The following is a 144,179-nucleotide window of genomic DNA, read 5'->3' on the forward strand; positions in this document are numbered from 1 at the left end:
TATTTATCCAATCTACCACAAATTTATCTATCTTTTTACCGTGGAGGGGTTGACAACCCCTCTTACACGTCGGGTTGCAAGTATTTGTTCTTTGTGTGCAGGTAACATTTACATAGTGTTTCTTGGTTCTCCTATTGGATCGATACCTTGTTTTCATAACTAAGGGAAATACCTACCGTAGCTGTGCTTCATCATCCCTTCCTCTTTGGGGAAATACCGACGTAGTTCAAGCGACATCGAAAGGAATTTCTGGCGTCGTTGCCGGGGAGACATCATCAACATCTATCAAGTTCCTCCCAAATCTTGTCTCCTTGTAATTTACATTATTTGCCATTTCCCTCTCGTTTTCATCTCCCCCACATCACAAAAAATTGACGTTTTATTCGCCCTCTTTTTCGTTCGCCTTCTCTCGTCAGATCTGTTTTAGTGTGCAATCTTTTTGCATAGTCATGATGACTCAAGAGAACACCAAGTTGTATGATTTTTTCAATACCAACAACAATGATTTTATTAGCACTCCGATTGGTCCTCCGGCCACTAGTGTGGAATCTTGTGATATTAATGCCTCTGTTGAATCTTGTTATGAAAGATCAGTTTTCCGGTACTCCTAATGAGGATGCCGCGTCCCATCTTAACACATTGGTAGAATTATGTGATATGCAAAAGAAAAAAGATGTAGACAATGATATTGTGAAGTTGAAATTATTTCCGCTTTCTTTGCGAGATCGTCCAAAAAATTGGTTTTCTTCTTTGCCTCGCAATAGTATCGATTCTTGGGATAAATGCAAAGATGCTTCCATTACTAAGTATTTTCCGCCCGCGAAAATTATTTCCCTTAGAACTCAAATCATGAATTTTAAGCAACTTGAGCATGAACATGTTGCACAATCTTGGGAAAGAATGAAATTGATGCTAAGAAATTGTCCTACACATGGTTTAAATCTTTGGATAATCATACAATTTTTTTATGCGGGATTGAATTTTGTCTCTAGAAATCTTTTAGATTCCGCTGCGGGTGGCACTTTTATGGAAATTACTTTCGGTGAAGCTACTAAATTTCTTGATAATATTATGGCTAATTATTCACAATGGCATACCGAGAGAGCACCTACTAGTAAAAAAGTTAATTCGGTTGAAGAAATAAATTCTTTGAGTGAAAAAGTTGATGCTCTTATGAAATTGGTTGCTAATAAAAATGCTATTATTGATCTTAATGATGTACATTTTTCTACTTTGATTGAGCAAAATAGTGATTTAATAGATGTGAATTTTGTCTCGCGAAACAATTTTAATAACAATGCTTATAGAGGTAATTATAATCCTAGGCCTTTTCCTGGAAATTCCTCTAATAATTATGGTGGTTCCTATGGCTATCCTTCTTATAATAATAATAGGAACACATCTGATCTTGAGAATAATACTAAAGAATTTATCAATGCTCAAAAGGTTTTCAATAATACGATAGAAGAAAATTTGAATAAGATTGATGATATGTCTAGAAGCATTGACAAAATTTCTCATGACGTAGAAAATCTCAAGTTGAAAATTTTTGTGCCTAGGGTTGAAGAATCAATTAAAGCTTTATATGTTTCTATGGATGAAAGTAAGAAAAGAACCACTATGCTTAGAGCTAAAAGAGAATCTTTAGAAAAAGCGTTTTCTAGTGATTGCTTTCATAAAAGTGATGAAGATCTTGAAGCGACTGGTGGTTTTGTATTGATTCCTTGTTTAGTAAGATTAAAATTGACGGTAAAGGGACTGAAGAAGATTCAAATTTAGTTAGAAGGCGTCCCGATAATTTGGAGGGTGAAAATCTTGATGAAAAAATTGATAAAAGTGGGTTTGGAGAGGTCAAAACTTTAACTAGTGATGTGCCCACTCTTTTGGATTACAAAGACTTTAATTATGATAATTGCTCTTTGATTGTTGTATTTCTTTGTTGCAATCCATGATTAATTCACCCCATGCTTATGAACAAAATAAAACTTTTACTAAACATATCGTAGATGCCATGATGAAAGCTTTGGAAGAAAAGTTGGAATTAGAGATCTTAATTCCTAGAAAATTACATGATGAATGGGAACCCACCATCAAAATCAAGATAAAAAATTATGAGTGTTTTGCTTTATGTGATTTGGGTGCTAGTGTTTCCACAATTCTGAAATCTTTCTGTGATGTGCTTGGTCTTACCAATATTGAAGAGTGTTCTTTAAATTTGCACTTAGCGGATTCTACTATTAAAAAGCCTATGGGAAGAATTAATGGTGTTCTTATTCTTGAAAATAGGAATTATGTGCCCATAAATTTTATTGTTCTTGATGTTTATTGCAATCCGTCTTGTCCAATTATACTTGCTAGACCATTTTTACGTACTATTGGTGTCGTGATTGATATGAAAGAAGGCAATATTAAATTTCAATTTCCACTGAGAAAGGGAACGGAACACTTCCCTAAAAAAAGAATCAAGCCACCATATGAATCAATCACGAGCGCATCTTATGGATCTAGAACTAAAGATGATAATACTTGAATCTATGCTTTATGCCTAGCTAGGGGCGTAAAACGATAGCGCTTGTTGGGAGGCAACCCAATGAATAAAATTTATTTTTGCCTTTTTATTTCTGTTCTTGAGTGTTTGCACAATTATGCGTCTATTACGATTGTGTTTTTTATGTTTTAATTAGCGTTTGGTCCAAGCAAAGCCTTTGGGATCATGTTGGGTGATAGTTGATTTGATCTTGTTGGAAAACAGAAACTTTTTCGTCCAGTAAAACAATTTTGAAAAATCACCAAAGCGACGAAAAATTCTGATTTTTTTACACAAGATTATTATACAAATTTCCTACGTTGTCCTAATTTTTCAGAATGTTTGGAGTTACAGAAGTATACGAAGTTTTCAGATTGCTATAGACTGTTCTGTTTTTGACAGATTCTGTTTTCGTTGCATTGTGTGCTTATTTTGATGAATCTATGGGTTGTATCGGGGGGGGGGGGGTGGGTGGGTATGAGCCATAGCAAAGTTGGAATACAGTAGATATAATGCAATAATAAAATATGAATGGGTTTGCAATAGTACTAAGAGTGGTGATTTGCTTTGTTATACTAACGGATCTCACGAAGGTTTTGTTAAGTTTTGTGTGATTGAAGTTTTCAAGTTTTGGGTGAGATCACGATGGATGAAGGAATAAGGAGTAATAAGATCCTAAGCTTGGGGATGCCCATGGCACCCCAAGGTAATATTCAAGGAGAAACAAGCAACTAAGCTTGGGGATGCCCCGAGTGGCATCCCCTCTTTCTTCTCACGACCATCGGTATTTTACTTGGAGTTATATTTTTTATCGTCACATATCATGAGTTTTTCTTGGAGTGTCTTGTATTATATGAGTCTTTGCTTGTTTTGCTTTTTGTTTTATGTCAAGTATCCTTGTTGAACACACCTATTTGAGAGAGCCAAAATTATGCTACGATTTGTTAGAATTGCTCTATGTGCTTCACTTAAATTTTTTGAGCTTTGGAATTGCTCTAGTGCTTCACTTATATATTTTTGACATGATGTACTTTAACACTTTTGAAGAAATGCTCTCATGCTTCACTTAGATTTATTTGAGAGTTAGTAATTTTTTAAGAAATTCTCTCATGCTTCACTTATATTATTTTGAGCGACAACTTTTTTTATGCTCATGTTCTTCACTTAGATTTGTTTGAGCTATCAAAAGCAACATATGAAACTAGTCCCAAAGTAATAGATATTCAAGAGGGATATAATAATAACTTTCATGAAGATCATTGGACAAATTAAACTTGATTCTTTGTAATAGTTTTGCGATATGATGATAGTGATATGTGAGTCATGTTGATGAGTAATTGTGCTTTAGTAAGAATATTGGTGTTAAGGTTTGTGATTCCCTATGCAAGCACGAAGTCAATGGTTATGCAATGAAATTACATCCTACTTGTGGTGCATTATTCGGTGTTAGTTATGCTTAATGCTCGCTTATGAGATTTTTCATTTCTTGGTTGGATGCTTCTCAATCTTTTTGCTAGCCTTCACTTATACTAAGTAGGAATACTACTTGTGCATCCAAAATTCTTAAACCCAGTTTTGCCATATGAGTCCACTATACCTACCTATATGCGGCATTTCAGTGCCGTTCTAAGAAAATTTGTATGTGCCATCTCTAATTTTCAAAATAAATTTCCTTTTTGTGTGCTCGTACCGCTCATGAAACGGTAGGGGGTGGCTGATATTTTTCCATGCTAGATGTGTTATTCTCAAGATGAGTGTTTATTCACTTGTCATTGCACGAGAGTACGGCAAAGGTACTAGGGATGCCCAGTCCCGAAATGAAAAATGAATTTGCTTTATGTTGTCAAATAATAAATTCCTTGGAAAGTGTTGGTATGGACGACACACGTGGATACGGCTAGCTGTGGAATGTGAAAGTATGGTGGAAAAAGGAATAAACTTTATTTTCTGTTTGGGAACCGCCTATGATATATCTAGCATGGAAAGTATTGGGAACTACTCGATCATTTTCGTTGACAGGAAAAGCATGCCACCCAAAATGTTTTATCTCTATTGCTTTCGCTTTGAGCTCTGGCACCTCTACAAATCCCTACTTTTCTCTGCGAAGGGCCATTCTATTTACTTTATGCAATTTTTATTTTTTATTTGAGTCTCCATCCTCTCTTACAAAGCACCAACTAAGGGGCACTATGATCGTACTTGAGCATTGGGTGTAGGTAATATGTGAGTCTGTTTCATGAATGGATCAATGATTGAGCATAATGGGCTAGGGATAACTTGCTTTAGTGTTGATATTTTGAAAGACATGGTTGCTTGTTAATATGCTTGAGTATTGAAATCTTCATGTCAAAACTAGACTATTGCTTTGAACCATATAAAAGTACAATGTCCATGCTACAAAAGAAAAGAATATGTGATGAACATGTTAGGTAGCATTCCACATCAATTTTTTTTGTCATTTACGTACTCGAGGACGAGTAGGAATTAAGCTTGGGGATGCTGATACGTCTCCAATGTATATATAATTTTTGCTTGTTCCATGCTGTTATATTATCATTCTTGGATGGTTTCCAATCATTTTATAGCAACTTTATATAATTTTTGTGACTAACCCCAGTTGCTATTTTTTCCTTGTTTTTTACTTCACAGAAAATCAATACCAACGGAGTCCAAATGCAGCGAAAAGTTTTGGAGAACAATGGTCTCTTGGAGATCTATTTGATGTAACTCTTTTTGCGGTGTGTTTGTTGGGATCCGATGAACTTTGAGTTTATGATCAGATCTATGTTTTTATCCATGAAAGTTATTTGAGTCTTTTGATTTCTTATATGCATGATTATAGCCTCGTATTTCTTCTTCGAATCTTTGGTTTAGTTAGGCCGACTAGATCGATTTTCTTGCCATGGGAAGAGGTGCTATGTGATGGGTTCGATCTTACGGTGCTCAATGATACGTCTCCAACGTATCTATAATTTATGAAGTATTCATGCCATGTTTACAACAATTTTATATGGTTTTGATATGACTTGCATTGAACTAACCCGGACTAACGCTGTTCTCAACAGAACTACCGTGGTGTTGTTTTTTGTGCAGAAATGGAAGTTCTCCAAATGAGTTGAAACTTTTTGACGATTTTTTGGAACAAAAGAGACCCCCGAAGCTTCGTGGAAGGACCAGAAGGTGAAGGAGTAGGGCACAAGACACCGGGGCGCGCCTGGGCCCTTGTCCGTGCCCCGGTGGGTTGTGCTCACCTCGAGGCCCATCTTCGCGTGAAACCGACGCCAAAAAATCCTATAAATAGAGAAACCATCAGAAATAACCCTTGATCAGAAGTTCCGCCGCCGCAAGGCTCTGTAGCCACCGAAAACCAATGTAGACCCCGTTCCGGCACCCTGCCGGAGGGGGGAATCATCTCTGGTAGCCATCTTCATCATCCTGGTGGCCACCATGATGAGGAGGGAGTAGTCCACCCTCGGGGCTGAGGGTTTGTACCAGTAGCTATGTGTTTAATCTCTCTCTCTCTCTCTCTCTCTCGTGTTCTTGAGATGTCACGATCTTGATGTATGGCGGGCTTTGTTAATATAGTTGGATCATATGGTGTTTTCCCCTCTCTATCTTATTGTGATGAATTGAGTTTTTCCCTTTGAGATTTCGTTGTTATCGGATTGAATACTTTATGGATTTGAGAGCACTTGATATATGTCTTGCATATGAATACTCGTGGTGACAATGGGGTATCGTATTGATTCACTTATATATGTTTCCGCATTCAACTTGCGGATTCCTGAGGTGACATTGGGGTAATCTATGCATAGGGGTTGATGCACGTTCTTGTCTTTGTTTCTCCGGTAGAAATCTTGGGGCACTCTTTGAAGTTCTTTGTGTTGGATTGAATATCACGAATCTGAATTTGGTTTGGAGTTATTTTAGTACGAACTCTTGGTTAGATCGATTGGAAAGAATAGCTTGGTGTTATTTTAGTACGAACTCTAGGATAGATTGATCGGAAAGAATAGCTTTGAGCTGATTTCGTACCCTACAAACAATTCCTTCGTATGTTCTCCGCTACATAGGAACTTTGGAGTGATTCTTCATCGCACTTTGAGGGGTGGTTATATGATCCAATTATATTAGCACTGTTGAGAGATTGCACGAGCGAAAGTACGGACCCTAGGCCTCATATTCAAGCATTGCAATACCGTTTTTGTGCTCGTTTAGTATTTGCTACCTTGCTGTTTTTATTTATTCAGATTATGAAAATATATTTCTACCATGAATATTACACTTTTATCATCATCTCTTCGCCGAACTAGTGCACCTATACAATTTGCCATTGTATTGGGTGTGTTGGGGAGACAAGAGATTTCTTGTATTTGGTTGCAGGGTCGTTTGAGAGAGACTATCTTCATCCTGCGCCTCCCATGGATTGATAAACCTTAGGTCATCCACTTGAGGGAAAATTGCTAGTGTCCTACAAAACTCTGCGCTTGGAGGCCCAACACGTGTCTACAAGAATAAAGTTGCGTAGTAGACATCACTCAATCCCAACGACAGAAGGGGAAATGACACGTATGTATCGTTGCTATTAAGGATAACAAGATGGGGTGTATTCCTACATGAATAGATCTTGTCTACATCATGTCATCGTTCTTATTACATTACTCCATTTTTTCATGAACTTAATACACTAGATGCATGCTGGATAGCGGTCGATGTGTGGAGTAATAGTAGTAGATGCAGGCAGGAGTCGGTCTACTAATCTTGGACGTGATGCCTACATAATGATCATTGCCTGGATATCATCATAATTATTTGAAGTTCTATCAATTGCCCAACAGTAATTTGTTTACCCACCGTATGCTTTTTTTCTTGAGAGAAGCCACTAGTGAAATCTATGACCCTGGGGTCTATTCTTCATCATATTTGCTTTCCGATCTATTATTTGCCACTTTTATTTTCAGATCTATATTTCCAAAAACCCAAAAATACCTTGCTGCACTTTTTATTTGCATCTTTATTTCGTGTTTTATCGAGATCTATTTATCCAATCTACCACAAATTTACCTATCTTTTTACCGTGGAGGGATTGACAACCCCTCTTACGCGTCGAGTTGCAAGTATTTGTTCTTTGTGTGCAGGTACCGTTTACATAGTATTGCTTGGTTCTCCTACTGGATTGATACCTTGCTTTCATAACTGAGGGAAATACCTACCGTAGTTGTGCTGCATCATCCCTTCCTCTTTGGGGAAATACTGAGGTAGTTCAAGCGACATCACCTCCCTGCCCCAGCTAGACGTCAAGGTTGTGGCTTGATGAGGATAAGTAAGCTGACACGCCGGAGTTGGATGCTGGCACTACAGGGTGGTGTCTTACCGCACCGCAGGCACACGCGCGATAGTGTTCGTGGTGGTGCTTCAGGATTCCAATGTACTGTGTCCAGGCTCAGAACGAGCTTGCTGGTGGACCACTGACGTCCCATTCTTTAGTGAGCTGGAGCGCTGCCATCTTATCCATGGAAAATGCTCTGGCTGCTGTTCAACACTAAGTGGAAGTACCATTCACTACAAAAAAAATACACTTCCATGATGATACGTGTTTGTCACAGTAGGTCGCGTTTTTTGTCATGCATGTACATCCATGACGATTTTATGACAGAATCAAGATAGTCATACCTGTGCTGTCGTAGAAGTGTTCCATGACATTACCAAAATTATCATCACGGAAGTGTCCACTTCCATGATGATAAATCGCGCGTCACAGAAGTGCTTTCGTCAAGGGTGACCGACACGTGGCATCCACTGTAACGGAACGCCGTTAAGCTATCAGGTCCGGTTTTGGATCCGATAACCCGTTAACAGCCCCGACCAATGGGGATTTTCCACGTGTAAAATCATCATTGGCTGGAGGAAACACGTGTCGGCTCACCGTTGGGACAGATGTCATCCACTTATTGGACCCAAGGCGCCTATGATACGTCGACACGTGGCACGGCCCAACAGAGGCCCATTCCTGTGAAAAGGCCAGCCCATTTGACTTGGTCAAAAGGTGGCGGGCCGGCCCACGGAAAGCCTGTTAACGGCATGTTCGCATATAGCCCATTTATAGCCCGCTAACTCAAGGCCCGTTATGGCCTTCTAGAATTAGGCCTAGTAGCATCATCTGGGCCGTCCAATATGATTCCAGCCCGTTGTAACTTCTGGCCCATGTATGGCCCATGACGTATTTCGGCCCATATGAGTCCCTTTGTAACTCTTGGCCCATTAACGGCCCGTGGTGAAACCGGCCCGTAATGAATAGTGTATCGCTTTATACCCATTAGCGGCCCATTATTCCATTGGGTTGTTTCCAGCCCGTGTTACCTTTCGGCCTTCTCAGGGCCCATTTATTCTTGGGCTCATTTCCAGCATTCGGTTACTTATGGCCCGTTACTGGCCTTTTCTGCTTGTGGGCCAAATTCAGCCCGTGGATACAGTCAGCCCGTTTGTGGCCCGTTAATCTGTTGGGCCATTTTCATAGCATCACCAAATACGGCCTATTAACGACCCGTTATGGTCAGCCCATAAAACGAACGATTTCCACTCTAGTCCGTTTACGGTCCCTTATACGGCTTGTACAAGGCCCATAGATGAGACGGCACGTAGAAGGCCCGTGGATCCTACGGGACGTAGAAGGCCCGTGGATCCTACGGGACGTAGAAGGCCCATTGACCCGACGGCCCATAGAAGGCCCATTGATCCGACGGCCCATAGAAGGCCCGTGGATCCAACGGCCCATAGAAGGTCCATGGATCCGACAGCCGATAGAAGGCCCATGGATCCGATAGCCCATAGAAGGCCCACGGATCCGACGGCCATAGAAGGCCATGGATCGTCCGTCCCGTAGATGGCCCATGGACCGTACGGCCTGTGGAGGGCCATGGTCACTACAACGTTTGGGCAAGTTGGCCCCCGTTTGAACGATATAGCATATTCAAAGAATTATCCTACTCTATACTATCACCTCTAAAAACATACACTATACAATAAAGAGACTAAGGCATAGAAACGTAGAATAATCCTACACTATACAATAAAGAAATTACAGCCGATTATACCCACTGGGCATTATGTTCGGCACCAGTGATAATAAAGCATACACAAACAGCAAATTAAATACACTGGGCAAATACATCTCATACATAATGGACGCGCATCAACATAACTTACCATTTGAACTGTAATCTCTTCAGAAAATAGGATTGGCCGGATTTAGATAGCACAAATTTTAGTCTGCAAAATCTCCAATTCCTTTGTTGTTACCTCAGTGTCTTGTTTCATTTTTTTGACTCCTGCATCTAATACCTGCATGTCCAGTCTCAACTTGTTGATTGTATGTTGAGAATCATGTACACGTTGTCTTGCCACCTCTAGTTGATGCTCGAGAACATCAGCACATTCCAATTCCAATCCATCATCATTCGGTAACGGCCATGCCGCACTGCTCGCAGATCTTTCTGTTGATGTCACTTCATCCTGAAATGTTTCTGTAAGTACACATGACTAGGGCAAAAATATAGTTACAACAGTGAAGCGAGCAAGACAGACTATTCTGTACATGGCAAAACAGGACTAACAATAATGTTACACGTCATGAAGCATAAGCAGGTGATATTTTAAAATTATAAAAAGGTAGTCTGTGCCTGCATACAGAAATCTCTCTTAGCTCACCAGAGGAGCATGATGTTGGGGCCCAATCCAAAACACAGACAAGTTACAAATTTAGACAACACGTTGCATAGAAGTAAGCAAGCAGTTGGCCATTCTGTAGCTCAATTAAAGTCTTAGGGAGCATAATGAACAGCAGAGGGTTTCATACAAACATACTACAACAAGCAAAACTATGCAATCATTAGCCTAGTATAAACTAGATTGTGAGCCTCATGCAATAATAGTTGGTTAATAGACTTCAAAGCTTCAGGCACACTTCGGTAGAGTAATTAAATGGTAAGGCCTTTAATTATGTCAACTAATAGTTATACAAGTACCCAACATCAGGCATCATTCTTTGGGTATCTCATTAACTGAGGACAAATAAAGCAATTGAAAAGAGCAAATTAACTATGCCTGAAACAAACAAGGAATTGAACTGTTGAGTTGGATACAGTGACTTACCTTAACAGGTTGAAGAGGCTCAGCGCAGCTCCTACTTCTCTTGCAAGGCTCCTCCCTAACATCTTGTACTTAGAAATCCTCAATCTTATCTTCATTGCACCCCCTCTGCAAGGTGACACACACTAGTTACTCGTCTCCTTGGAAGATAAATATGCATACTTTCCAGTCTGTGAACACAAAAGGATGAGATTATAACAAAATAACACCACATAATGAAACATGCCGCATCTCTTGCACTTGCACACAATGAAATGAGCATTTACTATGTTTGCACTATGTAAAAACTAGGCATACCTTCGAACTGGATCTCCAGGTACTCTTGGAGAGCCTACTTTAGTGTACAGCCAGAACTTTATGTCACCTATGAGTTAGAAAAGGCCCCACTACAGCAGCCCTTAGTGTTAAATCGTTTACAAGCTCTGTTAGAGTGTTAGGTCATGAACAACAAGTAATCAAAGCAAACAGTCCTAGTAAGGCTGGCTAATGCAAACAAGCAATTGAACATATGTGTGAGCAAATCGTACATATCAAGAAAAGAAGCAAAGAAGGAGGCTTAAAGACCATCACTTGACTGACCAGATTTAAGGGGCATTTAAACATCATGTGCAACATATGAACTAACATAAACATTGCATATTCCAGATTCTACAATGGAATGCACATGTATTAGGTTATGCCATGTATGATGATGCCTAAATGTACACAATAGCAGGCAGGAGTGATTCATCATTGCACGCACAATTGAATTGCAGGTTAAGGGCTAGTTCTATTCCGCCTTTTCAGGGCTTATTGTCAAAATAAGCCATAAAAGATGTAAAGAAGTCATTTTTGAGTTATGGGCTTGGGCTTAACTAATTTCGCTTTGGAGGGGGTGTTTCGGGTAGAACCTCACTAAAAATTGAAGGGAAGGGGAATAGTGAAATGACTCTATTGTCTGCCTATATTACACTCAAAATGCAACTTCTGACGCCCGCGTCACACCTCACCCTTAAGTAAAAACAAACACGCAAACGGTCATTGCCATGCCCGCTTGCATCTCCTCTCCCCTTTCCCTCTACCTCGATCCCCTGCCTGCAGCACTAGGGTTCCTCCAGCGAGCCGTTGCCACTGGGCCCTTCTGGCCTGGTCCTCGACGATGCTCTGTCCAGCTAGGCTACATGGCCAGCGGGTAGGGGCAAATCTCCCTGGCTGCTCCTCCCTCTGGCGCCGCCCCTCATTCTCATGGTCTCCAGCAGCTGCTCCACTATGGTTCGTCCAACGCACTACTCCGGCAGGCGCTGCACAACTACGGCTGATGCCACACTGCGGCAGAAGGCACCTTATTCCCCCTCCCCACCTCTCAGGCCGTGGCCTTGAGGTGCTGTTGAAGGATGAGCTCATCCAACAAGGTGCGGATCTCCTCTGATTTTTTGCCAAATTTTCATTCTGATCCACTATACGATGAATTGCTATGAGCTGCATCTGCTGCTGCTATATGATGCATTGCTATGAGCTGCTCCTGCTGCTGCTATATGATGAATTACTATGAGCTGCTGCTGCTATATGATGAATTGCTATGAGCTGTTGCTGCTGCTATATGATGAATTGCTATGAGCTGCTGCTGCTGCTGCTATATGATGAGTTGCTATAAGCTGCTCCTGCTGCTGCTGTATGATGAATTGCTATGAGCTGCTCCTGCTACTGCTATATGATGAATTGCTATGAGCTGCTGCTGCTGCTATATGATGAATTGCTATGAGCTGCTCCTGCTGCTGCTATATGATGAATTGCTATGAGCTGCTGCTGGTATATGATGAATTGAACACTGCTGCTGCTGCTGTATGATGAGTTGCTATGAGCTGTTGCTACTTCTATATGATGCTTTCAGGTGGTGCTGCTATATGATAATAACCAGCAACTTGGACCATCGAATTTCAATAAATAATTGTTCTTCATTTAAATGTGGGTCATGCGTTCTTCGTTTAAATTAGGCAATGTGATCTCTATGGAAAACATTGACCAAAGTAGATTGTGCCAAGTAGATGGTATCTTTGTATTTGCATTTTGAGCAAATAGTGATGGTCTGTTTTCCTATCATATTAATTACTGCACTGGGTTCAATTTGTGATGTTTGCAAGTCAAATTAATTTTCATATGGGCAGCAAAATGAAAAAATATAATGCAATCTAGACTTTTCAATGATCATACCAAAGATAAGCTGAAAACGCAATGAAAAGAATTGGTTGGCTTATTACATGGAGCTTATATTCACAGGTGCTTATTTTCTTAGTAACACGTAATAACTGTCTCTAAGAAACTTGGCCAATATAACTAACATACAAATAACATGTCACGATGATTGCAATGGAGGAGTGACGTACCATAGCACACTGTATAGGCTCACCGCTGCCTCTCCTTTTTTTGCGATGTTCCATGAAATTGCCACATACATCTTGTACTTTCTCATTGTGTAACCCTATCTGCAAGTTGACACGACTAATTTCAAACATCTCTACATGATAATACATTGCATATCCCTTGCGCATATTTAAACCACCAATTAATGATTGTGTGCATAGCATAAACTAGCCATGACTCTGTGTGCTGGACTAGCAGGCACTCTAAGGGAGCCTAATGTAGTGCACTAGAATTCCTACATGCCACCTACGATTTTGTGTAATGTACTGCCCTGTTCCTAAATATATGTCTTTGTAGAGATTCCAGTATGGACCACATACAGATGTATATAGATGCATTTTCGAGTGTAGATTCACTCATTTTGCTCCTTATGTAGCCTATAGTGGAATCTCTAGAAAGACTTATATTTAGGAACGGAGGTACGAGGTAGTATCATGTATGACATCTACATATCTAATTTAGAAGCTACTAGTAGAAATCATTGTCCGCACAAAGGGATTACTGGTCGAAAATCCTAGCAAAGCACGCTGGCAGGCACAGAACAATACAAGAGAGAGAGACACACTTACAAGATCATAGCAATGCCTCGGTCCAGGATCTTGGTTGGCCAAGCTGTTAGATCCAGAAGAAACATCGTCCTTGTAGTTTTTGCCAGCTGCATAACAGGTAACAGCGACCTGTTAGTATATTTGAAGTACATCGGGGAGGTGATGTTGGACGGGTTTAAAGGTAACAAGTACCTAGGCCGTGGCGGGTGCTTGGCATCTTGCCAGACGGTGGGAATCAGGTTAGAAACGTCAAGGGTGATGACGCTGCGCCGGCTGTCGGGGTCCGGTAAGGAGATCTACAACCATCGAGTAGGTTGTTTGTGGAGCGGCTCCGGTAGGGTGGACTACGGTGTGGGCGAAGAGGATCTGTGGCCGTGGATGAGGGCGTAGATGAAGCTGCTCCGGTGGTTGGGTTAAGGATGGTGTCGACGATGCGGATCTGCGGCCGTGGACGGGGCGTCAGAAGCTGCTCCGGTAGGTTGGATGAGGGTGCGAGGAAGCGGATCTGAGGCCGTGGACTTGTGAGTTGGCAAAGCGGCCCCGGTAGGGTTGAGAATTGTGTAGGCGAAGCTACTCCGGTGGGGTTGACGATGGTGTCGGCGAAGCAGCTCCGGTAGGGTTGAGGAAGGTGTCGGCGAAGAGGATCAGAGGCCGTCCACGGTGGCGTCGGTGGGGCGGCTCCAGGGGGTGTGGACGAAGCGTCTCCAGTGGGGAGTATGAATGAGCTGCTGCAGATGCGCTGCGGTTGATGAGAGTACTGGCGAAGAAGATCTGGCGCCATGGACAAGGCCGGCACTGAATGGGCTGTGGTACAGTGGTGGATGAGCAGTCTACTTTTTTCTAGGGGAGGTGGGAGGGGTAGATGCGGCCGCAGAAGCAGATCCGATGAGGTGGACGCCGCTGGCAGTGAATGGGCTCTAGTACGCCGGTGGATGAGCAGTCTAGGGTTTCGAGAGGGGAGGGGAGAAAGGCCGATGAAGTACGGACGACGTGATGTAAGATGCTCTGGTGCTGTGGAGTTAGTCGTTTTTGCGGGAGGGGAGAGGAAATGGGGGTGCCGTGTAGTGGGGGGAACCGGAAGTTACCAAAGCAGCCCTGACCTATTATATAGATGAGGGCGGTATTGTAACTGTTGGTCTCCGTGCACCAAGGACAAAAGGGGAATTTCGCATCCTAAAGACTAAGGTGGCGGAAATTTTAGAAGGAGGCGGGAGATTTTGCCGCCCGCGGGATCGTTCATATCCAGTTTCAACTAATTTTGGACCGTGCTAGCGGGAAGGTCATGCGAGACTGTGTACACGAGGCACGCGTCAGTAGTTAATAACTGGTGTGATGTCCACCCCAGAAAAAAGACAATAACTCGGGATGATGCGCCGATAACTTGGACGTTCACACGGGCGCGGCCAATCGTACAGGTGTAGTGGCGCGTTCACAAAAAAAGGGATCAAACGCTCAGCCTATGTATTCTCATGTAAATAGATAATTTAGTGCAATTGGTTACTTACTTTAAACATAATGCATTGACGTGTTAGTGTAGAGGCGCACAAAAATAAATGGATATTGTAGTCCACTACTTAAAAGTGTTACCTCCTATGATTACATAGCCTCCATTTCATAAATTGCGTACCCGTTGAATTCATATATTAATATTACATATATTACTTCATAATAGAACCTTAAATCATCCAAGACTAATGATTTTGAATGCAAGAGTAACAATGGTGCATGTACATGATAGCTACATTGGTTGTTTGAAGAAACATCACTGTAACTTTGGCATGCACAACTGAAAAGGTTTATTTAAATAGAAAAAAATGTGATACGTGAGTGTCCAATCTTTATAGCGTTGAATCGATATTGTACCTTTGGCCACGATATGAAGTAGATATTGATTTATGTTCAAGCGATGCACGTCCACGATCGCTAGATAGTGATACGTGAATGAATTGTGCAATCTCTCTCACACGCATACATATCTCATTTCCCTGTGGGCATCAGAATCACACACGCGCACTTCGTGTATCTCTCTCCCTCCGTCAAGGTTAGAATTCGTCTTTCTACTCCGTCCTACAAGTCTCTCACATAGAAACACACACGCTCTCTCTGTCGAATACGCCCACCCCTTTAATTCCGCCCACCCACAACCACTAATGTCTCAAAGTATAATAATGTCTCTCACACATATGCCTAAGGTTAACTCGAGTTCCGGAACCATATGAATACATACAACGAGATTCCAGCAGAGCACCTTTTGTTTTGAGATTTCTCTCTCTCTCACACACACACACATGCGCGCGCACACACACAATGGTTCTCGCTTCATTTTTTCTGGCACTTGCATGCAGACTGTTTTGTTTATCTTCGTGATGCTTTAAGTATGCCTTGCACAAATGCTATCTACCTATCCCTTAATATAGCTAGATATGTGTCACACAAACTCCTTCTCCCTACTAGCAAGATGCCCATGCGTTGCACGGAACATCAAGATGCATTTGTATGACTAGTTTATCTTGTGGGAGAAAAGGATGAATGAGGGAATGCCTTATTTGCAAATGCGGAGAGGGGTGTGGGTATCTTTTTGCAAAATTGCCACAGTTTCCTTCCTATCCGTCGGATATAAATCGGATGGCCTATATTGCAGGATGGCAGGAACACCATCATCACCAACTCTGTTTGTTATAAGAGTAGAGATATGTAAGTGTCACTGCCCCCCCCCGACACACACACCCACACCCACACAACCACACACACACACTTCCCAACACCGAAGGAGTAGGGTGACACCTCGATCTTGATACTAATCTATCGACTGGCTTCTCTCTCAAACACACACACACACACACACACACTACCCGACACCGAAGGAGTAGGGTGGCACCTCGATCTTGATAGTAATCTATCTACTCCTCTTTCAAACACACACACACATACACACACACTCGCTAGTTGTGCCTCTGTGCCTACCGCGCACACTCTCGATACGTCTTTCTCTCCCTCCCCCTCCCCCACCCCAACAATGACAGCAGAAGGGTGACAACTCGATCTGAACGTAATCTGTCAATTGGTTTCTCTCTCGAACATTGTCTCTGTGCCTCGCTCAGTAGCCCCCTCAATATGTAGACTTCTCGCGCGCGCACAGCTGTAGTGACGATGACGCTGAACCCAGTGTGCCTCGTTTTTACCGGCCTCATGTGATAGTTTTCACCCTGTTTTCTGTTAATTAACAAGGCAACCTTTTCTTTGTTACTACTAGTGAATCTGAAATCATTCAGGGCAGACATAAAATATATCACTTCAACCCAATTATCGCAGTAACTATTTTAAAAGAAACTAGCTAGATGCCCGTGCGTTGCACGGAACATCAAGATGCATTTGTATGAGTAGTTTATCTTGTGAGAGAGAAAATTGAACGAGGGAAGGCCGTATTTGAGAACGTGGAGAGGGGTGTGGGTATATTTTTTGCAAAATTGCCATAGTTTCCTTCCTATCCGTTAGATATAAATCCGATGGCCTATATTGCAGGATGGCACACACACCATCATCACCAACTCTGTTTTCTACTCCCTCCATTCCTAAATATTTGTCTTTTTAGAGATTTCAACAATTGACTACATATGGAGCAAAACGAGTGAATCTACACTCTAAAATATGTCTACATAGACATCCGTATGTGGTAGTCCATTTGGAATCTGAAAAAGACAAATATTTAGGAACCGATGGAGTATAAGAGCAGACATGGAGATATATCTCCAGCACGGTCTACAACAAAAATGTGCTGGACTGGTTAGTGCCGGATGCTCGCAACGCGATGACATGAGTTTGAATTCTGTCTTTAACTTTAGATTTTTATATTATATATTACTTATTTAGTATATACTTCTTTAGCTACTGTACTGACAGTGGAACCCACAGAGTACTTAGAATACAAGATTAAGTATGGACTTGTTTCTTTTTAACTTTCTTTACGAAGTTGTAGCCACCCTGCAAGTCATGTGTACACTGTACATGCAATTAACTTTTTATAGAGGGACAATCATACACGCAATTAACTCAAATGGATTGGATGTCACTCTATTATTTCCAGCATAAGAGCATCTCCAAGGACAGCCGGCAAATTCCTCCCGCTTCCTTCCGCAGAGGACGACATCAAACGCCAGCGGCATACATTTTCACAACTCTAACCAACCAGATGAAATTCGTGCAAACACGGACTGATTTCATATAAGCATGAAGGATTTCATATAAAAAAGCCGGATCTTCATATAAACATGATGGATTTCATTACATTTACATGAACTAAGCGGTGCCAATCCGTCTCTCTTGGTATAATTAATACTCCCTCCGTCCGGAAATACTTGTCCTAGAAATGGATGTATCTAGACTTATTTTAGTTATAGATACATACAATTTATCCATTCTTAGAACAAATATTTCCCACCAGCGGGAGAGGGAGTACATATCTAAATGGCCGCCAGTGGATCCCTTTGTCTACCTCATGTCCGGCAGACACTTGCGGGGTCGACGAAGGTCCTCGGAAGAGACGGAGCAGCAAAGAAACCACCTGAATGCGCATTCATCGCCTCGGCGGTGGCCTTCATGGGACCTAAGTGGCGGCGGCCTCCCGTGTTCTACTTCTCCTCGATGATGGCGGTGGACACGGAGAAGCTGGCCACCGACTCGTCGCTCTCCACGCACCCGGCTTTTGTATCTGCCTGCATGGCGCTGCCGCAGGCACGGGAGGCGCGCCCAAAGACATGGGAGGCGCGGCACCACAGACACTGGTGGCGCGGTACGACGCGGCAGCGATGATGCCCGTACCAGTGTGCTCGCCGTCGTGCCGGCGTGGAGCAACTCGCCACTCCTCATCGAGCTGAACTGGAGCGGCGAGTTGCTGAACAACGCGCCTGCTTGGGGCGGCAACTGGCTCCGTCGGGCCAAGCAAGGTTGGTGAAGCACCGAGCGGCCTCGCCCGTATCCGGAGGGCTCAGCGGGCCACCCAGGGAGGTAATATGCCAGAGAACGGCTCCTCGGAAGCCATCGGAAGAGTGGAGAAAATCGTGAAGGAGGAGATGGGGGAGCGGCGGAGGGGTGCGATTCTTGCCCGCTGTTTGTCTGGCCTCGTGTAAATAGAGGGCGGACGGTAGGAGCTTGGCCGTCGTCTGGCCTCGTTTAAACTGAGGGCGGACGGGAGGAGCTCGGCAGGTGTTGTGTTTAATTCCAGCCCGCTCATGAACGGACGTGTGGCCGGAGTAGGTTTCTCGGTTTGATGCGGGTTTAATGGAGGCGAGGAGGCGTGTTCAGCCAGGCGTGTAGCGGGCGGCGTAGTACTATTTGATTTGACAGCGGGCGGCGCAGTTCCCGATATGGCTTTAATGCAGACGAGGGAGGGAGTAGCGGTTCCCGAAATGTTGAACGGACAATGCATCCTCCTTCAATTAAGGCATGAGGGAAATAATGGGAGGAGGACCGGGAAAAGAGGTTGCACGATGTGAATGCAACGCAGTTTGCCCTCATATAAAGGCGCCCCTCCATTCCAATGCATCTACCACATCGTACGCACCTAAGCATTTGCCTAAGCACCTACACTAAGCGCAAAAGAGCTCACTCCATACCCATGGCGGCGATGCGCGCAAGCGGCCAGCAGCTGTGCCAGATGGTCCACGACATCAGCCTGCGGCATGGCGCCGAGGATCGTCTCCAGACAGTGTTGGAGACCGGCTGGTGGATGGCCGCTGTTGACGCCAACTACGACTCTCAATTGGACCAGATGATTGTTGCCACCACCAACAAGTTCACCGTCCTCAAGAAGCTCGCGGACGACATCGCCGTACTCCTCCAGCCCGCGTGCCCGGGCTCCTCATTGCCTGCCACCCTAATCGGCCTCCATGGACGGAACCTCTTTCAAGCACTGGTGGCCCTGCGATTGCCCGCCGATGCCATGAAGAATGTCCACCTGGAGGTCGCGCTCGCCGCGAGGCGCCTCGCCCTGCAAGAATTCGTCGACCTACACATCCACGTGTACGAGCAAATCGTGCACATAGGTATCTACAAGGCCAGTGAGGACGCTATGACGTTAGCCTTCCTCAACCGGCTGGAAGCCTTGGATGACTTTGCTGAGAAGCACCTCGACCTCGTCACAAAAGCCGCCGCTCCTTAGCCGCCGGTCGGTGGCCCGGCGCACTAAGTTGAGGAGGAGGAGGTTGTACGTTGATGGATGCATCTTTCTTCTTGCCTTCTGTAACCACCACTGCGATCGCATCATCATTGTGGCCTTAATTCTTATTGTGCTGTTGCATTCTCGTTCCAGTCAATACCGACATGTGCGATCCCTTTGCTTAATTATATGCATCACTGTAACTAGTACTCCATCCGTCAATTTATAAGTTGTGCTTACCTTTTCCATCAACTTCGTGCAACGCGCGGGCATCTTGCTAGAAACACTAGAACATGTCGGACCGCGTGTGACCAAAACGATGATGCGCCAACCTAGCTACTATGTACCCTTCTTATCTGGCGGAAATAGCCCCGCCCTAGCGTTTCCAATCGTTATTTCTATCTATCGATCGTGCCAAGGAGCAGAACCAAAATGTTACAATTTATACATGTTTTTCTACTCCTACTCCTTTAAAAGACTTAGTTGGTGATGGTGGTGTGTCTGCCATCTGTCGTTTCTGACCATTAGATCTGTATCTAACGGCTGTGAGGTAAGTAGTGGCATTTTTGCAATAATAGCCCACTTCTCTGCTCCAATTTGCAGAAAACCCCTTATTATCTTGAAAGCAACCAGATCCCTCCCTCACCTCATCAAAACAGCATGAGAAATATATTTTGAGTGTAAAGTACTCCATCCGTTCCTAAATATTTGTCTTTCTAGAGATTTCAATAAGTGACTACATACGGAGCAAAATGAGTGAATCTACACTTCAAAATATGTCTATATAATCCGTATGTGATAGTCCATTTGAAATCTCTAAAAAGACAAATATTTAGGAATGGAGGGAGTAATATATTAGGAGTATATCAAAACAAGAGTGATTTCTTTCAAGTTTGTGAACAAGTACTACTACTCTACTACTTTGGATCCGTCGCAACGCACGGGCACATTGCTAGTAAAAGGAAAAGGCCTGCCGCATTCGCGCCGCACTCCCCCCACACACGCCCGGGAATCGGGAGTACTCCACAGCACGTCCGGCACGACACATAGCTTAGGGAAGGCGTGTTGCCTAGCATTTTCACTTTCATGTGGGACCGCCGTTGAGCAAACCGACTATTGGCAAACCACACCCCGCCCGCCGCCAGGTTGGAAAACAGAAACGAGGGGAAGATCTAGCTGTAGCACGGAAGCCAAGAAATTTGGTGTCAGATGGGGCTCGTTGATAGAGTAGGAGCATTCCGTACTACTCTACTCCTACTAGTACCAAGTTTGTACTATACAACTAGTACTACCACTATACAATTAGTAGGTACGTGCACGACACAACATCGTAGGAACAAAAAAGGGAAGATCTTGTTTTGGGTGATTTATCTTTTTTTCAGTCAATGTAGTATGAATAATATGATGTGGGGGGCACCCATGAAGCTTATGTGGCTTGGTTGCATTGCTACGAAAGGTTAGAGAAAAATAAATAGATAATGTGTTTAGAGTGCACTCCACTAAATAGATATACTTTGGATCCATTGCAACGGGCCGGCACATCTATATCTATACCCCCTATATAGTGTGTGAATAACTTTGAAAGTTGGTCGTTGGATGAAGCCAATCCGACGGTACAAAGATGGCAAATCCGAGCACTACTGGCCGTTGGATATCATCTACATTCCACCAGATTCTGCCACATGTAGAATCTAGAAGACTCCATGGTTGAACTTCATTCATGACTAACTTTGCCACAACTAAGCTTAGTCAAAGTGTGTCTGCCACAAAAAATGTGGCTAACAAAATGGCAACCACAACTGTGGCAAGATTTGGCAAGAAGTTGAGTGTATGACATGTGGACCATATAGCTAGAAAAGTGTGGGAAGCCACAAGTGTAGCAATGAACCAAACACATGTCTGGTGTGTTTGGTAGGGCGTATGAAGGGTGCATGATCCCAAGAGTTCCCTTCTCAACCCACTTTTGGGTGTTTGGTAGAGTGTATGGAGGGTGCATGAGTCCACACTAGCTTAGCAAAAATACACTAGAAGCATGCATGAAGAGAGCATACATGAAGAGGGGTGTTGAGTTGAGCATGCATGAAGAGGGAACAACTATGCTGAGACGAGGACGCAACCAAACACACTTGTGGCACGCCTAAGCTTAGGCGTGGCAACCTTAGGCTGCAAACCAAACATCTATACCCCTATATAGTGTGAGTAACTTTGAAAGTCGGTCATTGGATGAAGCCAATCCGACAGTACAAAGATGGCAAATCCGAGCACTACTGGCCGTTGGATATCATCTACATTCCACCAGATTTTGCCACATGTAGAATCTAGAAGACTCCACATGTAGAAGCATAATGCACAAACCACCAGAATCTCATGCGTGCAATGCACGTGTACCTTACTATTAGTTGGTAGTAGTAAGAAACAAATTCCGGGTTTGGCACAAGCTCGTACTGCGGGAGCACCACAAGGCCTGCCGCAGGAGTTACATTTCCCTCTCGGGGCCCACGGGACCGAACTTCAGTGGCTTAGTGCCCGGCCTATGAGTCAATGACATGCAGACCTTAAATGCGGCTGGCCCACATGTCATTCTCATGGTGGTGGTGTGGTTCGTGACTCACTCGTTCGAGATGAACCGGCCGGTGGTGGCGTGGCCGTGGCGAGGGTGCCACAGCTGGGCGTCGGGGCATTACGAGGCGTAGATGGCCACACCGGCGGGTACTACCTGTAGTACAGAAGTACTCCAGCTGAGGATTGATGCCCGGGACGAAATGTGTCACAGCCGCTGGATGAAAATTCGATGGTGCGGGAGTACGGATCGGAGCACAACAGCGGAGCAGGCAAACCGCGTCCAATCGGGTGTGGCTGTGGTAGAAAGTTGATGTTCGCCGCAGTTCAGCTGGCCCGCATGTCATGCACACAAAGGCAGAGGAGCGGTGGGGCCGAGAGGGATGAGGATCCCCTAACGTGAACAATCTTACCATTCTGTCACTGACATGTGGGACCCCCAAGTGTGGGTCCCACCTGTCAGGGAAGGAAAGGCAGGGTAAGGCATTGATAGCCACGTCAGAGGATCCATGTCCACGTCGGGGGACGTCGTGCTTATAGGTAGGGTTGGAGCGGCGTCGTGGGAATTGCGTGTGGGTGTGGCAGTGGTAGAAACAAGAAACGGGATGGTCGCCGTGGTTCAACTTCCATGGACAAGCTGTCATGTCTGCTGACACATGTATATCAAAACTAGAGTGTTTATAATTCAAGCACGTGAACAAGTATTATTCTACTACTTTGGATCCATTGCAACGCACGGGCCAGCACATTGGTAGTAGTAGTGTCTATCTCTATCTCTAGAGGCCTTCCCTCGTTCATCCTTTTCTCTCACAAGATAAACTACTCATACAAATGCATCTTGATGTTCCGTGGAACGCACGAGGATGTTTCCTTGGAGGTCTCTCCAGCGCGGCGTGGCCATAGTTGCAAGTTGACGCCCCTTGAGATGTCGACGTTGAGGGGCACTCGGATTTCCTCCAATGAGCAGGTAAGATGAGTTTGATCACGTAGTAAATGCATTCTAAAGACTACTTCCGTTTCCATTTCCTAATTCTCCCCCTGCCCACTGTTTCACAGGTTAGGCTCGGGGCGAGTGGAGATTGGCTTGCATATGTACGGGAGGGTACCAACATCAATTTGCACAACATTTACAACGGTGACACCGTTCCCGTAGAACCTTTGTCCAACATTGTTATCAGCCATGCAACGGGCCACCACATGAATTGGTACGATGGAACCACGGTGAGATTGAATAAGATAGCACGAAACTTGCACATGGCGATCAAAGGTGGACCATGCTATCTGCGGACGATTTGTTGTCATACGAGTACGAAGACGCTGTGCTCCTTTCTAACCGCATCTTTGGGTGACAAACTAGGGGACTTGTTTCGTATGGGACACATCCTACGATATACTCCCTCTCTCCCAGTTTATTTGTTTTGAATATTTTCGTTTTATAAGTTTCAAATTCAACTTTAGAGTTCCCCATCACATGTTGAGATTACAATGTCCATTAAATCGTTGCGTGCATGTATAGTAAAGAAACAAATCTCGAGTTTGGCATGAGTTCGTGCAGCGGTAGCACCAGCCTGGCGCAGGAGTTACATTTCCCTCTCAGGGCCTTCGGGACTGAGCTTCAACGCCTTACTACACCTGCCTTTGAGTCAATAACATGTGGACCCGATAGGTGGCTAGTCCACATGTAATGCTCCTGAAGGCAGAGGGGCAGTGGGGCCAAGAGGGGTGAGCCGCATGTCGGGGGACATGTGGTGTCATGGGTTCGTGCGGCGTCGTGGGAATCGCGTGTGGCTATGGTAGAAACTTGATGCTCGTCGCATTTAAGGTGGCCCACATGTCATGCACACAAAGGCAGAGGGGCGGTGCGGCCGAGAGGGGTGAGGCGCACGTCGGGGGACGTGGTGCCGTGGGTTGGAGCGGCGTCGTGGGAATCGCGAGTGGCAGTGGATGAAACGTGATGGTCGCCGTAGTTGAACTTCCATGGACAAGCTGTCATGTCTACAGACACATGCATTGCATACCGATCACTGGAAGGAGTAGTAGAGAAAGCTAGGCGGATAAATAGTTCCTTATAGTCAAGCGGACCCACGCTACTACTTGTTCCAAAGACATGCATACCATCGAAATAGTCCATCTATATCAATATACACTGAGAGGGAATAATTTGTTTACAAGAGAGGAAATAGTTCATCCATCCATAATGCCATGCTGCTGGTGCAGCCTTATCTTCTTCTTCTTCTTCTCATTTTCTGTGGGAGACGGCCTCGCAACAAGCTCTTTGGACCTTGCAGCTATCTCGAAACTCACACGGGCATCGAGGGCAGCATATTTTATCCGCTCGTACGTCAAGGGATAATTCTCCCATCCAGACGACCTTAATGCCACCGTCTCGTCACCCTTCTGAAGATTTGTACCGAGCACAAAATTTGCTACGTCGAATAGGGATGGTGTCTGTTTATCACAATCTTCTACAGGAATTTTGATTCTGGTTTGTAGGTCAGCGATGCTTTTCAAATCAAGGTTGTACGGCTCCAGCTTCTGTTTGTCCTCTTTGATGGCTGACCCACAGAAGTATATGTCCTCCCAAGACAAAAAATCGTGAAGCTCACCTGGTATGGAGGGCACGTGTATGATGTGGTACACCAAAACATCATCTTCGAGGCATAGCTGAAGGACGGCGACGCGTTGGATCTTCCCAGTGGCACGCTCCGTGTACTCCGCATCGAGACCGATGACCCTCGTCTCTACCTTTTTGAGGGAGTTGGATACATTGTTGATCCACTTCCGAACAACCCTTGGGTGGACGGTGACGGTGGCAACTATGCTGAACGAGCCTTCGACGAGGACATGTTGGACGCTAAAAACCTGCATCTCGATCTCTTTCGCCATTTGGAACCGCTGGAACGGAGGGCTATGGTTTGGAGAATTAGGATTAGATGGCTAGTCTAACTGAAGTAGTAGATGATTATTTAAAGAGGTTAAAACAATGTGAACGCAGTGGGGTTTGGATGCAAATGAAGACGAAGGGGAGGTGAAGAAGCCGAGGAAAATCGGTTCCCGATGGAGAAGTAAATTAGAGAAGTGGCGTGCAGGCAGTTGATTAGACGGCTAGGTAGACTAAACGAAAAGGCTATGCGGGTAGACTGAGGAGTCGTACCTGTTCGTGTACGTGCCCATCCTTCCTGATAGGTGGGACCTATGCAAACAGATAAAAAAGTGTCATAGCTGCTTCAGATGGATATTGGCGCGTGCGTGGGACACACAACATTCTCTGGTTAAGGAATACACGGTTATCCTCATCAAAAAGAAAAGGCCCATCTTCGCACTTCCGCATGCACGAGAATTTGGTTCTGCTCGCAATATGGATGATACCTGGAGGATGAAGTGAACAGGCATGCTAGCACGGGAGACCTATTTCCGGTATACAGTACTGGAGTACTCATGTTCCTAGTAGTAGTAGGAGTACAACTGTGGTACACTTGATGGTCAAAATACTATTCATCCGGTCCTCACAGTGAAGTGACAACACCCTGCTCCTGACACTAGTCCAGGTGGCGTGTTCGGGTTATCAAAGTCAGCCTCACCCTGTGCACTGTGCAGTATGTCACCGCCGCTGTACAGCACATTAGCATGCCTCGCCTCGTCTCCCTCTCCCCTCTCATAGCACCACATCTCCATCTCCATCTCCTCCATCTCACTGTGCCCCTGTGTACCGTCGCCTCGCTCGCCTCCCCCAGTACCACTATTCCCTCGCTAGCCGCTCCAGCACCGACAACCTTCTCCCCCGTAAATCAAGCCCCCCAAAACCCCCACCTTCCAAACTCCACCATGGCCGAACGCGAACCGCGCAGCATCCATATGAGTCGCGATTGGAGCAATCTCCCCAGTGACATCCTCGACCTCTGTTTTTCGTGTATGGATATGTTGAGCGCCCTGCGGCTGGCTGCATGCTCGAGGGACATGCACACGACCATTGTCGAAGCGAGGCCTAAGCTTTTCAAGACACCCTGCTTGCTGCTATCTGGTCTTCCGAGATTGGCTCACCATGATACGGAGGCGTACATGATGCCCCTCGACTTCAATCTGATCTCCATTAGCCGAAACTTCTTTGCAGGTATGTAGTGGGTCGTCGTACATCATTTCCCTCGACTTTGATCCGATCACCATCGCCCGAAACTTCTTGGCAGGTATGTACTGGGTCGGCATGAACTCCCACTAGATGGCTGCCTTCAGAGAAGACGGTAAAAAGTTGGTGCTCGTGAACTTCCAGACCTCCCATGATATTATCCTTCCTCCGTTGGATTATATAGAGTTTTACCATCGCGGTCCAAGTCATCTAGATTACCATGTCAGTTGGACGGACCTTGTTTTGCAGAAGATTGTAATCTGCCAAGCGCCCACACGACATGCGAATTACGCAGACTTCAAGCTAATTGCCTTGTTCTACCGCGGACTCGCCTATCTTTACGCCGGTGCCTTCTATAGCTGGAGACAACTCAACTCACAGTGGATCATCGTCAGAGCTGATAGACACTTCTATGATGCTATTGAACACAATGTCATCATCTACGCGATCGACAAAGCAGATGGCACCACGTATTGCTAGGACGGCGCGTGTACGTTGTTTCCATCTCATGTTAATGATGACGTCATGACACTGTTTGAACTTTTTGTGATGATTGGCATATCCCTGTATGAGCAGAATATGAGTAGAACTATGGCAATGTATTAGAGACCCGTAAATCAGCTATATTTGGAATGAGTTAATTCATGCGATTGTGACCATGTCATTACAGCCAATTTGTACCCCTGAATAATCAAACGGTTAGGAATATATGGATATTCTCCTTATTTTACAGTAATCTATATACTACTACTAAATATGAGTGTGTATCAATGGCCATGTTAGTTTCCTCATTTTCATGATGTAGAAAACATGCACCACACTGTTGGTTTCATCTAACCATACATAAGGGAAGTAAATGTGCATATGGAGAACTCTATATTTGGAAGTAGTGAAATCCTGTAATGCTTACCATGTGTACATACCTATATTCACCCTTCAGCAATCAATGGCTAGAATAATATCCTCACAAAAATTTTGCCCACATAACATGAGTATATAACAATGCATGGTCTGTTAGTTACCTTGAAGAATTTGTTTGTGAGGACAGAACATGATTACATAACATGCATGACATGGTAGTTTCCTGTGAAGAATCGATTGCGAGATAACATGAGTATAATCATGCATGGCACTTCTATATTTTCGAACCCAGTATACATTTCCCTGTATTTCCTCCCAGTTCCAACAAGGACATATCAATGTTGTTTCTTGCATTATCCTACTCATACTCTGAACAATGTTGATCTTACATTAGCAATGCCTGTCCTTTTTGATATGATGTAGTGTCCCTACAGTTACTGCCCTTTGTAATCACACCACCTTTGCCAAAAACAGGGAAGCACAACTGGTTCCTCGCTCGATCAGACGACGGCAAAAGACTGATGATCATTCGGACATATGAGCCAAAAAATTTATATTGCAAGAACCCCACTCTATACAAGCACTGTGAAATACATGAGTATCCGGACAGTGGCTGTTATGTCTATGAGCAGGATACCAGCTTGTTGGGGCCTTCAGGATTTTTTAGTTGGAGGCGGGTAAATAGCCTTGGTTCACACTCTCTGTTTCTCAGACTCAATTATCCGATTAACCAGGAGATCACTGTTGGCAAGGACCTTGATGGCAGAGAGGCTCTGTTTGCTATGGAAAACTGTGTCTACACGGGAGCCCTAGGAGTTCGGGAGCAAACTCCCCTGATTGTCAACGATACAGCCTACAGCCAAAAGAGGGTGAGAATGACAAAGGCATCCGGATTAACTTTGATCCTTGGATGTCTCAATTACGACAGGTAGTGATGTGGTTCAAGCCTTCCGGTTGATAGGTAATTAGGCTGTTGCTTCGAAAGGGTGGAGTACTGGTGTCTCCGGATCATTGGTCGCTGAAGCGGGGCTGCAAATTATGATGGTGTTGGATCATCTCTTCGAATGACTTTGTTGTCTTTGCTGCTTGTTCTGGATGGGTAGTTCTTTCTTTTCTTATGCATATTGCTTGTCATTTGGTCATCCTCGTCTATTTCACTCTTACTATGTAATAGTTGCCTCTGTTTAGAATGTCATTCTCGTCTGGATCACGAGAGTCTGAGCGCTGCAGATGGGTGCGTTTTGGTGGTGTAGCAAGACTTCTTATGAACTATCATGTCTTGCTGTTTATGTCAGTAGTAGTCACTAGTCAGTGTTTGAATGTTGTATATATCGTTGTTTCGAACTGTTTATTGTCTCGAACTACTGGTGGGCTAAATGAGGGCATCATCATTCTCCAGTGTTCAGAGTGTATCTCCTTTTTTCAAGTTATATAATTTGAGCTTAGTGTCTTTTCGATGATGTACACTTGTTTGGGCCAGTGATGTGTCGTTGAATATGGTCCGAGTAGTAACGCAATGCCAAACAGGTCAATTATGACTCTCAGGCCGGGCTCTCAAAAGATCCTAAAAAAAGGCCGGGCTCTCCAAAAAAGAAAGAATAAGGACTCTTAGGCCGACAGGTGGGCGCCACCGGTGTTTTCGTGCGCTTGCGCACCGAGAGCATATTAGCGCGTGTTCGAAATTCATGCTACCTTTTCATCCCCAATCTCGCGCCCCTCCCCCACCTCTGGAATCTCAATTCCTACTCCAGTTCCCCCAAGTCCCCCCTCTGTACTCCCTGTACTCAAGCGCACTATTATGTCGTCGATCAACATGGATCTTCGAGCCGGAGATCCTGAGGTCCGTCCTGCCTTCGGTCGCTGCGTGCTGTCGCTCAACAGTGGCATGGCGGCGCTTGACGACCAGTTTGCCGGCAAAGTGCTGATGGTAACCATCAACGGCGACCGGCCTCCCGTCTCGCCGGACGACCTTGTCAAAGCTCTTGGCATTGGGCACGACATCCAAATAAGTGACTTGCTCGTCGAAGTCTGTCCGCCACCGGCTGATTTCTTCGTCAGGTTCCAGATAACTTTCGACTGCAGTCGTGTGTTCGAATCTTCCCGGCGTTTGTTCTGCGATGGCGCGCTGGTGAGCTTTGATCGGTGGCACCCAGGATGGGGCTCGGTGCCCTCTGAGCTTGAGTTTTTAACAAAGCTTACCTTCCACGGCATGCCTCGACGTGCTTGGAACAGCGAGTCCATGAATGAGCTTATCAACGACCTTGGAGGTGAGCTCGTAAGTATGTTTGTTCCTCCACACAGCTGGGCTCTGACGGTTATGGCATGGATGAAGAAGTCGTCGACCATACCGAAGGTGATTGGTGTTGAGATACCGGTGCAGGAACCGGGGTTGTACTATTCGTCGCCACCAAGGCCGCCGCGGACTACGTTAGGGATGTACCTGTTGAGGGAGTCCTGGACTAAGGGGTCCTCGGGCGTCCGGCCTGTTATTTACTAGGCCGGACTGATGGGCTGTGAAGACATGAAGGCCGAAGACTATACCCATGTCCGGATTGGACTCTACTTGGCGTGGAAGGCAAGCTGGGCGACCGATTATGAAGATTTCCTCCTATGTAACCGACCCCATGTAACCCTAGATCTCTCCGGTGCCTATATAAACCGGAGAGCATAGTCCGGATAGGGACATACTCATTACCATATACTCATAGGCTAGACTTCTAGGGTTTAGCCATTATAATCTCATGGTAGATCAACTCTTGTAACACTCATATTCATTAAGATCAATCAAGCAGGAAGTAGGGTATTACCTCCATAGAGAGGGCCCGAACCTGGGTAAACAGTACGTAAAATGAGCATTGACCCCTCACGAGTCAAGCCCACGAAGACCACCTTTAAAGGAGTCATACCAGGCGTAGAGGCCCATTGTACGGGCTCAATAACGCTGGAGGTAGTATTCGGTTCCCCGGATAACTTCCGAAGCGAAGAACTAACCTTCGATATCGTCCCATTTCGCAGCGGCTACCACGCGCTGCTCGGACGAACCACATTTGCTAGATTCAACACGGTGCCGCATTATTCTTATCTCAAGATCAAGATGCCTGGTCCACGTGGCGTCATTACAGTAAATGGAAACATGGAACGCTCCCTCCGTATAGAGGAGCGCACCGCCGCCCTAGCAGAAGAAGTACAGAGTGGCCTTCTCAAGCAACGCCATAATCCGGTTGCCGAGCCCCTGGACATCATTAAGAGGGTCTGGACTACACTGCAGCAGGACAGCTCGGCTCGTCACGAGCCAAACTAGCAAATTCGGCCTCCGTCCCAGCCCCGACGAGGCAATGGTATTAGTACCGCGCGCATATAAGCTACACACTCATGGGTACTGAGGGAGGCACAACTCGCTCGCAATCAACAGTATGGCTTGATAGACCCTGGGATTCGCACGCTTCTGCTTTTTCTTTGTACAAGTCTTCTTCTCTTTTCAAGGGCTATACGGACGACCTGCTTGTAGAACAGACCAAGGAGGCAAGGAGCTCTGGCGTACAAGGGAACCCCCAGGTGGTTTCTAATAAACGATTACCATACTTGTTTTACATACCCGCATGTAGCTCGCCCTTGGTTACGGCATTTTCAATAGCCTTACTTGCTTATCGCATTACTTGTACGAAGTATGCCTTGACGTACTGATTACATCACAACGGTGAATAAATGGTGGCGTCAGCCCATTACTTCATTTTTTCCGTTTCCTCTCCTCAGTATCTATTACTCATTGCACACGTACACCATGGTACGTACTAATACGCCAGGGGCTTAATTACACCCCGCATCACGACAATAAAAGTCCGAACACTTTTACCGTATAGTTCGGCACCCCGAACTTATAGCATTATATGCATCGGCTCCGAATCATGTCTTTGGTCAATAGTTGGGTTGCCCGGCTCCTGTGCTTACTACCTTACGTTCCGCTATATCAGCTAGGGTAGTAAAGGGAGAACTACTACGATTGTGTCCCGGTTCTTCCGGACGAGCACCTTAGTAGAGAAAGCCGAAAACTGACTGTCATTGTGCGGCGAGAGCCGGTCAGCTATTCGAGAGGTTCGAAATCGTTAGAGATTTTTTCATCTTCTTGCGAAGAATCGGTTTCTCCGATTAGGCGTGTATAGCGCCCCTAATTCGGCCTTCCGAATACCAGGGGCTTCGCCAACTTTATCAATTGTCAAACTCCTATGGCTAAGTGGGGGCGGTAAAGGCCGAATAGTCTGATTGCCTTGTTCGTTGCGCTAAACACCTCCTTTAAGGACCAGAATGTGGAGTAAATAGTGTTTAGATTTATCCCGAACACCCCCGTACTATCTACGTGGGGGCAGAAGCCGACGACTTGTCATCCCTCAGATTTAACAGCCGCACAGGAGGTAAAATTTAAAATCATAAACATTATACTACATAAACATCTTTGTTCCATATTACTGGGCAAGATAATACACATGTTATTATGGGAATATAATATCCTTCGAACATTGCTCCGCCGCAAGGCGGGACCCCTCCAGGACACCATCAAAATAATGCTCGGGTCGATGATGCTCCTTGCCCTCTGGCGGTCCCTCGGTCATCAACTTCTTGGCATCCAGCTTCGCCCAATGCGTCTTGACGCGGGGAAAGGCCATACGCGCACCTTCAATACAGACCGACCGCTTCACGGCTTCAAGCCGCGGATAGGCACTCACAAGCCGCTGCACAAGTCCGAAGTGGCTGCTAGGTATAGGATCGGCAGGCCACAGCCGGACTATAAAATCCTTCATGGCTAACTCTGCCAACCTGTGTAGCTCGACCAACTGCTTTAGCTGATCGCTGAAGGGCACCGGATGTTCGAATCCCAGATATTGGGACCAGAACAGCTTCTCCGTAGACATCCCTTCCTCGGCTCTATAATGCTCGGCCGCATCCGACACACTTTGCGGCAGACCTGTAAATGCCCCTGGAAAACCAAAATTCAGGATAAGTACAAGGGACGTTGCTTCTACACGCTTGCTCTGCATGGTGAAGAACTTACCCGCCGCAATCTTCTTGGCCATCTCGATTTCCTGGAGGGTGCTCTGGGCTTCGGCTCGTGCATCCTGAGCGCTCTGGCGAGCCTTCACCAATTCGGACTCTTGCGCCTTACAATCGCGCTCTAGGGCCTCAAATCTTTCTATCGCGCCCTGGAGCTGTTGCTGCGCCTCGCCAACCCGGGCCTCGTGCTTCTCGCGCGAGACGCGCTCTTTGGCCGCTTTGTCCTCGACCTTGGCTAGCGCCTTCTTCAGGGTTGCCACCTCGGCCATGGCCCCTAATAAAGTTTATGACACTTTAGCCCAGTCGGACTATTCATTTCTTTTCGAAATGTACCCACAGGTTACTGCATACCTTGGCTATCCTCCAACTGCTTCTTCACGCGGCCGAGCTCCTCCTCGGCTCGCTCCAATTTATGCTTCAGTCCGGAGACCTCCGCAGCATGAGACGTGGCAGCCTGCAGCGATACCTGCTTATTCACATAGACAACTCATGTTAGACTCCTGTGATTTTTTGATCCTCTGTTCGGCTTTTCTTCCCAAACACCAAACCGAGTATCAGGGGCTACTGTCTATACTGTGATATTTTTCCTATAATCACATTACTTACCTCAAAGCCCGTTAAAAGGCTAGTGCAGGCTTCGATTAGTCCGCTTTTAACGGACTGAACCTTCTCTATTACCGTGTCCATAAGGACACGATGTTCATCCACGATAGAGGCGCCTCGTAGCGCCTCCAGCAGATTATCCGGTGCCTCTGGTTGGACAGAGGTCACCGGTGGAACAGACACACCCCCTCCTGGTAGGGAATGCCGTTTCCTGGACCCCGGAGCCATATAAATTTCCGGAATGGTATCCGGCTGAGGGCCGAAGGGAACTCGGGCCCCATCACCAGTCCCCATGGGGGCTTTTTCCCCCATGTGTTCGGCGTCCGAGGAGTCATCCTAGGGCGTCACCCTGATGATCTCCGGAACCTCCCCCCGGCCTGGGAAAGTATTTTTGGACACCGCCTCGTCATCACCCTTGGGTGAGATGGAATGAGCTGGTGGTGGAGACATGCTAGCCATCTCCTCCGTGTCCAGCGAATCCTCTGTCGAGGATCGCGGAGAGCCATCGCGCGCGGGACTGCAAGGACAAAGTTTACAATATGTCAATATTACAAACCGGAAAAGCCAGACGTTTGCGAATTCTAGTACTTACGAAGCAGCCCGAGGCTTGGTCCGGCGAGGTCGTTCCGGACTGCTGTCAACATCCCACGCGGAGTTATCCGCGAGGGAGCCTTTAACCCTCTTAGGCGCTTTTGCCACCGGGCTTGTGGGGGCCGCTCTCTTCTTCCTCCCCGCTTCAGGTGGGGAGTCGTTTTCTTCTTCCTCTTCATCGCCGTCGTCAGCGGACGAAGAGGAAGTCTCGCTTCCGGACGTCTCGTCCGGAGTGCTTCCCCGGCAAAGGCCCTTCTTGGCCCCTTGGGCCGCCTTCTTAGCCGTCTTCTCCGGCACCTCATAAGGTGCAGGGAACAACATCTTCTCCAATAATGGAAATTCTTGGTCCTCGGGCAGCGGAGCCGGACAGTTAATCTCCTCGGCCAACTTAATCCAGGCCTGAAAATAGGGGAAGGAAGCTTAAATTTCCTCTCAAAATATGCTAGTAGGGGATACTCCTTGAAAACATTAAAGGAACTGACCGGGTTGGGCTGGCGCTTTAAGCTAAGCCCGCGGTCTTCGGTCGTAGGCGGTGGCGTCTCACCGGCCTTGAAGACCTTCCAGATTTCTTCGTGCGTCATGCCGAAGAGCTCCAGTAGCGTCTGGTGCTTGGCCGGCTCGAACTCCCACAAATTACAAGTTCGGCGTTGGCACGGAAGGACCCGACGAACAAGCATGACCTGGACCACGTTGACGAGCTTGATTTTCCTTTCTATCATGTTCTGGATGCATGTCTGGAGCCGAGTCAGCTCGTCCGAGGGACCCCTGGTTAGGCCCCTCTCTTGCCAGGAGGTGAGCCGCATCGGGATTCCGGACCGAAATTCGGGGGCCGCCAACCAGTCAACGTCGCGCGGCTCGGTGATGTAGAACCACCCCGATTGCCACCCCTTCACCGTCTCCGCAAACGAACCTTCGGGCCAGGTGACGTTGGGCATCTTGCCCCATAGCGCCTCCGCACTCTGCTTGTTGACCGCGCACTACTTTCGGCCTCACATTGAAGGTCTTCAGCCACATGCCGAAGTGAGGCGGGATGCGAAGAAAAGCCTCACAAACGACGATAAACGCCGAAATGTTGAGGATGAAGTTGGGGGCTAGGTCATGAAAATCCAGCCCATAGTAAAACATCAACCCGCGGACGAATGGGTGAAGAGGGAACCCAAGCCCGCGGACGAAATGTGTAAGAAACACAACCCTCTCGTGGGGCTCGGGAGTGGGGACGATCTGTCCCATGGCCGGGAGTCGATGAGCAATCTCTTTGGCCAGATATCCGGCCTCCCGGAGCTCCTTGATATCCTTCTTCTTGACAGAAGAGGCCATCCACTTACTTCCAGCTCCGGATCCTGATATCTTCAAAGTACTGTCACGACCGGTTTTTCAATAAAATAATTATTGAGAAACCAATCCCTTTTACGGACCAGCGAGGAAGAAATCCTTCTCACTGATAGACAATATCTTGGTCACAGAAGAAAAATACCAGGAGTACTAAATATAATACAAGGTTGAGCAGAGACTGCCCAACAATTTATTACATGCACGCCGCTAAAACAAGATGGCAGATAGGGTGGCAAACTACTAACTCACGGTAATAACGGTGGTGGAAATATCACCGCGAAGTGAGTGATATGATTCCGGAAGACTACAACTCATCGAGCGTCGGAGTGAGGCTCGAGAAGACTTATTGCGGGTGGCGGAAGCGTAAACAATACAAGTGACCAATATCCGGGATCGCGCGGGACTGACTGGGACTCCTCTAGGCATCGGACGCGCTATCAAACTCTTCATCCAAGAGATCGCCTTCGTCAACATCTGGCCAAATCAACAAGCCAGGTGAGTACTATGAAAGTACTCGCAAGACAGTTCGGACATAAGATATAATAAATGTAAACATGAAGCATATGAACAAGTTAACCAGTGCGATCAGACATAGAGACAATAAATACTGGGTGCCAAGCGAGGGTCTGAATGACGCCTCGAGCGGAAACTGCAGAATAGTAATACTGGTGCCAAACGAGTGTCTGAAAGACTCCTCGAGCGGAAAATGCGGAATAGTAATACAGGTGCCAAACGAGTGTCTGAAAGACTCCTTGAGCGGAAAATGCGGAATAGTAATACAGGTGCCAAACGAGTGTCTGAAAGACTCCTCGAGCGGAAAATGCGAAATAGTAATACAGGTGCCAAACGAGTGTCTGAAAGACTCCTCGAGCGGAAAATGCGCAGTAATAATGCGGGTGCCAAGCGAGGGTCTGAAAGACTCCTCGAGCGGAAAATGCGGGATAATAATGCCACAGTCGGGCGTCGGGGCGACACCACATAAAGGGCTTATAACAGAAATAAAGGCAGTGCATGCCACAGTCGGACGTCTGAGCGACGTCGCATAAAGGGCTTATATTAAAAGTAAGAAACAAAAACATGCCACAGTCGGACGTCGGCGCGACGTCACATAAAGGGCTTACATCACAGCTCAGTAATACAACAATTTAGGAACATAATTTATCACGAGCATGAAACAAATATAAAGTTAGTCCATCTGCAGGAATAACAATAAATCTGAATTTACCACTTGAGCGTGTTCACCGATAACAAGTTTTTCACACGGATAGATATGGATATAATGTTCTCATTACTTGATCATGGATACGATGATATGGAAAGAATTGACTCTGCAGAGTTTGTACTTAACCACAGCCAACGGATTTCAGTAGTCACGGGGACTAGTTCCGTCTACGGTATTTTGGAAGAAACACGTCTAACCAGTACACACCCAATTCAATCATCCAAAGCCAGGGATCACCCTCGGCAACGTTCAAGAAAAACCTTGAGACGGGGAGGCTACAACCTCGCGTAGCATGGGATCAAATTTCTATACGCGCGCTTTAAGGGGGTGCCCCCGTCTCGGTCCCAACCGGAAACACCCATGCCCCCTGACCGGATGACTGGCTTTAATCCTGGGCTAAGGTACCATCATCCCGGCCTCTCTGTTTGGTGTGTACACGGAAAGAGGTTACCAACTTACTAAACCACATCCTGGCAATGAGACATGTGGTAGCACGGAAGGGGAAAGAACGGTAACGTGGCTCCAACCACGTTAACGTCGGAGGAAGTCGGATGACGCAAGGCTGGTATGCTACAACAGTACCACCTTGCTGCCCTTCATGTCACCACATGATTAGGCCACCTCTCATCAGAGGTCATCGCAACTTTGGAACATGCGGGAAAAGAACGATAACGTGGCTCCAACCACGTTAACGTCGGGGAAAGTCGGATGACGCAAGGCTGGTATGTTACAACAGTACCACCTTGCTGCCCTTCATGTCACCACATGATTAGGCCACCTCTCATCAGAGATCATCCTGACTTTGGGACAACCGGGTAGTTGCCTTACAAGCCACGAAGTATTTACCGACACTCATATGCCACGCACAAACTTTCACGCAAACATGCAAACACCAATCATATCAAATGTTCAAAACATGCTTGCCTGGTTCGGAGAAGTCGGAGTCTAGCTCGGCGAAGTTCGCGGCTCCGTCACCTCTTCCGGAACCTACGGCAATCACGAAACGGGTACTAACGTGAAAACCAACACATACACAGAAACTTTTCCAAATATTTTTCAAATAAATCCCATAAAAAACTATACAAAATTTGAAGATTGTCAGAAAAAGAATCACTCAAAAATACCTTTTTATTAAAAAGTTATAAAGGTTTCTGTCCAGGGACTTATTTGTAATGAAACAGAAAAGTTCCAGGGTTTTAACTGAGAAAACAGAAAACGCTTCGGTTGGGAATGCGCAAGCGCAAAGGAGAAAACGTATTTTGCCCGAAGGCGCCAACAAAAAATGGTTCACGAATAAAAGAACAGAGGCTGACACGCGGGGTCCACATGTCAGGTTTGAAAAGCTCGCCGGCGCCCGAAGACTGCGGTGGACGCCGGCGTCGAACCGCGGCGAGTTAGGAGAAACAGAGGGTACCAAGAGCTTCAACGTCCTCTTCTGCGTCGGTGGGTGGTGGACTCGTCCAACGGGGAGCACCACGTCGACGGCGACACTTTCTCCAGCGGACGGCGGCTCGGGTGAGGATGGGGAACTCCGGTGGAGGGCCGCAAGCTTCAAATTGAAGTGCGGGTCAGAAAGAGGGATGCATGGTGGAGCTACTGGTAAGAGAATGGAGGCGGAGGAGCACACACGGGGGCGAATCGAGCTGGATCCCGTGGCGGGTCGCGGCGGCCGGAGTCGAGGAAGGAGACCTCCTCGGGGCTCTTCCAGTGGCTAGGCGTGCTCTAGGGGGAGTGCAGGGCTGGTGGGTGCTCGAGTTGAAGCTCGGGGCCTCTATTTATAGGCGGATCGACGGGGTGGCCGTGAACGGAGAATCTCCGGCGAGCGATTACGGCGGAGCAGTGGATTGGCAGGTGGTTTGAGCGGCCAGGCAGCATCAGTGGAGGTTACTGGAGTCGTTTTACAGCTAAACGGAGATGGTCTTGGCGTAATGGCGTCGGTCCATGGTGAGGTGACCGCACGGGCTCAACAGCGGCAGAGAGCGCGCTCCGCGCCCTGCGGTTCACGACGAGAGCGGCAGCGTATTCGGGGGAGTGGAAGGCCACGCGGCGAACTCCGGTGGTTTGGGCGGCGCTGGGTGGCGTCGTCGGCGCCGTGTCTCCCGCTGGCATCCGCAAAGCCGCCGCCGGCGTCGGTCACGGGGCGGCGCACCTTCTGCTGCTCGTCGCCGACGCCCGCAAGGTGCCAGGCGTTCGTGCGGTGCAGGAACAAGGGGGCGGGGACGAGGAGCAAGGCGACGCGGTGGAACTGGCGAGATCGACGTCCTCCTCTGAAGAAAACGACAGCAAGCCACTGCAGTGTTCTCTGAACTTTCTGAATGTGACAAAGACAGTGCACTGCAGGTGTTCGACAGAAGGTTTTGGCTATGAGATAAATTTTTCTGGAGCTGAACTTTGTGAGATGACCACTCAAAGCACCCAGGGGCTGCCTGATTTTACTTGGAATTTTTGGAGAAGGTTTTGAATGAATTTCACCAAATTTGTCAAATCTGGTCCAAACTTGCAGCAGGTGTAGTTTGAAAATTTTGAACTGAAGACCAGTGGATCTTCATGGTTCTAGGTTGAGGTTCCAAAGGACTAGGAGGGGAAAAAGGTTTGGGGGCAAAAATCAAGACAGAAAGTGGGGTTCCTTTGTAAATCTCCAAGTACTAGAAAAGAAGGCAGAAATTTGTTTGAATAGAATTTGAATGGAAATAATCCTATGGGGAGGTTCAACTTGCTGGATCTGATGCAAATCATGATCCAAAGGTGAGGAAATGGTTAGGAGAGAGGATTTGCACTAATGCCATGGCAAGAAGGGATTGTTGAAAGTGGCAAAGGACTTTCCAAAAGCCATATTGCATTTCCAAAAAAGATTTTCAAAAGTTATTTTCCCAAATGAAAACATTTTGTCTTGAGTCCAAATGAAAAGCAAGAACCTCCAAGACCAAAGGCAGATCTTGGGTGAATCCAAACAAAACTTTTGCCATAAAGAAAAATATATGAGAGGGAGAGTTCTCTTGAAGAAAATTTTAAATCACTCCCCTCAAGTCAAATAAAATCTTTTGAAAAATCCAAATAAAAACTTGGGTGTCACAACACCTACCCCCTTAGGAAAAATCTCGTCCTCGAGATTTCCGCTGATCCTCAAATAGATATGGATACTCTGCCCGGAGGAAATCTTCCCTTTCCCATGTGGCTTCATCCTCAGTGTGGTTGCTCCACTGAACCCTGAAAAATCTTGTCGTTTTCTGACGGGTCCTCCGTTCAGACTCTTCTAAAATCTTTACTGGTCTTTCTCTGTAGGTGAGATCTGGTTGCATATCAATGTCCTCATGAGGTACATGCTTTTCTGGGTTGCTCACACATTTTCTTAACTGTGAGACGTGGAACACGTCATGGACGTCTGACAGCTCCTTGGGGAGGTCTAGTTGGTAGGCCACCGTGCCTCTTCGTGCCTTTACACAAAATGGTCCAATAAATCTTGGGGCTAGCTTCCCCTTTATTTTGAACCGTTGCAGACCCCTCATAGGAGATACTCGGAGGTATACGGAATCACCAGGTTCAAAACTGACCTCACGATGCTTCTGATCATAGTTGCTCTTTTCTCGGCTCTGTGCTGTCTTGAGTCTGTCCCTGATTTGTTTAACTTTTTCCTCGGCCTCTTTAAGCATGCCTGGGCCGAAGATACGGCTGTCACCTGTTTCTGACCAATTCAGAGGGGTACGACACCTTCGTCCGTACAATGCTTCAAAGGGTGCCATTTGCAAACTGGCTTGGTAACTGTTGTTGTAAGCAAATTCGGCATACGGCAGACTTTCTTCCCAACTGGATCCATAGGTGAGCACACAGGCTCTTAGCATATCCTCTAGGATTTGGTTTACACGTTCTATTTGTCCATCAGTCTGGGGGTGGTATGCTGTACTGAAAGCTAGCTGCGTGCCCAGAGCTTGTTGTAGGTGATCCCAAAATTTGGAGACGAATTGGGTGCCTCGGTCTGATATTATAGTCTTTGGGACTCCATGCAAGCAAACTATACGAGAGAGATAAAGTTTTGCCAGTATTTGTGTGGAGTAGGTAGTCTTCACGGGAATGAAATGAGCAACCTTGGTTAGTCGGTCTGTGATGACCCATATGGCGTCATTTCCGCGTTGTGATCGGGGTAACCCGATGATGAAATCCATTCCTATTTCATCCCATTTCCACTTCGGTATTCTGTTTGGCTGGAGTAGCCCTGCTGGCTTTTGATGCTCGGCCTTGATGCGTTGACATGAATCGCAACAAGCAATGAATGTGGCTATATCTCTTTTCATACCGTGCCACCAAAATCTTTCCTGAATGTCCTTGTACATTTTGGTCCCTCCAGGATGGATCGAGTATGGAGCGGCGTGGCTCTCCGTCAAGATCTGTTGCTTGAGTTCCTCAATGTTAGGTACGCAAAGTCTGTCTCGGTACCACAATGTTCCTTCACTGTCGGGGACGAACTCGGAAGTCTTACGAAGATTCATTTTCTTCTTTATGCCTTCGATGCTGGGATGTCCCTGCTGAACCTTCTTGATTTGATCCACCAGGGTGGGTTGTATCTCCAGGTTCGATATGGTGCCCTCAGAGACTAACATCATCTTGAGCCTAGCAAACTCTCGCTGAAACTCAGGCCTCAAATTTTGCGGACCGTCATTGTCCGGGCTGGGGTTTCGACTAAGGGCATCGGCCACTACATTTGCTTTCCCTGGGTGGTAGTGAATACCGATGTCATAGTCTTTGACTAGTTCCAACCAGCGTCGTTGGCGTAAATTTAGCTCTGGCTGTGTGAAAATATATTTGAGGCTCTTATGGTCCGTATATATTTCACAGCGATTTCCCAACAGGAAGTGCCTCCACTCCTTGAGTGCATGTATAACTGCTGCTAGCTCCAAGTCATGTGTTGGGTAATTTTCCTCATGTTTTCGCAGCTGCCTGGAGGCATATGCGACAACTTTGCCATCCTGCATTAGCACACATCCGAGACCTTTTCGGGACGCGTCACAATACACTTCAAAGCTCTTGTGTATGTCTGGCACAGTTAAGACCGGTGCGGTTGTCAGCTTCTTCTTGAGTTCTTGGAAGCTCTGCTCGCATGCTTCCGTCCATACAAATTTCTTGTCCTTCTTGAGCAACTGTGTTATAGGTTTCGCCACAGTGGAGAACCCTTCAATAAATCTCCTGTAATATCCGGCCATTCCTAGGAAACTCCGCACATCTGTGACATTGGCGGGTGGCTTCCAGTCTAGTATGGCCTTGACTTTTTCTGGGTCTACGGCCACGCCTTCTTGGTTCAGTATATGGCCCAAGAAACCAACTTGTCTTAGCCAAAATTCGCACTTGCTAAATTTGGCGTACAACTGATGTTTCCTCAATTCTCCCAAAACAATTCTGAGGTGTTCAGCATGCTCTTCTGGTGTCCTCGAGTAAACCAGAATGTCGTCAATGAATACCACCACAAATTTGTCCATGTATTTCATGAACACTTTGTTCATGAGGTGGACGAAGTATGCGGGGGCGTTCGTTAGTCCAAAAGGCATCACTGTAAACTCGTATAACCCATATCTAGAAGTGAATGCTGTCTTGGGGATATCTTCTGTCCGTAACTTCAGTTGATGGTATCCCGATCTCAAATCAATCTTTGAAAATACCTTGGCTTGTGCGAGCTGGTCAAACAAATCATTTACCCGTGGCATCGGATATTTGTTTTTGATGGTGACCATATTGAGGGCTCGATAGTCTATACACAGTCTCAATGTCCCATCCTTCTTCTTGGCGAATAACACGGGCGAACCCCATGGTGAGGAGCTGGCTCGAATAAATCCTTTGTCCAACAACTCCTTTATCTGCTTCTTCAACTCCACCAATTCTGAGGGTGCCATTCTATACGACTTCTTATAGATGGGAGCGGTGCCAGGTGCTAGTTCAATGCTGAATTCGATCTCTTGGTCTGGTGGCATGCCTGGTAGTTCTTCAGGGAATACATCAGGGAACTCGCATACCACTGGAACTTTTCTCAGTTCTGCAATGTCCATTTTATTCAGCTTTGGCTGCTGTGATTGTGGCCTTTCTTGAGCGGAAACTCTTATAGTCTTGCCGTGATGGTGAGTGAGAATCACTGTTCGATTGAAGCAGTCGATGAATCCTTTGTTGGTGGTTAACCAGTCCATCCCTAAAATGACATCCAGTCCTTTACTTTCCAACACGATGAGATTCGCGTGGAATTGTAGTCCTTCGAACTCAATGACCACTCCTTGGCAGTAACCCTGAGCGATTTGCTTATTTCCGGGGGACTTGATGATCATAGATTTTTCCAAGGGAAGTATCGGAAAACCGTGTTGCGAAACAAAACTCTTCGAAACGAACGAATGGGAAGCTCCAGAATCAAACAAAACCGTGGCAGGTACTGTGTTGACAGGGAACGTACCGAGCACGATGTCTGGGGCATTCTGCGCTTCTTCCTTGGTCACATGGTTCAGGTGACCCTTCCTGTGGTTGTTGCTGGGGTTGAAGTTGTTGCGCTTGGGGGCTGGATTGTTTCCACCATTGTTCGGCTTGGGTGCCGAGTCTCTTGGCTTCGGGCACTGTTTAGCATAATGCCCTTGTTGACCACAAGCATAGCAGGTGACCCCTGGACGGTATGTGAACTCCTTATCCCTGGCATGAAATTGTCCGACGGGCCTTGGCTCAGTAGTCGTGGATCTCCTTGTGTCTGTCCTTGGGACCTCAGTCTTGCCTCGGTTGCTGCGGGCAAGAGTCGTCTTGTCCCTCTTCCGCTTACGGATATCTTCCAGACTACGGCGTTCATTCTCCACGGTGATGGCCTTGTCCACCAGCGTCTTAAAATCCGGAAAGGTGTGTACAATCAATTGGCATCTCAGTGCTGGTGCAAGGCCGTCCAGGAATTTTTCCATCTTCTTGCTTTCTGTCATGTGCTCGTCGTAGGCATAACGAGACAGCTGGGTGAACTGACCATTGTACTCTGTCACTGACATGCCTCTTTGCTTCAGGTCATCAAACTCTCTCTTCTTGATCTTTAGGATGCTCCTGGGGATGTGTGCCCCACGGAAGCCTTCCTTGAACTCTTCCCAAGTGATGTTGTGTTCCCGGGGATGCATGTGTAGGAAGTTCTCCCACCATGCTGCGGCTGCTCCAGTAAGGTAGTGTGGTGCATAGAGCACCTTCTCATGATCTGAGCACTGAGCAATAATTAGTTTCCTTTCAATCTCACGAAGCCAATCATCGGCTTCCAGCGGTCTGTCGGTGTGAGCAAAAGTTGAGGGGCGAGTCTTCTGTAACTTAGACAATTTGGAATGGGGTTGATAGGGTTCACGGTGGTTTCCCATGTTGATGACATGGTTCATCATCTCTTGGTGCTGTTGCTGGCTTTGCTCGAAGAGACGGCATACTTGAGATAGTGCCGCTTCGCTGTCTTGTTGGCTGGACTGACCCTGAGTGAAATTGTTGCTGGTCTGTGTCCCGTAAACCTCTTCTGGCTGATTGGGCATGGAGCGAGTCCACGGGCGAGACATTTTTCCAGTCTGGGGTATTATTTGCAAAACCCATCAGAAAAACTGTGTAGCACAAGAAAAATCTCGCAAAGGCAATAATCAAAAGGCTTCAAGGTTTTCAAAGAAACACAAATGATTTTTCATGGAGAAGAAGTGCTTAACATAAATCTTACATGCGAAAAGCAAACACAAGATACATCACTCAGGATGCGCGTACACAATCCTGACATGTTATTAAAAACTAGCGTACTACTCCGGAAGCAACCATACCAACACAAACTAGCGTACAGATAAAACAACACATCATACATGCAGGCATAACACGTGGCTACTCGGTGCTCTTAGTCGGAGATGGTGAAGATCTCCTTCCCCTTGCCGATGGCAAGGCTCAGCGGTCCAGGAGAATCAACCTCCTCCTCTCTAGCTGGCTCCTGGCGCGCGACGCTGCACTGCGGTGATGGTGCGGGGGCGACTGGTGGTAGAGCGCGTGCGGCAGGCGGTGCGGCTCTGACTGGAGTAGGGGCGATGACTCGGTCGAACTCCTCAGTGGTAGGCAGACGGCGAGCAGTGGCCAAAACGGCCGGTGCATACGAGGCTGAAGACGAGACGAATGTCAGAGGCGGCGCCGTGTGGAGGAGCTCCTTCCTGCTGGCAGGACCGCCCCGGACTAAGTCCATCCGGGCAGCCACAAGATCATCTACGAGGTTGTCGAAAGACTCCCCCAGAGCCTTGAGATACTCCACAACCAAGTCGATGGCTTCATCTCGTTCTCCCCGATGGCAGGCGAACGCATAGTGGCTGGTGTATGGCACATGGCACGGGAGGTAGCGGTAGCGACGAGTCTTCATCGTAGGAAGGATGTCCCGAAGGCGAGCTATCGCCTCACGGGCAGCCATCTGCATGGCATGCCTCTCCGTAGGCATGGCCCTTCCCGTAAAACGGAAGTGACGAGCAGCAGAATGTCCTCCCCTGAACTGCACCACGGCTTGGTGCATAGACACGTCGTCACTGAGCTTGTGCTGGTAGAGTGTGAACTCCGGGCGAGCTGCTGGCCCGATCGCGAGCTTGGTGATGGAGACGAGGAGCTTGACAAACCCCTCGGGCACGTAGGTGAACACTCGATTCTCACAGCTGCTGCCAGCCATCTACAAAAGTAGGCAAATATTCTGAGTAGTCATGTCATAAATTTATGATGACCAACAGAAAATAGCTACAATTGCAAAATGCTGAAAAAGCACAAAAGACGCTAATAACCGATTAGCGATCGCACCTAGTGGCTTCCTACAGTCAGCCTGGCTCTGATACCAAGCTTGTCACGACCGATTTTTCAATAAAATAATTATTGAGAAACCAATCCCTTTTACGGACCAGCGAGGAAGAAATCCTTCTCACTGATAGACAATATCTTGGTCACAGAAGAAAAATACCAGGAGTACTAAATATAATACAAGGTTGAGCAGAGACTGCCCAACAATTTATTACATGCACGCCGCTAAAACAAGACGGCGGATAGGGTGGCAAACTACTAACTCACGGTAATAACGGTGGTGGAAATATCACCGCGAAGCGAGTGATATGATTCCGGAAGACTACAACTCATCGAGCGTCGGAGTGAGGCTCGAGAAGACTTATTGCGGGTGGCGGAAGCGTAAACAATACAAGTGACCAATATCCGGGATCGCGCGGGACTGACTGGGACTCCTCTAGGCATCAGACGCGCTATCAAACTCTTCATCCAAGAGATCGCCTTCGTCAACATCTGGCCAAATCAACAAGCCAGGTGAGTACTATGAAAGTACTCGCAAGACAGTTCGGACATAAGATATAATAAATGTAAACATGAAGCATATGAACAAGTTAACCAGTGCGATCAGACATAGAGACAATAAATACTGGGTGCCAAGCGAGGGTCTGAATGACGCCTCGAGCGGAAACTGCAGAATAGTAATACTGGTGCCAAACGAGTGTCTGAAAGACTCCTCGAGCGGAAAATGCGGAATAGTAATACAGGTGCCAAACGAGTGTCTGAAAGACTCCTCAAGCGGAAAATGCGGAATAGTAATACAGGTGCCAAACGAGTGTCTGAAAGACTCCTCGAGCGGAAAATGCGGAGTAATAATGCGGGTGCCAAGCGAGGGTCTGAAAGACTCCTCGAGTGGAAAATGCGGGATAATAATGCCACAGTCGGGCGTCGGGGCGACACCACATAAAGGGCTTATAACAGAAAATAAAGGCAGTGCATGCCACAGTCGGACGTCTGAGCGAGGTCGCATAAAGGGCTTATATTAAAAGTAAGAAACAAAAACATGCCACAGTCGGACGTCGGCGCGACGTCACATAAAGGGCTTACATCACAGCTCAGTAATACAACAGTTTAGGAACATAATTTATCACGAGCATGAAACAAATATAAAGTTAGTCCATCTGCAGGAATAACAATAAATCTGAATTTACCACTTGAGCGTGTTCACCGATAACAAGTTTTTCACACGGATAGATATGGATATAATGTTCTCATTACTTGATCATGGATACGATGATATGGAAAGAATTGACTCTGCAGAGTTTGTACTTAACCACAGCCAACGGATTTCAGTAGTCACGGGGACTAGTTCCGTCTACGGTATTTTGGAAGAAACACGTCTAACCAGTACACACCCAATTCAACCATCCGAAGCCAGGGATCACCCTCGGCAACGTTCAAGAAAAACCTTGAGACGGGGAGGCTACAACCTCGCGTAGCATGGGATCAAATTTCTATACGCGCGCTTTAAGGGGGTGCCCCCCCTCTCGGTCCCAACCGGAAACACCCATGCCCCCTGACCGGATGACTGGCTTTAATCCTGGGCCAAGGTACCATCATCCCAGCCTCTCTGTTTGGTGTGTACACGGAAAGAGGTTACCAACTTACTAAACCGCATCCTGGCAATGAGACATGTGGTAGCACGGAAGGGGAAAGAACGGTAACGTGGCTCCAACCACGTTAACGTCGGAGGAAGTCGGATGACGCAAGGCTGGTATGCTACAACAGTACCACCTTGCTGCCCTTCATGTCACCACATGATTAGGCCACCTCTCATCAGAGGTCATCGCAACTTTGGAACATGCGGGAAAAGAACGATAACGTGGCTCCAACCACGTTAACGTCGGGGAAAGTCGGATGACGCAAGGCTGGTATGTTACAACAGTACCACCTTGCTGCCCTTCATGTCACCACATGATTAGGCCACCTCTCATCAGAGATCATCCTGACTTTGGGACAACCGGGTAGTTGCCTTACAAGCCACGAAGTATTTACCGACACTCATATGCCACGCACAAACTTTCACGCAAACATGCAAACACCAATCATATCAAATGTTCAAAACATGCTTGCCTGGTTCGGAGAAGTCGGAGTCTAGCTCGGCGAAGTTCGCGGCTCCGTCACCTCTTCCGGAACCTACGGCAATCACGAAACGGGTACTAACGTGAAAACCAACACATACACAGAAACTTTTCCAAATATTTTTCAAATAAATCCCATAAAAAACTAGACAAAATTTGAAGATTGTCAGAAAAAGAATCACTCAAAAATACCTTTTTATTAAAAAGTTATAAAGGTTTCTGTCCAGGGACTTATCTGTAATGAAACAGAAAAGTTCCAGGGTTTTAACTGAGAAAACAGAAAACGCTTCGGTTGGGAATGCGCAAGCGCAAAGGAGAAAACATATTTTGCCCGAAGGCGCCAACAGAAAACGGTTCGCGAATAAAAGAACAGAGGCTGACACGCGGGGTCCACATGTCAGGTTTGAAAAGCTCGCCGGCGCCCGAAGACTGCGGTGGACGCCGGCGTCGAACCGCGGCGAGTTAGGAGAAACGGAGGGTACCAAGAGCTTCAGCGTCCTCTTCCGCGTCAGTGGGTGGTGGACTCGTCCAACGGGGAGCACCACGTCGACAGCGACACTTTCTCCGGCGGACGGCGGCTCGGGTGAGGATGGGGAACTCCGGTGGAGGGCTGCAAGCTTCAAATTGAAGTGCGGGTCAGAAAGAGGGATGCATGGTGGAGCTACTGGTAAGAGAATGGAGGCGGAGGAGCACACACGGGGGCGAATCGAGCTAGATCCCGTGGCGGGTCGCGGCGGCCGGAGTCGAGGAAGGAGACCTCCTCGGGGCTCTTCCAGTGGCTAGGCGTGCTCTAGGGGGAGTGCAGGGCTGGTGGGTGCTCGAGTTGAAGCTCGGGGCCTCTATTTATAGGCGGATCGACGGGGTGGCCGTGAACGGAGAATCTCCGGCGAGCGATTACGGCGGAGCAGTGGATTGGCAGGTGGTTTGAGCGGCCAGGCAGCATAAGTGGAGGTTACTGGAGTCGTTTTACAGCTAAACGGAGATGGTCTTGGCGTAATGGCGTCGGTCCACGGTGAGGTGACCGCACGGGCTCAACGGCGGCAGAGAGCGCGCTCCGCGCCCTGCGGTTCACGACGAGAGCGGCAGCGTATTCGGGGGAGTGGAAGGCCACGCGGCGAGCTCCGGTGGTTTGGGCGGCGCTGGGTGGCGTCGTCGGCGCCGTGTCTCCCGCTGGCGTCCGCAAAGCCGCCGCCGGCGTCGGTCACGGGGCGGCGCACCTTCTGCTGCTCGTCGCTGACGCCCGCAAGGTGCCAGGCGTTCGTGCGGTGCAGGAACAAGGGGGCGGGGACGAGGAGCAAGGCGACGCGGTGGCACTGGTGAGATCGACGTCCTCCTCTGAAGAAAACGACAGCAAGCCACTGCAGTGTTCTCTGAACTTTCTGAATGTGACAAAGACAGTGCACTGCAGGTGTTCGACAGAAGGTTTTGGCTATGAGATAAATTTTTCTGGAGCTGTAACTTTGTGAGATGACCACTCAAAGCACCCAGGGGCTGCCTGATTTTACTTGGAATTTTTGGAGAAGGTTTTGAATGAATTTCACCAAATTTGTCAAATCTGGTCCAAACTTGCAGCAGGTGTAGTTTGAAAATTTTGAACTGAAGACCAGTGGATCTTCATGGTTCTAGGTTGAGGTTCCAAAGGACTAGGAGGGGAAAAAGGTTTGGGGGCAAAAATCAAGACAGAAAGTGGGGTTCCTTTGTAAATCTCCAAGTATTAGAAAAGAAGGCAGAAATTTGTTTGAATAGAATTTGAATGGAAATAATCCTATGGGGAGGTTCAACTTGCTGGATCTGATGCAAATCATGATCCAAAGGTGAGGAAATGGTTAGGAGAGAGGATTTGCACTAATGCCATGGCAAGAAGGGATTGTTGAAAGTGGCAAAGGACTTTCCAAAAGCCATAGTGCATTTCCAAAAAAGATTTTCAAAAGTTATTTTCCCAAATGAAAACATTTTGTCTTGAGTCCAAATGAAAAGCAAGAACCTCCAAGACCAAAGGCAGATCTTGGGTGAATCCAAACAAAACTTTTGCCATAAAGAAAAATATATGAGAGGGAGAGTTCTCTTGAAGAAAATTTTAAATCACTCCCCTCAAGTCAAATAAAATCTTTTGAAAAATCCAAATAAAAACTTGGGTGTCACAAGTACTTTCTCGAACGAGGGAAAAGCTAAAGCTTGGGCGCTGGAGCTGAAGGACGGAAGGGCTGAGGAAGAGAAAGGGCGTGGGTGAAACAAGGGAATCCTTACCCCCTTTATAGAGGCCGCGAATGTGAAGCGCCTTCCCAGTCTCCTTAAACTCGCATGTTCCCAATGGCTGTGCAAATGGCGCAGTTGGGTTACCCACGCCCGCATTGATGAGGATCCCGCAATAAGCGGACACGATCTCTGCTTCGACAGGACGTGCCAAATAGCAACCGCGTCTCGAAACGTGGGGTGGCAGATGAAAAACGGTTCAAGATTATAACCGGACACACGCGGTGTCATAAAAAACTGTCAGCAGATTAGACTCATGCAAATATTATATTCTCTCAGCGGGTGGGTGTGGAATGCGTTACAGGTCCGGATACAATCATCGCGTCCGAAGACTATCTTGGAGTTCGGAAGAACGGGAACCCGCCTTGCAATGCCGAAGACAATATGCGCGCCGGACTCCTCGTCATTGAAGCCAGGTTCAGGGGCTACTGAGGGAGTCCTGGACTAAGGGGTCCTCGGGCGTCCGGCCTGTTATTTACTGGGCCGGACTGATGGGCTATGAAGACATGAAGGCCGAAGACTATACCCATGTCCGGGTTGGACTCTACTTGGCGTGGAAGGCAAGCTGGGCAACCGATTATGAAGATTTCCTCCTATGTAACCGACCCCATGTAACCCTAGATCTCTCCGGTGCCTATATAAACCGGAGAGCATACTAGTTAGATCCAAGCTATGGGTGTGAAGCACTGATGTGCCAGTACATTTGATTGTGACCTGTTCTAATTTTGTACCTGAACTTATTTTAGAAAGGGTTGTACGTCAACTTAATGTGCTAGCAGAACTTATTGTGTTGTCTGTCTGTTTTCTTTGCACAACATTCAAGATATTTCCCCATCATTGATAAAGACGATGAACTATTATATACGAGTTCATTGGTTTCAACATAGCCCTACACGTAGCGATCCATTGCTTCCATCCTGATTGTGCCGCCTGCGTGAAATTCTTGTATGCAAGTTCAGTGTGCTATGATGTTCTATATGATTGTGTCAACTATATAAGTTTTTACTGAGCATCAGCAATGCATATGGCTGAAAGATGTATTTACGTGCATCGACCGATGGGTCTCTCTCTCTCACTCCCTCTCTCTCTCACACACACACACGCGTGCGCACACGCACAAGTGAGACCCGTTGAATTATTTCTTTGCTCGTGACAGCTTTTAATTATGTTCCACTGTAATCTAACTTTTTTCTTAAGTTATTAATTGAGCTCAGTGACTTCAAAAAGTTATACAGAAGCTTTGTTTGGGCCTTTCCGGCGTCGCTGAATGTGGGCTGAGTAGCCATGTTAGGTTGTACTGTACTACACAGGCCTTTTTTTCAACATCAGCAATGCAAATGGGCCGACAGTTGTACACAATATCCGGGTCAACTTGTTATTCTCCGCCACGCTGGGCTGCAAACTTTCCTAGGAGGTATGCATTAGGCTTAACAAGAAAATGGACTTTAAGAAATAATAAATGGGATGCAATTATAATAACTGAGCAGTAACTATAAAAAATGCACCAAATGCGTAATTAGTTTAAAAAATATATTATTTTTGGAATTTGAAAATTTTAATTTCATTACTTGTTGCGCGCGCAATATTTCATTGGATTTTAACATAATACAACTTTATTTTGAAATTATATTTAATCTGACTAGAAATTTCAGATAAATATATTTTGGATCCCATAAAAATGTGGGATTTTTTTGAATTCTGTTTTGAGCTGTTGGTTGAAATTATTAATCGTTGTCCTAGCTAGAAAATGGGTTGTACTTTTAACAAACTATAAATGGGCTGTATTAAATTCCATTAGAATTAAAAAATGGATTGTACATTCTTACAAATCGCAAATGGGCTATATGTTCTCTGCCACACATTTTGGGCCTTCTAAGTTGACACGTCCCCTAAAAAAACTAAGTTGACGCGTATGCAAGGCTTTGTCAACAACACACGGTTCTGGCAGTTGTGGCCGTTGGATGTCCATCCAACGGATGTCGTGCTTCTTCTTCAATCTCAGATATTCTTGCTTCAGCCGCCCAAAAAATGATTCCTCTCCCTAACATATGGGGCGCACCGTTTCGGAGGCTGACCTGTGGGCCTACTAAGTTGACGCGTACCAAGGGCTTTGTCAACTTAGTCAATATAAACGATTCTAGATGTAGTGACCGTACGATGTCCATCCAAGGTCTGTAGTGCTTCTTCAACCTCTGGTCTTCTTGCTCCAGCCGCCCAAAGTAGCGCTGGTCGTGCCGCGTGCTCCTGCCTCCCGTGGCCAGCTGTGATGCCGTGGAGGCCTCACCGCCCCCTACTACTCCCACCGCTGGCCAGGCCATCCCTCTACTCACCCACACCCCCTGTTATTCTGCGGCGACGGCAGCCTCACCCCGCAGCCGAACCAGTGAACCCTCGTACTCCTCTCCGCCCGGGCTTCCACTACCGCATCTTCCCCAGCTCCGCGTCGTCCCCTTCCTAGGCCTCGCCGTCGTCCACCGCCGTGGTGCTCTCGGCGCGGCGTGGTCAATGTGGTCAACGACCGACTTCCATCGGAAGAGTATTGTACGTGGAGAGGCTGTCAGCTGGGTCCACGGCAGCCGCAAGGAAGTGCCTCCTTATTACGCGCAAAATAATTATTCCTCCACCTGACAGCGGGGACCCACCAGACGGGCCACCGTATTTCACGAAAAACATTTCCCCCTGACTGCTGGGACCCACCAGCTACATCTTCGCACACAAGGAAGTGCGTCCGGGCAAAAAAAATGATTCGCCCCCTGACTGCTGGGACCCAGCAGCTACATCTTCGCACGCAAGGAAGTGCCTGATAGTTGGGACCCACCTGGTCGAAGCATACGTAGCGTTGTCAGTCTGGTCGCGAACGTGTACGTACATACTGGTCGATGTAGAGGCGCGCACGTGTCGTAGTAGAGGCGCGCACGTAGCATGTACACGTACGTACAATGGCCAGGGTGCAAGAAAGTAAATACAGCCACGTACGTACATATGGGCGGGGTCTCGAACGCCTACTCGCGCATATGTACGGCCAGGGTCGCGTACATGGCTGGGTCGGAACGGAGAAACAACGTCGTCGTCGTGTTCATGGGGAGCCAACCGGCTAGGTCGGAAGGGAATGCGTCGTCGTGTTCATCGGGAGGGCTTGGACGGAATAGCCGATGGAAACGAGGCCTGGCGTACTGTAGAACAGAGGAAACGGCCTTGTGTTCGACCGGCCACGTTCGAAACGGGATCCTGTTCATCGGGAGGGGTCTGGCGTACCGTAAAACGGAGGAAACGGACTTGTGTTGGACCTCCTATGGTCGAAATGGGGTCCTGTTGATCGGGAGCGGTGTGGCGTACCGCAAAACGGATGAAACGGACTTGTGTTGGAGCGCTACAGTCGAAACGGGGGTCCTGTTCATTGGGAGGGGTGTGTCGTACCGCAAATAGGTACTCCACGGGATACTGTTCATCTCCATCGTCGACCTCCTCCAGCCTCCACGGGCTACTGTTCATCCACCGTGGACCTCCTCCAGCTTGCACCTGCGACTGTTCATCCACGGGCTCCTGTTCATCCAGCCTCCACCGCGCGCTACTCCACCGGCTACTGTTCAACGAGCCCTCTCCACGGGCTCCTGTTCAACCACCCCTCCACGGGCTACTGTTCATCCAGCCCTCCACCGTCTACTGTTCATCCAGCCCTCCACGGGGTCCTGTTCATCCAGCCCCAACCGGCTCGATCGATCGGGGTCCTGTTCATCCAGAGGCAACACCACGGGGTCCTGTCGTCCACCCCCACCGGGAACTATTCATCCAAACCCCCCAGCAACGCTCACTGTTCATCCAGAGGCAGCATCGATCGGCTTCAGTTAGCAGCAGTAGCGAAGGAATCGCTCGATCGGGTTCAGTTAACAGCCATCGATCGATCGCTCGGGTTCAGTAACGCGTAGCCTGCAGTGCAATCGCTCGGGTTTAGTAGGCGAACGCCTCGCTCGGGTTCAGTTAGAGCCCAACGCCTCGCACACACGCGCGTACGTGTATGAGAGAAACGTGCATCGCTCGGCCCCGAGCACCCACCGTAACCAGGAACACCCCGATATTTTCCTCGCCCTCGCTTCTACCACGGTTTCTTCCATCATGGATGGCCCAAAGAATGTCATGCAGCTGCTTCTCCGGCCCGCCCAGGACGAAAAGCCCATTTTTTCTCATGATTTTTTGTCATGGAAGTAGGAGCCCACCACATCTATGATGATACCGGGTTTTGTCACAATTATCGTCAAAGAAGTGTCATAAGTATGACAGAAAAAAATTCGTTCAGCCCAAAATGTCACGGATGTGTCTTTTTTTTGTAGTGATTGGTGGGAGTGGTAGTACCGCTTCGGCGGAACTACTGCCTCCTTGACTTTCTCAGTTGTACACAGCTGCTAGAACTTTTGTGCCAATGGAAGTACCACTCCCCTGAGCGGTACTACCGCTTGTGCACGGGCTGTGAGGGCATAACGGTTGGATTTGATCCCCCACTATATAAGGGAGTCATCTTCCCCAAGTTGACTTACCTCTTCCTCCCCCAAGCTCCATTGTTGCTCACAAGCGTAGCCGATCAAACTTGTTGATTCTTTAGGGATTTCTTGAGAAGGCTCAGATCTACAGTTCCACCAAGAGAAATTTGATTCCTCCCACTAACCCCTTGCGGATCTTGTTACTCTTTGGTGTTTAAGCACCCAGACGGTTGAGGTCACCTCGGAGCCACATTCCATTGTAGTGAAGCTTCTGGTGTTGTTGGGAGCCTCCAATTCGGTTATGGAGAGAGCCCCAACCTTGTTTGTAAAGGTCCAATTGCCGCCTTCAAGGGCACCACTAGTGGAATCATGTCATCTCGCATTGCGTGATGGCGTGAGGAGAATACGGTGGCCCTAGTGGCTTCTTGGGGAGCATTGTGCCTCCACACCGCTCCAACAGAGACGTACTTCCTCTCAAAGGGAAGGAACTTCGGTAACACATCCTCGTCTCCCCCAACTCCACTTGTGGTTATCTCTTACCTTTACTTTGTGCTTGCTTTACTTGTGTTGGTTATCTTGCTTACTTGTGGTGTTGTCTTTGCTAGCATCATATAGGTTGTTCACCTAGTTGCATATCTAGACAACCTATTTGTTGCTAACCCTAATGTGTTAAGAAAAGCTAAAATTTGGTATTTTGCTATTCACCCCCCCTCTAGTCAACTATATCAATCATTTCAATTGGTGTCAGAGCCTCATCTCTTTATTAAGGGTTTCACCACCCGAAGAGTATGGTTGACGGAGAGGAGGAAGTGCTCGAGGCCGTGGAGTTGAACTCGATCACCCGAGATGACTTAAATGAAGCAATGGCTTCACTTAAGACGTCTATGACAGCCGAGGTCATGTCCATGCTAACAGAATTACTTGAGGGGTTGAAATCTACTCCCGATCCGTTGATTGTGGTTATTCCCACTGCATCAGAGTCGGAGGCCAATTCTAGCAAGGAAACGGCTAAAGGTACTGAAACCTCCTCCCATCAAAACAAGAATGGGGCGGGAACCTTTGCCTCGCTCCCCCTCCCTCGATCTATGGAGGACCGGTCCCTACACCGCATATTAACAACCTTGGTCCTCCTCCTAAGCTTGTAAAGGGTGATTTCGCTAATTGGTTTTTTGCATTAAGTCTCATTTGAATCACGGCTCAACAAATCTTGGAGAATCATCGAGCAAGGTTTCTACCTGCATGATCCAAACAACCTCACTCCAAGAGAAGAGGCAGACAATCAATACAATCACTCCGCATTGTTCATCCTCCAATCTGCAGTGCCTCCTGAAGACTTGTCTCACTTGTGTCCTTTCTCCCATGCAAAAGATTATTGGGAACGCATCATATCTGTCGGTGTACAAAAGTAGGGGCCTTCTGTACCCCTTTACTTGTGCACCGGCAGTTGTAGCCACGCCTGCGGCCACGCTTGGCGGGGCAGAGGAAGCGAAGACACAAGACAACCAGAGCAACGCCAAGCTAGAGGCGCGAGGAGCAGAGGGACAAGGTGGGCTTTCCCCGGCAAGAGCCTTGCCGGGGCAGCTTACGTAGCCCCGGCAAGAGCCTTGCCGGGGCAACTTGCCCAACACCAGCGAGGCCGCCACCCTTGAGCCTAAGAGTTCTAACACCATCAACGACGTTGCAACCAAGGCTCGGGAGGTGCCTGCATGGTGGCATGCAGATCTTTGTGAAGACCAAGAACATACAACGCTAGATGAGAACCAGAAGACGGAAACCCCCGGCAAGATCCTTGCCGAGGACGCTCACAAGACCCCCGGCAAGACCCTTGCCGAGGACACCTGCGACCCCGGCAAGACCCTTCCCGGGGACATCCGCGGGGCCGCAGCTAGGCCCACACCTGCCAAGGCTCCACTGCCGTTCCAACACAGCAGTCGGCCCGCCAACAAGGCAGGCACCTGCGTGGTGACGTGCAGCTTCCAGGCCAACTCAGCAAGCACCTACGTGGTGGCATGCAGATCTTCGTGAAGACTCTGCCACCGCACCAACTCAGCAGCTAGCCAGCATGGCGCTGCACGCCTCGTCAGCCTGGATGCGCGTCGGAGCGAGGCGAAGCGGGGACGGACGGGACGAGCTTCCTTGCCGTCCCCGGTAGTGAGAGGGCACGTCGGCAGCGCATTAAATGCGTCTTGTCCTACGGTGCTAGGGATAGGCTTGTATACAGTGCAAACTTTCCACCTCCTGTGTGCCACTGTGGCGACCCCTTTGAACTATAAAAGGAGGCCCGAGGCGGACTGAGGAAGGATTCAAACTTTTTGGACCCTGCACGCTTTGTAGCTAGTCCAAGAACACAAGATAAACACAAACCAGCATGAGTAGGGTATTACGCATCGCTTGCGGCCCGAACATGGATAAAATTCCCCCGTGTTGATCTCCCAAACCCGCTCTTTGCACAGCCCCACACCCGCCAACCATAGAAGGGATCCTCGTGATCCCATAGGTGTCGTTCCCCGGACAATATCTTTGTACAAGGGGAGCTCAAGCATTCAACGGTCCAACTTTGAGATGGTTCTTGATGAGGCCGATGAATTCGTAATGAATGAAGACGAGGACCCTTGTGATCTCTATCGGAGATTGGCAACTCTTGCAGTCGCTCTAGAAGATCATGGGAGCAATGATACATATGACAATTGGATGAAGCGCAAGTTTCTCAAGGAAATCATGCCATTCAACAAGGCCATGTCCTCCGTGATTCGTCAAATGCCGGATTTCCACACCGTGTCTTCAAGTGAAGTGTTGGATGGATTTATTGCCATGAACAAGACCACCAACAATGCTCTAGCTCGTGTCCGGTAAAAGAAATCCTCTCCCAACCTTGCCTTGAAGGCTAAGGCCATTCCGGAAGAAGAAGAAGAAGAAGAAGAAGAAGGGTGTTGCCCTGAAGACACCAAATATGCTTACCACGAGCACATGGCTCTTGCTTCAAGGCAATTTTGGGGAAACAAGAGAAGCTCAAGGCCCAACTTCTCCAAGAACAACTCAAGTGGTTCTAAGAGCAAGCAACGAGTGAGAACTTTCTACAATTGCGCGAATGTGAGTCACTTTGTGGTGGATTGTCCCTATGAGAAAAGGGAGCACAATGATGGCAAGCTCATCCGCAAAGATAAAGCCAAGTCCTTTCCAACCAAGAACAACTTCACAAAGAAGATACCTCAAAAGGGCTTGGTGGCACATGAAGAGTACAGATCCGATGATGATGAATACACAAGTGGTGAAGGAATGGCAACGACAACCGTGGCCATTTCCACCTCTTTCCCTTCCAAGGTTTCTCACTTCGGTGCCCCCAATGAGAATCTCATTTCCAAGTATCTCATGTCCAAAGGTATCAACAAGGTAATCCCCAACATCAAAACCACAATCACTACTACTCCATCTTTGTTAGGTTGTGTAGGTGATAGTGAGCTGGTGAAAGTTGATGAAAATGAGTTTGACAAGTTCTTGAATAAGCTCAAGGGTGAAACCAAAGCACTTTGTTGCTCTCTTGGAACAACTTGGTGAGGCCAATGATATCATTGAGTCTCATGAGGATACGATCTCCAAGTTGGAGGGGCATAGTCGTGATTATGTCGATGAGATTGTGGATCTTTCCATTGCTCTTGAGGAAGAGCGAGGACTTTGTTTGAATCTTGAGGAGTCACACAACATTGTTCTTGCTAAATTGCAAAAGATCTTGATCATGCTAATGTCCTAACTAGAGTGCTTAAATCTGAGAAAGTTGCACTTGGGATTGGCCATGAGAAACTCAAAGAGGAGTTTAACATACTCAACAACGCTCACAAGGTCTTGAAGGGTGTGTCGGTGTTAGAACCAGCAGATCTCGGGTAGGGGGTCCCGAACGGTGCGTCTGAGGATTGATGCTAACAAGGAACAAGTGGGACACAATGTTTACCTAGGTTCGGGCCCTCTTAATGGAGGTAAAACTCTACGTCCTGCTTGATTGTATTTGATGAGTATAGGGGTTACAAGAGTTGATCTACCTCAAGATCGTAATGGCTAAACCCTAGCTGTCTAGCCTATGAGAATTATGATAGCCTCTACGGACTAAACCCTCCGATTTATGCACACACCGGAGGGATCCAGGGTTGTATAGAGTCGGTTGGTGGAGGAAGGAAATAACATATCCAGACACCAAACTTGCCTTCCACGCATATAGGAGTCCTACCCTGACACGGGGGAAAGTCTTCTACTTGTATCTTCACGGGCCATCAGTCTGGCCCATATTAAACGTTCAGGACACCCGAGGACGCCCTAATCCAGGACTCCCTCAGTAGCCCCTGAACTAGTCTTCGATGACGATATGTTCGGCATGCAGATTATCTTCGGCATTGCAAGGCGGGTTCCTTCTCCTAAACACTTTTAGGATAATTCCATGCACAAAGGAACTGTATCCGGCTCTGTATAATCAATTCAACCCTTAGCCATGAAGGCAGGATATCCAAATAAAACAATGCCTTTTACTGACAACTTTTTCCGGTGAAGCGTCACATCTGACCCTTCAATATTTCGAACCGTTTTCACGCCTCCCGCATCACGCTTCGAGGCACAGCCTCCATTCGCACGTCTTGTCAAAATAGAGATCGTGCCCGCCTATTGCGGGATCCTCATCAATACAGGTTTGGGTAATCCAGCTGTGCCATTCACCCGATCTCTTTGGGAACAGGCGAGTTTTAAGGCTTGACTGGGGGGTGTTTGGTATTTCACTGCCTATAAGAGGGTAAAGACTCCTCCTTTTTCCCCACGCCTTCTTCCATCTCCTGCCTTCCCTTCCTCTGAGCTCCAGCACCCAAAATCTCAATCTTTCCCACTGCCACCAGCCTCTCCGGCCATGTCTGGATCCGGTTCTAAGGGCAAGTGGGAGGCCTCCTCCGTCACCGAGAGGGATGTCAATGAGCTCCGGGGTGCGGGATATCTGTCCGCGGATATCGCGCACAGGCTCCCTGCCAAGGATCAAGTCATCCCCACTCCAGAGCCCAGTGAAAGGGTTGTATTCATTCCTCACTTCCTCCGAGGGCTAGGGTTTCCCCTCCATCCCTTCGTCCGGGGCCTCATGTTCTACTATGGGCTAGATTTCCATGTTCTAGCCCCGAATTCCTTCCTCCACTTATCGGCGTTCATCGTCGTGTGCGTGGCTCTGCTCCGCATCCCCCCACACTTCGGCCTTTGGCTCAAGGTTTTTAATCTGAAGCCGAAGGTAGTCGATGGGAAGCACATGGACTGCGGCAGTGCCATGGTAAGCAAGCTCCCCAACGCCGTCTGGCCCAAGGGGGCGTTTGTGGAGACTGTCAAGGTGTGGCAGCAGGAGTGGTTCTACATCACCGAACCCCACGACGCCAAGTGGGCGGCCACTCCTGACTTCATATCCGAACCCCCTACGAGGCTCACCTCATGGACCGCCAAGGGCCTGGATTGGGGATACACGGCGGAGGTGCAAATGCTGCAAAAATGCACCACCAACATGATAGGAAAAAACACCGGACTCACAAACGTGATTCAGGTGATGCTCTTCCGCCGCACTCTCCCTTGCCAACTCCGGGTCTCTCACATGTGGGAGTTCAATCCGGAGGAGCCACGGACCCTGAAGCGCTTCTTCGGCACTACGCACGAAGACATTTGGAAGCAGCTCTTCAAGGCCCAAAAAACGTGGCCAAAGAAGACCAAGGACATCGGACTCGACATCGAGAATCCGGCCTCAGCGGCAAGCATATCCTTTCTAAAGACATATCCGGTCAGTATTTTGAACATTACCTAAGTCATATTGCCTGTCTTTCGTACAGGGCTGGATGGCGAAGGCGGAACAGATCAATTGTTCGGCACTGCTACCTCAAGACCCAGCCACGCCCCAACTAACAGAGATGCTAGTCCCGGCACCGTATGTCAGGACCCCGATCCTAAGTCACACCGGTCTAGCATGTAACACATCATATCACTTTGAGGCCTCACGCACGGTATTACCACGGGTGCCACCTTACCTGGCCCGGCACCGTTTGCGCCTTTTGGCTCACGTATATGATAGTGTCGCTAGCATCCATATGACAGAGAACCCGGGCCGACATGACTAGTCGTAAACCCAAAGTGGCACTAACTTACATGGACAGGCATACATGACCTAGCAACGAACGTGTCGGTCATCAGCGAGTGAATCCGGGCTGTAGCTGAGGTAACAAGCTAAACATCGAAGTCCACACGGAACTACTAGTGAGATTGAAGTCTCTCTGCAAAAACATAAATTAAGCAAACGTGAGTACAAATGTACCCAGCAAGACTTACATCATAACTATCTACATATGCATCAGTATCAACAAAGGGATGGTGGGGTTTAACTGCAGCAAGCTAGCTTTGACTCAGTGGCTATCCTGAACTACGACTTCTAGTAACTCTTTTGAGGTGGCGCACACGAGTCCACATATTCACCAATCAATAGACCACTATATATCCACTCCCATCTCCCTATGAGAATGCCATCCATAGCACTCACGCTTATCTTGCGCATTTTAGAGTATCCACTTCAAGTTATCTATGAACTGTATAGGCAACCCAGAAGTCCTTTACTGCGGACGCGGCTATTCGAATAGATCATTTATAACCCTGCAGGGGTGCACTTCTTCACACATGTTTCCACCACTTAGCGTCTACACATGACATGTGCTCGGCGGACTTCAAGCGAAAGCCGACGTGGGTGTAGACCACGACCTGACTAACCACGCAAGTCCCTAGTCCAGGTTTATCGCCTATTCAGGTTCCATCCGAAGGGTGTCTGGCCGAGGTTTCCACTTACGGCCCCGAACAATGTGTGCAGGGTTCCCAAGGCACCAAACGGGCGTCCCGGTACACCATGCCACGTGCCTACCGCATCACAGTCCACCCCTTGGGTCAGCGCTGCGCACGGCCTCTGGCATACTACAAACACCAGAAACAACTTGCAACTCCTGGACAGAGGACAGGGGGTTAATAAATCGAGCGGGGTCATATTTCAGGGCCCAACGTGTGGTAGTAGTTGTTCATGGATCACAAACACAGCACTCAGTTCCTGAGGACGGTTTCAATGAGACAACCCACCATGTACTCCTACATGGCCTCTCACCACTACCTTTACCAAATCGTGTTCACACACTTAACTCTCAACAGTAGGACATGTTCACCACATTCCAATTCATCCCCAATAAATCGAACCCGACTCAACTCTAAGCAGTAGCAGGCATGACAAACAAGCATGAATGAGTAGGCACATCAGGGCTCAAACAACTCCTACTCATGCTAGTGGGTTTCATCTATTTACTGTGGCAATGACAGGTCATGCAGAGGATAGGGGTGCAACTACCGCAGCATGTAACAGTTGAATCGTTGTTGTCCTAATGCAGTAAAAGAGAGCAGGAGTGAGAGAGTGGGATTGTATCGGAATGAACAAGGGGGTGTTGCTTGCCTGACTTCTGAAGATAGTATAGTTCTTCATCGGTGTCATCGATCTCATCGTCGGAACCACGTTTACTGAGAGGGGACAGTTACCGGCAACAGAGAGAAAACACAATCAATGCAATGGACAATATGATGCATGATCATGACATGTCAACATGTTGTGATTTGAGCTAATGCAACTAGAACAGAAGGGTTTGAGCTTATTTGAACCAAGGTTCAAATTCAAACTCAACACATGAATTTTCAACATCCATTTAGTTGTTTTGAACTAAACAGCAAGCTTAACTTGTCTTGTCATGCATGAAACCAGTGCCATTGGATAGATTGAATTTTTTAATATTTTTTCACATATAAGTTATTTCATTTGGAGTTACGGTTGATTTTATATGATTTTTAGAAGTTTATAACATTTTCTGAAATAAATAAACCATTTAAGATTTATGTAAATTCCAGAAAAGAATTACTGCATCAGCATGACGTCACTATGATGTCAGCGGTCAACAGGGCCGGTCCAGGTCAAACCTGACCAGTGGGGCCCGCATGTTAGTGTCATCACTAATTAAAAAGCTAAAGTAGCATTAAATTAATACTAACTAAACTGTCAGTGGGGCCCGGGCCCACTAGTTAGTGTGTAAGTGGGTTAATTAAGTTTAGTTATAAACTTAACCTAAAGTTAGCAGGGCTGGGGCCCACATGTCAATGACCCATGGGAGGCCAAACTCGGGTCAAACCCGCCGGCGTCTAGCCGCCGGTGGGGCCAAACGCGACCGGGAGGTGCGGGTTTCGTGCTCCGGCGGCAAATGGATAGCGAAGAGGCTCGGCTTGGAGCGGGTGCTCTCCCGCATCCGTTGCAGCTAGCGGCACCAGCTGGGGTGGCCGGAGTTCGCCGGAAACGAGCTCGCGGCGGTGGCCGGTGTTCGGGCGGGTCGGGTTTGGCGCTACGGTGCATGGCAGGAGCAGCTAGAGGGGGTTTTGGGCTTATGGCATTGCGCTGAGCACCTCTGTGTGCTCGGTTGCAGCTCTAGGTGACGGTGGCCACGGCGGCGACATGGCCGGCGGAGCCAAGCTCTCGTCTGCGACGGGCAACGGCGTTAGCGGGAGGAAAAGAGCCCGGGGAGAGGGGGATCGACGCAGCAGCTCACAGCGGATCGAACGAAGGGGTTGGCAAGCTCGGGGGCGTCCTCGTTACTGCGAATCAAGCGATGGCGATCGCCGGCCGTGGCGATGAAGACGGTGGTGATTGCGTGGCAACGGGGCTCCCGGCGTCGGGTGGCTCGGTGGAGAGCTTCAGCGCGAGGAGACGGAGCTCGTGGCACGAAGACGAGGCGAGGCAGTGGCTCTGGCACAGTGGCAGTGAACGGCGGCGACGGCGCGCTCGGTTGCGTGGGAGGGAGAGCAGAGGAGGGGGGAGGAGCTCGAGGGAGAGAGAGGGAGAGCCGGACGGGTCTGGGGGGGTCGCGTGGCGTCATCCAGACACGTCGGGGAGGGCGCGGGCAGGCAGGGAGGAGCTGGCCTCCTCAGCCGCGCACGTGCGAGCACACAGCTGCTCCTACTGGCAGGAGGAAGACGATAGAAGGCGCCAGGTGGGCTGGGCCAGCGAGCTGGGCCGACTACAGGTAGGTGGCCAGGTAGTCCTTCTCTCTCTCTCTTTTATTTTCTGTTTTCTATTTTCTGTCTTTGTTTCTGGATTTAGTAAAATACTAAACGTTTTCTAAAAATCCTGAAATAAATTGTGGGCACTGTTGAAATGTTTTTGAGCACCCTCAACCATTATCAGAATTATTTAGGCAATTAAAATATTTATAGCATTTAAATGCCCAAATGCAAATACTTTATGATTTAATTCGAGAATCCAGAATGGTCCTAGAAATATGTGCAACATTTTTGGCAAAGGTTTTCAACCAATACAAAAATGATGAACTTTTCTAAAAGGCATTTTGGGTTCATTGAGAATATTTTTATTTGAACCTAGTTGATTTGATCTGGTGCAAGGGTTTGAACAATCCCCATTTCAACTTTCAAAATAAATTTAGACATGATGCATGGATGCAAATGCTAGCCCAGAGCACTACCAGACTGGGGATGTGACAACTCACCCCCACTAGACACCCGAAATTCAAGACGTGAGGTAAGAAGATAGAGGGAACACAAAGCCAACACAATCTTCGTGGTCCAATTGCCCTTCTCGAAGACATTGATTCATTGCTTCAAATTGATCTTGGTTTCATTGCTTTCAAGATCTTCATCCAACACGATGACGACAGAAGGAAACTCTACAGAAGACGATCTCCTCGCAGATCAGGCACTCAAGTTCAACCCACGTAGTGAGACGTAAGAACACCTCTTGAGTTGATACACAAAACACAAATCAGGAGCAATGGAAGAAGTAGATGACAAGGGCTTAATTTGGTTGACAACAATTCAACACTTAAGTACGATGGTGCACGGTTTCAAAGTAGCGAGGAGTTAATTGCCATGATTCCATAACGGGGCACCTTAGGGAAGGTGACTCATAGAATCATTCTCTTAAGTGGCAAAAAGAATTACTTTTGATACAAAGATCGCTGAAACTCTTTATACCAGGCTAGGGCAATTTGCAATCGATCGTTTGAAGAAGTTCGAAATGATGGCATACTCAGGCTAGAATGGATGATGTGGACTACCTTGTTGAAGACAACGCAATGGTTGATTTTTTCTCATCATCGAAAAATGGATGGGACCCATGGTAGGACCACTTTTGAAGATGATCCTGAAAAAGAATTACTAAGAACGCAGCCCATAGTAAAATGGCACAAGGACGGGTGCAAGCTGGGAACAAAATGCAAATGCTGGGAATGTTCCAACCATCATATCTGCCTGAGATTCAGATCTGGTTGGTAAAGGGATATTTCAGACGTCATTTCTGGAAAAGAAAGTTTGCAACACAAACCGACGAGATGACGTTGCGAGATTCTCGGGAAATGAACTACGATAGCAAGCTCCAAAACATGAGCTGGTTCTGCTACATACCTGTGATCACGGTGTCTAAGACAAGCATGACCACATAGTAGTCTTACAACAAAACACTGCCGGGTTTCGGTGGGGAACCATCATTGAGGATATTGGAATCTTGTGCATAAACTAGTATTCGCACAACAACTCCTTTTCCTCAAACAAATCAATCAGTGGCTTGGTGTGCTAGGAACACATATGGAGTGGAGGCGGCCAACCTATCAAACCATAGAGCACTTCGCACGTGCATGACTAACTTGGGATGATTCCATAGGAGGCAAAAATAAACTTTCTCGGATTCACGGCGGCAACTTGCATCGAATGCACATGAATTAGAGGAAGTCACTTCTTTCATCCAAACATATGCTTCATGAGCTAGCATGAATAAATGCTTTCAAAAGTTTCCAACACTAGTTTCATGTTCAACATGAATCATTGAGGAGATAAAGACGTTGTCGATGGGCCCAACAACAATTTATCAAGATTTCCATAGGATGGGGTTACATGGTTATGTGAACAAGATGATAGCATTGGTCAGACCAAAAGATGAAATGGTGTATGCTCGAGGGATCAACCACAAGTAAGACAACATTACAAACATCGTTGGTTCTGATTTGATTTGAGGATAGCCCACACTCAAATCAAAGTTTGGACAAGACAATAGATCCAATAACTGATCACGAGGACCAATTGATGAAGATATCATCTTTCTTCAACACACACACTCAAAAGATATCCCTTTAGAATGATCTAAGTAAGTCAAAGCTTTATCTTCCAACTCTCCAAGTTGTTGTTTAGCTTAACCAACTAGCTTAGGGATATCCAACACAGATTCTTGGAGAAAGGGTGGTTTATGGAAAAACCAACTTGATCACGAACTCAACATAGCGGTCAGGTGACAAGCTGGTAATACTTCTGAGAAGATATTCGGAAAATCACGAACCACCGATATGTTATTAAGCTCGAGAACAATTTTGCTTTTCAAGGCAAGACGACATGATCAGAAGGGTGATGGATTGACACAATCCTATCTCATTGATCGAGGAGTGCACCAGGGAAAATGGACTAGGTTGCACGATAAATCTTAGGATGATGATTCAATAACCAACACACTAAGAATAACATTATTGTCCATTAACTACCAAGCAACAGAGTTGCTAGGAGTATTGATTTCACACATCATGATTTCCTTGTCGGCATTCCGGTTACAATAACACGGAATCCAAGGAATGAACAATGATGGCAAGAAGTATCACTGCGTCAAGAATTGATAAGAGATGGTGCAATTCTCATGACAATCCTGACATAAAGAGAGAAACACTCCAAAGTAGAACAGAACAAAAGCCGGATTGACATTTTGATTTGCGGAGTATGACTACTTGACTCAATCCTGGAATGGATGAGGTACTGGAGTTTGTTTCTCCTAGTCGTTCCGAAATAGAACGGCTTAACGGACCACAGGAATAATAGGCATCGATGAACGAATGCACGCCTACTCTTGACTATCAATTGATAGACGAAGGTCAGAAAACAACTAAAGAGGGACAACTTAGAGGAACATACGATTTTCGAAGTTGTGGGTGCATAGATTAACATGTCGAACGAGTTCAACATACTTCTTCCGGATAACCCATGCAGAAAGGTAGAACTGTCAGAGTCACAACATAGAATCGAGAACTCATCAAGAGCACTCTGGTTGTGATCTTTCGGTTCAGCGAGGTACTTCTGCCATAAGTAGTTCATGGTATTTGGAAGAGGACAATACCACGGACCTCGAGGACTATCACAAAGGTTACTAATATCCTAAAGGAACTAGCAAACACTATCAACACGAGGTAAGTAGAGTGGATCTCGGGTTCAAAAACCCAGGAATAGAATGCCTACTAACTAAATGGCATCACGGGATGCTTTCAAGAATAATGGCCAGAATCATCATGCTGGGAATACACAACATGGCTAGATTACTATGTGATCCTCTAAGACACCTAGGGTCATCATAATAGCTCCAACATATATACTGAGGCAATGAAGCACCTCAACTCACCGATTAGTGTGGTTAAACTGGCCCAAAGGGACATCGGGAATGGGAGGAAGGGATTTGCAAATGCATCAGACTAGTAAGAAACCTGGGATGACTCGGACAGCATAACGGCTGTAAATGCTCAAAAAGATTGGGACATTCTGCAAAATGGTGGCATAACCACTCAAAATCGCAATATCAAGGTTCCGAGATCAACTGTCAACATACTGAAGTAGTAGAAACTGAATTGAGGCTTGGAACCAACAATCCTGTAAGAGTCTACGGATTAGTAACACGTGAACCTGATAGAAAGAATAAAGCCTAGTTTCCTTAACCCCGTAGGAAATATAGGATGACTCGGATCAGAAGGGCATGAGGTAAAGGAGTAAAAAGAGCCTTACGTTCCCATCCACAATAAATTTCCTTACATAACTAAAGAATTTCTAGACTCAACTTCGACCAGTTTGGCTTGGTAATCCTACAGGCAGTCAGGCTCTGATACCAAAGCTGTCAGGACCCCGATCCTAAGTCACACCGATATAACATTTAACACATCATATCACTTTGAGGCCTCACGCACGGTATTCCCACGGGTGCCACCTTACCTGGCCCGGGATAGTTTGCGCCTTTTGGCTCACGTATATGATAGTGTCGCTAGCATCCATATGACAGAGAACCCGGGCCGACATGACTAGTCGTAAACCCAAAGTGGCACTAACTTATAGGGACATGCATACATGACCCAGCAACGAATGTGTCGGTCATCAGCGAGTGAATCCTGGCTGTAGCAGCTGGGCTAACACGACTCCGGTAGACACCACGTGACATTTCCCCGAAGGGACAGACACAGGAACGAAGAAGGACACATGCCGGCCAGCCTAAGTGTTCCGGAGCAGTAGCAAGCTACCATGGCTCAGTGGAAGCACTAGGAGACATTTCCCCATAAGAGAGGCTACCAAGAATAAACAACTAGGTTGTCGGATCCCACACACACCAAGCATTTCAATAACATACACACAATATGCTCGATATGTGCAGATACAACATGGCATCACAACATAACTCTATGACTCAAAGTATTTATTCATTAGGCTCCGAGGAGCCAAGTATTACAACCATGGGTCTCATGACCCAACATACAGAGCATACAAGCAATAAGCACATGCGGAAGCTTAACTTGTCTGAGTACAGACAACTAAAAATGAAAAAGGCTGAGAAGCCTGACTATCTACAAGACCCTGCAGAGGGTACAAGATCGTAGCTGCGGTAACAAGCTAAACATCGAAGTCCACGCGAAACTACTAGTGAGACTGAAGTCTCTCTACAAAAACATAAATTAAGCAAACGTGAGTACAGATGTACCCAGCAAGTCTTACATCAGAACTATCTACATATGCATCAGTATCAACAAAAGGATGGTGGGGTTTAACTGCAGCAAGCTAGCTTTGACTCAGTGGCTATCGTGAACTACGACTGCGAGTAACTCTTTTGAGGTGGCGCACACGAGTCCACATATTCACCAATCAATACACCACTATGGATCCGCTCCCGTCTCCCTACGAGAACGCCATCCATAGCACTCACGCTTATCTTGCGCATTTTAGAGTATCCACTTCAAGTTATCTATGAACTGTATAGGCAACCCAGAAGTTCTTTACCGCGGACGCGACTATTGGAATAGATCATTTATAACCCTGCAGGGGTGTACTTCTTCACACATGTTTCCATCACTTAGCGTCTGCACACGACATGTGCTCGGTAGACTTCAAGAGAAAGCCGACATGGGTGTAGACCACGACCTGACTAACCACACAAGTCCCTAGTCCAGGTTTATCACCTATTCAGGTTCCATCCGAAGGGAGTCCGGCTGAGGTTTCCACTTACGGTCCCGAACGATGTGTGCAGGGTTCCCGAGGCACCAAACGGGCGTCCCGGTACACCGTGCTACGTGCCTACTGCATGACAGCCAACCCCTCGGGTCAGCGCTGCGCATGGCCTCCAGCATACTACAAACACCAGAAACTACTTGCAACTCGTGGACAGAGGATGGGGGGTTAATAAGTCGAGCGGGGTCACATTTCAGGGCCCAACGTGTGGTAGTAGCTGTTCATGGATCACAAACACAGAACTCAGTTCCTAAGGACGGTTTCAATGAGACAACCCAGAATGTACTCCTACATGGCCTCTCACCGCTACCTTTACCAAATCGTGTTCACACGCTTACCTCTCAACAATAGGACATGTTCACCACATTCCAATTCATCCCCGATGAATCGGAACCGACTCAACTCTAAGCAGTAGCAGGCATGACAAACAAGCATGAATGAGTAGGCACATCATGGCTCAAACAACTCCTACTCATGCTAGTGGGTTTCATCTATTTACTGTGGCAATGACAGGTCATGCAGAGGGAAGGGGTTCAACTACCGCTGCATGTAACAGTTGAATCATTGTTGTCCTAATGTAGTAAAAGAGAGCAGGAGCGAGAGAGTGGGATTGTATCGGAATGAACAAGGGGGTTTTGCTTGCCTGACACTTCTGAAGATAGTATAGTTCTTCATTGGTGTCATCGATCTCATCGTCGGAACCACGTTTACTGAGAGGGGACAGTTATCGGCAACAGAGAGAAAACACAATCAATGTAATGCACAATATGATGCATGATCATGACATGGCAACATGCGGTGATTTGAGCTAATGCAACTAGAACAGAAGGGTTTGAGCTTATTTGAACCAAGGTTCAAATTCAAACTCAACACATGAATTTTCAACATCCATTTAGTTGTTTTGAACTAAACAACAAGCTTAACTTGTCTTGTCATGCATGAAACCAGTGCCATTGGATAGATTGAATTTTTTATATTTTTTCACATATAACTTATTTCATTTGGAGTTACGGTTGATTTTATATGATTTTTAGAAGTTTATAACATTTTCTGAAATAAATAAACCATTTAAGATTTATTTAAATTCCAGAAAAGAATTACTGCATCAGCATGACATCACTATGATGTCAGCGGTCAACAGGGCCGGTCCAGGTCAAACCTGACCAGTGGGGCCCGCATGTTAGTGTCATCACTAATTAAAAAGCTAAAGTAGCATTAAATTAATACTAACTAAATTGTCAGTGGGGCCCGGGCCCACTAGTCAGTGTGTCAGCGGCTTAATTAAGTTTAGTTATGAACTTAGCCCAAAGTTAGCAGGGCTGAGGCCCACATGTTAATGACCCATGGGAGGTCATACTCGGGTCAAACCCGCCGGCGTCTAGCCGCTGATGTCGGTGTCAAAACCGGCGGATCTCGGGTAGGGGGTCCCGAACTGTGCGTCTAAGGCGGATGGTAACAGGAGGCGGGGGACACAATGTTTACCCAGGTTCGGGCCCTCTCGATGGAGGTAATACCCTACTTCCTGCTTGATTGATCTTGATGAGATGAGTATTACAAGAGTTGATCTACCACGAGATCGTAGAGGCTAAACCCTAGAAGCTAGCCTATGATTATGATTGTTGTTGTCCTACGGACTAAACCCTCTGGTTTATATAGACACCAGAGGGGGCTAGGGTTACATAGAGTCGGTTACAAGGGAGGAGATCTACATATCCGAATTGCCAAGCTTGCCTTCCACGCAAAGGAGAGTCCCACCCAGACACGGGACGAAGTCTTCAATCTTGTATCTTCATAGTCCAACAGTCCGTCCAAGGTATATAGTCCGGATGTCCGAGGACCCCCTAATCCAGGACTCCCTCAGTAGCCCCTGAACCAGGCTTCAATGACGATGAGTCCGGCGCGCAGATTGTCTTCGGCATTGCAAGGCGGGTTCTTCTCCAAATCCTGAGTACCTGTCGAGTAGTGTCCGGCTTCCCATGAATGTTGCACTCCTCGGCTTCTGCGCCTAACAATGGCTATCTTCCACTTGTCAAGCGAATGCGAGAAGTCGGGGCATTTTTACATTTGCCACCCTAACCATGTGAGTAAATTGTCTATTTAAAGAGTCGGGGATCCTCAGATCCAGATCACACCATCCTCCCACAGCGAGTATCCATCGGAGCACGCCCGGAAAAGTCCATTCCATCATGGCCGGCCATCGCAGCTCCTCCTCTTGCCCCCATAGCACTAAGCCAGGCAATTGGGAGAAGTGTTCCGTCCCCCCCAGCCAATTAGTAGAGTTACAGACCCAGGGGTTTCTCCCTCCTGCGTATATGGTCCCCGTCCAAGCCAGACTTGCCACTTACAATGGTGGGGAGCAAGCGGAGAGCTTTCCCAACCCATCCATGGGGGAGCGGGTATGCCTTGTCCCTTACTTATTAAGGGGACTCGGATTTCCAATCCATCCGTTCCTCCGCGGGCTCCTGGAGTTCTACGGCCTCCAGCTGCATAACTTTACTCCCACCTCCATATTACACATCGCTAGCTACGTCGCCTTTTGCGAGCTGTTTCTGGGCTGCGAAGCTCATTTCGAGCTATGGAAGAGGCTATTCCCTCGTACCCCGTACACAGGAGGGGTCAATATATCAAGTGGGCAGAGCTGAAATATGGCACATCGCCGGGACTGGATACCTGTCCGGTACTCCGAAGAAGACATCCGAAGACTGGCCTTCTGAGTGGTTTTATATGGAGGACATCCCCCTTCCGGACCCTATTCGGATGGGCTTCCTGAGTTTAATAACGCCCCTTTGAAGAAATGCTGCAGCTGGCGCCCTCGGATCCCCTAGGAGGAAGATAACAGAGAGGTCCTTTACCTGATGGGCCGGATAAAAACGCTGGCCAAATCAGGACTGACAATAATCGAGGTTATGTCAATATGTATAATGCGGGGGGTGCAGCCACTTCAATATCGGGGACAACCCATGTGGCAATTCAATGGAGAAGGCGATGCCACCTGCTGCGGCCGTAAAGGTCCAGACTCCGCCGCTGCCCTAGCGAAAATACTGTCCGATTTATATAAAGCAGAGGAAGAGGAGTTCATCCGCATTAAGCCACGGGATGGATTCTCCATGTACAACCCCCCAAACTGGGTGAGCTGCTACTTTTTACTCCAGACCTTCCCGCATTCTTCGTCATAAATATTTACCTTGCTATTTCATAGCAGGAGATGCAAAAAGTTGTGAGGGAGGTCCACAGCCCGTCTCCACAGCCAGAGGACCCTGACCGGGCCCTCGACCCCGGACTCGAAGAAGATCCGGACATATTTGTGGAGCTTATCGACAGGACGTTCTATCAGTTAAGCGGCGACGGTGCCTTGGTGGCCATCATAGCCGATTATCCTGGTCTGCTCCCTGCATCGCATGTAAGTAAAACCGGAGTCCCAACTTCCGAGAAGGATCCCTTTTTTGCACTTCACCCACCGCACACATATGGTGTCTTACAGGGAAGGCCCTCGGGACGCCATGCCGAACCCGCGTGACTCGCCAACAAGGGGCACCGAAGCTGGGTAGGCTTAAAAGGAAGGCGGTCAGGACTGAGACGCCGCCACAGAGGTATGAAAAAGAACCCTGCTCCGTGGTTGTCGTCTTTAAAATATAATAACGTCCATGGTTCCTGGCAGGAAAAACGCTCGCCGGACTATATCCGGAGAGCCTGCCAGCCGCGCCTCCACTAGCCGGGCTCTAGAGCCGGACTTAGAGGCAGATGCTGACGTGGGGACAACACTGGATGTTCCTCCTACAGAGGATGTGGATAGGCTGTCCGCTACGAACTCCGAAGTGGAGAGTGCCATGAATCACAGGCGTCGTCGGGCCGTACTCCGCGACCCTGGTTTCTCTAAAGAGGCGTTCGATGCCTTCAATTCAGGAGACGCATACATCCGAGCTGCTCAAAATGGTCTTGCTAGAGCCACGGACCAGTATGTAAAGGATATACGGGTAAGAAAATATGATAATTATGTATATCAGTAGCCCCTGAGACTTGAAACAGTTGGCACAACTTATTTAAGGATCATTATTTGCGTAGGTTCTTACAAAGAAGAATACCCAGTTGTCTCAAGAGCTGGAGGAGTGCAAAGCCCAGCTACGGGCCGCAGTTGCCGCAATGAAGGAGTCTAAGAAGGCCCCATATGGTAACACTTGTTCCTATAAAAAAGAATGATATATACCAGTTAGTATTCGGCATGAATGCAAATCTAACAATAGATTCTGCAGATGATCCCGGAGTGAATCCGGAGGTCGTGCGAGGGGATGAGCAACATGCTCAACGACAGCTAGATGCTGGCGAGTGCGTGCTTACGCGGGTTAGGCGGGAGAAAAACGATCTCCAAGATGCCAATACCCGGCTGGGTGTTGAACTAAAAGATGTTCGGGCCCAGCTAGCTGACTCCGTAAAGGAGAATAAGGAGCTTCGACGCGGCATTTTTAGTAAGTGCTTGAACGAACTTTTATAGAGTTCGGCGAAGAAACCGGCTAACGGAGTTATATCTGTAGGTATGCTGACGGGTCGTCCCAGAGAGGAGATGCCTGGGTCTACGAGTGATCTTCTGCCAGAGCTCTCAGAACTGCACGAACAAGTTCGGCAGGTGATGCAGGGCATTGCCCAGGCCTTGTGGCCATCCGCCTCCCTGCCAAGAGGCATGGGGGAGCTCGTAGAGATGCTCAAGGGAGCACGGCGGCGCTTCCGATTACGGAAGATATCTGCCTGCCGACAAGGTGCAAGGGAAGCCTGGGCCATGGCGAAGACTCGATATACCAAGGCTGACCCGAACCACATGGCCGAGGTCGGACCTGTGGGGTCTGATGGGAGATCCCCGTCAGTTTGGTGTATGACCAGGTAAAGTTAGCCGCAAAGTATTCCCAACAGGATTGTAGGCTAGACAGCCTGTTGGATGGTATAGAAGAAGAATTTAGTCAGTCTAAGTGACTGTGTACTTCAAGTGACATATATTGTCCCTAGCCGGATTGTAAATCATTTGTCATGGCGGACCTTTTCGCTTCAACCTCCGGACTCTACAGTCTAGAGTGTATCCGAATACCCGCTCAGTTATGTAAAAACCGGGGTACGCCTGGAAACCAGGCGTAGGGGTCATAAGTGCTTGAACAGACAAGTACCCAACTAGCTATGTTATATTACATGGATAGTAAGAAACATCTTCCAGGGAGAATAGTTCCGTTAAGGGTTCCTTTCCCTGGGTACGCATGCATTAATCTGCATGTCCAAACTGCGAAAAGAGATGCAAGATATAAACATCTGGGGGCATGTAATGTAATAAGTAAAAGTCATCTTTTTTTCACCGACCGAATATTCCCTTAAGAATGCTAGCTTTCGGCTTCACCTAGACTGAGGTACACATCCGACTGACCCGGCAGTAATAATCGCAGAGGTGCTCCCCTTATGCCCTAGCCGAATTAACGGGAACATAGGGCATAAACACAAGAGCCAGGCAACCCAGCTTGGCCAAAACTTAAGTCATATCGATGCATATAATGGCGAAGAAAAGGTACATGTGGAAAAGTAACACATGTGCAAGGGGCATAGAGCCCGGAACATAGTTATATTAAGCTTCTGTATAAGAAGCCCCCATGTATAATGAGCACGCCTGGCGCATCAAGATTGTGTAGTCAAGACACATTTTAACCTTTTAAGGCCGTAAAGAAAAAGGGAAGAAAGAAAGAAAGAAAGACAGATAGCGGATATATATATATATAAAAGGGACGGAGGTAAGGAGACGAACACAGAGTCCGACACTAGGCGTAGAACCTTCGTAGTCTGGCCGCATTCCATGGGTTTGGCTAGAGTCGATTGTCCGATGCATCCCGCAGACGGTACGCTCCACCAGTTAGAACTTTGTCAATAACGAAGGGACCTTCCCATTTGGGCTTGAGCTTGTCCTTTTTCTTCTCTGGTAGGCCTAGAACAAGTTCGCCAACGTTATAAGTTTTGGCCCGTACTTCTCTGCTTTGATACCGTCGAGCCTGTTGCTGATAGAATGCGAAGCAGGCTTTTGCCACGTCACGCTCCTCCTCCAGGGCGTCCAAACTGTCCTGCCGATCAAGCTCGGCTTCTTTCTCTTCGTACATGCGCACTCGAGGTGAGTCATGAATGATGTCGCAGGGCAGTACCGCCTCTGCGCCGTACACTATAAAAAACGGTGTGTATCCGGTAGTGCGATTCGGCGTGGTCCGTAGCCCCCATAGTACGGAGTCGAGCTCCTCGACCCAGTGCGTATCTAATTCCTTCAAGGATCGCACTAATCTGGGTTTAATGCCGCTCATGATAAGACCATTTGCTCGCTCGACTTGACCGTTTGTTTGGGGGTGATAGACGGAGGCATAATCGAGCTTAATGCCCATGTTGCCGCACCAAGTTTTTACCTCGTCGGCTGTAAAGTTCGAGCCGTTATCGGTGATGATGCTATGGGGGACACCGTAACGGTGTACAACCCCGGATATGAAGTCTATCACTAGTCCGGAGTCAGCCGTTTTAACTGGTTTGGCTTCTATCCATTTGGTGATTTTATCCACCATGACCAATAGGTACTTTTTCTTATGGCTTCCTCCTTAAGGGGTCCGACCATATCAAGCCCCCAGACCGCAAAGGGCCATGTAATGGGGTTTGTTTGGAGAGCGGTAGGTGGCATATGGCTTTGGTTTGCAAAAAGCTGGCAATCGACGCAATGTTGGATGAGGTCCTGTGCATCTGCTCGGGCCGTCGGCCAGTAAAAACCTGTACGGAAGGCCTTGCTTACAAGGGCCCGAGCTGCGGCGTGGTGGCCGTCGAGTCCAGCATGAATTTCTGCCAAAAGTTGCCGTCCTTCCTCTTCGGAGATGCACCTTTGAAGTACTCCGGTAGCGCTTTTCTTATAAAGCTCTCCCTCGTGGACCTTGTAGGCTTTAGACCGCCGCACAGTGCAACGTGCCTCGTTTGGGTCCTCAGGGAGTTCTTGCCTAGTTAGGTAAGCCAAGAAGGGTTTTGTCCACGGGGCGATGACAGCCATAATCACGTGGGCCGAAGGTGTTATTTCGGTGGCAGAGCCTCCGATTACGTCAGAGTGTTCGGGATCTGGCGTTGTGGCCGGATCCGGACTGTCGTTGCCGGTCTCCCCTTCCCACACCACAGATGGCTTAAACAGCCTTTCCAAGAAGATATTAGGTGGGATAGGGTCGCGCTTAGCGCCGATGTGGGCGAGGATATCCGCCGCTTGATTGCTTTCTCGGACCACATGGTGGAATTCGAGCCCCTCGAACCGAGCTGACATTTTGAGGACGGTGTTGCGGCAAGCCGCCATTTTGGGGTCCTTGGTGTCAAAGTCTCCATTTATTTGAGATATTGCGAGGTTCAAATCCCCACGCACCTCTAGGCGTTGAATGCCCATGGAGACTTGCCATCCGGAGACCATGCAACAGGGCCTCATATTCTGTTGCATTGTTGGAGTCTGTCTATAATATTTGGAGTATGTATTGGACTGTATCTCCGGTGGGGGATGTCAAGACGACGCCTGCCCCCAGACCAGCCAGCATCTTAGAGCCGTCAAAGTGCACGATCCAATTGGAGTACGCGCCGTACTCTTTAGGGAGTTCGGCTTCTGTCCATTCGGCGACGAAATTAGCCAGTACTTGTGACTTAATGGCTTACCGTGGTTTGTATGTTATGTCGAACGGGAGGAGCTCAATAGCCCATTTAGCAATCCGGCCCGTGGCGTCGCAGTTATTTATTATGTCGTTGAGAGGTACTTCAGAGGCACCGTAATTGAACACTCTTGAAAGTAGTGTCGTAGTTTCCGGGATGCCATGAAGACAACGTATGCTATCTTTTGATAATTTGGGTACCGTGATTTGCATGGAGTGAGGACAGTGGATACGTAGTATACCGGCTTTTGAAGCGGGAACTTATGTCCGTCCGTCTCTCGTTCGACGACGAGCACTGCGCTTACGACTTGGTGTGTTGCCGCTATATATAACAACATTGGTTCGCCGATATTTGGCGCGGCCAAGATTGTGTTGCTGGCCAAGACGGCTTTTATTTCTTCCAATCCGGCCATGGCCGCATCCGTCCACTCGAAGTGTTCGGTGCGTCGAAGAAGGCGATAAAGAGGTAGTGCCTTTTCTCCCAATCGGGAGATAAAGCGGCTTAAGGCAGCCACGCATCCAGTTAATTTTTGGATTTGCTTGAGGTCTGTTGGGATAGCCAACTGTGACAGAGCTCGGATTTTAGCCGGATTCGCTTCAATTCTTCTGTTGGAAACGATGAAGCCCAAGAGCTTTCCGGCGGGCACGCCGAAAACGCATTTTCCGGATTGAGCTTGATGTCATATGTTCGGAGATTGTCGAACGTGAGCTTCAAGTTGTCTATTAAGGATTCGACGTGTCTGGTTTTAATGACCACATCATCTACGTATGCCTCCACTGTTTTGCCGATTTGTGTTTCTAGTCATGTTTGAATCATGCGTTGATAGGTTGCACCGGCGTTTTTGAGCCCGAAAGGCATGGTGTTAAAACAGAAGGGGCCGTATCGATCCATGGATTTATTGCTCCAACGTGGCAGACTTCGGCAAGGCTGCGGGAGTGCTCGCTTGCGCCTATTATTTGAGGCGAAGGTCTCGAGGACTGTCAATACTGTATTGTTATTTTCCACGGGATGGTGCTCTGTGGTATTGTGGATGAGGAGATCCTCGCCGCTCTTGGCCACCTGCCGGAGTATCCAACATGCTCTAAGGTTGTGTGTTGGCATGGTATCCGATGTACTGTGAATTTTGCATGGCCCATTGAGCCATCCCTCCAATACAGTTCCACGCCCTGTAGTGGGCTTTGGTTTCTTTGTAATCAGATTGGGTGACTTACGAGAGTACACCCTTTTAGTTCGGACGGGTGATTTAGTGAGAGCCGGAGGATCCCAGAATTTTGTTTGGGTTTTCTAGGCGCTTTCCATCGCACAGTACTTCTGTACTATGGCCGCCAAGTCAGCGAAGTGTGCTATGTCACGGCGACTTATGGCGTTGAGGATTCCCTTGTCCGTGCATTTTTTGCAAAAGAATGAAATTGCGTCTTCCTCGCGACAGTCCTTGACCTTGCTCATTACAAGGAGGAATCTGGCCCAACAGTGATGTACTGTCTCTTGGGGCTCTTGTCTAATGTGGGAAAGATCACTTATGTCTGGGTGGGTGGGTAGATTTAGGTCCAAACCCTGACCCGCTGAGACCCAGGGGCGGAGGAGTTTCCAAGCTTGGCAGTTCGGGCTCCGGGATGTTGCCCAATAGTTCTGGCCCGCTGTCTGATTCTAGGTAAGAAGCTTGGGCCATGTCCTCCCGTAGATGGGTATCCGGCTCAGAGAGCTCGGGAATCGCTACATTGCTCCTCCACCACCGCTATCTGATGGGTGACCGGAGGAGAGTTAATCTCCCTTTGGTCGGGTTTAAGCCCGATCCGATCATAGTCCGTAGCGACTCCCAGGGCGGCGATGCGATCCAAGAGCTCGTTCAAGGAAGAGAGCTCCATTGGATCCATCTGCTCGGTGAATCCCGAGCCGACGTGGAGGCTGTTTTTGATGACCTGAGAAGTCATCGTCGGCGCGACGGCCGAACGGGCGGTCATGACGGAGCCGCCTAGTCGGAGAGTTTGGCCTACAGCCAGGGCTCCCCCAGAGGTCATGTTTCCTTGACAACAAGACGAGCCATCAAAACCGGCGGATCTCGGGTAGGGGGTCCTGAACTGTGCGTCTAAGGCAGATGGTAACAGGAGGCGGGGGACACAATGTTTACCCAGGTTCGGGCCCTCTCGATGGAGGTAATACCCTACTTCCTGCTTGATTGATCTTGATGATATGAGTATTACAAGAGTTGATCTACCACGAGATCGTAGAGGCTAAACCCTAGAAGCTAGCCTATGATTATGATTGTTGTTGTCCTACGGACTAAACCCTCCGGTTTATATAGACACCGGAGGGGGCTAGGGTTACACACAGTCGGTTACAAGGGAGGAGATCTACATATCCGAATTGCCAAGATTGCCTTCCACGCAAAGGAGAGTCCCACCCGGACACGGGACGAAGTCTTCAATCTTGTATCTTCATAGTCTAATAGTCCGGCCAAGGTATATAGTCCGGCTGTCCGAGGACCCCCTAGTCCAGGACTCCCTCAGCTGGCGAGGCCAAACACGACGTGGAGGTGCGGGTTTCGTGCTCCGGCGGTCAAATGAACGACGGAGAGGCTCGGCTTGGAGCGGGTGCTCTCCCGCATCCGTTGCAGCAAGTGGCAGCAGCTGGGGTGGCCGGAGTTCGTCGGAAACGAGCTCGCGGCGGCGGCCGGAGTTCGGGCGGGTCGGGTTTGCCGCTACGGTGCACGGCAGGAGCAGCTAGAGGGGGTTGTGGGCTTCTAGCGTTGCGCTGAGCACGTTTGTGTGCTCGGTTGCAGCTCTAGGTGATGGTGGCCACGGCGGCGACATGGCCGGCGGAGCCAAGCTCTCAGCCACGACAGGCAACGGCGTTAGCGGGAGGAAAAGAGCTAGGGAGAGGGAGGATCGATGCAGCAGCTCAGAGTGGATCAAACGAAGGGGTTGGCGAGCTCAGGGGCGTCCTCGTTGCTACGAATCGAGCGATGGCGATCACCGACCGCAGCGATGAAGACGGTGGTGATGGTGTGCCAATGGGGCTCCCGGCGTCGGGCGGCTCGGCGGAGAGCTTTAGCGCGAGGAGACGGAGCTCGTGGCACGAAGACGAGGCGAGGCAGTGGCTCTGGCGCGGTGGCAGCAAACGACGGCAACGACTCGCTCGGTTGCATGGGAGAGAGAGAGAGCAGAGGAGGGGGAGGAGCTCGAGGGAGAGAGAGGGGGACCCGGATGGGTCTTGGGGGTTGCGTGGCGTCGTCGAGACGGGTCTGGGAGGGGGCAGGCAGGCAGGGAGGAGCTGGCCCCCTCGGCCGCGCGTGTGCAAGCACGCAGCTGCTCTTACATGCAGGAGGAAGACGACAGGAGGCGCCAGGTGGGCTGGGCCAGTGAGGTGGGACGGCTACAGGTAGGTGGCCAGGTAGTCCTTCTCTCTCCCTCTCTCTCTCTCTCTCTCTTTTATTTTCTGTTTTCTATTTTCTGTCTTTGTTTCTGGATTTAGTAAAAATACTAAACCTTTTCTAAAAATCCTGAAATAAATTGTGAGCACTGTTGAAATGTTTTTAAGCAGCCCTCAACCATTATCAGGATTATTTAGACAATTACAATATTTATAGCATTTAAATGCCCAAATTCAAATACTTTATGATTTAATTCAAAAATCCAGAATGGTCCTAGAAATATGTGCAACATTTTTGGCAAAGGTTTCAACCAATCCAAAAATGATGAACTTTTCTAAAGGGCATTTTGGGTTCATTGAGAATATTTTTATTTGAACCTAGTTGATTTGATCTGGTGCTAGGGTTTGAACAATCCCCATTTCAACTTTCAAAATAAATTTAGACATGTTGCATGGATTCAAAAGCTAGCCTAGAGCACTACCAGACTAGGGATGTGACACCGTATCATGTGCCGGAAAAGAAGGCCAAGAAGAAGAAGGGCAAGGAGGCCAAAGGCGGCCCCCGCCACAAGGGTCCCTCGGATGCTGTGTTCGAAGAGACCGAAGCCCCCTCCTCCCATGAGGGGGACGAGGAAGAGGAAGTGGAGGAGGAGGTGGAATGCGACTCCCCTCATAAGGGGAGGAAGAAGAACAGGGCAGCCTCCAAAGACCCAAAGGGGGAGGCGCCCAAGAGGGGGAAGATGATCCTCCAGGACATTTCGGACTCAGATGCCGAACTGGTCCCCAAAAAGCCTCCCAGGGCAAAGCCCCTGGTCGATACGTAAGTATCTAGATACTCACTATTTTATCTTCGGGTTTCCTACTTTCATTATATAAGTTATTATGCCATATCCCTTTCAGCCCTCCCCGCGATTTCCCGAATACTTCACTATCAGAAGGGAGTTCTCTGCCACCGGAGATGGTAGAGAGCGAGACACCGCCACGAGCCCCCTCACCAATCACCGTGGATGACACCTAGGTGTTGTCCCGAAGGACCTCTCCTGGTCGTGGAGGGGCAGGCAAGGTTGTCGAGAAGCCGCCTGAGGTTAATACCTCGGTCGCCGAAGACATAGGGGAGGCGGCCCCTATGGCAACCGACGACGGGGACCTCCAACAATCCAGGCCCCAGTCGAACACCATTTCAGAGACCAATGCGGCTCCGGGATCAGGTGAGCAGCCCCCTTCGAAAGAGGGGGGAGGAGCATCAGCTCCGTCGGCGACCTCCACTAATCCGGAGGCGCCGAACGCTTTAGCGAAAGCACTGCGACGTGCTTCCATCATGGAGGAGCACCGTACCCTGATGGGTGTGGTGGTGGAGAAGGTTCAGTCTACCAAAAGCGGACTGAACGAAGCCTTTACCAGCCTACTGACAGGCTTCGAGGTATGCTACATAATGCTCAAAACGCTTTTTCATATATAGAGGAATGTGCCTGTACACAGAGAGTAGCCCCTAAGGCTCTGTCCAGTGTGAAAGAAACCGAACAGAGGATCCACATAAAATTTCGGAAAGCTAACATAATTCTCTGTTGTTGTAACAGGCTTCCCTGTTGGCGGAAACCGCCCAGGCCATAGAAGTTTCCGAACTTAATCGGAAACTAAAGTTGGCCGATGAAGAAATCGACTGCGTTAACAAGCGGTTTGATGAGACGCAAGGTATGCGTATAGTTTTTTGAAAGTATAGTTGCATATTATAAGTGATAGTTATATTTGGAGATTTAACTCATGTAATGCTTTTGTCTATGAGCATAGTTGGTGCAGTCGAGGTCGAGACCCTCAAAGGCGCCCTTGCCCAAGCCCAGAAAGAGGTGAAAGCGAACAAGGCAGGTGTTGACAAAGCGGCTGCAGAGCTGAAGACCGAGCAGGCCGCCCACCGCCAACACAAAGCTTGGGTGGCCGAAGTCGAGCAGGAGCTGAAGGATGCCATCCTCAAATGCGAGGAACTGGAGGAGAAGACTTCTGCCCAATCGACCGAACTCGCCAAGGCTCTCCAGGAGGCTAAGGATGCGCGGGTCGAGTCCCGGAGTGCTCGCGAGGAGATCTGGCAAGCGAGGCAGATAGCGGCTGGTAAGGCCTTTCTTTTGCAGAGTTTATTCAGAGGTCAAAGATATGCTTTGCTCACTCGAGTGTGGAGTTCTCCAGACGCGTTTGTGAATCTGCCAAGGGTTGATGCCGATGCCGCACAGTTCTTCCGAGCCCAGGAGGGGAACTCGACCGAGAAGCTGTTCTGGTTGCAGTTTCTTGCGCCGGAGCACCCGACTCCCTTGAACGACCAGATGAAGCAGTTGATGGAGATGCATAGGGTGGCTGTCTTGGCCCTGAAGGATTTAATAGTCCGGTTATGGCTAGCTGAACCAATTCCGAGTAGCTACTTCGGCTTAGTGAGGCGACTCGTCGACGCGCTGCCTCGAGTTGATACTGTGAAGTGCTCAGCGTGCATAGAGGGAGCTCGGATGGCCTTCGCTCGCGTCAAGATGCATTGGGCAAAGATGAAGGCCACCGACATGGCGACCGCGGGCCCACCTGAAGGCAAGGACCACCGCAAGCCGGAAAGGTACTTCGAAGACGTCCTGGCGGGTGCCGGAATAGTAGAGGGCCAATGCTCAAAGGACGTCATATTTGAGTAAATGTACCCGGGCTGTAAAACTATGTTTGTGAACCCGGGCTTGTAATATATTTGCGCCTTTTATCTTAAGTGATTTTCCTCCTGTGCGGCTGTTTTTTTTATTCTGAAAGTTGCCAGTCGTCGGCTTTAGCCCCCACATAGATGCTACGGGGGTGTTCGGCGTCGCGTGTGGTCACACTTTATCCAACGTCTTGGTCCGTGAAGGAGGTGTCCGCGAGTTGAACCAGGCAACTAGACTATGCGGATTTATTACTTTCACTTAGCCATAGGAGTTTGACGGTGGGGCTAAGTACTAGCCGCTTGTGCGTGTGTGGCAGTCCGAACTAAGGTGCCTTTTCCACGCGACTGGACGAAGACCAGCCCTCGTATAACACAGAATAAATCACCAACGATTTGTGCTATAAGACTAAGTCGCCGAATCGCTGACCAACTCTCGCCTTATGATGACAGTCAGTTTTCGGCTTTCTCTACTGAGGTATTTCACCGGACGAACCAGAAATACAATCACAGTAGTTCTCCCTTTACGACCTTAGCCGAACGAGCGGAACGTAAGGTGGTAAGCATAGGAGCCAGGCAACCCAACTATAGACCAAAGACATGATTTGGAGCCGATGCATATAGTGCAATATTCGGGACGCCGAAGAGTACCCTATAGGTGTTCGGACTTGAGAACGTGTGGAGCCGAATACAGCCCCCGGTGTTTAAGGCCGGACTAAAGCACGTGTGGCAATCTGAAATAAGGAAGGGATACAGATGACAAAAGAAATCTCTACCAAACAAAAGTGGTAATCAACTGTTCCCTTTATATCCTGTATAATACGTCGAGACGTGCTATTACAGATAATGCCATGAATATTAAGGCTATTTTACATGCCGAGAGTTTACACAAGGGAAAGTTTTACACGGGGCTGTTGGAAAAAGTAGCGGCTTCAAGATCCTAATGTTGCCCTGCTGCACGTCTGCGTCGTTTCTCCTTGGTTAGAAATCCCTTGAGAGGAGAAGCTGATGGTCGTCTGTCAGAAAGGGGAGTTTAGAGAGGAACCCCTGTACAACCGTGAAGCAGGTTTTAATGAACCTGTAGTGGAAGAAAAAAGAAAAAGGAGAAAGAAGGTTAAGGTCCGAATAGGGTCAAGCCGTACTATAGACCTTTTTTCGCAGTAGCCTCCGGCGATGCCCGAGGTATTTTAAGTGCGTATTTATGCACGCGCAGTATGTATGCCGGAACCTTATGGGGCGATCGGTGGAGGCTGAACTGCTATTCAAGCTCTGGATCCACCAAGCTGTCGTGCTGTGATGTGGATCAGATTTGCTTGGCAGTGTCCGCGGTCTTAATGACCGATGAGTTGTTCGGCTTGATGAGGCCGGTATGTACCTCGCCTGCAAGGGCCACGGTGTGCTCCTCAGTGTGGAGGGAGCGCTCCATATTTCCATTGACTGTGATGACGCCGCACGGTCCGGGAATTTTGAGCTTTAAATAAGCATAATGTGGGACTGCATTGAAGCGGGCGAAAGCGGTTCGTCCGAGTAGTGCGTGATAACCACTGCGGAAAGGGACGATATCGAAGATCAAGTCTTCACTTTGGAAGTTGTTCGGAGAACCGAAGACTACTTCCAATGTTAAGGAGCCCGTACAGGGGGCCTCCATGCCTGGTATCACTCCTTTAAAGGTAGTGTTGCTGGGATTGATTCTTGACGGGTCAATGCCCATCTTACGGACAGTGTCTTGATAAATCAGGTGGAGACTGCTGCCGCCGTCCATAAGGCCTCTTGTGAGATGGTATCCATCAATGATGGGATCGAGTACCAGGGCCGCCGAACCTCCATGATGGATACTCGTTGGGTGGTCCTAGCGATCAAAGGTGATCGGACAAGCCGACCATGGGTTGAATTTTGGGTTGATAGGCTCTACGGTGTAGACGTCCCTTAGTGCGCGCTTGTGCTCCCTCTTTGGGATGTGTGTAACAGATATCATGTTCACTGTTTTCACCTCGGGGGGAAACTTCTTCTGTCCCCCTGTGTCCAGAGGGCGGGGCTCATCATCGTCCTCGCTTTGAGGTCCTTTCCCCTTGTGTTCGGTATTTAATTTACCGGCCTGTTTAAAAACCCAGCAGTTCCTGTTGGTGTGGTTGGCAGGCCTGTCAGGGGTGTCATGAATCTAGCAATGCCTATCTAGTATTTTGTCCAAATTGGATGGACCGTCTCTATTTCCTTTGAATGGCTTCTTCCGCTGACGGGGTTTGGAGCGCTGATCCGGCGTTTACCGCCGTATCCTCAGTTTCTTCGTTGTTGTTCTGATGCTTATTTTTGTTACGTCGTGGCCTTCTGTTGCCATCCCTAGCCTCAGAGGTGCCAGGGTCACTGGTGTTGTTGCTTCTACAAGCCAACCAGCTATCTTCGCCCGCACAGAAGCGAGTCATAAGTGAAATAAGAACTGCCATAGTTTTTGGCTTTTCCTGACCGAGGTGTCGGGCGAGCCATTCGCCACGGACGCTGTGCTTGAAAGCTGCTAAGGCTTCGGCGTCCAGACAGTCGACGATTTGGTTCTTTTTGATTAAGAACCGAGCCAGAGTTTACGGGCCGACTCTCTGGGTTGCTGGACTATGTGACTAAGGTCATCAGCGTCCGGTGGCCGGATATAAGTGCCTTGGAAGTTGTCTCGAAAAGCATCTTCCAAGTTCTCCCAGCTGCCAATGGAGCTCTCCGGGAGGCTATTCAACCAGTGTCGTGTTGGTCCTTTTAACTTTGGGGGAGGTATTTAATGGCGTGGAGATCATCACCGCGAGCCATGTGAATCTGGAGAAGAAAATCTTCAATCCATACAGCGGGATTTGTCATTCCATCGTATGCCTCGATGGTTACGGGTTTAAACCCTTCCGGAAACTAGTGCTGCATTACCTCATCGGTAAAGCACATGGGGTGTGCGGCACCTCTATATCGGGCGACATCATGACAGAGTTCGGATGACATCCGTGTTCGGTTCTCGGCCCGAACTTGGTTATGCTTGTCGCGCCAGGCTAGATGGCCGTCGTCTCGTGTGGGAGCATGTCCCCTTGATCCATAGATTGATCTGGTCTGGCGGGCTCTATTATCCAGGTCCTGACGTTAGTCGTATGTGTAGCTCGGAGCCGCTGCCTCTTTGCCTCTACGGCAAGGTGGTGCGGGCTGGTGTTCGGCATAATTGGACGCTTTGTCCCATCCTCGTGGTGGTCGGTCTGGTTGATCAACATGATTGTATCTTGATGGTTGTCGCGGGATATCCGCAGCCACCTATGGGACCGGGCGACCCCTTCCTGGTTCGGCGGGGGAACGTCACACTGCACAAAGAGCATATCAATGCACGGCAGCACGACAGAGAGCACACAAGCAACTTACCTAGGTTCGGGCCGCCGCAAGGCGTAAGACCCTACTCCTGCTTTGGTGGATTGATGGTGGAATGAGAGTGGTGGTGCGTAGTACACTTGCCCGGCAAGGTTTGCCTTGGGGCCGTAGTGGCTACGTGCGTATGGTGGCTTGGGTTCTTCAACTTTCCAACCTTCTAACCCCCCTACGAGTGCCATGGGCCTCCTTTTATAGATTAAGGGGTCACCACAGTGGCAAAGTGGTCATTATCCACTGATATGATAGCAAACATTGCTATCATACCTAACTCTGTGGGCTGACAGGGTGCATTAAATGCGCCGCTTAGTGTCACATCACTGGTCGCCCGGCAAGGCCTGCCGGGCTATCTTGCCAGCTCCGCGCCTGTTCCCTTGACACGTCGCAGGACGGGTGTCATTTGTGGGTTTCTCCTGTAGGAAATGGCTGCCATGTGGTGAATGGCTGCCACTTAACCATCTTGCGGCTCGACACCGCACTGATTGACAACGTGGGTCATGCCTGAGTGGTTGGTGGGGTGGTTCAACCCCCGCGAGCTGGGGAGTCTTGGTTGCTCGCTTCTGGTGGTGGCCTTGCCCCTTGCCAGGCTTGCTTGCCAGGCAAGGAAGGCCCTTCTCTTGCCGATATCTTGCTCCTATGGCTTGATCTTGGTCCCTCTGAGCTGCATGTTGGTTCTTGGTTCTTCAATCTCTGTCTTGAGCTGGTGCTTCAATCTTGATCTTGTGCATGTGCACAGTTGGGCAATAGACCCAGGGTTTGTTGCACGGACAGAAGCCCCCGGGCCTGCCCCAAACGCGCTGCTGAGCGTCGTTAGGGTAGGGCCTAATAAGTGCACAGGCAGGATATCTGAAGGGGTTGGTCCCTTTGAGGTTTCTATTGCTGCTTCATTAGTCTTGATCTTTGGGCGGTTTCCGATTTCTTCGCGCGCGGTGTAAAGCCAGTAGTGGTGGGGCTGCTCAAGTGATGGCCCGTGAATGACTTTAAAGTACGGGGGTAGAAACTGCCAATTTACTCTTCCCACAGCGCGCCCTTATCATTTGGCCAAGTATGCTGCATGCATCGCGCGGGGTAGGTAACGGAGGCGCGTGGCGCGGGAGAGCATCTTGGAGAGGGCCCGCCTACCTTGAATTGGTGGAGAAGGGCGGCGGTCACCTGTTAATGGAGAAGGGCGGCGGGGGCCTGGCCTATAAAAGGGAGGGGCAGAGGAGGGCAAAGTCATCCATTTCTGCATTCCTCTTCTTCTTCTCTTGTTTCCTGCTTCCGCCAGCGATGCCGAAGAGAGGAGCCTGGGGCCAGCCCCCGGGCTCCTGTTTGGGGCCATTGTTGCCCCATGCTGGTGTTGGCACTCGGGGAGTTAGCCTGGTCCTTGGCGTGGTGAATCTCTTGGTCTCTTCGAGGCTTAGCCGGGAGGCGGGGCTGGAGATCGTTGGTAATCCCAGCATTGCCCCTCCCGGAGGCCTTGGGGTTGTTGTCGACGAGAGGCGCGCCACCCGGTCCGCCGAGGCGATGGTAGCGTTGCATGCCCGTTGTGGCCGAGTGATGCAGCTACCGTCTCTGTCCCTCCCCCTTTTCTTCCCCTCTTCTTTTCGTTTGGGGAGGGGCGACGGGCCTTGCTCGTCACCTTGCACAGCTCCTGGGTGCATGCTACTTGCGGACCATGGCGGATAACTGCTCCGCCGGTTCCTTCGTCGCCGCTCCCTCCCAGCTGCTCTTTTTATTCTCCTTTCCCTCTTGCCTTAGTACCCTGGGGAAGAGGAGCAGAGAAAGGAAAAGAGGGGTTGTTGGGCTTTTATCTTTATTCAATCTTAAATCTATAGGAAATCGCCAAATTTTAATTCAAATAATGTAATCTCTCAAGTCCATCTTTGGGTTCTGTAATGCTTGTACTTGTATCAACATATGAATGAAAATGATGAAGCTTGCCGGGAGCCCATGCATGTGTATGTCCATGCAGATGTGTGCTACCTCTTGAGCATTGCGTTGGTTTTCCCTTGAAGAGGAAAGGGTGATGCAGTAAACTAGCGTAAGTATTTCCCTCAGTTTTTGAGAACCAAGGTATCAATCCAGTAGGAGATCACGCACGAGTCCCTCACACCTACACAAACAAATAAGAACCTCGCAACCAACGTGATAAAGGGGTTGTCAATCCCTCAACGGTCACTTACGAGAGTGAGATCTGATAGATATGATAAGATAATATTTTTGGTACTTTTATGATAAAGATGCAAAGTAAAATAAAAGGCAATAAAAATAACTAAGTGTTGGAAGATTAATATTATGGAAAATAGACCCGGGAGCCATAGGTTTCACTAGTGGCTTCTCTCGAGAGCATAAGTATTACGGTGGGTGAACAAATTTCTGTTGAGAAATTGATAGAATTGAGCATAGTTATGAGAATATCTAGGTATGATCATGTATATAGGCATCACGTCCGCGACAAGTAGACCGACTCCTGCCTGCATCTACTACTATTACTCCACACATCCAGCATGCATCTAGAGTATTAAGTTCATAAGAACAGAGTAATGCTTTAAGTAAGATGACATGATGTAGAGGGATAAACTCATGCAATATGATATAAACCCCATCTTTTTATCCTCGATGGCAACAATACAATACGTGCCTTGCTGCCCCTGCCGTCACTGGGAAAGGACACCGCAAGATTGAACCCAAAGCTAAGCACTTCTCCCATTGCAAGAAAGATCAATCTAGTAGGCCAAACCAAACAGATAATTCGAAGAGACTTGCAAAGATAACCAATCATACATAAAAGAATTCAGAGGAGATTCAAATATTGTTCATAGATAATCTTGATCATAAACCCACAATTCATCGGATCTCGACAAACACACCGCAAAAGAAGATTACATCGAATAGATCTCCAAGAGAATCGAGGAGAACTTTGTATTGAGATCCAAAGAGAGAGAAGAAGCCATCTAGCTAATAACTATGGACCCGAAGGTCTGAGGTAAACTACTCACACATCATCGGAGAGGCTATGGTGTTGATGTAGAAGCCCTCCGTGATCAATGCCCCCTCCGGCGGAGCGCCGGAAAAGGTCCCAAGATGGGATCTCACGGGTACAGAAGGTTGCGGAGGTGGAATTAGGTTTTTTGCTCCGTATCTGATAGTTTGGGGTACGTATGTATTATAGGAGGAAGAAGTACGTCGATGGAGCAATGTGGGCCCCACAAGGGTGGAGGGCGCGCCCAGGGGGTAGGCACGGCCCCTGCCTCATGCTCTCCTGGTTGATTTCTTGACGTAGACTCCAAGTCCTCTGGATAACGTTCGATCCAAAAATCACGTTCCCGAAGGTTTCATTTCGTTTGGACTCCGTTTGATATTCTTTTTCTGCGAAACACTGAAATAGGCAAAAAAACAGCAATTTGGGCTGGGCCTCTGGTTAATAGCTTAGTCCCAAAAATAATATAAAAGTGTATAATAAAGCCCGTTAATCATCCAAAACAGAATATAATATAATAAAGCCCATGCATGTGTATGTCCATGCAGATGTGTGCTACCTCTTGAGCACTGCGTTGGTTTTCCCTTGAAGAGGAAAGGGTGATGCAATAAAGTAGCGTAAGTATTTCCCTCTGTTTTTGAGAACCAAGGTATCAATCCAGTAGGAGATCACGCACGAGTCCCTCGCACCTACACAAACAAATAAGAACCTCGCAACCAACGCGATAAAGGGGTTGTCAATCCCTCAACGGTCACTTACGAGAGTGAGATCTGATAGATATGATAAGATAATATTTTTGGTATTTTTATGATAAAGATGCAAAGTATAATAAAAGGCAATAAAAATAACTAAGTGTTGGAAGATTAATATTATGGAAAATAGACCCGGGGGCCATAGTTTTCACTAGTGGCTTCTCTCGAGAGCATAAGTATTACGGTGGGTGAACAAATTACTGTTGAGCAATTGATAGAATTGAGCATAGTTATGAGAATATCTAGGTATGATCATGTATATAGGCATCACGTCCGCGACAAGTAGACCGACTCCTGCCTGCATCTACTACTATTACTCCACACATCGACCGCTATCCAGCATGCATCTAGAGTATTAAGTTCATAAGAACAGAGTAATGCTTTAAGTGAGATGACATGATGTAGAGGGATAAACTCATGCAATATGATATAAACCCCATCTTTTTATCCTCGATGGCAACAATACAATACGTGCCTTGCTGCCCCTGCTGTCACTGGGAAAGGACCGCAAGATTGAACCCAAAGCTAAGCACTTCTCCCATTGCAAGAAAGATCAATCTAGTAGGCCAAACCAAACTGATAATTCGAAGAGACTTGCAAAGATAACCAATCATACATAAAAGAATTCAAAGGAGATTCAAATATTGTTCATAGATAAACTTGATCATAAACCCACAATTCATCGGTCTCAACAAACACACCGCAAAAGAAGATTACATCGAATAGATCTCCACAAGAATCGTGGAGAACTTTGCATTGAGATCCAAAGAGAGAGAAGAAGCCATCTAGCTAATAACTATGGACCCGAAGGTCTGAGGTAAACTACTCACACATCATCAGAGAGGCTATGGTGTTGATATAGAAGCCCTCCGTGATCAATGCCCCCTCCGACGGAGCGCCGGAAAAGGCCCCAAGATGGGATCTCACAGGTACAGAAGGTTGCAGCGGTGGAATTAGGTTTTTGGCTCCGTATCTGATAGTTTGGGGGTACGTAGGTATATATAGGAGGAAGAAGTATGTCGGTGGAGCAACGTGGGCCCCACGAGGGTGGAGGGCGCGCCCAGGGGGTAGGCGCCCCCTGCCTCATGCTCTCCTGGTTGATTTCTTGACGTAGACTCCAAGTCCTCTGGATCACGTTCGTTCCAAAAATCACGTTCCCGAAGGTTTTATTCCGTTTGGACTCCGTTTGATATTCTTTTTCTGCGAAACACTGAAATAGGCAAAAAACAGCAATTCGGGCTGGGCCTCCGGTTAATAGGTTAGTCCCAAAAATAATATAAAAGTGTATAATAAAGCCCGTTAATCATCCAAAACAGAATATAATATAGCAGGGAACAATCAAAAATTATAGATACGTTGGAGACGTATCAATGTGGAGTGGCTCTTTAATAAAAATTAACGAGTTTTCTCCGGCAGGATATCCTGCCGGCACCCTCTTTGTCTGCCGGAGAGCTACGTCTGCCGGGGAACAGACAGAGGGCCAGCCCCCCACCAACTCCTTTTTATCAAAGGCCACTGCGACCCTCCTGACCGAAGCAACGTTCGAGTCATTGGACGGGAGCACCTAAGCTTCAAAGAGAGGCGAGGTTTCCTCATGCAAAGCTATAGCCTTACAGAACACTAATGGACAAGACGTAAACTTATCTGTTTATCTTTCCCGGGGATTGCTGTGCCGTGCAATCTTCTCGTCCTTTATCGAAGCCAAGTTCATGGTAGGAACCTGCAACCCATGCAGATGAGAACGAATGTAGGATGCAATCCTATCTATATGCATATGCAAATGCCCATGCAATGCTTATGCAGTTAACTGGGGGTGCTCGTGCATGCATGCAATCTTAGTTGGGCCCCCCCTACAACGCTTCTTTATTTTATCTTGCGCGGGGTCATCGCCCCGGCTTTGTACAAGGGGTTACATGCAGCTGAGCCAAGGCCTGTACAAAAGGGTGGCTGCCGGGCAGTGCCCGGCAACCTCGCGCCTTACTGGTAGTACTTACGGAGATGCTCAATATTCCATGAGTTTTGCAGCTGAGTGCCATCTCCGGTCTCCAGACGGACTGCGCCGGGTCTGGTGACTCGTACCACCCGGTAAGGGCCTTCCCACTTCGGTAATAGCTTGTTTGTACCCTTGGCAGACTCAACACGCCTAAGGACAAGGTCACCTTCCTCAAAACACCAGGCGTGAACCCTGTGGCTATGATAGCAATGCAGGGCTTGCTGGTAGCGTGCAGCTCGCGTAGCAGCCCGGAGACGGTTCTCCTCGAGTACCACAGCGTCGTCACGCCGGTGCTGATCTTGCGCTACTTCATCGTAGGCAAGCACTCGAGGGGACCCGTAAATGAGTTCCATGGGGATAACTGCTTCTGCCCCGTAGACCAGGGAGAAGGGAGTCTGCCTGGTAGCTCGGTTAGGTTTCAATCTGAGGGACTAGAGAACTACCGGCAGCTCCTCGATCCACCGCCCGCCGTGCTTCTGCAGCGTATCGAAAGTTCTTGTCTTGAGTCCACGAAGCACTTCAGCGTTCGCCCTCTCAACTTGTCCATTGCTCCGGGGGTGTGCCACAGAGGCTAATGAGATCTTGCATCTGAGGGTACAAACGTATTGCATGAAGGCGTGGCTCGTGAACTGGGTGCCGTTGTCAGTGATGATCCTTGCCGGAACTCCGAAACGACACACCAATTCTTTCAAGAACTTGATAGCCGACTGAGCAGTCACCTTTCTCACGGCAGTCACTTCCGGCCACTTTGTAAACTTGTCGATGGCAACGAACAAGAATTCAAAGCCCCCGATTGCTCGGGGGAAGGGGCCGAGGATATCGAGCCCCTAGACCAAAAATGGCCATGATAGAGGGATTGTCTGAAGGGCTTGGGCAGGCAGGTGTGTTCTCTTGGAATGGAACTAGCAGGCTTCGCATGTCATGACGAGCTCGAGCGCATCTTGGAGGGCTGTGGGCCACTAGGATCCTTGCCAGAATGCTTTCCCAACTAATGCGCTTGATCCAATGTGTGAGCCGCACATTCCTCTATGAATCTCAGCCAGCAGTTCCTTTCCATCCTCCAGGCAGACACACTTGTATTTCACACCGTTGGGCCTCCTTCTGTACAGAGTGCCACCGACAAACTGATACATACTGACCCTCCGGGCTACTTTCTCAGCTTCATCTTTGTTGCCGGGAAGTTCTCCGGTTTGGAGGAAGCGGACGATGTGCCTTGCCCAAGTTGGAGCCTGGGGCTCAGCAATGAGGACTAGCGGCACTTCCTCTGCTGCGGGAGCACCAGCCTCATTCGCGGGGTCCATGGGCCCGGCTGGAGGGGGTGGTTCGGCAGGCTGCGAGGAGTTGTTTCCGGCAGGGTCTTTGCCGGGAGCGGACGGCTCGACCGGGAGAGGCTTACCGTAGTCCAACTTTCTCCTTTTCCGGGCCATTGTAGCTGGTGATTCGGAAGGCTGAGAGAGACGGAGAACACAAGTTCCTGGTTCCACAGGAAGCTTCTGCATAGCACACTTTGACAGGTGATCAGCTATGTTGTTTTCCGCACGGGGTACGTGCTCCGTTTGCAACCCGTCAAAGTGCTCCTCCAATCACCTAACTTCCTCAACGTATGCTTCCATCAATGGGCTTTGATAATCCATGTTGACTTGTCTCACCACAAGCTGTGAATCTGCTCGTATGATCAACTTATTGATTCCCAATTCCGCTCCAATTCTGAGCCTGGCAAGGAGCCCTTCATACTCAGCTGTATTGTTGGTGGCTTCTTCCCGGGCAAAGTGCATTTGGACGACATACTTCAAGTGCTCCTCCGAGGGGGCAACAAGAAGCACGCCAGCCCCTGCACCTTGTAGGGAAAAAGCACCATCAAAGTACATAATCCATTCTTGGGGTGATTCCTTGCCGGGAATAGCTGTCTCTGTCACTTCCTCATTAGGGGTTGGCGTCCATTTTGCAATAAACTCTGCCAGTGCCCTGCTTTGAATAGTTGACGTGCTCTCAAACTTCAAACCAAAGCTGGATAACTCCAAAGCCCACTCCACTATTCTGCCGGTGGCCTCAGGGTTTCAGAGTATCCTTTGCAACGGAAAACGAGTGACAACCGTGATCTCATGGGCTTGGAAGTAGTGGCGCAGTTTCCTTGAGGCCATGATGAGGTCAAAGATCAACTTTTGCACGCCAGAGTACCACGATCTAGCCCCTTGCAACAAGGAGCTGACGAAGTCCACTGGGCGCTGCACCACTTTCTTCCTTGTTGCGTCCTTGGGGTTGCTCTCATTGCTGTGCTCACTGCTGTTCTGATCCTTTTCTGACTCTGCCGCGACCTGGCCACTTTCTGCCTCATCCACCTCTCGCTGTGCTACTAAGGACGCACTGACCACTTGGTTGGTTGCCACCAAGTAAAGAAACAATGGCTCTTGGGGTCTGGGTGCAACCAAGGTAGTCACGGACGATAGGTAGGCCTTCAATTCTTGTAGAGCTGCATCTGCTTCCGGGGTCCACTTCATGGGCCTTGCTTTCTTCAAAATATTGAAAAAAGGCAGGGCACGCTCAGCAGACTTGGAAATGAATCTGCTTAGCGCGGCAACGCATCCCGTCAGGCGCCTTACATCCTTAACTGTCCTTGGCGCTTGATCTGCTCAACGGCCTTGATCTTGTCGGGGTTGGCTTCAATCCCCCGATGGGATACAAAGAATCCAAGCAGCTTGCTGGAGGGCACACCAAATCCAAACTTCTCCGGATTAAGCTTCAAGTGGATCTTGTGTAGATTAGCAAATGTCTCCTCCAAATCCTGGATAAGAGTGGCCTTATCCTTGGTTTTGACCATGATATCATCCATATAAGCCTCTATATTCCTGTGTAACTGTGGCTCAAAACCAATCTGAACTGCCCTTGCAAAACTGGACCCAGCACTCTTTAGTCCGAATGGCATGCGGACAAAGCAGAACGTACCACATGGAGTGATGAACGATGTCTTCCCTTCATCTTCTTTGGACACGAAGATCTGGTGATATCCGGAATATGCATCCAGAAAGGAGAGCAAATCACAGCCTGAAGTGGAATCCACAATCTGGTCGATATGCGGCAATGGAAATGGGTCCTTCGGGCAAGCCTTGTTGAGATCTGTGAAATCAATGCAGAGCCTCCATTTCCCATTAGCCTTCTGGACCACCACTGGGTTTGCCAACCACGTAGGGTGCAGTACTCCTCTGACCAAACAAGGTGCCTCTATCTTCTTGATTTCCTCGGCAATGAACTGCTACTGCTCCAGGGCCTGCTTCCGGACTTTCTGCTTGATGGGCCGGGCGTGTGGGCAGACAGCAAGGTGGTGCTCGATTACCTCCCTGGAAACACCGGTGATATCAGATGGTTTCCAGGCAAACACATCGATATTCGCCCGTAGGAAGGCAACGAGCGCGCTTTCCTATTTGTCATCAAGGGTGGCGCTGATAGTGATAGTACCATCAATGCCAGCCAACCCTGCCGGGACCTTCTTCACTTGGAGTGCAGCAACCTTGGATCTCTTGCTATTGGAACACTCCGGCACATCGTCAACGGGTGCCGTGCACTCCGAGGGGGCATGCTTCCCGGACTCCTTGTCGGAGGCCCTACAATCCCTTTTCCTTCCTTTGCTTTCCTTGGCAAGAGCCGTTGCTGCCGCAGCCTCTGTTGCGACTGCATCCCGGTACGTCTTGTCCACACATATAATTGCATCCTTCTCATCCGATGGGATAGTGATGACTCCCAGTGGCCCAGGCATCTTCAAAGTGTTATAAGCATAGTGAGATGCTGCCATGAACTTCTCAGTCTGATAGTTCAGTTCTCCCCCAAATGTCACCCGCAACATAATCTTCCCCTTGGGATGGCTCTTGTCGGGATAGACTCCTTGAAACATGTCGGTAACCTCTAGCTCTTCTTCTCCTATCTGGAGCCTGTTGATGACTGCCTGGGAAATCAGATTCAACCCGGCCCCGTCATCCACTAACATCTTTGTGTCCTTGAGGTTGTGAATTGTTGGAGAGACCAACAATGGCAAACACCCTACCGCAGTGGTGCGGCCAGGGTGGTCCTCTTCATCAAAGATGATGGGCGTGCGGGACCACTTGAGCGGCTTCCGGGCCTCTGGCGCTGGTTCCACAGCATTGACCTCTCGTGCCCATCGCTTGAGTTGGCGGTGAGAGGTGTGCAAATATGCACCTCCATCAATGCATAGGGCGTTAGTGGCCTTCTGAAATTCCTGCTCACTGGTTTCCTCTTCATTCCCTTCATCACTCACATCATCACAGATTTCCTTCTCTTGGCCCCTGGTGGGTTTTCCTTGGTTCTGAAAGGGTTTGCCAGGGCGATTTGCTTCACTACCTCGGCCCTTACGGCCAGCAGCGTTCTGACCTTTCTCCTTATCATGCTTATCATACTCAGCCCTCTGTTTCTTGACAAGCTGTTCAACTTGGTAACACTCCTGAAGGTCGTGTCCTTTGGTCCAGTGGATCTTGCAGTACGGGCCATCACCTTTCCCAACTTTTTCAGCGGCAGCGCCTTCCCGGCAGGCAGCGCACGCAGCAGCTTCCTTGCCGGGGGCCTTAGCCTTGGCCTTCTGCCGGTACTAGGTGTGCCCGAACCTTCTACAGTCATCACTGCTTATCTCTTGGCTTCTTACTCCACTTCTTGCCCTTTCTCTGACTGGTTGACTCATCTTCATCCTCTGAATCAACATTGATGCAATCCTCCTCTCTGGGCAACTTCCTCCCTTCCTCCATCCGAGAACACTTATCTACCAGTGTGTATAGCTCCTTCACAGTCTTGGGCAACCGCACATTCGTCTTAGAATGAATGCGACAGTTGCGCACATTAGACTGGAAGGCTGCTATAACGGCAGCGGGATGGATATTTGGAATATTCCTATGAACTTTACTGAATCTTTGTAAATACTTACGGAGAGTTTCCCCTTCCTTCTGCTAGAGAAGTTGCTGGTCGCTGGGCATGCCGGGCTCTTGGTGGCCACTGGTGAAGGCACCGATGAACTCGTGGCACAGGTCTGCCCATGCCGAAATGGAGTTCTCCGGCAGGTGCATCGACCAAGACCTCACATTGGACTTGAGGGCCAAAGGGAAGTAGTTGACGAACACTTTCTCGTCCCTTCCAATGGTAGCCTGAATAACGATGGTGTAGATGCTCAGGAACTCTGCCGGGTTCAGCCTCCCGTCATACTTCTCAGGTATCTCTGTCTTGAACGTGCGAACGGACGGCCAACGGACTTGCCACAGCTCTCGTGTAAAGGCAGGGCAGCTGACCTCGAAGGGCAGGCACCCGCCAACACCGACCGCAGGCTCATCGATGTTGAGGCCGCCGCTGTCGGTGTTCTGGGAACGAGGCTCCCCAGACTTGCCTGCCTGCGGCCCACGGCGTGGCTCCACAAGCGGGCCCGTATGGCCCATCTTCACCAGCAAGCACTCAAGACCCTCGCGAGGCGGAAGACACAAGACCTCCTCAGCAGCGGCCTCACCAGGCTGGCTCACGAGGGGTGGAGAGATCAAGGCAAGGCAAACCTTGCGAGGTTCTCATGACGTGAGCCATGACGACCAAGGCCAGGCGGGCGCCAGCGCGCACAGTGTCCTGGCTTCCTCTTTGGTGCCAAGGAGGCAAGCGTAGGCGAGGAGTTCCGAGGCATCAGGCAAAGGTTTCCATATCGGTGGAACAAGACCAAGACCAGCAGGACGGCAAGACGGAGGTCACCGTGGAGCCCAAGACGGCGTCACCACCAGAGCCTTTGGCAGGCGAAGACTACTTTTTTCAGGATAAGCCGTACTAGCTGCCCCCTTTCAAATTGGCCATTGTTGGCTCCCTTCCCGCTCAATATTTGGGAACAGGACCAGGGCCTCTATAAATAGGGTTAGCCACCACCGTAGTAAGCATCTCCTCTTGGATCGGATCCTCACCTACCAAAACTCACTCGAGCGATCCTCACAACCACCAAGAACAAGAACACCTCGCCTCAGGAGGTTGTTCTTCCCCTTGTACTGTTCATCCTCAGCCCAAGAGGCAATCCACCACCACCACACTGGAGTAGGGTATTACACCACAACGGTGGCCCGAACCAGTATAAGTCTTGTGTTGAGAGTTCGTCGTGCTTAGCCTCGAGATCGTGAAGCGTGTGAGGGCATGATCGGTGAGGGGGAGATCTTCGCGCGCACCCCAGTGTTCGAACCTTAAGGGTTTTGCCGGAACCCGAAATCCGACATTTGGCGCGCCAGGTAGGGGTACGCCGAAGCCTTCTTCTCGTCGATCTGTGCTCCACCGCTCCACGACAACCATGTCAGACGCTCGTCGCGCCCGCGCTAAGCGTCGGGCCGCCCTCGTCGCCCGCGCCGTTCAGACGGCCCCCGACGGTGGGCCTCCCCGTCGTTCTCCGTTGCCTGCCGCCAACACCGCCACCGGCCCGGCGGGGAACGAGCAGCAAGCATCCTCGCTGCACCCCTCGGTGCGGTGGGATGGTCGCACCGCCACCCCGTCGCTAACCCCCACTGGTTCATCGTCTGACGCTCGTCGCGCTCCCACGGTCGCGCGGGCCGCGCTGCTCATGGCGCACGAGCTCCTGCGTTACCGCCCAGTCGACGACCTCTACGAGGACTAGCTGGACCGCATCGCCAAGCTCGTCAGCGCTGCAGGGGGCTCCCCTGCACCGTCCCTCTTACTACCGCGCACCCCGCCAGCTACGGGTGATGTGGCTCATGGAGCGCCGCCACCACCTCTGCACTAAGACGGCGCCCTGGCGCCGAGACGCGCGGCTCCGCGGCGCGACCCGCCGCGCCAAGCACCCGCGCGTGAAGAAAGAAGTTGTTAAGAAGACCCTCGGCCGCAGGAGAACGCTCCACCTTTCCCCGCATCGCCACGTCAAGATCGCTTGCCGCGGCAGGGCCTTGCACCGCTTGCCGTGGCGGCGCGCGGGCGCCAAGATCAAGCTCCACCTCCACGGCGGGCCCAGGTGACCACGGCAGGCTGCCGTGCCTTCACCCCCGAGCTGCGTAGTGTCGCCTGGCCGGGCAAGTTCAAGCCAGACCTGCCTCCGCGCTACGACAGCACCCCCCGGCCCCGCGGAATTCCTGCAGCTCTATGAACTGACCATCGAGGCGGCTAACGGCGACGAGAAAGTCATGGCGAACTGGTTCCCCATGGCTCTCAAAGATGGTGCCCGCTCCTGGCTCCTGAACCTGCCTCCTGGCTCCATCTCCTCCTGGGAAGAGATGCGCGACCGGTTCGTCGCCAACTTTCAGGGCACTCGCGACCGTCCCCCGACCACGGGTGACCTGCGCCGCGACACGCAGCAACCAGGGGAGACCCTCCAAAAGTACATCCAGCGCTTCAACAACGTTCGCCTCAAGATCCCCAAGGTGACGGACGAGGCCATCATCTCTGCATTCTCCGATGGTGTCCGCGACGTCAAGATGAAGGAGGAGCTCTCCATCCACGAGGAGTTGTGCACATCCCTGGAGCTGTTCAACCTGGCGACAAAGTGCGCAAGGGCTAAGGAAGGGCGCCTTTCCCTTCTCGAGCTCATGGATGCCGACCCGGAGGAGAAGAAAGCCAAGGCCAAGGACGTGAAGCACAAGCGAGTCGCCGTGCTCGCGGCGGAGTCGGACAAGAAGCGTGGCAGGGACCAGCCCGAGTCATCCAAGAGCAGCCGAGCATTCTGCGCCTTCCACAACGTGCACAACCACAACACCAACGATTGTCAAGAGCTTAGGGCCATCCGCGACGGATGCTTTGGTCGATGCCCCGAGCGCAACGACCGAGGCTACGGCCAAGGAGGAGGACGTGGCGGAGGACGTTGGGACGACCGGGGCCCGCACCAGGAGTGGCGCGACCGGCCTCGTGAGGACCGCTGGCAGGATCCGCCTTGCGAGGGTGCTTGGAGGGATCAGCCTTGCGAGGACTGTCCTCAGGGCAATGCTGGGCTTCCTCCGCTGCTTCCACCACCAAGAAGGAACGACGACCACCATCAAGATGAGGGGGCTGGGGGCTTTCAGGGGCCGCGTGCGATCACCTGCATCTTGGGCGGAGCTCAAGCCCTAGCCTCTCAACGTATCTCCAAGCAGTTTCCCCGCGAGGTGAACGCGGTCCTCCCCAAGCTCGAGGCCATGCGCCCACTCAGGTGGTCCAAGTGCGCCATCACCTTCAGTTCGGCAGATCAGCTCAAGTGCGCGGCAACCGCTGGCGTTCTTCCGATGCTTTGTTCGCCCGTCATCAGCAACGTACAAGTCACCAAGACCCTCATCGACGGTGGCGCATGGCTCAACGTCTTGTCCGTCGACACGTTCGACAGTCTCCAAGTGCCCTACGATCAGCTTCAGCCCACTAAGCCCTTCTCAGGAGTGACCGACGGTTCCACCACACCAATAGGGCAGGTCCGCCTCCCTGTCACCTTCGGAGAACGCAACAACTACCGCACCGAGCTCATCGACTTCGACGTCGCTCACATCCGTCTGCCGTACAATGCCATCCTCGGATATCCGGCCCTGGCCAAGTTCATGGCGGTCACGCACCACGGCATCGCGACCTGGCATACTAGCGGCGGCTGAGCTTGCTTGAGGGATGGGACCTGAGGACGTAGAGCACGAAGGAGAGCGTGGGAAGAGGAGGAGGCTCGTACGGGCCGGACCTGGTTATGCTATAGCCACCTACGCTTGAGCCTGGCGCCTCGTGAAGGACCAACCCTGGACTACCAAGATAAGTTTTACACTCGGGTCAACCAATCGCTACGGCGTAGGATTCTCATTTGTCTCGCCCCGCTACGGCAACGTAGTCTCCCTTTCCTACCTCTCGGCGGTCGCTTGCACGCTAAAGGGGACCTCCTGAGCATCGTGACTCAGGGGCTCTTACTGGACCTCGGGCCGCTCACCTCCTGGCCTTAACCACGGCATCTCGACCTAGCATACCAACGACGGCTGAAGCCTGCCTGGGGACCGGGACCTGTCAGCATAGAGCACCAAGCCGTCGCGAGGTTGGAAAGGGGAAACCAAGCCGGAACGGGGCACACACACACACACACACACGCACAATTTCATAACAAGGATAATATCAACAATGGACATTGCTGACCCTTTACACGCCCCACGGGGTAATTCTCGATTCCTTGCAGGGAACAAAAGAACTTCTAGGAGCCCTATCTACACGCGCCCGGCGGACGATGCCATCATCAACAGTGGGCCACGGAAGGCTGGCGCCAACCTCATCCAGATCAGCGGCGGCGATGGCCGGACGCTGCGGCCTTGCTCCTGGCGCGGCGAGAGCTGGGGGGCACGTAGCTGTCGTCGCTCGGCTCCGAAGTCTCATAGAGCTCGGGAGAATCGCTGGATCCCAAGCGTCGCTGCTGCTCCCGGAGGAGCTGCTGGCAGCACGGACGGCAGGCCCTGCCCCTGCTGCGGCGCCGACCTGACGGCCCCTTCTGGGGCAGCACTCCAAGCGGCGGCCTTCCGCGTCAAAGACCTTGAAGGACAGCATGGAGGCGCCGTCGTACTCAAAGTGGATCGCGAGGGCGCCTTCCGCACGGCACACTCGAGCGACCTCGCCCCAGCCTCGGGTCATGAAGATCTTGCCCGGGGAGACGGCTTCAACTTCCGCTCCAGTCGCCGGCGTGTCGCAATCGGCGTGCTGCAGCCAAAGCTCGAGGGGCCCCCTTGGCGGCATCTCGGCAGAGAAGAAGGAAGGGAAGCGGATCCAAGTGCTTGGAGGCATCGCCGCCCACAGCACTAGCTCTCGTGAGCAGTCCGCGGAGTGGAATCCGGGGACGGCGGTGCGTGCCACCGCGGCACGACAGCCGGGGCCGCGGCGCGCGCCGCCGCTCACCACCTCTTCCTCCTGAGCCCTTGGCCTGGGCGTACAGGGGCAGCGGGTACCCAGGAGGAGGCCGCTCGCACCAGGGCCTTGTCACCTCCTGCACCACCACCACGTCATGACGGTGGACCGGCCTCTTCTTCGGCGGGAGCGGACCTGGCTCGTCGCAGGGAGTTTTCCCTTTCTCCGCGGTAGAAAACCTTCGGATCGGCGCCATTGGTGTCGCTACTGGCAGTGGATCAAGGAAGAGAAGCGAGTGGAATGGGAAGATATGGGCGACGGGGGCTCTGCCCTCTCCTCATTTATAGCAGGAGAAGGCCAACCAGCGCCCCCCATGATCACAGGTAATGATGGTTTTTCCCTGCATGCAGCAGGGACTTGTCAAATCGAGCAGTTGCCGAGGCGGCGTGGGGAAGCGGAGATGCCCACGTCCAATCAACCGCCACGCGTCAACCAAGGCTGCAGGCTATTGGGGCCCGCGGCGCTCTGCACTTGCCCTTTGGCTTCGCCTCGAAGCCAAGTCTGTGCGCGCCTTGGGCCCTGGGGCTACCATCGGCGTTCTGGGAACGGGGGTCCCCAGAATTGCCTGCCTCCGGCCCACGGGGTGGCTCCACAAGCGGGCCCGTACGACCCATCTTCACTAGCAAGCATGCAAGACCCTCGCGAGGGGACCAAGCCCAGCGAGGCGGAAGACATAAGACCTCCTCAGCAGCGGCCTCACTAGGCTGGCTCGCGAGGGGCGGAGAGATCAAGGCAAGGCAAACCTCGCGAGGTTCTCATGACGTGAGCCATGATGATCAAGGCCAGGCGGGCGCCAGGCAGGCGCCAGCGCGCACAGTGTCCTTGCTTCCTCTTTGGTGCCAAGGAGGCAAGCGCAGGTGAGGAGTTCCGAGGCATCAGGCAAAGGTTTCCATATCGGTGCAACAAGACCAAGACCAGCAGGACAGCAAGACGGAGGTCACCGTGGAGCCCAAGACGACATCACCACCAGAGCCTTTGGCAGGCGAAGACCACTTTTGTCAAGATAGCTTGTACTAGTTGTCTCCCTTCAAAATTGGCCGTTGTGGGCTCCCTTCCCGCTCAATATTTGGGAAGAGGAACAGGGCATCTATAAATAGGGTTAGCCACCACCATAGAGGGAGAACTCATCTTGGAGGGAGGACTGATCTTGGATTGGATCCATTCCACCAAGGCCATCTCATCAGCTCATTGAGCTCAAGAACACCTCTCCTCCTGAGGCTGTTCGTCCACTGTACTAGTTCATCCTTAGCCCTCGAGGCAATCCACCACCACACTGGAGTAGGGTATTACACCACAACGGTGGCCCGAACCAGTATAAACCTGTGTGTCTCGTGTTCTTTGGGTTCGTCGAGCTAGGCCGTGGGATCGTTGTGTAGGCAGGCTGGGGAGAAAGAGTCCTTCGTGCACACCCCAGAGTTAGAACCTCTCAAGGGTCTGCGGAACCCTGAATCCGGCATTTGGCGCGCCAGGTAGGGGTGCGCTGAAGCTTTCTTCTCTGTTGATCGACCCGCCACCACCCCGCGGTTCCGATGACTGATGATCCGAGGATCCACGCCGACCAATAGGCTGCCTGGCCCGCCCGGGCGCCGCCGTCCGCTCAAGAAGACCTCAACTCCGCACTCTAGGCGGCCCGCGCACCGCCAAATGCCTTGGGGCACGGGCGGCGCGGACTGGCGCCCTCCGCCCTCGTGCGCCACCGAGCGATCCACAGGCTACGCTGCAGCAATGGCATCACACACCCGACGGGAGCAGGCGAACATGTGAGCCGCGCTCATCGTGGCGCGGGAGCTGCTGCGGTGTAGGCTGGCCGAGAGCGGCCGCGACGCACTGCTGGAACAAGTCGCCAAACAGCTGGATGCTGCCTGCAAAGGTACCCCGCCCTTCTGCTCCTTGACCACACCTTAGGTCATGGCAGAAGCGGGCGCGAGGCCCCGATGAGCTCGCGCGCCCCCTAAGGCGCCAGGGGGACCTAACAACACCGACACAGACATTGGCGCAGGCCGTCGTGCCGCGACGGCGCCAGCGCCAGGAGGGGCAAGTGTAGACGGTCCGCCACGAAGACGCATTGGGATGCCACCCAGCGGCCACCAGGGCCAAATGACATGACTGGCGGCTCAAGGTGGGGGGCACCTGGGTAACGGTTCCGGCGGGGCGACCATGGACGCCTACGTGCCCCGCATGGTGAACCTGGAGTACCTGCCGGGGGGAGACCCCGACCCATTCCCCGATCCAGGATGAGCGGGTGGAACGCTCGAGGCGCGGGCCTTCCATGAGTCGCCCGGAGGCTTTGCCAACCCCTTCAGCGAGGACGACGGCGAGGTACAGCAAATACCTCAGGAGCAAGCTTACGCTAACCCTGAACTGCAGGAGAACCAGGCCGCAGTAGCAGTTGGAGACCCTAGGGCGGTGGCCCTGCCCCCGGGGGGGAGTAGTGCTCTAGGGGATACGCGGGAGAGGCCTGGAGCCAGGCCCTCCCCGCGCCGCATGGAGCAAGGCGCTGCACGGAGGTAGGTCCTCTGTCGGGGGAAGCGTCGGTGAGCCTCCCCCCCCCGGCAAAGGGCCCGTGGTCGCCGAGGGCGCCACTTGCGTACTCCTTGCCCCTTGGTCTCGTCCTGGTTTCCGGACGCCACAATAGTGGTCGGGGGTGGCGCAGGGCGGTGCACTCGCCTGGCGATATGAAGTAAGGCTCGCGCCTCTGAAGGTCTCCGCCCGTGACACTCTCACGTAATAATGAGATGGAGCTGTACACGCCCCGGAGTCTCTGGAGTGCCGCCCTCGGTCCTCGGGGGCTCCCTCCCACGTCCTAGTGGAAGAACCATGCTCCGCGCTGGCCGTCGACACTGTCCCCCAATGACTATGCTCACACCCAGTGAAAGCACTTAGCTCCGCGCTGGTGGGAAGACAAGAAGACTAGCTAGGTGCCGGACGCGGCCATTTGCTTTCATCCCTTTTTCTGTAGCTCGAATCGCCGCCTTTTTGAGCTGAACTTGGAGTATTATTTTTGTTGTCAAGTGAGGGGGGAGTCTTCTTTGTTCGAATGGAATTCTTGCATTTTGGATGCGTGCTTTATTTCGAGGCTTGCGCCTGCTACCCCTCCCCTTGCGAGCGCCTCGCAAGCGGGGGCTGGGCGTGGCATGCGCACGTCGACCGCGCTCAGGCAAGCCTGAGTGGCGGCAACCCCCCCCCCCCCAGGACCAAGAGTGCAATCGCCGCAGGACCACCGCGCGCACACCCTGCCATGGTCTGGCATTCGCTCCTCGCGACGCCCTCTCAGGCAGACTAGCAGGCCCCTCGGGAAATCTAAAACCTCGCGAGCCCCCGAAGGCCCCCCCCCCTCAGGAGCAAAGCACATCGGCCTGAAGTGGAATCCACAATCAGGTCGATATGCGGCAATGGAAATGGGTCCTTCGGGCAAGCCTTGTTGAGATCTGTGAAACCAATGCAGAGCCTCCATTTCCCATTAGCCTTCCGGACCACCACTGGGTTTGCCAACCACGTAGGGTGCAGTACTCCTCTGACCAAACAAGCTGCCTCTATCTTCTTGATTTCCTCGGCAATGAACTGCTGCCGCTCCAAGGCCTGCTTCCGGACTTTCTGCTTGACGGGCCGGGCGTGTGGGCAGACAGCAATCTGCTTAGCGCGGCAACGCATCCCGTCAGGCGCCTTACATCCTTAACTGTCCTTGGCGCTTGGATCTGCTCAATGGCCTTGATCTTGTCGGGGTTGGCTTCAATCCCCCGATGGGATACAAAGAATCCAAGCAGCTTGTCGGAGGGGACACCAAATACACACTTCTCCGGATTAAGCTTCAAGTGGATCTTGCATAGATTAGCAAATGTCTCCTCCAAATCCTGGATAAGAGTGGCCTTATCCTTGGTTTTGACCATGATATCATCCATATAAGCCTCTATATTCCTGTGTAACTGTGGCTCAACACCAATCTGAACTGCCCTTGCAAAAGTGGACCCGACACTCTTTAGTCCGAAAGGCATGCGGACAAAGCAGTACGTACCACATGGAGTGATGAACGATGTCTTCTCTTCATCTTCTTTGGACACGAAGATCTGGTGATATCCGGAATATGCATCCAGAAAGGAGAGCAAATCACAGCCTGAAGTGGAATCCACAATCTGGTCGATATGCGGCAATGGAAATGGGTCCTTCGGGCAAGCCTTGTTGAGATCTGTGAAATCAATGCAGAGCCTCCATTTCCCATTAGCCTTCCGGACCACCACTGGGTTTGCCAACCACGTAGGGTGCAGTACTCCTCTGACCAAATAAGGTGCCTCTATCTTCTTGATTTCCTCGGCAATGAACTGCTGCCACTCCAAGGCCTACTTCCGGACTTTCTGCTTGACGGGCCGGGCGTGTGGGCAGACAGCAAGGTGGTGCTCGATTACCTCCCTGGAAACACCGGTGATATTAGATGGTTTCCAGGCAAACACATCGATATTCGCCCGTAGGAAGGCAACGAGCGCGCATTCCTATTTGTCATCAAGGGTGGCGCTGATAGTGAAAGTACCATCAACGCCAGCCAGCCCTGCCGAGACCTTCTTCACTTGGGGTGCAGCAACCTTGGATCTCTTGTTGTTGGAACACTCCGGCACGTCGTCAATGGGTGCCGTGCACTCGGAGGGGGCACGCTTCCCGAACTCCTTGCCGGAGGCCCTACAATCCTTCTTCTTTCCTTTGCTTTCCTTGGCGAGAGCTGCTATTGCCGCAGCCTCTGCTGCTACTGCATCCCGGTATATCTTGTCCACACAGATAATTGCATCCTTCTCATCCGATGGGATAGTGATGACTCCTAGTGGCCCAGGCATCTTCAAAGTGTTATAAGCATAGTGAGATGATGCCATGAACTTAGCCAGGGCCGGGCATCCCAAAATCCCATTTTACGCCAGGGGGAGATCGACCACATCAAACACAATCTTCTCAGTCTGATAGTTCGGTTCTCCCCCAAACGTCATCGGCAACGTAATCTTCCCCTTGGGATGGCTCCTGTCGGGATAGACTCCTTGAAACATGTCGGTAACCTCTAGCTCTTCTTCTCCTATCTGGAGCCTGTTGATGACTGCCTGGGAAATCAGATTCAACCTGGCCCCGTCATCCACTAACATCTTTGTGGCCTTGAGGTTGTGAATTGTTGGAGAGACCAACAATGGCAAACACCCTACCGTAGTGGTGCGGCCAGGGTGGTCCTCTTCATCAAAGATGATGGGCGTGCGGGACCACTTGAGCGGCTTCCGGGCCTCTGGCGCTGGTTCCACAGCATTGACCTCTCGTGCCCATCGCTTGAGTTGGCGGTGAGAGGTGTGCAAATATGCACCTCCATCAATGCATAGGGCGTTAGTGGCCTTCTGAAATTCCTGCTCACTGGTTTCCTCTTCATTCCCTTCATCACTCACATCATCACAGATTTCCTTCTCTTGGCCCCTGGTGGGTTTTCCTTGGTTCTGAAAGGGTTTGCCAGGGCGATTTGCTTCACTACCTCGGCCCTTACGGCCAGCAGCGTTCTGACCTTTCTCCTTATCATGCTTATCATACTCAGCCCTCTGTTTCTTGACAAGCTGTTCAACTTGGTAACACTCCTGAAGGTCGTGTCCTTTGGTCCAGTGGATCTTGCAGTACGGGCCATCACCTTTCCCAACTTTTTCAGCGGCAGCGCCTTCCCGGCAGGCAGCGCACGCAGCAGCTTCCTTGCCGGGGGCCTCAGCCTTGGCCTTCTTGCTGGTACTAGGCGTGCCTGAACCTTCTACGGTCATCACTGCCTTATCTCTCGGCTTCTTATTGCGCTTCTCACCCTTTCTCTGACTAGTTGATTCATCCTCATCCTCTGAATCAACATTGATGCAATCCTCCTCTCCGGGCAACTTCCTTCCTTCCTCCATCCAAGCACACTTATCCACTAGTGTGTACAGCTCCTTCACAGTCCTGGGCAACCGCACATTCATCTTAGAACGAATGCGACAGTTGCGCACATTGGACTGGAAGGCTGCTATAACGGCTGCCGAATGGATATTTGGAATATTTCTATGAACTTTACTGAATCTCTGTAAATACTTACAGAGGGTTTCTCCTTCCTTCTACTGGAGAAGCTGCAGATCACTGGGCCTGCCGGGCTCTTGGTGACCACCGGTGAAGGCACCGATGAACTCGTGGCACAGATCTGCCCATGACGAAATGGAGTTCTCTGGCAAGTGCATCAGCCAAGACCTCACGTTGGACTTGAGGGCCAAAGGGAAGTAGTTGGCGAACACCTTCTCATCTCTTCCCCCGATAGCTTGAACAGCGATGGTGTAGATGCTCAGGAACTCTGCCGGGTTCAGCCTCCCGTCGTACTTCTCAGGTATCTCTGGCTTGAACATGCGAACGGATGGCCAACGGACTTGCCGCAGCTCTCGTGTAAAGGCAGGGCTGCCCACCTCGAAAGGTAGGAACCTGCCAACACCAAGCGCAGGCTCGCTGACGTTGAGGTCGCCGCACCCATCGGTCTAGCGGAGGTCATCATTGTGTCGATCTATGGCGAAGCGCGCATCTCCCCGCCACCTATCCTCCGGGGCTCGACATTGGCCTGGACGTGCTCGAGGGTCAGAAGAGGCCATCGAGACGTCGTCGAGGTCTTGATTCAGTTGCGCCCGCGTCGGCTGCCGTGGTGGGGACTGCACCGGGTGACGACCCCCTCCGTTCGACCAGCAGTACGGGCGGTTGCTGTCGCTTGGGGAGGTCGTGGCGGGCCAGCTCGTCGTGAGCCCCCAGCTTCGGCGAAACCGAGCAGGCTTTGGATGGTGGCACGCCATTCGTCCATTTGCTCGGCTGCTGGCGGAAACTTCAGTAGCAACTGAGCTCGCGCCATAGCCTCCGTGGCTGTGCTTGGCATAGATGTTGATGACGTCGACTGCACCGTCGCCTGGCTCCTGATGGTGCCAGCGGCGGCAATGGCAGTGGTGCCGCGTCCACGCAGCTGTGGGGCGACCACCTAGGCAGCGGGGTCATGCGGCGGTGGTGCCCGAGGGTCAGTGGCTCCGTCGAGCGCAGCGGTCGGGTCGGCTCGTCCGGGAGGAGGCACAGCGCCCACGGTCGCTCCCGCGGTGGGAGCGGCCGGAGGGCAATCGCTCACCCCGGACCGAGCGCCATTGCTGCGGCTGTGCCTGTCAGTGGGAGGAGAGGGTGTAGACGGAGTGACCCCCTCGCCTGCACCTCGTGGAGCGTGACCGCCAAGGCGTTGCTGATGTTGTTCTCCTCCGACATCTCCAGCCCCCGTGTCGGCCGCGGGGGGAGTGGCGATGGCGCCACCTGCTCCAATCACGCCCCAGCAGCGTTCACGTCCTCGCGGGCCCTCGCAACCTCCAAGGCACTGGAGGCCGCGGGCGGCAGAGCCTTCGAGGTGGACGGATGGGCTGAAGGGCCGGACTTATTCTTCTTAGGCGCCATGGTCGATGGCGTCGTCGAAGATGAAGATGGTGATGAAGATGACGCGTTGCGCACGCTTTCAGGTTCGCGCAAGCGAGCCCCCCTACCTGGCGTGCCAAAGATGTCGCGGGATATCCGCGACCACCTATGGCACCAGGAGGCCCCTTGCTGGTTCGGCAGGGGGACGTCGCGTTGCACAAGGAGCAGACCAGCGCACGGCAGCACGGCAGAGAGCACACAAGCAATTTACCCAGGTTCGGGCTGCCGCGAGGCGTAAGATCCTACTCCTGCTTTAGTGGATTGATGGTGGAATGAGGATGGTGGAGCGCAGTAGACTTGCCCGGCAGGGGTCGCCGTAGGGCAGCAGCGACTACGCGCGTATGGTAGTGTGGGTTCGTCAACTTTCCAACCCTTCCTACGGGTGCCATGGGTCTACCTTTAGAGATTAAGGGTGACCACAATGGCAAAGTAGTCATTATCCACTGATATGATAGCAAACAGTGCTATCATACCTAACTCTGCGGGCTAACAGGCTTGCCGGTCTATCTTGCCAGCTTCGCGCTTGTTCCCTTGACACGTCGCAGGACGGGTGTCATCTGTGGGTTTCTTCTGTAGGAAATGGCTGCCATGTGGCGAATGGCTGCCACTTAATCATCTTGCGGCTTGACACTGCACTGATTGATGACGTGGGTCGTACTTGAGTGGTTGGTGGGGTGGTTCTGCCCCCGCGAGCCCCGGCAGACCTTGCCGGGGTGCCTTGGTTGCCTGCTTTTGGTGGTGGCCTCGCCCCTTGCCGGGCTCGCCTGCCCAGCAAGGGAGGTCCTTCTCTTGCTGATATCTTGCTCCTCTGGCTTAATCTCGGTCCCTCTGAACTACATGTTGGTTCTTCAAGCCTCTTAGTCCCTCAATCTCTGACTTAAGCTGGTGCTTCAATCTTGTTCTTGCGCTTGTGCACAATCCGTGCAACGGACCCAGGGTTTGTTGCACCGACACATGCTCTATCTTCTTAGCACAAAGTATTTATCACACGCAGCCCCGATGACAAGCCGAGCAATTGGTTCATATTTTTTAACGCGCTTTAGCTTTTCCAACGCTAACGCAATACATGAGCGCAAGCCATGGATATAGCACTACAGGTGGAATAGAGTATGATGATAGGGGTAAATATAGAGAAGACAAAAAAGTAAGAAAGTCTCACATCGACGCAGCTAACCAACAGGCTATGGAGATGCCCATCAATTGATATCTATGCGAGTAGTAGGGATTGCCATGCAACAGATGCACTAAGAGCTATAAGTGTATGAAATCTCAATATGAAAACTAAGTGGGCGTGTATCAAACTCTATAATGAAAAATTCCCACTAGTATATTAAAGTGACAACATAGGAGACTCCCTATATGAAAAACATGGTGCTACTTTGAAGCACAAGTGTGGAACTAGCATGCCCCTTCTCTCTTTCTCTTTTTTTCTTTTCTTTTCTTTCCTTTTTCCTTTTTCTTTTTTTTCTTTTTTCTCTCATTGTCCGGAGTCTCATCCCGACTTGTGGGGGAATCATAGTCTCCATCATCCTTTCCTCACTGGGGCAATGCTCTAATAATGTATAATGATGGTCATCACACTTCTATTTACTTACAACTCAAAAGAAATAAAAATTACAACTCGATACCTAGAACAAAGTATGACTCTATATGAATGCCTCTGGCAGTGTACCAAGATGTGCAATGATCTAGCATAACAACGATATCAAAAAACGGAGAGGCCATGGAAATATCATGCTAGATGTCTTATGATTATGCAAAGCAATATGACAATGAATGCTCAAGTCATCAAAACGAAAGCGGTGGAAGCTGCATGGCAATATATCTCGGAATGTCTATGGAAAGGCCATAATAGGTAGGTATGGTGGCTGTTTTGAGGAAGATATAATAAGGCTTATGTGTGATAGAGCATATCATATCACGGGGTTTGGATGCACCGGCGATGTTTGCACCGACTCTCGAGGTGAGAAAGGGCAATGCACAATACCGTAGAGGCTAGCAAATTGCGGAAAGGTAAGAGTGCGTATAATCCATGGACTCACATTAGTCATAAAGAACTCATATACTTATTGAAAAAATTTATTAACCATCGAAGCAAAGTACTACTACGCATGCCCCTAGGGGGATAGATTGGTAGGAAAAGACCATCGCTCGTCCCCGACCGCCACTCATAAGGAAGACAATCAATAATAAATCATGCTCCAACTTCATAGCATAACGAGAGACTATACGTGCATGCTTCGGGAATCACAAACCTTAACACCAATATCTATCTATTATATAACTAAAATAGAAGACAAATAAGACACCACGTTAATCCACATAGACTAATATTATTACCACCGTTTGATCAGAATAACAATGGCTCGGATTTAAAAGATTTTACGTAACATGTTAATATGTATGCGTCGGCAAATTGAACTGTCACGTCTGTATGGATACGCACAAATAAGGCTCATCAACAGAATTGTAGAAGGAAGCACCGGCTAAGAATCGAAGACGTACATGCTTTCGCCAAAAAAAACACAACACAAAATAAATTATCTCTACCACTAATGTTAGATAAACACGTTACATGTCTAACTATTGTCACGTGCAATTTCTAATCGGGACTCTAAAGGACACATACATAACTCGGACACTCGGTAAGCCGAGGACACATAATAAACACATACAAAGAGTACTAATGGACGGACAGAGTCCCCATAAAAATACAAATCTGGCCGCATCCATCAGCCTATTGTCACATATATCCTTTAATTGGAAAAATATATAGATATACAAGGACTCCATAAGGACACGGCCAGAACTCATCCATCAAAATACACAGTCGGCCGCACCCAGCAGCCAGCACACACGGCCAGAACTCATCCATCAAAATACACAGCCGGCCGCACCAGCAGCCAGCAGACGCCCACCATCCGCCTGGAAATCTAAGACACCCAGCAACTCGCGACTTAGCACCACGACCAGGAAAATTGAAGCCAACCAACGCTATGACGCCGTGACTCGACGATCTCACCACCAGGACAATTGAAGCGAACACTCTATGATATGAGATGTTCAGACTCGGCGCTCAGCCAATATCGAAGCCTTATGAAGTTGCATGCAACTCTTTTCTACATGTCACACCCAACCATCTGAGTTTCCTTCTCACCTGAATCAACAAGGTTAGTAAGTATTATTACTATGAACTCAATTTTTTCAGCTAAAATCTTCATATGAACATTATCAATTGACAACTACATTTTCAATCCTTTTGAAGCAATGCATTTTAATCTTTTTGAAGTGAAAACACTAGGGAATACAAGAAGCTGAGAGACTTCAACAAGAGACCAAAACTGGGATGTTTATGTGGAAGTAATGAGAACACATGATACAATCAATCCTCCAATCAATGAACTTATGAGCCTTGATGTGATGATCTTGATGGATGAGCAGGTTTATGCTATACATATTCATCGACAACCAAATTGTGTATTGTGACCTCAACAATAGTGCAAAAATTCAATGGTAAGTCCAACAATTTTAAAACCTGATATGTTATTTACAAAAATAAAAATACCTAACAGATTTGTTCTTGATACATTTGTGCCCATAGTCAACCAGTGGCACAGGAATATATACCAATCTTGATATACCCAAACCTCAGGAACTTCTTAACTGGTATGAAACACCAACTATTCTGACTCAATGTCACTCCATATATATAGGCACCCAGCGGAAGAATCCTTACGAAAAATGATCGATATTGATAGAGTACTACAACGCACGCTAGAAGAGAAAATGTTTTATGGAAGGGTGTTACAAGAACTTCCTTAGATGAGGCAAAAAAATAGACAAATCAGGTAGTCACAATTCAGTCATATATGTTATAATAGCATCTTACTTGACTTATATATGTCTAACAATTTCTTCAAAATGCGAACTTCGATTTTCTTGTTAATTTTTAGGATTGTGTTCACTGATTTGAGAAATCTACTAATTTGAACAGGAAAGTTTCTATTATATTTACTTTGCACTAATAACAATGGCATGGTGGGTGCCATATTCAACTGCAAATTAGCATTGTACAATTACTACAAGTTGCACTTTATTTGACAAGGACAAAAAGTTGCTTAATACATTTGTCTCAAAATTGCTAAATTCATTGGATGGGAAGGAAATCTAAAGGAGTGCCAAAGATTATACAAAAATTATATGGAAGAAGATTTATCTTTCTCTTCGGCATGCAAAACTATGCAGTAAAATGAACATACATACCCGATGATGGGCTTGATATGTTGTACTAGAATGATATGTTCTTTAAAAATTAAGTATTGTGTTTCTATTTTTATTCACTGATACATCTAGCATGCCACATAGGATTTGATGAATGATGAAGTGGACACCATCTTAAAATAAGGAAAGAAGAACATGCCAGCTATAGGAGTAATTGTTTTTGCACTATATACTTTTGCATTTTTAAAGATATGTCTAATTTTTGAAATTTATTTTTATTTTGCAGTCATAGAATAATAAATATTCAACTAGGAAAATGTAATGTGGACTGATGTCTGCGATAGAGGAACCACATGGTACTAATGGGACTATAGTAAATGAACATGAGCATGGAAATAAAATATTATCGTCACACGGACTCCATGATACAAAATAAAGACCATAGTTATATACTTATAAGCACAAAAAAATGTCCTCAAGAACAAGAAACCCTTCAAAGCAAATGTCGAAAGTACAATGTTTAAAGATGAAGACTCATATGCTCGCTTTGGCGGCATCTAATGGTGAGGTTAAATTAGGTTTTGGATTGTACTGACCAAGATTATTTACTCAGTCAAAAGTTGGATTTAAAAATATTAATTTCCCCTATTTTTTGACGGGTAACGGTAGGAGCTCTGCCAATTCATTATAGAGGAGGGAAAACTGTACATGCTGTTACCAGCAGGGAAAGAACAGAGAAGGAAAAGAAAACTAGACAAACAAAGCTAATTAGTCGCAGAAAACTAGCCCGAGGGCCTCTATGTATGCATGTATGGTCAGTAAAAATAGTTTGTTCTGATGGTTACAGTTGATAAATAATGCAGATATCAGTAAGTGTGAGCATCATGACCAGTACCCTTGCGAAGGAGGCTGCAAGAATAAGCAAGGATCCTATGAATGCACACACAACAAGAACTCACACAGTGCTAATTCGTACAAAGAACTCTGCAGGCCAAATTTTCCACTGGAAGCAGAGATTGACATAGGTATTTATGTGCCGATTCACCTAGAGGCATCACAAGTATCACCTAGACCCATTAAGCCAGTCGAGAATTGGCTGCATGTTAATTAAAGCATATGAAGCAATTTTTAGTTAAAACATGCAAGAGTTTTTGCTTTGTCTTAAATAAACGTATGAGTTATCTAACTTGCTAATATGTTGTTACAACAAATAGAAAATTATATACTTTTTGGCCCAACTAGAAGGGGAAACAAACATGTGAAGAATTGGGTGCTATGGAGGAAGTAGGAATGATGCATAGCTGTGGCGCATCGATCATACCCAGCATGCCGACCTCTATCCTGTGTCACGGATCCAATAATTGAAATTAATCACATCCCGTATGAAGCATAAAAATATATTATTGACAATCTAAAAATGAAAGTAAAATGGTGAAAATTAACAGACATGCTAAAGCCAGACCTGGGTGATTGGAGAATAAGAGAACGACGAGGAAAACTTTGAAGGAGATGGTCGTCAAACGCGACGACACAGCTCTCTGTCCCGGCGTCTGCCTCTCCAATTCAGCAGAGATGAGATGCCGCATCATGGGAAGGCGAGCAGCGCTAGATCCGCGGCCAGAAGCTTTGCGCCACCCCGCCTCGGCCAGACCTCGATCCAAAGAGCAGTAAGAGAAAGGGGATCCCATTTTTTTTCATGCCTGGGTGCTTCGGGTACAACGGTGGCCAGTATAGTCTAGAATTTTCTTTCCATTCATACTATTACAGTGAACCGTCAGTTTGCGAGATATTTGATCTGGTGCGACCAGGCGCATGTATCAAGTTGAAAAAATGGACGGTTGAGCAAACTACACGTATTAGAAGGAAATGATGGAAATACCTATGGCCGTACCAAGCATATTTGGTGCCTATAAATGAGTTTTTTTTGAAAAAACACTCTTTCATTCAACTACAAGCAAGATCCATACAAATACGAGTACAAAGACACAAACATACATCACAGGTACAACCAGTACAGCTTTCCCACCATATATCACATATACCACAACCGTTTACTAGTACCTCCCACATATTATCATCTCTATATCACAAAACTGCAAGGAATCAAACATATCATATTCAGTTATCCATCAGTTTTATGTAAGATTTCATGACTAACCATGCAAATGACCAATTCATGTTGACTCTCTAAATAGATATAAGTGAAGCATGAGAGTTTAGTTCTTTCTACAAAAGACCATGCTCTAATAACTATAAGTGAAGCACAAGAGCATAATGGTTTTCCATGTGAAGAGAAACAGGCAATCCAAACTTCAAATGATATAAGTGAAGCACATGAAGCATTCTATAAAGCCATACTCAAAAGATATAAGTGAAGTGCAATGAGCATTCTATAAATCGACCATGGACTATCTCATACCAGCATGGTGCATAAAATAAAGGTGAAAACTAAACACAAAAGACACTCCAAGATTTACGCATATCACACGAACGAAACGAAGACGAAAACATACCCTTACTTGTTAAAGAAAGATGCGATGCCTTCCGGGGCATCCCCAAGCTTAGACACTTGAGTCTTCTTGGATATTTACTTGGGGTGCCTTGGGCATCCCCAAGCTTGAGCTCTTTTCTCCCCTCCTTCTCCTCATATCAAGACCTCCTTGATCTTTGATCACTTCATCCACACAAAACTCAACAGAAACCTCGTGAGATCCGTCAGTATAATAATGCTAATCACTAATCTAAGTACTGTTGCAAACCAATTCATATTTTTTTGCATTGTAGCTACTGTATTATAACTTCTCCATGGCTTATACCACCGATACAATCGATAGTTTCATCAAAACAAGCAAAACAATGCATCCAAAATAGAATCTGTCTTAAACAACACAGTCTATAGTAATCTGAACATTCACCATACTTATGTAACTCTAAAAATTATGAAATATTAGGAAAAAATAAACAATTTGTATATAAATACTGTGAAAAAAGTTTCAGAAACTTTTGACGTTCCAGTAAAAATGTAAAATCACGCACTACAACCAAAGTTTCTGTTTTTGCACCTCAAATACCAACAAGCAATCTAATCATCCTAAAGGAAAATCCTGGCACATTATTTTTATAATACAATGAATTTTTACAAGGTGATAATTATTTTTGTGAGAACTTCCATGAAAAAATCTACATTGTTTCCATGATCATGAACACAAGTGTTCGAGGTCCACCCTTCTCCAATGCATAACCTTCAATCACTTCTCTTTTTGAAAAAGTTTTTAAGTTCCCCTTGTCGGATTTTGGGTTCCGCAGACCCTTGAGAGGTTCGAACTCTGGGGTGCGTGCGAAGAACTCGTCCTCCCCAGTCTGCCTGCTCGCTAATCTCACGGCCTAGCTCGTCGAACTGAATGGAAAAGGGACACAACAGTTTACCCAGGTTTGGGCCACCTTGTGGTGTAAAGCCCTACTCCTGCTTTGTGGTGGATTGGCCTCGAGGGGCTGAGGATGAACTAGTACCGTGGGAGAACTACCTCCGGAGGAGAGGTGTTCTTGTGCTCGATGAGCTGGTGGGTGTGAGGATGATCTGAATGATCCGTCCCCTTCCATGGTGGTGGCTAGGTCCTATTTATAGTGGCCTTGGTCCTCTTCCCAAATGTAGGCGGGAAGGGATCCCACAACAGCCAAATTCAAAAGGGGACAGCTAGTGCATGTTATCCTGACAAAAGTAGTCTTCGCCTGCAAAAGCCTCTGGTCGTGACGCCGTGGTGGGCTCAGCGATGACCTCCGTCCTACCGTCCTGGCGGTCTTAGTCTTGTTGCACCAGAATGGAAACCTTTGGCTGATTCCACGGGACTCCGCGCCCGCACTTGCCCCCTTAACACCAAAGAGGAAACTGGTACACTGCACCCGCTGGCGCCCGCCTGGCCTTGGTCGTCATGGCTCACGTCATCTGGATCTCACGAGGTGAGCCTTGCATAGAGATCTCCGCTCCTCGGGAGCCAGCCTGAGGAGGCCGCCTCTCGTGGAGGTCTTGATGTCATCCGCCTCACGAGGCTTGGCCCCTCGCGAGGGTCTTGAGTTGTTGATGTTGAAGCTGGGCCATACCAGGCCGTCGATGGAGCCACGTCATCGGCCGCAGGCAGGCAAGTCTGGGTACCCCCGTTCTCAGAACACCGACAGTAGCCCCCAGGCCCAGGTGCGCTCGGACTTGGCTTCAAGGCGAAGCCAAAGGGCAAGTGCGAAGCGCCGCGGGCCCCAATCGCCTGTGGCCTTGGTTGACACGTGGCGCCTGACGGGCCGTGGGCGCCCCCACTTCCCCGCATAGCCTTGATATCCGCTAGGCACAGCGGCCGCCCGTTGCCATCGCAGTTCCGTCTTTATTGCTTGTCGTGCTCGCCCTTGACTCCTCCACCTTCCAGAGAAAACGCGCCTCTTCTCCCAGATTCGTCGCCGGCACCGGCCTTCTCTTGCTGCCATGGCTCCGCGGTCGAAGAAGAAGAAGGGAAAATCCTGTGCCCCGACTGAATCTCAGCCGGTCTTGGAGCCTGCTCTTGAGCAGTCGTCGGTGGTTAATCAAGAAGGGTTGGCCAAGGTCCGCCCGGCCCTCGCCGCCGATTCCAACGAGTGGAAGGCGACGATGGCTTGGCCCACTTCTCGGGCCATGATCGACATGGAAGCCACTGAGATCCCCATCCATCTTCACGCCCTCCTGGCTGGCCTGATCCCCCTTTCTCCGATTTCTTCAATGCCATACTCTCGCATTACCAAGTCCAGGCGCTGCATCTGGATCCCCAATCTATCATCCTTCTCGTCGCCTTTGCTTTCTTTGCGAGGCTCTGGTGGGAATCGCCCCTGCCATAGCCCCTGTCGGCGTTCTGGGAACGGGGGTCCCCAGACTTGCCTGCCTGCGGCCCACAGCGTGGGCAAGCTAGCAGGCCGTACGGCCCATCTTCATCAACAAGGCATCCAAGACCCTCGTGAGGGTCCAAGCCTCGCGAGGCAGACGACGCAAGACCTCCTCTGGAGTGGCCTAGCCAGGCAGGCTCACGAAGAGCGGAGATATCAAGGCGGGGCAAACCTCACGAGGCTCTCGTGATGTGAGCCATGACGAACGGTGCTAGGCGGGCGCCAGCGCGCGCAGCGTCCTTGTTTCCTCTTTGGTGCTAAGGAGGCCAGCGCAGACGAACAGTACCGAGGCATCAGGCAAAGGTTGCTATATTGGTGCAACGAGACCAAGACCAGGAGGACGGCAAGGCGGAGGTCATCGTGGAGCCCAAGACGGCGTCACCCCAGAGCTTTTCGTAGGCGAAGACCACTTTTGTCAGGATAGCTTGTACTAGCTATACCCCTTCAAATTTTCCCGCCGTTGTTGGCTCCCTTCCCGCTTGATATTTGGGAAGAGGACCAGGGCCTATATAAGTAGAGCTAGCCACCATAGTAGGGGAGATGGGATCTTAGCTTGATCCAACCCGATCGAGAGCCTACTCACAAGAACACCTCAACCTCAGGAGGCTGTTCTTCCCTTGGACTGTTCATCAGCCCTAGAGGCAATCCACCACCACCACACTGGAGTAGGGTATTACACCACAACGGTGGCCCGAACCAGTATAAACCTCGTGTCTTACTGTGTTGCGAGTTCGTTGAGTTCGTCCGCGAGATCTTAGCGAGTTAGGGCGTAGATCGGTAGGAGGGAAAGACCTCGCGCGCACCCCAGTGTTTGAACCTTAAGGGTTTGCCGGAACCCCACATCCGACATTTGGCGCACCAGGTAGGGGTGCGCCGTAGCTTCCCTTCCATCAGTTCGTCGCTCCATCGCTCTGTCGTCTCCATGGCGGACGCTCGCCGTGCTCGAGCTGAGCGCCGGGCTGCCCTCACCGCCCGTGTCGCTCAGACGGCTCCCGTTGGCGGGCCACCTCGTCATTCTCCGTCTCCCGCCGCCAACGCTGCCACCGGCCCGGTGGGGAACGAGCAGCAGGCGTCCTTGCTGCATCCTTCGGTGCGGCAGGATGGCCGCACCGCTACTCCATCACTGACCCCTGCCGGTTCTTCGTCTCACCCGCACCGCGCTCCCATGGAGGCACGGGCTGCGCTCATCGCGGCGAACGAGCTCCTGCACTACCGCCCCGTTGACGACCTCTACGAGGAGTGGCTCGACCGCGTCGCCGAGCTTGTCCGCACTGCAGGGGGCTCTCCGGCGCCGTCCCACTCTTTGCCTCCCCCTCAACCAGCCGCGGGCGACGGGGCTCATGGCGTGCCTCCACCACCACAGCCCCAAGGCGCGCGGCTCCGCGGCGTGATCCGCCACGCCCGGCGCCTGCGCGCGAAGAGAGAAGCTGCCAAGAAATCCCGCGGCCGCGAGAAGCTGCACCAGCGCTCCCCGCACCACCTCGTCAAGACCGCGCGCCGCCTGCAGCGGCGCAGCGCGGACCTCGTCAAGACCAAGCTCCACCTCTGAAGCGGGCCCCGGCAACCACGGCCGGCTGCCGCGCCTTCACCCCCGAGCTGCGTAGCGTCGCCTGGCCAGGCAAGTTCAAGCCAGATCTGCCTCCTCGCTACGACGGTACCGCCGATCCCGCGGAGTTCCTGCAGCTCTATGAGCTAAGTATCAAAGCGGCCAACGGCGACGAAAAGGTCATGGCAAACTAGTTTCCCATGGCTCTCAAGGATGGAGCTCGCTCCTGGCTCCTGAACCTGCAGCACGGCTCGATCTCCTCTTGGGACGAGATGCGCGACCGCTTCGTCGCCAACTTCCAGGGCACTCGCGACCGCCCACCGGCCGCGGGTGATCTACGCCGCATCAAGCAACAACCAGGAGAGACCCTCCAGAAGTACATCCAGCCCTTCAACAACACCCGCCTCAAGGTCCCCAAGGTCACGGACGAGGCCATCATCTCCGCTTTTTCCGATGGCGTCCGTGACGTCAAGATGAAGGAAGAGCTCGCCATCCACGATGAGCTCTGCACCTCTCAGGGGCTGTTCAACCTGGCGACCAAGTGCGCAAGAGCTGAGGAGGGGCATCTCTCTCTCCTTGAGCTGCCAGCTGCAGGAGCGGAGGAGAAGAAGACCAAGGCCAAGGATGTGAAGCGCAAGGAGGCAGCCGTGCTCGCAGCGGAGCCCGACACCAAGCGGGGCAGGGATCAGCCCGAGTCGTCCAAGAAAGGCCGACCGTTCTGCGCCTTCCACAACCTGAACACCCACAACACCAGCGACTGTCAAGAGCTCAGTGCCATACGAGAAGGACGCTACGGTCGACGCCCCGAGCGCAACGACCGGGGCTACGGCCGCGGAGGAGGACGTGGAGGCGGACGCTGGGACGACCGTGGCCCGCGCCAGGAGTGGCGCGACCGGCCTCGTGAGGACCGCTAGCAGGACCAACCTCGCGAGGGAGCCTAGAGGGACCAGCCTCGTGAGGATCGCCCCTAGGGCAACACCGGTCTTCCCCCGCTGCTGCCACCAAGAAGGAACGACCACCACCACCAGGACGAGGGGGTTGGGGCTTCCAGGAGCCGCGTGCGATCGCCTGCATCTTGGGCGGCGCCTAGGCCCCAGCCTCTCAGCGCATCTTCAAACAGTTCGCTCGCGAGGTGAACGCGGTTCTCCCCAAGCTCAGGTGGTCCCAATGTGCCATCACCTTCAACTCGGCAGATCAGCTCAAGTGCGCAGCCACCGCTGGCGCCCTCCCCATGATGTGCTCCCCAGTCATCAGCAATGTGCAAGTCACCAAGACTCTCATCGACGGCGGCGTAGGGCTCAACGTCCTGTCCGTCGACACGTTCGACAACCTCCAAGTGCCATATGAGCAGCTCCATCCCACCAAGCCTTTCCCAGGAGTGACCGACGGTTCCACCACACCGATAGGGCAGGTCCGCCTGCCTGTCACCTTCGGGGAGCGCAAGAACTACCGCACCGAGCTCATCGACTTCGACGTTGCGCACATCCGCCTGCCGTACAATGCCATCCTCGGGTATCCAGCCCTGCCCAAGTTCATGGAAGTCACTCATCACGGCTACAACGTTCTCAAGATGCCAGGAAGCGGAGGAATCATCACGGTCCCGTGTGAAGAGAGAGATGCGGTGTGCTCCCTCGAGCGCGCCTTTCAAGCCGCAGCAATCGACGGCCCCGACAGCAGAAATGAAGGCCCTCCGGGGACCATCCCCAGGAAGAAGCAGCCGCGCTGTGCAGGACCTCAGGAGGATGGTGTCGCGGCAGGAGCCTCGTCAGGATCAGCGCCCGCTCCTGGGGCGCCTCCCTCCATCGCATACGAAAGCGCACCCGGCGCCCTCCTCAGGCAGGGCTCGGGGGTTCTCTTCTGGACGGCCTCAGACCTTGCCAACCTCACGAGGGAGGTGCTTGGGCAACACTTGGAGGCGTGCTTCGCGGCACGTGACCCTCAGGAGAGCACAGGGCAAGGAGTGCCCACCACTCAGAAGTTCATCACCAAAACCACTCAGGAACTGCAAGATGCAAGGGCCATGCGCGGCGACAGCCGCTCGCGAGGCGCAGCTCCGCATCCTGGCGAGGATGCTGGGCTGTGTGTCTGTGTCGATGTCCCATGGCTCAACAGGGCCGCATCTCAAGAGCGCTTCTGGCCATCGCGTGTGGGCCGCTGCGAGGGCCCACCACACAGCTACTTTCGCATGCCCTTCGGCTTGCCGAGCGTGGCGTCGGCCTATCAGCGCAACATGTGACATGTCCTGGCGGCTCAGGAAGCCAGGTACCACTCCGTTCTGGAGGAGATGGAGACAGTCTTCAGGGAACCTCCCGAGCCCCCAGAGCCTACCAAGGCTCAGGGTCCCGGTGGCTCATGAGGAGTCATTTCTTCAATGCACGCCTTCAGCTGCACCAACTCTACTTCGTCTACAGAACCAGGTGACATCTTCCAAGCTCGTTTAAGCTGGGAGCGCCCCTCGGGATGCATTATTCCCAGGCCACATGGGTCCGTCCCTGTGGCATGTATCCCTTTTGCTTATGTCTTTAGCTTACCTTACTGGGGGCGCCCCTTGGGCTGCATCATCCCCAAGCCGCTCGGGCCGGACCCAGTGGCATGTATCTTCCTGCATTTATCCAAGTTGATCTGCTCTCCACTTGACCTTAACCTGCCAACGGATATCGCCCACTTGATTGCCGCCCGCCACGGGTCTGTTCATCCTATGCAATTCGCTTGCACGTTAAAAGGGGGGCTCCTGAGCATCGCGACTCAGGAGCTCTTACCGGCTCTCCAGCCCTCACCCCATGGCCTTGACCACGGCATCGCGACCTGGCATACTAGCGGCGGCTGAGCTCGCTCGAGGGCCGGGACCTCAGAACGTAGAGTGCTTGCATCTAACCGCCTTGCAGGAACATACAGTCACCAAGACTCAAGACCAGGCGCAACCCGCCTTGAGGTAGGGCCTCGTGAGTCCCGCGCTGGCTCACGAGTGCCCAGATACACCTCGCAGCCCTGCCGTGCAAGCCACGTGTCAGGGCGGGGCTGTACACGCCCCGGGGGCTCCTCCCGGAGGGGGGCCCCCATCCCACGCCCAAGTGGAAGCACCAAGCTCCGCGCTGGCTGTCGACATTGCCGAGGAGTGGCTATGCCCGTGCACAAGCGGAAGCACTATGCTCCGCGCTGGTGATAAACAACTGAGGGCGACCCCACGGTCGTGCCAACCTCAGGGAGCCCAGAGCTCAGCGCCCAACCTTACCGCAACGCCTCCCCTCGGGAGAGCCACACATGGGGGCTGGGCACGGGGGCTGCGCTCGGGTCACACCCAAGCGCACGCCACCCAACCAGGTCCCTCGGACCTGGGCATCGCGCGCCCCTCCCGAGGCCTCGGCGAGGGCAGGTATGGAAATTGTTTGCACGTCAAGGGGGACTCCTGAGCATCGCGACTCAGGAGCCTAACTGGTCACGTAGCCCCTCACTCCTTGGTCCGTCCTGATCTCCGGTCGGCCCAATGGCGGTTGAGGTATGCGCGGGGCCGGGCTCTACCGACGTAGAACATTAATCTATCCCCACGAACTCTCCCTGTATGATGTTTGCACGTCAAGGGGGACTCCTGAGCATCACGACTCAGGAGCCTAACTGGTCACATAGCCCCTCACTCCTTGGTCCGTCCTGGTCTCCGGTTGGCCCAATGGCGGTTGAGGTATGCGCGGGGCCGGGCTCTGCCGACGCAGAACGCAAAGCAAATAGGAAGGAAATCGCAAAATCTCGAAGCAATATATTACAAGCATATTGTCCTCACAATACCAAATGAAAAGTCTAAACGCCTCCACGCGGCCTGATACATGTCGCAGGAACGGAATGGGAATAATGGCCGCAGGTCACCTCTAGACGTCGCTGTCGCCTGCGGAAGGTGCTCCCCTGTGAGCAATTTTGTCTTCACCTTCACCACCATCTGCAAGGTCGACGACGCTGGACAGAGGAGCGGAGACAAAGCCGCGGAACCTCCTCAGCAAGGCCCCCACCTAATCCTGCACGGCCGCGGCAGCCGCCTCGCATTGATCTTCAGCTACAGGCTCCAGCAGCTCGTCAAGGCAAGCGTTGGGGTCGCAAAGGTGCAGGTGGCTAAAGACGCGAGTCGGCGCGGCTGAAGACAGGACGCGAGCTTCTGCCTCCGCCATGGGACCAAGACCATCAACGACCTCCTCAAGCGCCTTCACCACGAGAGGAAGCAGCTGGGCGGGGCCGTCCTGGTCGGTGTCCAGAGGCTTCTCCAGGCCGTGCTCGTAGAGCGTCTTCAGCGCCTTGCGAGATCTCTTCTCGAGATCGGCGAAGGCCACGCTGTCTTCGGCCAGGACTCGCGCCTTGGCATCAAGATTGGCCTCCCTCGTCCCCATCTTCCACTCCAACTCTTCCAACCGGTTGCGCTCGGCGGCCTGCTTCTTCCCCAGCTCCGCCAGCTCAACATCACGGTTCTTGACGGCTTCCTCCCAGGCCTTCATCTCCTCCTCCTTTGCTTGGCGGCAGTGCACCTCTTCGGCGTGCTTGTCGCGCAGGCTCTGCAACTCGCCCTCCAGCACTTGGCAGCGGTCACGGGCGGCCTTGGCGTCTTCCAGCGCCGCCTCACGATCGGCTGCAGCGCTGGTGGCTCCTTGCTTCTCCTTCTCGGAAGCCGCAGCAGCCTGGCCCAGCACCGCGCGAACCGCCAGGTCGGAGTGAAGCCAGCCAGAGGCCAACTCCAGACGCCCGGCCACCAGGCGCGGGTCCGCGCTCAGGAGATCCGCCTGCAGCTGGGTCATCTCCGAAAGGGCACGCTCCAAGACGGCAGCAGGAGCAGAAGAACCAGGGAGTGGAGGTGCAGCAGTGGGAGGAAGCGACATCGTCACCAGGGCTTCGGAGACCATAGGTTCCGGAGCAGCTGGGACCTCGTCAACCGCGCCAAGTACTGGCACCTCCGGAGCCAGCGGGGCCATGGGGGCTGATTCCACGCGGCGATGTTCCTCTTGGCCCCGCGAGGACGACCGGGCTGGGGAGATGTGGGCGTTGCTGCCTCCTTTCTCTGCGGAGGGAGGCACGGCCGCCGTATCCTCCTTCCTCTTCTTCGCCGAAGATGTCGGCCTGATCAACCAAGGGCGAGCGTCAGGAAATAACAAGTACCAGCAGGGATAAAGCGAAGCTCGAGGCACTTACCGATCCACTACGATGTATTCCACTGACCGCTTGGGAAGCTTGAAGCCTGACAGCTTCGGGACCTGAGGAGCAAGCGTTCGGGCTCCGGCGGCGCCAGGCGGAGCAGAGGCAGAGCCGGAGCCAGCCCCAGGAGGTGCCGGGGCAGAGGCGGCACCACGGGCCACCAGCGACGACCTACCCTTTGTCAGGATGAGGGGTTGCTCCCTCTCCCCTTGGAAGGCGTCGTCCTCGGCATCATCAGGAAGGGCGCGGAGAATCTCGGCCTTGCTCGGAGGGGAAGTCTCCCCCACCTCTTCCAGGGTCTTCTCCGAGTCCACCTCCTCTTCCCCCTCTCCGCGGGACTCGCCAGAAGACACCTCCAGTGGTTTCTGTGCCGTGGGAGCTCCCGGAAGCGCCGGCGGCACCAGCCCGCGCGCATCGAAAGTCGGCCTGGAGGCGACGAATTCCTCCCGGTCCCTGCGTTGGAACAGGGGAACGAAGGCGCTAGGCGGGTACTCCTGGTTGTCCCCGACTATGAGGCGCAGGACGGTGTCCAATTCATCGCCAGGCAGGTCCCCTGGCCTCAGGCGGGTCTTGTTCTCCCCTTCTTCAAGCTCCCAGAGGGGGCGCGCGCGCACCTGGAGTGGAGCAACCCGCAGTGTCAAGAACTCCCTCAGGAGCATCGCGCCCGTTACCTTGGCCGCCCTCGCGTTGCCCGGCTTCAAGTCGGTCATCATCTTCCCCAACACCAACGATGCCCGCTCGTCGACGAACTCCGCCTTGGGCCACCCCCCGTTGGGAGGGGGTGCCGCTGTCGGCAACGCCAGACGCGGGTCGGCGCGCTGGGCATCCATCATGACCCATTTGGATCGGACGTTGTCGGCCCTCTTCCCGGTGCTCGAGATCGAGTTGGCCTTGCCGCATGCGACGAAATTAGCGCACCCAGAGTTGTGCTCGCCACTGACGCGGAGGAAGAAGAAATGGCGCAGGAGCGCCACGGACGGCATAACGCCCAGGTACGCCTCACAGTAGTAGGCAAAGATGGATAGGAGGAGGACAGAGTTGGGATGGAGATGCAATGCCTGCAGCCCATAATGGTCGAGGACTTCATAAAAGAAATCAGAGAAGGGAGGAACCAACCCAACGGCGACGCTGCTCGAGAAGAAGGGGAAAAAGGTGCTCCCCTCCGGCTCCGGCTCGTCGGACGCGAGCCAGAGCTCCGTCTTCCCCCACTCATTGCTCTCGCCCACCGTCAGTAGATGCACGGAGGCGAGGCTCTTCTCCGTGACGGTGGGCGCCTCGAGGGCTGGCTCATACCAAGCCGGTGCTGAGGAAGTCTTGACCTTGCGCGGCGCCATGGGCGGCAGATGCAGAGCAAGGATGGAGCAGATCTGGAGATAGCGGCGGCAAAGAACGAGAAAGGGGATCTGGAGCGAGGCAAGGAAGAAGCGATGAAGGAAAGAACTGCCCGCGCCAGCCTTTGTCAGGGCAAGCAGTTGCCGAGGCAGCGTGGGGAAGCGGAGACGCCCACGTCCAATCAACTGCCACGCGTCAAACGAGGCCGCAGGCTTTTGGGGGCCCGCGGTGCTCCGAACTTGACCCTTGGCTTCGCCGCGAAGCCAAACCCGAGCGCACCTTGGGCCCGGGGGCTACTGTCGGCGTTCTGGGAACGGGGGTCCCCAGACTTGCCTGCCTGCGGCCCGCAGCGTGGCCAAGCTAGTAGGCCGTACGGCCCATCTTCATCAACAAGGCATCCAAGACCCTCGCGAGGGTCCAAGCCTCGTGAGGCGGACGACGAAAGACCTCCTGTGGAGTGGCCTAGCCAGGAAGGCTCACGAGGAGCAGAGATATCAAGGCGGGGCAAACCTCACGAGGCTCTCGTGACGTGAGCCATGACGAACGGCGCCAGGCGGGCGCCAGGTGGGCGCCAGCGCGTGCAGCGTCCTTGTTTCCTCTTTGGTGCTAAGGAGGCCAGCGCAGGAGAAGAGTACCGAGGCATCAGGCAAAGGTTGCTATATTGGTGCAATGAGACCAAGACCAGGAGGACAGCAAGGACGAGGTCATCATGGAGCCCAAGACGGCGTCACCCCAGAGCTTTTCGCAGGCGAAGACCACTTTTGTCAGGATAGCTTGTACTAGCTGCCCCCCTTCAAATTTGCCCGCCGTTGTTGGCTCCCTTCCCGCTCGATATTTGGGAAGAGGACCAGGGCCTATATAAGTAGAGCTAGCCACCATAGTAGGGGAGATGGGATCTTAGCTTGATCCAACCCGATCGAGAGCCTACTCACAAGAACACCTCAACCTCAGGAGGCTGTTCTTCCCTTGTACTGTTCATCAGCCCTAGAGGCAATCCACCACCACCACATTGGAGTAGGGTATTACACCACAACGGTGGCCCGAACCAGTATAAACCTTATGTCTTTCTGTGTTGCGAGTTCGTCGAGTTCGTCCGCGAGATCTTAGCGAGCTAGGGCATAGATCGGTAGGAGGGAAAGACCTCGCGCGCACCCCAGTGTTCGAACCTTAAGGGTTTGCCGGAACCCCACATCCGACAGCCCCGTTTCGCCATTTCTTCTCGCTCCATCTGGTCTACACCGCCAGCGCTCGGGGTGTGTGGCCTTCCAGGACGTAGCGGCAACGGCTGGCTTGGGCATCTACTTCGAGCTCTCGCCGGATGTGAGGGGGTTCCGGAAGCAGTGGGTGTATGTGGACGCCGGTGTGGTCAACTCCTTGCTTCTGCTTGCATGGGTGCCAACCGTACCTAGCTCTGGCTGGGGGCACGCGAAGCTCGTTGACCATCGGCTTGCTCACGTGTGGCGCCGACTGACCAGGTTGAAGAAGCTTGGGGTGACGGCGCCAATGGTGGTGAAGGAGTTCATTTGGTGTCGCATCGCTCCACTTCAGCGTCATTCTTGCCAAATGTGGGCCTTCACCGGCAGCGGGGACCCTATGAGGCTCCAGGTGCCTGCGCTTCCTTCCACGACGCTGCGCACGGTGCTCGAGCTTCTGACGGGCGACCGAACGCCAGCCGCACTTCCAGAGGAGGGCTGCCTCCTGTACCAATGCTCGAACAAGGAGGAATTCCTGAGGCATATGCCCCTTTTTGATGAGTGGGGGCTGTGCCCGGTAGGCCTTGAAGGACATCTCGAGAACCCCATCTTCGTGGCTCCCTTGCTCGCCGACCTGCGGCGCACGCCCCAAATGTGGGTGCAGGGGGCGAACACAGCCGGGTCCGCTAGGGTGACTGCTGGGGAGCTGGCGTCAACAGGTGCTCCTGAGGCAGCCGCCCCTGAAGCTCTGGCGGGCGCCCCTGAGGTGGCCGCTGAAGGGCTAGTGCAGTCCGACGCTCCTAAGGCGACAGCTCCCGAAGCTCAGGCGAGCGGTCCTGAGGTGGCGGCTGGTGAGCTGGTGCAGCCTGGCGCCCCTGAGGCCGCCGCCCCAGGGTCCCCGCAGAGTGCCCCAGATGCTAATGGCCACGCCCAGGGCCTCGGCCGGCTTCGCCTGAGCCTCGAAGCGCTCCGCAAGAGGAAAGGGTCTCCGAGCTGCAGTGGTGACGCCTACCGGTCGCTGAAGCAGAGGAAATACATAGCCATAGACGAGTAAGTACCTTATCTTCGTGATTTCCTGCGCGTCGCGTCCTTCCCTGACAGGGGCTCCTCAGGATCCCCTCGGCTGCGGTGGAGAAATCTCCTGAGAAGCGACCCCCACCAGTCCTTGGCTCGCTCTTGATTTCGAGCCCCCTGCACCAGACTCCCATGCGGGGAACGGGGCTGGTCCCAGAGGCGGACGTGCCGATGGGGGGCCGTGAGCCTGTGTTTCCAGCATCCTTCCTTCGTGGCCCGACCAGGGGTGTAGAAGGTGTGCCAGGGGCTCCTCCATTGGTCGTCGCCGGCGGCTGGGTAGCCCCAGCGTCAGCTTCGTCTTCGAGCAGCAAGACCGCGCCGCCTAGCACCTTCGTCGAGGCCTGGAGAGCGGCAGGGAAGGCACCGGCCTCCAGTCCCCTGCCAGGGGCAGGCAAGCCACTCCAAGCCCCTCCGACAGCCCCCGGCGCGGAGGGCGGGCTTGGCCGTGCGCTGGAGCTCGCGCGCGGGCGCGGCGCCGTCCGCCATGAGCTTCTCCGGGAGGCGATGGGTGCGTTGAGTCGGCTTGGAGAAGAGCTTGTCGACGTCGACGCCCGCCTTGAGACAGAGGACCTTCGCTTGGAGCGCGAGTGGCACCAGTTGAAGGTTGCCATCAACCTCGGGCATCTTCAGCATGAGCGCGCCAGCGCAAGTGCCACGGTGTCCCTTGCGACTTCTCGCGAGGCTTGTGCCCATGCCCTGGAGGACGCCAGGGCCGCCGACCACTGTCGTGAGGCAGCCGAGGGGCGAGAGCGAGAAATCCGAGCTTCGAACGCCGCCCTTGAGTAGCAGATCAAAGCGCGCAGGGCCGCCTTGGCTGCATCACTAAGCAGGGCACCTTCCAAAGAGAAGGAGTTCCAGAAATGCGAGGAGACGCTAGTGCTGGAGGCCTTGGAATGCAGCCTGGAGCTTGAGCGGCTGGAGGTGAGGGAGGGCTAGGTGGCCATGGCTGAGGACGCCGTCACCGCGGGAGGCCAAGATCTAGCCGGAGGTCAATCAGAGGATGGTGAAGCCTCGCGCGGTTCTCGCCGTAGAGCACCACCTGAAGCTGGAGCTCCTGGAAGCCGAGGTTGAGGGCAGGACCGCTACCCTCAGGACAAAGCTGGGCGAGGCGGAGCAGCACGAGAGGGCCGCCAAGGAAGTTCAGGCCTCTACCCAGGCTGACTTGGTCTCCACTCGCGCCGACCTGCTTTCGCTCCAGCAACAGATTGATGGCGCCGCATCTCTCATGAAGAAGAACGCAGACGAAGCGTGCCGTCATCGGACGCTGCAGTGCGAGTATGCCTCGATGCTCCAGGCTCTCAGGGTGAGGGCCAACTGAGCCCTGAGCACCATCTGTGAGGAGAGCGCCTGTCACCCGCACGAGGGCGACTACGCCAGCCACCTTCGCTTCTTCACCGAGATCGTGACCCGCCTAGAAGATCGGGCCGTGAGGGCTTGCGTGCTCGTTGAAGAGAGAAGTCGTGGCCTTCTCGGGCACGCGTTCTCGTGTGTATTCAGTCACCTCCTCAATCTCGACCCCCATTTTGACTTCGACGCCGCCATAGACCCCGTGCCCAGGGTTATCCAGGACAACCTGGCGGACTGGGTGGACAACCATGTGGACGCCCTAGTCGCAGAGTTCGCTCCTAAGGACGACGCGGTCGTGATCGCAGCCGGAGAAGGCGATGCAGAAGACGCTGATGAAGACGATGCCAGCAACGGCTTGGGTGGCGTGGATGAAGATGGCGAGGACGGTGCCGAAGGCAGCGCCTCCGACTAGACCTGCATTCCCTTTCGCCTTAACCTGTATGCAAAAACCTTCGGGCACAGCCCCGCAGGGCGTGAAAGCATTTTTGAAAGGGGGGCCCTTATAATGTATGAAATGATGATATGCCTTTTAAAATACAAGGTTTGGGATGTGTTGTCGCGGGTCCGCGGGCTCCCGAGTGGGGTAGTTGTCGCAACTTATCTTGGTTCCGTAGGTCTTGAGCGAGTCCTGTCGTCTTGGTGGCACCTTCCTCCCGAGGTGAGCCCTCCGGGGGTCGCGAGGTTCTAAGTCTCCCGAGAAGCCTACTGGTCCGTCCAAGAGAGCCTTGCGAGGAGCGAATGCCGGACTACGGCAAGGTATGCGCGCGATGATCCTGCGGCGGTTGCATCCTTGACCCCGGGGGGGCCTTGTCGTCACGCGGGCTGGCCCGAGCGTGCTTGGCGTGCACATACCATGCCTAGCCCCCGCTCGCAGGGGGTGTAGCAGGCGTGAGCCCCACGGTAAAACATGTAGCCAGAAAGCAAGAAACCGACACAAATCAAGAGAAAACTCCCCCCGTTTTTGATAAACACATAGAACTTCAAATCTCAGTCCAAAAGGCGGTGAATCGAGTTACAGAAAAAGGGGCGAAAGCAAACGGCCATGTCCGGCACCTAGCTAGTCTTCTTGTCTTCTCACCAGCGTGGAGCTAAGTGCTTTCACTGGGCGTGAGCATAGTCATTGGGGGACAGCGTCGACGGCCAGCACGGAGCATGGTGCTTCCACTTGGACATGGGTGGGAGCCCCCGTGAGGCCCGAGGGCGGCACTCAGGAGACTCCGGGGCGTGTACAGCCCCACTAATTATTACGTGAGAGTGTCACGAGCGGAGACCTTCACAGGCGTGGGCCTTGCTTCATGTCGCCTGAAGAGGGCCCCGCCCTGCACCTCCCCCGACCACCGTTGGGGCGTCTGGAAACCAGGACGAGACCAAGGGTCAAGGGGGACGCTAGCAGCGCCCTCGGTGACCACAGGCCCTCCGTCGGGGGGAAGGGCTCGTCGGCGCCTTCCCCGGCAGAGGACCTACCTCCGTGTAGCGCCTTGCTCCGTGCGGTGCGGGGGAGGCCCTGGCTCCGGGCTCCTCCCGCGCAGTCCCCAGTGCGCTTCTCCCGCCTGGAGCGGAGCCATCGCCCTAGGGTCTCTGGCTGCTGTTGTGGCCTGGTTCACCTGTTGTCCATGCACTACAAAAAAATACACTTCCGTGATGATACGTGTTTGTCACAGTAGGTCACGTTTATTATCATGCATGTACATCCATCACAATTTTATGACAGAATCAAGATAGTCATACTTGTGCTATCGTAGAAGTGTTCCATGACATTACCAAAATTATCATCACGGAAGTGTCCACTTCCATGATGATAAATCGCGCGTCACAGAACTGCTTTCGTCAAGGGTGACCGACACGTGGCATCCACCGTAACGGAACGCCGTTAAGCTATCGGATCCGGTTTTGGATCCGATAACCCGTTAACAGCCCCGACCAATGGGGATTTTCGACATGTAAAATCATCATTGGCTGGAGGAAACACGTGTCGGCTCACCGTTGGGACAGATGTCATCCATTCATTGGATCCAAAACGCCTATGATATGTCGACACGTGGCACGGCCCAACAGAGGCCCATTCTTGTTAAAAGGCCGGCTCATTTGACTTGGTCAAAAGGTGGCAGGCCGGCCCACGGCAAGCGTGTTAACGGCCTGTTCGCATATAGCCCATTTACAGCCCGCTAACCCAGGGCCCGTTTACGGCCTATCCGAATTAGGCCCAGTAGCGTCATCTGGGCCGTCCAATATAATTCTAGCCCCTTTTCACTTCCGGCCCATGTATGGCCCATGACGTATTTCGGCCCATATGAGTCCCTTTGTAACTCTTGGCCCATTAATGGCCCGTGGTGAAACTGGCCAGTAATGAACAGTGTATCGCTTTACACCCATTAGCGGCCCATTATTCCATTGGGTCGTTTCCAGCCCGTGTTACCTTTCAGCCTTCTGAGGGCCCATTTATTCTTGGGTTCATTTCCAGCATTCGGTTACTTATGGCCCGTTACTGGCCTTTTCTGCTTGTGGGTCAAACTCAGCACGTGGATACAGTCGGCCAGTTTGTGGCCCGTTAATCTGTTGGGCCATTTTCATAGCATCATCAAATATGGCCTATTAACGGCCCATTATGGTCAACCCATAAAACATACGATTTCCACTCTAGCCCGTTTACGGCCCCTTATACGGCCCGTACAAGGCCCATAGATGAGATGGCCCGTAGAAGGCCCATGGATCCTACGGGACGTAGAAGGCCCATTGACCCGGCGGCCCATAGAAGGCCCATTGATCCGACGGCCCATAGAAGGCCCATGGATCCGATGGCCCATAGAAGGCCCATGGATCCGACAGCCGATAGAAGGCCCATGGATCCGACAGCCCATAGAAGGCCTACGGATCCGACGACCATAGAAGGCCATGGATCGTCCATCCCGTAGATGGCCCATGGATCGTACGGCCTGTGGAGGGCCATGGTCACTACAAAGTTTGGGCGAGTTGGCCCCCGTTTGAATGATATAGCATATTCAAAGAATTATCCTACTCTATACTATCACCTCTAAAAAACATACACTATACAATAAAGAGACTAAGGCATAGAAACGTAGAATAATCCTACACTATACAATAAAGAAATTATAGCCGATTATACCCACTAGGCATTATGGTTCGGCACCAGTGATAATAAAGCATACACAAATAGCAAATTACGTACACTGGGCAAATACAGCTCATACATCATGGACACGCATCAACATAACTTACCATTTGAACTATAATCTCTTCAGAAAATAGGATTGGCCGGATTTAGATAGCACAAATTTCAGTCTGCAAAATCTCCAATTCCTTCGTTGTTACCTCTGTGTCTTGTTTCATTTTTTTGACTCCTGCATCTAATACCTGCATGTCCAGTCTCAACTTGTTGATTGTACGTTCAGAATCATGTACACGTTGTCTTGCCACCTCTAGTTGATGCTCGAGAACATCAGAACATTCCAATTCCAATCCATAATCATTCGGTAACGGCCATGCCGCACTGCTCGCAGATCTTTGTGTTGATGTCACTTCATCCTGAAATGTTTCTGTAAGTACACATGACTAGGGCAAAAATATAGTTACAACAGTGAAGCGAGCAAGACAGACTATTTTGTACATGGCAAAACAGGACTAACAATAATGTTACACGTCATGAAGCATAAGCAGGTGATATTTTAAAAATTATAAAAAGGTAGTCTGTGCAGCCTACATACAGAAATCTCTCTTAGCTCACCAGAGGAGCATGATGTTGGGGCCCAATCCAAAACACAGACAAGTTACAAATTTAGACAACACGTTGCGTAGAAGTAAGCAAGCAGTTGGCCATTCTGTAGCTCAATTAAAGTCTTAGGGAGCATAATGAATAGCAGAGGGTTTCATACAAACATACTATAGCAAGCAAAACTATGCAATCAATAGCCTAGTATAAACTAGATTGTGAGCCTCATGCAATAATAGTTGGTTAATAGAATTCAAAGCTCCAGGCACACTTCGGCAGAGTAATTAAATGGTAAGGCCTTTAATTATGTCAACTAATAGTTATACAAGTACCTGAAACAAACAAGGAATTGAACTGTTGAGTTGGATACAGTGACTTACCTTAACAGGTTGAAGAGGCTCAGTGCAGCTCCTACTTCTCTTGCAAGGCTCCTTCCTAACATCTTGTACTTGGAAATCCTCAATCTTATCTTCATTGCACCCCCTCTGCAAGGTGACACAAACTAGTTACTCGTCTCCTTGGAAGATAAATATGCATACTTTCCAATCTGTGAACAAAAAAGGATGAGATTATAACAAAACAACACCACATAATGAAACATGCCTCATCTCTTGCACTTGCACACAATGAAATGAGCATTTAGTATGTCTGCACTATGTAAAAACTAGGCATACCTTCGAACTGGATCTCCAGGTACTCTTGGAGAGCCTACTTTAGTGTACAGCCAAACCTTTATGTCACCTATGAGTTAGAAAAGGCCCCACTACAGCATCCCTTAGTGTTTAAATCGTTGACAAGCTCTCTTAGAGTGTTAGGTCAAGAACAACAAGTAATCAAAGCAAACAGTCCTAGTATGGCTGGCTGATGCAAACAAGCAATTGAACAGATGTGTGAGCAAATCTTACATATCAAGAAAAGAAGCAAAGAAGGAGGCTTAAAGACCATCACTTGACCGACCAGATTTAAGGGGCATTTAAACATCATGTGCAACGTATGAACTAACATAAACATTGCATATTCTAGATTCTACAATGGAATGCACATGTATTAGGTTATGCCATGTATGATGATGCCTAAATGTACACTATAGCAGGCAGGCGTGATTCATCATTGCATGCACAATTGAATTGCAGGTTAAGGGCCAGTTCTATTCCGTCTTTTCAGGGCTTATTGTCAAAATAAGCCATAAAAGATGTAAAGAAGTCATTTTTGAGTTATGGGCTTGGGCTTAACTAATTTCACTTTGAAGGGGGGTGTTTCAGGTAGAACCTCACAAAAAATTGAAGGGAAGGGGAATAGTGAAATGACTCTGTTGTCTGCCTATATTACACTCAAAATGCAACTGGTGACGCCCGCGTCACACCTCACCCTCAAGTAAAAACAAACACGCAAGCGTTCATTGCCCTGCCCGCTTGCATCTCCTCTCCCCTTTCCCTCTACCTTGATCCCTTGCCTGCAGCACTATGGTTCCTCCAGCAAGCCGTCACCATTTGTCCCATCTGGCCTGGTCCTCGACGATGCTCTGTCCAGCTAGGCTACATGGCCGGCGGGTAGGGGTAAATCTCCCTGGCTGCTCCTCCCTCTGACGCCGCCCCTCATTCTCATGGTCTCCAGCAGCTGCTCCACTGTGGTTCATCCAACGCACTACTCCGGCAGGCGCTGCACAACTATGGCTGATGCCACACTGCGGCAGAAGGCACCTTATTCCCCCTCCCCACCTCCCAGGCCGTGGCCTTGAGGTGCTGTTGAAGGATGAGCTCATCCAACATGGTGAGGATCTCCTTTGATTTTTTGCCAAATTTTCATTCTGATCCACTATACGATGAATTGCTATGAGCTGCTTCTACTGCTGCTATATGATGCATTGCTATGAGCTGCTCCTGCTACTGCTATATGATGAATTGATATGAGCTGCTGCTGCTATATGATGAATTGCTATGAGCTGCTGCTGCTGCTATATGATGAATTGCTATGAGCTGCTGCTGCTATATGATGAGTTGCTATAAGCTGCTCCTGCTGCTGTTGTATGATGAATTGCTATGAGCTGCTCCTGCTGATGCTATATGATGAATTGCTATGAGCTGCTCTTGCTGCTGCTATATAATGAATTGCTATGAGCTGCTCCTGCTGCTGCTATATGATGAATTGCTATGAGCTGCTCCTGCTATATGATGAATTGCTATGAGCTGCTGCTGGTATATGATGAATTGCACACTACTGCTGCTGCTGCTGCTGTATGATGAGTTGCTATGAGCTGCTGCTATATGATGCTTTCAGGTGGTGCTGCTATATGATAATAACCAGCCACTTGGACCATCGAATTTCAATAAATAATTGTTCTTCATTTAAATGTGGGTCATGCATTTTTCGTTTAAATTAGGTAATGGGATCTCTATGGAAAACATTGACCAAAGTAGATTGTGCCAAGTAGATGGTATCTTTGTATTTGCATTTTGAGCAAATAGTGATGGTCTGTTTTCCTATCATATTAATTATTGCACTGGGTTCAATTTGTGATGTTTGCAAGTCAAATTATGGGAAGCAAAATGAAAAAATATAATGCAATCTAGACTTTTCACTGATCATACCAAAGATAAGTTGAAAACGCAATGGAAAGAACTAGTTGGCTTATTACATGGAGCTTATATTCACAGGTTCTTATTTTCTTAGGATAACTCGTAATAACTGTCCCTAAGAAACTTGGCCAATAGAACTAACATACAAATAACATGTCACGATGATTGCAATGGAGGAGTGACGTACCATAGCACACTGTATAGGTTCACCGCTGGCTCTCCTTTTTTTGTGATGTTCCATGAAATTGCCACATACATCTTGTACTTTTTCATTGTGTAACCCTATCTGCAAGTTGACACGACTAATTTCAGACATCTCTACATGATAATACATTGCATATCCCTTGCACATATTTAAACCACCAATTAATGATTGTGTGCGTAGCATAAACTAGCCATGACTCTGTGTGCTGGACTAGCAGACACTCTAAGGGAGCCTAATGTAGTGTACTGGAATTCCTACATGCCACCTACGATTTTGTGTAATGTACTGCCTCTTTTCCTAAATATATGTCTATGTAGAGATTCTAGTATGGACCACATACAGATGTATATAGATGCATTTTCGAGTGCAGATTCACTCATTTTGCTCCGTATGTAGCCTATAGTGGAATCTATAGAAAGACTTATATTTAGGAACGGAGGTACGAGGTAGTATCATGTATGACATCTACATATCTAATTTAGCAGCCAGTAGTAGAAATCATTGTCTGCACAAAGGGATTACTGGTCGAAAATCCTAGCAAAGCACGCTGGCAGGCATAGAACAATACAAGAGAGAGAGACACGCTTACAAGATCATAGCAATGCTTCGGTCCAGGATCTTGGTTGGCCAAGCTGTTAGATCCAGAAGAAACATTGTCCTTGTAGTTTTTACCAGCTGCATAACAGGTAACAGCGACCTGTTAGTATATTTGAAGTACATCGGGCAGGTGATGCTGGACGGGTTTAAAGGTGACAAGTACCTAGGTCGTGGCGGGTGCTTGGCATCTTGCCAGACGGTGGAATCAGGTTAGAAACGTGAAGGGTGATGACACTGCGCTGGCTGTCAGGGTCCGGTAAGGATCTAGAACCGTCGAGTAGGGTGTTTGTGGAGCGGCTCCGGTAGGGTGGACTACAGTGTGGGCGAAGCGGATCTGTGGCCGTGGACGAGGGCGTAGGTGAAGCTGCTCCGGTGGTTGGGTTAAGGATGGTGTCAATGATGCGGATCTGCGGCCGTTGACGGGGCGTCAGAAGCTGCTCCGGTAGGTTGGATGAGGGTGCGAGGAAGCAGATCTGAGGCCGTGGACTTGTGAGTTGGCAAAGCGGCCCCGCTAGGGTTGAAAATGGTATAGGTGAAGCTACTCCGGTGGGATTGACGATGGTTTCGGCGAAGCGGCTCCGGAGGGGTTGAGGAAGGTGTCAGCGAAGAGGATCGAAGGCCGTCGACGGGGGCGCCTGTGGGGCGGCTCCGAGGGGGGTGTGGACGAAGCGTCTTCGGTGGGGAGTACGAATGAGCCGCTGCAGATGTGCTGCGGTTGACGAGAGTACCGGCGAAGCAGATCCGGCGCCGTGGACAAGGCCGGCACTGAATGGGTTGTGGTATAGTGGTGGATGAGCAGTCTACTTGTTTCTAGGGGAGGTGGGAGGGGTAGATGCGGCCGCAGAAGTAGATCCGGCGAGGTGGACGCCGCTGGCAGTGAATGGGCTCTGGTACGCCGGTGGATGAGCAGTCTAGGGTTTCGAGAGGGGAGGGGAGAAAGGCCGAGGAAGTACGGACGGCGTGATGTGAGATGCTCTGGTGCTGTGGAGTTAGTCGTTTTTGCGAGAGGGGGAGAGGAAATGGGGGTGCTGTGTAGTGGGGGGAACCGGAAGTTACCAAAGCAGCCCCGACCTATTATGTAGATGAGGGTGGTATTGTAACTGTTGGTCTCCGTGCACCAAGGACAAAAGGGGAATTTCGCATGCTAAAGACTAAGGTGGCGGAAATTTTAGAAGGAGGCGGGAGATTTTGCCGCCCGCGGGATCGTTCGTATCCAGTTTCAACTAATTTTGAATCGTGCTAGCGGGAAGGTCATGCGAGACTGTGTACATGGGGCACGCGTTAGCAGTTAATAATTGGTGTGAAGTCCACCCCAGAAAAAAAGACAATAACTCGGGATGATGCGCCGATAACTTGGACATTCACACGAGCGCGGCCAATCGTACGGCTGTACTGGCGCGTTCACAAAAAAGGGATCAAACGCTCAGCCTATGTATTTCTCGTGTAAATAGATAATTTAGTGCAATTGGTTATTTACTTTAAACATAATGCATTGACGTGTTAGTGTAGAGGCGCACAAAAAGAAATGGATATTGTAGTCCGCTACTTAAAAGTGTTACCTCATATGATTACATAGCCTCCATTTCATAAATTGCGTACCCGTTGAATTCATATATGAATATTACATATATTACTTCATAATAGAACCTTAAATCATCCATGACTAATGATTTTGAATGCAAGAGTAACAATGGTGCATGTACATGATAGCTACATTGGTTGTTTGAAGAAACATCACTGTAACTTTGGCATGCACAACTGAAAAGGTTTATTTAAATAGAAAAAATGTGATATGTGAGTGTCCAATCTTTATAGCGTTGAATCGATATTGTACCTTTGGCCACGATACGAAGTAGATATTGATTTATGTTCAAGCGATGCACGTCCACGATCGCTAGATAGTGATATGTGAATGAATTGTGCAATCTCTCTCACACGCATACATATCTCATTTCCATGTGGGCATCGGAATCACACACGTGCACTTCATGTATTTCTCTCCCTCCGTCAAGGTTAGAACTCGTCTTTCTACCCCGTCCTACAAGTCTCTCACGCAGAAACACACACGCTCTCTCTGTCGAACACGCCCACCCCTTTAATTCCGCCCACCCACAGCCACTAATGTCTCAAAGTATAATAATGTCTCTCACACATATGCCTAAGGTTAACTCGAGTTCCAGAACCATACGAATACATACAATGGGATTCCAGCAGAGCACCTTTTGTTTTGAGATTTCGCTCTCTCTCTCTCTCACACACGCGCGCGCACACGCACACATTGTTTCTCGCTTCATTTTTTCTGGCACTTGCATGCACACAATTTTGTTTATCTTCGTGATGCTTTAAGTATGCCTCGCACAAATGCTATCTACCTATCCCTTAATATAGCTAGATGTGTGTCACACAAACTCATTCTCCCTACTAGCAAGATGCCCATGCGTTGCACCGAACATCAAGATGCATTTGTATGAGTAGTTTATCTTGTGGGAGAAAAGGATGAACGAGGGAATGCCTTATTTGCAAATGTGGAGAGGGGTGTCGGTATCTTTTTGCAAAATTGCCACAGTTTCCTTCCTATCCGTCGGATATAAATCGGATGGCCTATATTGCAGGATGGCAGGAACACCATCATCACCAACTCTGTTTTTTATAAGAGTAGGGATATGTAAATGTCACTGCCCCCCCCCCCCGACACACACACCCACACCCACACAACCACACACACACACACTTCCCAACACCGAAGGAGTAGGGTGACACCTCGATCTTGATACTAATCTATCGACTGGCTTCTCTCTCTCTCTCTCACACACACACTACCCGACACCGAAGGAGTAGGGCGGCACCTCGATCTTGATAGTAATCTATCTGCTCCTCTTTCAAACACACACACACATACACACACACTCGCTAGTTGTGCCTCTGTGCCTACCGCGCACACTCTCGATACGTCTTTCTCTCTCTCCCCCTCCCCCCACCCCAACAATGACAGCAGAAGGGTGACAACTCGATCTGATCGTAATCTGTCAATTGGTTTCTCTCTCGAACATTGTGTCTCTGTGCCTCGCTCAGTACCCCCTCGATATGTAGACTTCTCGCGCGCGCACCTGTAGTGACGATGACGCTGAACCCAGTGTGCCTCGTTTTTACCGGCCTCATGTGATAGTTTTCACCCTGTTTTCTGTTAATTAACAAGGCAACCTTTTCTTTGTTACTACTAGTGAATCTGGAATCATTCGGGGCAGACATAAAATATATCACTTCAACCCAATTATCGTAGTAACTATTTTAAAAGAAACTAGCTAGATGCCCGTGCGTTGCACGGAACATCAAGATGCATTTGTATGAGTAGTTTATCTTGTGAGAGAAAAGGATGAACAAGGGAAGGTCGTATTTGCGAACGTGGAGAGGTGTGTGGGTATATTTCTGCAAAATTGCCATAGTTTTCTTCCTATCTGTTAGATATAAATCCGACGGCCTATATTGGCAGGATGGCACGCACACCATCATCACCAACTCTATTTTCTACTCCCTCCGTTCCTAAATATTTATCTTTTTAGAGATTTCAACAAGTGACTACATATGGAGCAAAATGAGTGTATCTACACTCTAAAATATGTCTACATACACATCCGTATGTGGTAGTCCATTTGAAATCTGAAAAAGACAAATATTTAGGAACGGATGGAGTATAAGAGTAGACATGGAGATATATCTCCAGCATGGTCTACAACAAAAATGTGCTGGACTGGTTAGCGCCGGATGCTCGCAACGCGATGACATGAGTTCGAATTCTGTCTTCAACTTTAGATTTTTATATTATATATTACTTATTTAATATATACTTCTTTCGCTATGGTATTGATAGTGGAACACACAGAGTACTTAGAATACAAGATTAAGGATGGACTTGTTACTTTTTAACTTTCTGTACGAAGCTGTAGCCACCCTGCAAGTCACGTGTACACTGTACATGCAATTAACTTTTTATAGAGGGACAATCATACACGCAATTAACTCAAATGGATTGGATGTCACTCTATTATTTCCAGCATAAGAGCATCTCCAACGGCAGCCGACAAATTTCCTTCCGCGGAGAACGGCATCAAACGCCAGTGGCATACAGTTTCACAACTCTAACCAACCAGATGAAATTCGTGCAAGCATGGACTGATTTCATATAAGCATGAAGGATTTCGTATTAAAAAGCCGGATCTTCATATAAACATGATGGATTTCATTACATTTACCTGAACTAAGCGGTGCCAATCCGGCTCTCTTGGTATAATTAATACTCCCTCCGTACGGAAATACTTGTCCTAGAAATGGATGTATCTAGACTTATTTTAGTTATAGATACATACAATTTATCCATTCTTAGAACAAAAATTTCCCGCCAGCTGGAGAGGGAGTACATAATCTAAATGGCCGCCCACGGATCCCTTTGTCTTCCTCATGTCCGGCAGACACTTTGTGGGGTCGACGAAGGTCCTCGGAAGAGACGAAGAAGCAAAGAAACCACCTGAATGCGCAGTCGTCGCCTCGGTGGTGGCCTTCATGGGACCCAAGTGGCGGTGCCCTCCCGTGTTCTACTTTTCCTTGATGATGGCGGCGGACACGGAGAAGTTGGCCACCGACTCGTTGCTCTCCACGCACCCGGCTTTTGTCTCTGCCTGCATGGCGCTGCCGCAGGCACGGAGGCGCGGCACCGCAGACACTGGTGGCGCGGTACGACGCGGCAGCGACGACGCCCGTACCGGTGTGCTCACCGCCGTGCCGGCGTGGAGCAGCTCGCCACTCCTCATCGAGCTGAACTGGAGCGGCGAGTTACTGAACCACGCGCCTGCTTGGGGCGGCAACTGGCTCCGTCGGGCCAAGCGAGGTTGGTGAAGCACCGAGCGGCCTCAGCCGTATCCGGAGAACGGCTCCTCGGAAGCCATCGAAAGAGTGGAGAAAATGGTGAAGGAGGAGATGGGGGAGCGGCGGAGGGGTGCGATTCTTGCCCGCTGTCTACCTGGCCTCGTGTAAATAGAGGGAGGACAGTAGGAGCTTGGTCGGCGTCTGGCCTCGTTTAAAATGAGGGCGGACGGGAGGAGCTCGGCCGGTGTTGCGTTTAATTCTGGCCCGCTCATGAACGGACGTGTGGCCGGAGTAGGTTTCTCGTTTTGCATGCGGGTTTAACGGAGGGGTTTGATGGAGGCGAGGAGGCGTGTTCAGCTGGGGGTGCAGCGGGCGGCGCAGTACTATTCGATTTGATAGCAGGCGGCGCAGTTCCCGATACGGCTTTAATGCAGACGAGGGAGGCAGTAGCGGTTCCCGAAATGTTGAACGACCAATGCATCCTCCTTCAATTAATGCATGAGGGAAGTAATGGGAGGAGAACTGGGAAAAGAGGCTGCACGATGTGAATGCAACGCAGTTTGCCCTCATATAAAGGCGCCCCTCCATTCCAATGCATCTACCACATCGTACGCACCTAAGCATTTGCCTAAGCACCTACACTAAGCGCAAAAGAGCTCACTCCAGACCCATGGCGGCGATGCGTGCGAGCGGCCAGTAGCTGTGCCAGATGGTCCACGACGTCGGCCTGCGGCATGGCGCCGAGGATCGTCTCCAGACGGTGTTGGAGACCGGCTGGTGGATGGCCGCCGTCGACGCCAACAACGACTCTCAGTTGGACCAGATGATCGTTGCCACCACCAACAAGTTCACCGTCCTCAAGAAGCTCGCGGACGACATCGCCGTACTCCTCCAGCCCGCGTGCCCGGGCTCCTCATTACCTGCCACCCTAATCGGCCTCCATGGTCGAAACCTCTTTCAAGCACTGGTGGCCCTGCGACTGCCCGCCGACGCCACGAAGAATGTCCACCTGGAGGTCGCGCTCGCCGCGAGGCGCCTCGCCCTGCAAGAATTCGTCGACCTACACATCCACGTGTACGAGCAAATCGTGCACATAGGTATCTACAAGGCCAGTGAGGACGCTATGACGTTAGCCTTCCTCAACCGGCTGGAAGCCTTGGATGACTTTGCTGAGAAGCACCTCGACCTCGTCACAAAAGCCGCCGCTCCTTAGCCGCCGGTCGGTGGCCCGGCGCACTAAGTTGAGGAGGAGGAGGTTGTACGTTGATGGATGCATCTTTCTTCTTGCCTTCTGTAACCACCACTGCGATCGCATCATCATTGTGGCCTTAATTCTTATTGTGCGGTTGCATTCTCGTTCCAGTCAATACCGACATGTGCGATCCCTTTGCTTAATTATATGCATCACTGTAACTAGTACTCCATCCGTCAATTTATAAGTTGTGCTTACCTTTTCCATCAACTTCGTGCAACGCGCGGGCATCTTGCTAGAAACACTAGAACATGTCGGACCGCGTGTGACCAAACCGACGATGTGCCAACCTAGCTACTACGTACCCTGCTTATCTGGCGGAAATAGCCCCGCCCTAGCGTTTCCAATCGTTATTTCTATCTATCGATCGTGCCAAGGAGCAGAACCAAAATGTTACAATTTATACATGTTTCTCTACTCCTACTCCTATAAAAGACTCAGTGGTGATGGTCGTGTGTCGGCCATCCATCGTTTCTGACCATTAGATCTGCATCTAACGGCTGTGAGGTAAGTTGTGGCATTTTTGCAACAATAGCCCACATCTCTGCTCCAATTTGCAGAAAACCCCTTATTATCTTGAAAGCAACCACGTCCCTCCCTCACCTCATCAAAACAGCCTGAGAAATATATTTTGAGTGAAAAGTACTCCCTCCGTTCCTAAATATTTGTCTTTCTAGAGATTTCAATAAGTGACTACATACGGAGCAAAATGAGTGAATCTACACTTCAAAATATGTCTATATAATCCGTATGTGATAGTCCATTTGAAATCTCTAAAAAGACAAATATTTAGGAACGGAGGGAGTAATATATTAGGATTATATCAAAACAAGAGTGATTTCTTTCAAGTTTGTGAACAAGTACTACTATTCTACTACTTTGGATCCGTTGCAACGCACGGGCACATTGCTAGTAAAAGGAAAAGGCCTGCCGCATTCGCGCCGCACTCCCCCCACACACGCCCGGGAATTGGGAGTACTCCACGGCCCGTCCGGCATGACACATAGCTTAGGGAAGGCGTGTTGCCTAGCATTTTCACTTTCATGTGGGACCGCCGTTGAGCAGACCGACTATTGGCAAACCGCACCCCGCCCGCCGCCAGGTTGGAAAATAGAAACGAGGTGAAGATCTAGCTGTCGCACGAAAGCCAAGAAATTTGGTGTCAGATGGGGCTCATTGGTAGAGTAGGAGCATTCCGTACTACTCTACTCCTACTAGTACTACCACTATACAACTAGTAGGTACGTGCACGGCACAACATCGTAGGAACAAAAAACGGGAAGATCTTGTTTTGGGTGATTTATCTTTTTTTCAGTCAACGTAGTATGAATAATATGATGTGGGGGCACCCATGAAGCTTATGTGGCTTGGTTGCATGGCTACGGAAGGTTAGAGAAAAATAAATAGATAATGTGTTTAGAGTGCACTCCACTAAACAGATATACTTTGGATCCATTACAACGGGCCGACACATCTATATCTATACCCCTATATAGTGTGTGAATAACTTGAAAGTTGGTCGTTGGATGAAGCCAATCCGACGGTACAAAGATGGCAAATCCGAGCACTACTGGTCGTTGGATATCATCTACATTCCACCAGATTCTGCCACATGTAGAATATAGAAGACTCCATGGTTGAACTTCATTCATGACTAACTTTGCCACAACTAAGCTTAGGCAAAGTGTGTCTGCCACAAAAAATGTGGCTAACAAAATGGCCACCACAAGTGTGGCAAGATTTGGCAAGAAGTTGAGTCTATGACATGTGGACCATGTAGCTAGAAAAGTGTGGCAAGCCACAAGTGTAGCAATGAACCAAACACATGCCTGGTGTGTTTGGTAGGGTGTATGAAGGGTGCATGATCCCAAGAGTTCCCTTCTCGACCCACTTTTGGTGTTTGGTAGAGTGTATGGAGGGTGCATGAGTCCACAATAGATTAGCACAAATACACTAGAAGCATGCATGAAGAGAGCATACATGAAGAGGGGTGTTGAGTTGAGCATGCAT

At 50.1% G+C, this 144,179-nt stretch overlaps 1 long non-coding RNA gene across 1 annotated transcript; it reads right to left on the reverse strand.

Annotated features, from left to right (window-relative positions):
* Positions 1 to 110,661: 110,661 nt before the first annotated feature.
* LOC120976787 (uncharacterized) lies at positions 110,662 to 114,160 on the reverse strand. Its single transcript, XR_005773156.3, has 3 exons — positions 113,858 to 114,160; positions 113,717 to 113,736; positions 110,662 to 111,331 (listed from the first exon to the last, which is right to left on the reverse strand). It is a non-coding gene; the product is annotated as an uncharacterized lncRNA (long non-coding RNA).
* Between the last annotated feature and the right edge of the window lie 30,019 nt (positions 114,161 to 144,179).

The sequence above is a fragment of the Aegilops tauschii genome, chromosome 3 (assembly GCF_002575655.3).
Source record: "Aegilops tauschii subsp. strangulata cultivar AL8/78 chromosome 3, Aet v6.0, whole genome shotgun sequence".
NCBI lineage: Eukaryota > Viridiplantae > Streptophyta > Magnoliopsida > Poales > Poaceae > Aegilops > Aegilops tauschii.